At 35.2% G+C, this 144,179-nt stretch overlaps 2 protein-coding genes across 7 annotated transcripts; one reads left to right on the top strand and one right to left on the bottom strand.

Moving 5' to 3' along the window:
• The first annotated feature begins 42,736 nt into the window (after positions 1-42,736).
• On the top strand, positions 42,737-57,529 carry LOC149536762 (UBP1-associated protein 2B-like). 3 transcript variants are annotated; one of them, XR_016356778.1, is made up of 3 exons: positions 42,737-44,231; positions 56,829-56,990; positions 57,099-57,529. XR_016356778.1 is itself a non-coding variant. In XM_089803593.1 (2 exons), the coding sequence occupies exon 1, from the start codon at positions 42,813-42,815 to the stop codon at positions 44,229-44,231; it is 1,419 nt and encodes a 472-aa protein (XP_089659719.1). In that variant the 5' UTR covers positions 42,737-42,812; the 3' UTR covers positions 47,758-48,145. The 3 variants fall into 3 exon arrangements, 1 of the variants encoding a protein (XP_089659719.1); XR_016356777.1 differs by having other exon boundaries at positions 57,127-57,529; XM_089803593.1 differs by lacking the exons at positions 56,829-56,990; positions 57,099-57,529 and adding an exon at positions 47,758-48,145.
• Positions 53,313-91,718, bottom strand: LOC149536763 (UBP1-associated protein 2A-like). 4 transcript variants are annotated; one of them, XM_089803595.1, is made up of 2 exons: positions 90,282-91,718; positions 53,313-53,664 (listed from the first exon to the last, which is right to left on the bottom strand). In XM_089803595.1, the coding sequence occupies exon 1, from the start codon at positions 91,605-91,607 to the stop codon at positions 90,282-90,284; it is 1,326 nt and encodes a 441-aa protein (XP_089659721.1). In that variant the 5' UTR covers positions 91,608-91,718; the 3' UTR covers positions 53,313-53,664. The 4 variants fall into 4 exon arrangements, with proteins under 4 accessions (XP_089659721.1, XP_089659723.1, XP_089659720.1 ...); XM_089803597.1 differs by lacking the exon at positions 53,313-53,664 and adding an exon at positions 55,532-56,002; XM_089803594.1 differs by lacking the exon at positions 53,313-53,664 and adding an exon at positions 88,747-89,029.
• Positions 91,719-144,179: the final 52,461 nt, after the last annotated feature.

Consider the following 144,179-nt stretch of genomic DNA (forward strand, 5'->3'; position numbering starts at 1 on the left):
ATGAGACGAACTCATCCAACTAACAAAATATTATTTTTCCCAACAAGAGAGTTTCAAGGGTTTAGCTCTAAAAACATAAAATGACAAAGTTATAATGAGAAATACAATTCTCATTCACTCATATAAGCACTTTTCTTCTAAAGTGACTTATAAATTAGGTTATCAAGATGACTTAATAACTAATTGATCCTTTTCCCAAAAAATTAGACAACTCCAATTGCTTGGAATTTAACTATGACAAATTAGCCAGCAATAAAATATATTTATATCAAATAAATAAAATCCCTCTATCCCATTAAATCAATACTTAAATTAATAATTTATGCAATATCTATAAAACCCTAAATGTACAGACATGGTTACTAGTCTAATCACGTAATGCATCATGAATCTGGATTTACCAATTACAAGAGCGTTAATATCATCTAGACAAATATGTCACCCATACATGGATGACATTGACTCAACATGAATGACCAGATCATTAACTCCATGTATCATTTATGAGGATATAAGTTCTTGTAGAATAAACAAACAAGATCAAGTGTAGATGCATAATATATAATAACCAAAGAACCAAGTATGCATAGTTGTATCATAAAGCATCTAATTATATTCTATTTAAATAATCAAATTATTTCATTATATAAGTCTACATTAAGAACCTGATAGTATTTGTAGCACATAAATCTATGAATCCAATATGGATAGCTCATTTTCAATTATTCTTACCATTTAATAATGAAAATAATAATTAAATACTCAACTGCATATAAGGCAGGGTTATGGTCGAAGTATCATAAGAGTTTGCCTTGTTGCAAAACCAAGTCAGTTGTAACATATCAAGTAACACATAATATAACCAATGTTCATATCTCATGGGTAATCACGGAATAACATCATGATACCATATGTACATCTGGGTAACCACTGACACAAACCTTAGTGAAACCATCTAATACATCATAATTACACAAATTAGGCATACACATAATTAATCTCATTGATACAACAATACCAAGTTGTACCCATTAGAATGACTTATAAAAATCAAATGGGATAGACACTACATTTTTTATTTATATATTGAAAGCTAAAAGTTTAGTTGATATGATTTTAGTGATTATATTTTTGAAGAAATCAAAGATATTTTTTTTGAATCAAAGAAACCAAATTAATATAGATAGAGAAATAGGTTCATAAAGCTCCTTGCTCCATTAGAAATAGGTTCATATTTGAGATCTCATCTTCCTCTCTCCTTCCATCTATCTCACCACTGTAAACAAAAAAAAATCACTCAAATTTCTTCAAAATCCATAGGTTTTGTATGTCACATCCTTCTATGGATTGTTGTCTCACTTATAAATATCTTCTTAGGAAGCAATCTTTGTGATTCAAGATCACCGCATTGCATAGACCATTATAGAGTTATGCAACCTTTGTATCACTTATTGTGAGCACAACTATGTTTTGTTTTGATGCAACCAACTTGCCTATAAAACTCAAATAGCATGTCACTTCTCACACAAACTAGGCTAAGTGTTTTACAATCTTCCCTTATAGTTGTTACATCAATATATGATTAAGCCTAAACCATTATTCTAAATTAACCATAATCAAAATTATAACTTTATCTACAAAACTATCATATCCCCATTTTAACATAGAATTTTAATAATTATTAGATAATACAATTTTATTAAATAAATAAAGTTATATTAGGACTAATACTAAAATATAAAACAAGAAAATAATAATTATTTAATCTATATTATTAAAAAAATAATATTCAGTGTGATATATTAAATAATTCCAAAAATAATAAAATTTCAATGAGTAAAGAAATAAATAAAATTAAATACGAGAGACAATATTGTAGAAAGTATGCTAAATAGAATTTAATAATAAATAAAATAAACACAAATGAGTAAGTGAATAAATAATATAACATAGAATAATATAAATTAACTAAATCTAATAAAAAGACAAGAGATGTTTAACAAATAGACATGACTCCTTGAAATTTAGATATAAAAGGGAGGAGAGTTTATTTTATAGAGTAGAAAAAAGAAAGAGGAGAGAGGAGTTCAAATAGCAAAAATGGAAGAGGAAAGTAATATGAAGAAAATAAGGAAGTGATTTTCTAAAGAGGTATCAATGGTATTGAAAGGATGCAAACCTTTCAAAGGGTCATAATTATGAATAATCGTGACTCTTCAAAAATATTTTGATTATTAAGTATTTGGACTTTTCCAAAGGAATTTAATTATGAAGTGTCATGACTTTTCGAAAGGATTATAATTATGAAGTGTTGTGACTCTTGGAAATAGAGAAACAAAATAGTATATTTTGTCCTTTCCTTATAATTAGAAAATAAAGAATTTTGGAAAGTAAATATAGAGTTGAGATAATCTAGAAGGAATAATTCATTGAAGACTTGACTAAGGATAGAGCCACATGGACCAAGAAAAGAAAACATGGGCATTGAAAAAGGTGGAGAAGAGCAAGTCAATGCTACCAGCACTAACCTCTAATTCGCCAAAGGATAGGAAAGCATGGAGGGAGTTGATCCGTACGTCTCCATGTCAATCGAGAACCATGTCATCCAACACCCATGGAAAAATGGTAATAAGGTAAACATTTATTATTTTAAATTTTATTTAATATTAATTATGATAATAATGAGGCAACATAATTATATAGAAATACCAAGGTAATAAGAATGAACATTTTCTTTCATTTGACATAATTAAATAAAAGAAATAAGCATCTAATCGATGTAATTCATTAAGAAATGATAATGACTTGAAAAAATCCCAAGAATTACATTAATCAGTAAGAACTAGGTGGATAAGAGGGTAGGGCTGAGTCCTAAGGCAAGAGGGGAATATATCAACTCTTGGGCTTAGGTTTATTGAGCTATGGGACCCCACCACAATATTCGAGGACTGAGGTATGGTATAGCATCTAGGCATGGTGAGGGATGGAAAGCACCCATTTGAAAGGTGAGGACCAAGGTCTTGTCAAGCCTTTAATGTGATCTCCTTGTCCAATCCTCGGGTGACCTAGCCTATACATACAATGTAATAGATTGGGTAGGATATATACATATATAAAGAATCATTTTTGGTTGAATAATACAATAATAATCTTTAAATTGATTACTTGGGGAAAAAATGGACAATATTATAAGCCCTTGCAAGTAGGGACATTCCAGTGGTATCAGAGCATGATCTTGCCATCTTGTAGGGTTAAAGAGGATCTAGAAAAATAGTTTATATGAAAGATTAATGTAGAAAGTTAATGAGTATTATAAAGGATTCAAACATACCCATGATAGCAACATAATAATTTGGACTAAAAGAAATATATATTTAAATTATCTAATTGCTTGAGGACAAGCAATTTGAGGAAGGGCGAACTATCATATCCCCATTTTAAGATAAAATTTTAATAATTATTAGATAATACAATGTTATTAAATAAATAATAAAATTATATTAGGACTAATACTAAAATATAAAACAAAATAATTATTATTATTTAATCTATATTATTATTAAAATAATATTCAGTGTGATATATTAAATACATTTTTTAAAAAAATCAATGAGTAAAGAAATAAATAAAATTAAATAGAAGAGACAATATTGTAGAAAGTATGCTAAATAGAATTTAATAATAAATAAAATAAACACCAATAAGTAAGTGAATAAATAATATAACATAGAATAATATAAATTAACTAAATCTAATAAAAAGACAAGATATGTTTAACAAATAGGCATGACTCCTTAAAATTTAGATATAAAAGGGAGGAGACTTTATTTCAGAGAGTAGAGAAAAGAAAGAGAAGGAGAGAGGAGTTCAAAGAGCAAAAATGGAAGAGGAAAATAATATGAAGAAAATAAGGAAGTGACTTTTTGAAGAGGTATCAATGGTATTGAAAGGATGCAAACCTTTCAAAGGGTCATAATTATGAATAGTTGTGACTCTTCAAAAATATTTTGATTATTAAATATTTGGACTTTTCCAAAGAAATTTAGTTGTGAAGTGTCATGACTTTTCAAAAGGATTATAATTATGAAGTGTTGTGACTTTCCAAAGGATTTGTATAATGAAAGGTTGTGAATCTTGGAAATAGAGAAACAAAATAGTATATTTTGTCCTTTCCTTATAAGTAGAAAATGAAGAATTTTGGAAAGTAAATATAGAGTTGAGATAATCTAGAAGGAATAATTCATTGAAGGCTTGACTAAGGATAGAACCACATGGACCAAGAAAAGAAAACACGGGCATTGAAAAAGGTGGAGAAAAGAGCAAGTCAACACCACCAGCACTAACCTCTAATTTGCCAAAGGACAGGAAAGCATAGAGGGAGTTGATCTACATGTCTCCATGTCAACCGAGAACCATGTCATCCAACACCCATGGAAAAATGGTAATCAAGTAAACATTTATTATTTTAAATGTTGTTTAATATGAATTATGATAATAATTAGGTAACATAATTATATAGAAATACCAAGGTAAATAAGAATGAACATTTTCTTTCATTCGACATAATTAAATAAAAGAAATAAGCATCTAATTGATGTAATTGATTAAGAAATGATAATAACTTGAAAACAATCCCAAGAATTACATTAATCAGTAAGAACTAGGTGGATAAGAGGGTAGGGCTGAGTCCTAAGGCAAGAGGGGAATATATCGACTCTTAGGCTTAGGTTTATTGAGCTATGGGACCTCACCACAATGTTTGAGGACTGAGGTATGCTATAACATCTAGGCCTGGTTAGGGATTGCAAACACCCATTTGAAAGGCAAGAACCAACCTCTTGTCAAGCCTTTAATGCGGTCTCCTTGCCCAATCCTTGGGAGACCTAGCCTATACATACAATGTAAGAGATTGGATAGGAATATATACATATATAAAGAATCATTTTTTATTGAATAATACAATAATAATCTTTAAATTGATTACTTGGGGAAAAAATGGACAATATTATTAGCCCTTGCAAGTAGGGACATTACAAAAACTAACCTTATTCCTAAATGAAACCTTGATCGTTATCTTAAGCTTAATCCCAATCAAAGTTGCTATCTTAACCATAATACCACGTAGTAGGGCCTTAATCCTAGACAAAGTGTTAAATAGTCAAAGTTGACTTACTTTTTGTAAGCTTAATTTTTCTTTAGTGTGTGATGTTTGAAGGTGGCCCTTGTTGAAGTTGATGAAAGATCAACCCCACAACTCCCAAGAATCACCTGCATGTAAACACCTCAGCTCCCAAGAATCACCTACATGAAAACACTTGTCATAGAAAGAGAGAAGCAAAAAGCTATGAAGATTGGAATTCTCAGATCCATAGATGAGACATTCTTGATGAGCAAAAAGAGAAATTGCTATGATCAAAAGTGAATGAATGCCAGGTACAAAGAGATCAATCCTTATAAAAGGAGATCAAAACCCTAATACGTGAAACTTAGGTTACATGATAATAATTAATAAAATGATTAATTATTATATGCCTAAATTTTAACTTAAGTAAACTAGAGATAATAAGTGACTTAATAATTAAATCAATATGATTTAATTATGTAATATTCTAGAGCTCAAATTAAGGTAACATACTGACTGTACGGTTGTGAGGAATTTTGCCAAATAGTTTTATGGTAGTCTTAATGTGCTTAGATATCATTGTAAATTAATTTAAAAACTTGTACCAACTTGCCAAACACTTGCAAACTTCACCAATAGCAAGTGTGTGTGTGTGTGTGTGTGTGTGTGTGTGTGTGTGTGTGTTTTACTTGTATATTCATCTAATGTATGAAGAACTAACATTCACATAGCCCAGGTTGTTAACAATCAGTAATCCAAATCACTAAAACATTTCATATAGGTATAAAATCTCATATTATTGCATGAAATATATAGTAAATGCTAGAAGAAATTCTTAATGGAATTTGGAATGTACAGACCCGTGTTTTCCAAATGTTGATGGAAGCTGAAGTTTGAATCTCTATTAAGATGATTGACATCCACAATGATAGGGATAAACCACTAATATTAACACATATACGAGTCAAGGGTTCCTGTAACTCACATTAAGTTAAAATACCTTCATTCAATTGGTTTCCCACCCTTCATCACTGCACCTGACCTATATTTTGAAGGTCATGCAACGTGAGAGTTTGATTTTGATGACTTCCAAAGTCTCTATCTTCTTGTTTGTAGACCCCTTTATTAACTTTGATGTATTCACACATCCATCTAGACTAGTGCAGTGAACACTCAAATGCCCCTGGCAATGAATCTTTTGCTTAAACCTAGAAATGGTGACTGTAACTTGACTTGTGAGGAGTATTTCTAGGGTGCTACAATGCACAACATTCAACACTTGTTCTTTACAATCACTTGTCACATAACCATCTGCATTGGCATTTTGAACTCAAAGAAAACAAACCACTCTCCAGTCTATATATTCCCAATCTGTATATTCTAAATTTGTCAACTATTTTTATATTAAAAAAACTCATACCTCCTTTATCTTTAGTTTCCTAAATTTATTTTTTGTTGATTCTCTGCCCAAACTTGTTTGCACTAAATTTAAGAAGGTTGGGGTGACGTCCAACTTCCTCTGAAACTCAGAAACTTGAGGGTTTTCGTCCTCCAGTTTCAACTAGTCACATTAAAGCAACCAAAACTCAAAGTATTTAATTTTATAAATTTCTTGTATGTTGCTAATCCTAATGTAAGCTCTCCTTTATAGCCTCTAAGTGAGGGAAAACACAAGGAGCAAGGAATGTGGGATTAAAACTTCATTTTCATCCTATAGTCACTTAAAGTCATTTATAAAGTAAATAACTTTATAACATTAAAATGACTTAATTCCATTCACTTTAATAAAATTCTAAAGTAAATTAAATTAAACTCATATTGTGACTAGTAGGCATCCTATTAAATAATGTTATTAATCTATCCAGATGTGGAGATAGATTAAATTGGCACCCAACTATCTAGTGCTGAGAAGGGGACATGACAATTGTCCCTTCCCGGGATTGTTTGCCCTCAAGCAATCTCAATGTTGGATGCTGCAATATAGACTCACCTTCCCAAGTGGCATCTTAATAAGGTAATTCTTTCCAACAGACTAAATATTCCCTGACAGTTATGTTGCGCAACCTCCTCTCTCAAGTTTCAATCACTTCCTCTGGATCCAAAATAAGCTTATCCACTTCATCAAGAGGGGGAAAACTCACTAAAGGTACAATCTACTAACCCATAGCCTTCTTGAGGCATGAGACATGAGAATCATTATGAATTTGGCTATCACCTAGCAATCCAACTCATAAACGACTTCTCCTACCCTCTTGGTGATATAATAAGGTCCATAGAATCTGGGCTTAAGTTTCTCAGACCGACTTTTCTTCAAGGAACTCTATTTATATGGCTAGAGATGAAGAAAAACTCTATCACCCACCTCAAAACTCTACTCAGTGCGATGTTGATCAGTGTATAACTTCTGTTGATTTTGTACCTGCTAAATATTATCCCTGAGAGCTCAGAGGATATACTATTGGTCCATTATCCAATCTTTTGCCAAGGGTGCCCAACTGTCTGATAATGCCAAATCAATAAAAGAGAGGGCCTTATAATCATAAAGAGCACGGAAAGGAATTATCTGAATGGACATATGGTAGGTGGTGTTGTAACAATACTCTCCCAAATACAACCACTTAACCCATGCCCTTTGTTGTCCTATAATTTAGTTCCTCAAGTATCCTTCCACCCATTTATTCACTATCTCAATCTGTCCATCTGTCTATGAGTGATAACTCATGCTGGGAGTCAATTATGTACCAATCAATCTAAAAATCTCTTGCCAAAAGGTACTAAGAAACCTACTATCTCTGTCACTCACAATAGTTCTAGGTAATCCACAGAGCCAAAAAATCTCTTAGAAAAATAATTCAACTACTTGAGAAGCTAACTAGTCTATGGCTATTGCGAAGAAATATGTGTACTTGGTCAATCTGTCCACCACTGAAAAGATGCAGTCCCTGCCCTGGACCCTCAACAACCCGGTAATAAAATCCATGGAAATGCTCTCCCACCTTTGGGCTGGAATAGAGAGAGGTTGAAGTAATCCTGCAAGAAAACCCTATTCTGACTTGTTCTACTGACAAGTTTGGCATTCTTTGACATGTTGTGATACATCATCCTTAATTCCCTTCCATGGGAATCTCTCTCTGATCTGCCTGTAGGTTTTGAAAAACCCTGGGTGTCCTGTTGATGGTGCATCATGTATGGTGTGCATAATGTCCCCCCCCCCCCCCCCCCCCAACCTACTCTAGTAGTTGGCAACCACTGAACTGGGCTCGTATGATTCCCTCCCACCTGGTATAGATTGGGTTGGACCAACAACATCTCCTCAATTCTATATAGGGTGGGGCTTGAGACTAGATTATATGGTATGGTGCCCACAGCCCTGGCGACGAGGGCCACTGCTCTACTATATAAGGCATGCATGATAGCTAGCATCTCCTTATCATAGGTGGAATATAACAACTCACTACCCCTAAGTTTCCTACTCTTGAAAGTAATGGGATGATAGTCATGCATCAATACTACTCCTATCCCGCTTCCCAAAGCATTACACTCTAAAATAAAGGGCCTAGAAAAATCAGGAAGTGCTAGCACTAAACATGAGCTCATCACCTATTTTAGCTTATCAAACATTGTCTCAACATCCTCTGTCCAAGAAAATGCCCCTTTCTATGTCAAATTGGTAAGGGGAGCTGCTACCTATGAAAAACCCTTGGCGAACTGTCGATAATAGGAACAAAGACCAAGGAAACCCTATAACTCCTATACATCCTTCGGTGGTGGCCAATCCAAAATTGCATGTATCTTCTCCTAATGCACCTTAACCCCCTCAGCACCAATCACATGACCCAAATAGAGAATCTTTGTTAGCCCAAATTCACATTTGGACTCTTTTGCAAATAAGGATTTCTCCTCCATGAGATTAAGGACCTCATCCAAATGTTGCACATGTTCTTCCCAAGTCCTGCTAAAAATTAAAATGTCATCAAAGAAAACTAGTACACTTTTCCTTAGCTATTTCTTGAAAATATGGTTCTCACATTGATGCCCTGTGTGGCACAAAAATTTGCCAGCTTCTAAGCCAAAGATCTTTTGGCATCACCAAAAACTCATAGTGTCTATAGTGGCATATGAAAGCTATCTTGTGCATGTCCTCCTCATGGACTTGAATCTGGTAGTATCCTAATTGAAGGCCTATCTTTGAGAAATAAACTACCCCATGAAGCTCGTCTAGTAACTCATTAATGCAGGGAATTAGATACCTATTCTTGATGGTCCTCTTGTTCAGTGTGTGGTAGTCTATACACATCCAAAGGGTGTCATCCTTCTTCTTGACCAACACCACTGAAGAGGCAAAGGGACTAGAGTTGGGTTTGATATGTCCCATATCCAAAAGCTCCTTTATCATCTTCTCTATTTCCTCCATATAATGTCTGGGGTGATGATAAGGGGTAGTAATAGCAGTTTTGGCTCCCTCCTCAAGCTCAATAATATGCTCAAACCCTCTATCTTTTGGGATCCCAGGAGGCATATTCTCAAACACTCTCCTGTGCTTATCTATAACTATTTGAATGTCGCAATGATATCGCTGCCCTGGATCTTGTGTCTCCTTTGAGGAGATAAAGTACTATGTGGCCCACTCTATATTGTCATGTCACAAAATGGCCTCCATCTTGTGAGTTGTAATCAGTCTAGGTCCACTATTTGGTATGGCTCTGAGGACTACTAATCGATCACCTTGTAAGAACTCCAACTACATAGTCTCATGATCAAATGTGTACCTACAAAGAGTTCTTAACCATTGTCAACCCAGAATGGCATCCAACCCATCCAAGTCAACAACATAGAAATCAGTCTCTAAAAGATAATCATCAAATTGTATCTGAAGACTAGCTACCTTCCCTGTACACCCCAAAACTTCACCACCTACTACCTTGACCTCAAACTCAAGAATGTCAACTATCGGTAAACCCCTCCTAGATACCATTCATGTGTTGATGAAGTTATGTGAAGCTCCTGTATCCAAAAGGCATATGATGCATTGCCCCTTAACCATGCCCTTCACTGTGAAGGGATGACATGTTGGATCACTAGAAAGAGTGGCTATGACTGGGGTTGTTCCATAACATTTTTATTCTTCTTTTCTTTTAGGGGCTACCCTTCAACTTCTTCCTTCTCTTTTTCCTCAATCTCTTCACCTTCCTGGTGCTTCCCTTCATCCTTAGAGAAAACTTCAACATAATGTATTTTTCCTTTCCCAAGGCATCTGTGATCTGGGGTCCAAGGCTTCCTGCATGTAAAGCATAATTTCTTCCTTCTAAGTTCATTCTGTGTTTCAAAATCCAACCTAGGAGGAGTAGTTTTGTGTTGCTTTTTATTTCCTTGATTTGATGTAGAGCCCCTGTAAGGTTTCTTTGGAGGCTATAATATCGATGAGGGTGAATCCAAGTTGGTCTACCTCACAATAGGTGTATCATAATCATGCTCTGGGCCATGCTTAGGAATAATATATTCAAACTAAGGACTATTTTTCCCACTATGGGGTGCATTTAATCTTGTCAACCCATGGACATATACTTGAAATGGTCGGCACAATATGTGCACTAGGTCTCTTAATGAGTCACTATGCTTATGCTACAGGAAATTAAAATGCAAGGAAAAGAACTTGCACTATTACTATAGGAAACTAACATACTTAACTCTATGAATATTGGAAATATAATGAAAGGCTACAAATATTCCAACTCAGCTCATCCACTATAACTATTCTCACATATGTTGTAGGAACATTCACGAAGTGCGATGCTACAGGAAGGAACTTACAACTTCTACTTAAAATACTAAGAATGCTTCAAAATAAATCTATACTAACCTAATCTAAACCACCTTCCAAGTGGGCCCCCTTGGTTAGCTTCAACTAAACTACTAACACATGATAGAAGCCAAAACTACTTCATTACATTTCAAAAATTCATTACGTAACACATAAAGCTATAAAAACACAACTCATTGTAAAAATTAATAGTCTATTCTCATAAACTCTTTCTTCTAACCAACTAAAATAACACACTTGGTCTGATTCCTATATATAGGAGATTGACACTTATTCCCATAACAGAAAAGTAAATAACCTAGCTATAAATCTATAGGAGAGAAAGAAGGAAAACAACAACTCAAGGCAAGAAGAAGAGATAATAGCTTAAGGTGGGAATAATAAAGTCTAAACATCCACTTACCATAGGAATAAATGTAGAGAATGAAATAAGTCTTGATAGCTCCTCAATACTCATTGTTGTGTCCTTTGAAACTGTTACAACTTTCCTCCACCATAGCTACACCTTAGCATTCTTTTTTCCTTGAATGTTGTTGGCGCTCATCTTTGAATTCTTCCAATCATCTTTCAACTTCATTGCTAATAGGTTAGCTGTAATATAGAGATAATTGTAAATAAGCATTTTCAAATTAAATTCAAATATAAGAACACATATTTTGAGAATTATATGAAATATTGCATAATATATATAATACTAGCAAAAGATGGCATAGCATCCACCCATAGGTTTATCATAGTTTTTGGTAAACATAGGTCCACAAATGTTTTGACAAAAATAAAACAAATTACCAACAAAGTGTTTTAAAACTATCATGAAATGAAGGCAATATTTGGCCTCATCATCTACCCCCTACTAAACTAATGCTTGTCCCTTAAGCATTGCACTTTCTTGTTAATGACTTGAACTCTCAAAGCCTAGTCCTTCCTTTCTTGCTACTCTTGAAGCTATAGTAAAATCCTCTTATTCTTTCTCACACTTCCCTTCTATGATCTTCCTACAGCTTGTCGAGTCTATCAACATTAATGTCATATAAAGGCCACAAGAGCATTGGAAGCTACATGGTTAATGGACACCATAATTCTGGTCTAGCCTACTTTCCTAACTCTAGATACTTTGGAACCCTGTGAAGTGTTACCTCCAAGTTGATGGGATTCTGTGGTTCTGACCTTTTAAGTGACTCAAGCAATCTGGCCCATCTACTTCTAACACCAATCATAGCTCTCTGGAAGGAAAAATAGGGTAAGTTCTCATAATCAACATAGGCTTTGGTTCTTGCAACAAAGATTCTATCCCTTACTTCTGGATTCTTCTTTCCATAAGTTAATGTGAATCAATCCCTGAGAACTTTGTCTAGCTTGCTACTCTTGGCTCTTAAAGGAAAGGTCTTTGTCCTTTCCTTATCCCTATAATTATTCAGTTGCCTGTCATAGTTTTCTTTATTAGACATCTAGGACATGAGGGCTCTTAAATGTATATCTCCTATATAGAGTAAGGGATTCCATTAGGTCTCTAAAGGGATAACAAAATTATGAACATATAATTCATAAAGCAAATTCTACTACCAAGATGGCAGAGTCTAATATAATCCATAAAATTCTTGGGCTGATTTGAACTTTGCATTAATATCCTTAAGAGTTAACATTAGTTGAAACAAAAGAAATTGTTCTTTTAAACATAGAGCATAAACTCTAGGCAGTGGTCTACAAGCAAGTGCTTGATCAGCCAACTTGAGGGCATGATCCATCTGTTGCTTTTGACTTGCTAATTGTTCCTTTAAATCTGTAATTTCTTCACCTTGAAATGCTATGCCTTTATTCATCTTTTTCCTCTCTTCTTCCCATAAGGCCTCAACAAACATATGTTGTACAAACAACTAAAAAAGGATTTTCTACAGTGTAATAGAACCATTGTCTTCTTCATGATTTCTTTTCCTCTTCCTCTGTTCCTTCCATAAATGTTCTACAAAACCAATAATCCATGTTGATTTATAGGAAACTAGGGCAGTGTTTGGATAGTCTTGCTTAGGAATGGTTTCATATTTACTACCTAAAATATTTGATTGACCTCTTGGGGTATCATTTGGATTTTCTTTGATTTCATCCCTACATTCCTCATTAGGATTTTCAAGAATGCTTGTAATTTTAGGATGGGAAGGAAAGTGATAAGAGACAATTTGCATAGGGGATTCCTTAGTAGATGTTTTGGATAAAGTAGAATCTTTAGAAACTTTCCCTCTCATCCTAGGGCTTCTCCTTATGGGGGTTTCTTCTTGTATCACAACCTTTTTTCTACCTTTCCCTTTATGTGTCTCTGTTGCAGGAATAGTTGCTATAGGAATTTTCTTAGTTCTCTTTTGTCTCACAACTGTAGGATTTGGCTCTTCCTTTTCCTAAACAGAGATTTCTTCTTGTAGTTTTGTTTTCCCTCTTTGCTCTACTAGAAGTAGGTTTCTGGGTTTCTTGAATAGGTAAAGGTATAGTCTCTTGAACAGGGATAGTTTCTTGCACATTTTCTTGGGTATGTTTGGCTTTAGCCTCTTGGGTATTTTGTTCAGTAGGCTCATTGGTGGGGACTACATTTTCCTCACTGGGCTATTCACTTGGGGTTGCAGAGTTTTGGCTTGTACAAATTCACCCCATTTCATGGGAGACACATCCCTAAGTGACCTTTCTATCAGTAATTTAATTAGGGCATGATGGGTAACAAAATTATCTTTTCCTTTTTGAGTTTCTTCTGCACTAATACAGAGCACATTGTACAAGAAATTTGGAATGTTTACTAAAAGATTATGCCTTATATAACTAAGTAATTTGAAATGATGTGCATGCAAGTATGAGAATCACCCTTCACATGTAAGGTACCTGATAATGTGCATGGCTAATTCATTGTATGGTGGCAGCAGTGACATTCTCTTGTAACCTTGCTTTGTAATGTCCATTTGAGGATCAATCGGTCTAGTAAATTGAGCTCTTACTGACTTGGCAGCATGTGTGTTGGGATAATTTTCTCCAATTGCAGGCAACCCAATTACTTGAGAAATGCATTCCTCTGTTGCAATCATTCTTAAACCCCAAACAGAAGCTTCACCTTCATCAAATATCCTTGTGAATTATGCGGCTACCTCCCCATCAAATGCAGTCAAATTCAGGAAATACCCTAACCATCCGCATGTATTAAACCTTCTTATGGCCTCTACATCTGAGAGCAACACAATATGTTCCACCAGTTCTCTCCTCTGCAACTGTTTACCCATTTTCTTAACACTTTCTCTATCTACTCTATTTTCCCCCTTTTGAATTCAAGTTGCTTTGTTGTTTTACATATTCAACTCACATTTCTTTTCTTTAACAGGTAATTAATGTCATTATGAATTGTTATGCACAATAATATAGATTTAATGAAGGTAAATCATGAATATGTGTGAGAATTGTCTGAAAATGGGATTCGGATCTCATAAAATTTAAACACAAGTCACATCACAACCTGACAATAAAATCATTCAAAAATAAGGGGTACGACACCTCACTTGTGTACTTATGACAATTAAATTCCATCAATGAAGGAAATACGAAGATTTGGAAAGACCTTTATGGATAATAAAAAATGCCATTGGATATTACTGACCTTCCCTACCGCCTGCTAAATATGGGTAAGTGTCCACACGTGTCAAACCTAGTACCGGTAAGGGACTAGCATAATGCCACCATCATATAAATAATGCAATATTAAATATAATTAACGAAATCTGCAAACTATAAATGAATTATAGTTTGAAAACCTTATACCTATTAAATGATCATCGCACATACCAAAAAGGTGGCAAAAGTGATATCAGCGACAACATCCATCAACATCTCGCAGGTTTTATTGAAAACATGAGAAATTGATGACGTGGAAAGTGAGTGGATGGAAGGTAAAGAAATGAGATGAGGTGGATGGGTGGAAGGTAAAGAGATGAGATGGAATGAGAAAGTGAATTTTATGTGGGCATAAAGTTTTTATTATGAGCATGCACAAAGAAACTAATGTTGAAGAGCAGCATGTAGAAGGTTGACACCTTCGGCTATAAGAAGAGTTACCTTGGTTGTATTTGAATTTGGTCCCTGGAATTGTTGCAAGAAGTCTTCTTTTTTTTGAGGTTGTTTATATAATTTGAGTTTGTGACCATTGAATAATAATTTGAAAGTAACTAGATCAATGGTAGTTAATTGAATAGCTCCATTGTCAAAGACATGACTAATTTCATATGGTCCCAGCCATCTTGTCTACAGATTTCTTGGCATATCTTTAAATCTAGAATCATATAGTAGTGCCCAGTCACCAACTTGAAATTGTTTACTAATAATATGAGAGTCATGCCATTATTTTCTTTGTTTCTGTATAAGTTTAGTGTGTTCCAAAGTAGCTTTGCACATTTCATCCAGAGAGTTAAGATGCAGAAGATGTTCTCTTTGTGCTACAAGAAGTTCAATTTCTAGCTCCATTGCAGTTCTCAAAGTTTTATCTTCAAATTTTCCATACAAGAGCTCAAATGGTGTGAATCCTGTAGTAGTCTTCCATGTTGTTCTGTAAGCCCAAAAAACTTCTTGTAATCTACTGGACCAATCCCTACGATGTAGATGAACCATTTTTGTTAGGATGTTCTCCAGTTCACGATTTGTGACCTCTACTTATCTATTAGCTTGAGGGTGATAAGGACTAGATTTCTAGTGACTAATGTTATACTATTTCATCAACTCTGAGATCAGATTAGAGGTAAATTGTGCACCTTGGTCAGTGACTGGCTCTTTGGGTACACCATAGCGAGTAAAAATTTCTTCACACAGAAATTCTACAACTTTTTCATCACGAGCATGCTTCATGGCCTTGACTTCAACCCATTTTGTCAGGTAATTAGTGTACATAAGAATATAGGATTTCCCATTAGATGGAGGATCAATTAGACCAATGAAGTCCATGCCCCATTTGTCAAATGGTGTTAACACCATCTGACAGTTAAGATAAATTTCATCTATTCTTGTTGGTTGGCCCATCCTTTAACACTTGTCACACTTTCATGTATAATTGGCTACATATTCATGAAGTGCAGGCCAATAATAACTAGTTGTCAAGATTTTCAAGGCTATTCTTTTTGCAGCAAAGTGTTCTCCCCATGGTTCATTATGACATGCATGTAGAATGTCATATGTCTCATCCTTTCTCACACATATTCTCATAACTTGATCAGGTCCAGTGTAAAACAAGAGATTATTTATCTAGGAGAAATAGAAACTATTCTCTACAAGTAACTTATTTTCCTTGTAAGAAAAATGTTCTAGTATTTTATTAACTGCAATATAATTAGCAATGTCTGCATACCATGGAGTTTAAACAGTAATATGAAATAAATATTCATCCAAAAATGCATCATCTACCAAAGTAGTGTCAGTATCATCATGATGGATTCTTGATAAATAATCAGCTACAACATTGGCTTTTCCAGGCTTACCAATAATAGTTATATCAAATTCTTGCAACAACAGTAACCATCTTGCTAATCTACCAGTTATAGTAGGTTTATTCATGAGATATTTAATTGTTGCATGATCAATATGAACAAAAATGGAATAGCCAGTTATATAATGCGGAAATTTTTTTAGGGCATAAACTACTGCTAGCAGTTCTTTTTATGTCATTGTGTAGTTTAATTCTGGTCCATGAAGGCTTTTGTTGATATAATAGATTGTATTTTTAAGATTGTGGGATTGTTGTACTAGAACTGCACCTATGGCATAATTAGTGGCATCTATATATATATATATATATATATATATATATATATATATATATATATATATATATATATGAAAAGGTAAATTTCAATCAGGACCTTGTAAAACTGGGGCTGTAGTCAGAAGTTTCTTAAGCTATAGAAGGTCTTCATCACATTTGGATGTCCAACTAATTTTAGCTTCTTTTGTGAGTAACTTCTACAAAGGATTAGCTATTTTGTTGAGATCTCTTATAAAACATCTATAATATCCAGCATGACTTAGAAAAGATCTTATATCTTTTGATTTTGTAGGTATGGGCAATGTTTGAATTATCTCTATCTTAGCTAGATCCACTTGTATTCCTGCAGCTGATATGAAATGACCAAGTACCACACCTTCATGCATGAGCATGAAACACTTTTCACTATTAAGTGTCAAATTATGTTCTTGACATCTTACCAAAACCTTTTCAAGATTCACTATTGCTTCCTCAAAAGTGACTCCAAATGTTGTGAAGTCATCCATGTATATTTCCATGCAATCATGTGATATATCAACAAAAATGCTAATAACTAGCCGTTGGAATGTTGCAGGAGCATTACATAGACCAAATGGTAAAATAGAGTATGCAAAAGTACCCCGTGGGCATGTAAATGTGGTTTTGTCTTGATCTTCAAGAGCAATACTAATTTGTTTCTAACCACTATACCTATCTAGAAAAGAGAAATACTTCTTTCTAACTCGACTGTCCAGAACTTGGTTCATAAATGGTAAAGGAAAGTGATCCTTTTTGGTGGCCTTGTCCAATTCTCTGTAATCTACATAGATTCTCCATTTTCCTCCCTTTTTAGGCACTATGACTAGGGGTGACACCCATCTACTATCAGATATAGGATAAATAAAACTAGCATCAAGCAATTTTTGCAATTCAGTTTTAACTATCTCTCTAAGGCTTGGATTTATCCTTCTCTGGGGTTGACAGAGTGGTAGACAGCCTTCATTGATGTATATCCTATGGGTGCACAATGTAGGAATCAACCCTTCCATATCACTATTGTCCCATACAAAGGCCTTTTCATGCCTTTGAAGAAACTCTTTTAACTATTCCATCTGTGTGGGTGTTAATTTGGGATTAACATGGAGATTATGACCTTTAGTCAATTCAATAGTAGTAGTGGACTCTATCATAGCAGCTTCAAAGATTGGACTTGTTTCTAATTCACACGGTAAGAGTGGATGAAGAATATTAGGTTTTTTGAGGAAAGTATAATTCTTATCACATTCTTCATATGTGATTAATTCCAACACAGAACTTTCATATACATCTTTTTCTACCACACAACTATTAGTGAGGATACTCTAAAGTACTGAATCTTCCTCTTGCAGTTTTAGAAAAAATTGTCTATGCAACATCTTGAGTTGTGCTATAGAATTTAACTCTTCTTCTTCATCCCCTAAATCTGACCAAACAGACATGCTCAAATCTGATAATGGTTGTGTTGGAGGATATAAATCAATTTTTTTTGTTGCTTGGCCATTTGATATGCTCATATTCCCCGATCTACAACTTATATTTGCATCAGTTGTGGCTAACCATGGTTGACCTAGGATGACAGGGTAACCAGATAGATTAACTTTGGGGGATAAAATCATGAAGTCTACAGGATACTCTAGAGAATCTAAGGTTACAACTATGTTTTTTATCATCCCATCAGGGGTGATAGTAGAACTATCTGCAAGTTGCAGAATTGTTGGGGTAGCCCTTACTCCTTCTATTTTCAACTTGTTCATAGTATCCTTGGTCATGACATTTATAGCAGTGCCAAGATCTATTAAAGCATTTTAACAAACTAATCATTTATACTAGCATCCACTGCTAGACTTCTTGGATCAAAATATTTTGGTGTGATCAATTTCCCTAACATGATTTCAACCAATTGTCCCACAACATGGACTATGGTGGGGTCTTTTTCCTTCCTTCTAGGCTTCTTCAAGCAAGCATCTCTAATGGCTTTTCCATAAACTGGAACATCCTTAATGGCTTGAAATAGGGGTATTTGGACATGTATATTTTTCAACTGATCAACAATATCAGAAGGTTGTTCCTCTACTTGTATACGTTTACTTTGTATAAACTTTTTTGGAAAAGGAGGTTCCACTGATGGTTGAGCTTGGGTTGACATTGTAACATTAGTTGGGTCAATTGTTTTAGCAACTGAGGGTTCTGATGCTACAGGAGGGTCTGGTATTTCAGTTATAAGAGGTAGTTTAGGCACTAGTAAAGTTGTACCAGATCTCAAATGTATATCTGCAACACCCAAAGCGTAAGCATGATATTACTTTGCATCAACACTATAGATGGGTTGTTGTAGATGTTGGCTATTTGGGTTTGGCTGAGGTTGTGCAGCTAACTATGTCTGCTTTTGTGGTCCAAGATTTGTAGGTGGTGGCATTAGAGCAAGTTGTTGAACTAGAGGTGGTAATTGTGGAGTACTAGTATTTTGGTTAGGCCATTGTTGAGATCCCCTTCATTGGTTTGTAGACTACCAATTCCCTTGGGGTGGTGGCCATTGGTTCTATTGGTTTTTCCATTGGTTACTCTATTGATTAGGCCAGGGTGGTTGGGAATTATGAGGCCATTGGGACTGTTGCAAGTTGTTTTTCCCAGCATTGTTCCAATTAGGTTGATATTGTGGAGGACCTTGGGGATTATAGTTTTTCCATTGATTACCATATGAATTTGAATTTTGCAAAGGGTCCTTAGGCATACCTTGACATTGGGCCCATGGTTTGCATTGAGCAAAAAAAAATACGTGCTCATCATCTCCATCTATCTTGAGGTACTCAGTTAGAAGATATTGGTTCTCCATGCTTGCAACTAGTTTACATTGGCAATCCTTCTTTTGCTTCCAAAAATGAGGGCAGTATTCAACTAGTTATAGCTCAACTTCTGCATACTTCTTCTTTGTATTCATTGTGTCAAGATGTGTAGCGACATCATTGATGATATCTTGTTTGAAATCTGACAATAGGTTAGATATCTCAAGCTTTGAAATGCCTTGACTGATTCCTTTAGTGACTGTGGAATGAGGTCCTCGGCCTTTCTTCATGGTTGACCTTGAATAGTTCTGACAGATCTTCTTGAGGTCATCACAAGAAGCTTGATATACATCACCACTAGCCATTAGGTCTAATGCTTCTAGACAATCATCATTCAAACCTCTTAGAAAGACTAGCTTCTATGAATCCTCAAACAACACATGCTAAGGGTTCTTCTATAGTGTATATAAGAAACATAAAACATAGTCTTCCAATGTTTCTTTATCCTTCTGTGATATCCTGAAGACATCATCTCCTCTTGAACCAGACGCTTTGCAATACTCTTTATATTTATCCAGAAACAGAGTTTGCATTTCATCCCAACTTCTTGCTACATTGGCTCCTAAGCCCATGAACCATCATAGAGTTGATTATTTCAATGTTTCTAGAAATAATTTAAGCTTATGGGCATTAGTGTTGTAGTCAAAACTATGACAAAGTATGTCAAACTCAAACAAGAAAGTATTAGGGTCTTCAGTTGCAAGGCTATAGAACTTTGGAAGGGCGGCTGCAAGTATATTCTTGAGATTATCAGTATTTACAAGGCTTGGGAGAGGAAATGGAAAAGTAGGTTGTGCCATTACTAGAGGTATTAGATTGTGAGGTTGCTATTGAAAAGGGATATTGGGTACTAGCTGATTAACAACTGGTGGATTCAGAGCAGTGTTATCAAGAAAACTAGCCAAAACTTTAGTAAAAGGTTGAAGACCACTTGTATCTATTAGTTCGGCTCTTGATGATGATGCTATGGGAAAAGCAGGGCTTGCATCTTCAAAAGGAAACTCAACTTCTTCTTCTTCAATTTCTTTGTTCAAATTAACAAACTCCCATGGAAGAAATCTGTCATATTCATCTTGTCATCTTCCTCTTCGATGCATGCAATTAAACTTTTCACACTAGTGAAAGAAGCTTCAAAACTAGAAATTTCTAAAAAACTTTATCTAAGAACTATGACTCAAAATGCTCCTAGCTTGAGACCATCCTCGACAACGGCACCAAAAATGGTCCGCCTCACAATAGGTGTATCGTAGTCATGCTCTAGGCCATGCTTAAAAATAATATATTCAAAATAAGGACTATTTTTCCCACTACGAGATGCATTTAATCTTGTCAACCTAGGGACGTATAATTGAAATAGTCGACACAGTATGTGCACTAGGTATCTTAATGAGTCACTATGCTTATGCTACAGGAAAGTAAAATGCAAGGAAAAGAACTTACACTATTGTTGCAGGAAACTAACACACTTAACTCTATGAATACTGGAAATACAATGAAAGGCTAACAAATATTCCAATTTAGTTCATCCACTATAATTGTTCTCACATATGCTTCAGGAACATTCATGAAGTGCGATGTTATAGGAAGGAACTTACAACTTCTACTTACAATACTAAGAATGCTTGGAAATAAATCTATACTAACCTAATCTAATCCACCTTCCAAGTGGCCCTCCTTGGTCAACTTCAACTAAACTACTAACACAGGATAGAAGCCAAAAAATATTTCATTACATTTCAGAAATTCATTACATAACACATAGAATTGTAAAAACACAACTCACTATAAAAATTAACAGTCTATTCTCATAAACTCTTTCTTCTAACTGATTAAACTAACACACTTGGTCTGATTCCTATATATAGGAGATTGACACTTATTCCCATAACAAAAAGTAAATAACCTAGCTATAAATTTGCATGAGAGAAAGAAGGAAAATAACAACTCAAGATGGGAAGAAGAGATAATGGCTTAAGGTGGGAATAATAAAGTCTAAACATCCGCTTGCCATAGGAATAAATGCAAAGAATGCAATAAGTCTTGATAGCTCCTCCATACTCGCTACCATGTCCTTTGGAATAGTTACAACTTTCCTCCACCGTGGCTACACCTTAGTGTTCTTTTTTCCTTGAATGTTGTTGGTGCTCATCTTTGAATTCTTCCAATCATCTTTCGGCTTCATTGCTAATAGGTTAGTTATAAAACAAAGATAATTGCAAATAATCATTTTCAAATTAAATTCATATATAAGAAGACACATTTGGATAATTATATGAAATACTACATAATATATATAATACTAGCAAAAGATGGCATAGTATCTACCCATAGGTTTCGGTAAACATAGGTCCACAAACGTTTTGACAAAAATAAAATAGAGTATCAACAAAGTGTTTTAAAACTATCATGAAATAAAGGCAATATTTGGCCTCATCACAAGTCATGAGCTATTTTGATTGCATCATCTAAAGTGTTTGGTTTAAGAACCTTAACCAAACCCCTAAATCTATCATGTAAACCCTCTGTGAATAGCATCACTTTCTATTGTTCTATCATGTCTGGCACCATCACTGATATATGCTAAAACTCATCAATGTATTTATCTAATGATGCACTTTGACTTAACTGAGCCAAGTCCCTGTAATAGACTTCAACGTCCTTCCTATCAAAGAGAGTGATCAGCTTAGAGCTTAAAGTCTTGTATGAAGTTATGAGGCCATGATTCTGTGTAACTAATCCATGATGCAACCAATCGTATGCAGTTCCCTCTAGGTGCATAGTCACAAATTTGATAGCTTTCGCTTCATCCATGGGCTTAAGTGTCAAATAAGTATCCAGCTTATGAATCCAACCTATAGCAGAAGTCTGACCACTGCCATAAAAGGTGGAGAGAGTAAGTTTGTTCATAACATGTTTTAAGTCCCTGTTGGGTGCTCTCGGTCTCTGATCTTACTACTGCCTATCAGCCTCTCTTTTCTGATTTAAATATTGCACAAAGGTTAGATTTTGTTTAACTTCATCTAGAAACAAATCCCACTCATCAAATATTGCCATAACATTATTTGATAACAAGTCTGGGGCTACAAGTGGTACAACTTCCTCTTCTTTAGCATAAAAAATTGGCATCAAAGGTTTATCCATGTTATATGTGGGAGCTCTAGCTACTTAGGGAGTTCCAACTATACTTCCACCTCCACTATGATGATTAGGAGCCCTTCTTTAGACTAGAAGCAACTGCTATATAGTACCTGTTAACTGTTGAATAGCATTTGCAATGTTGTTTTGTCCATCTTTGATAGCTCATAAAGTTTCTCGTACTTCCTTGTCTTGTTCATCTTTGTTATGTGCCATTTGAATATTGTTTTCTAGTTCAACCCATTCCAAATGGTCAACTTGTTGAGTAATATCAACTTGTTCACCGGTTTTCAAAATTATTTCCTCATCAACCGAAAAACTATCTTCAATGTCAATGTGTACCGAAGAGTCTGCTTGTTCCGACTATAGGTGACTTCCCACAAGATGGCAGATCTTGTGGCTCTGATACCACTGTAATATTCTGGAGCTCAAATTAAGCTAAAATATTGATTGTACAACTATGAGGAATTTTGTCAAACAATTTTATGGTAGTCTTAATGTGTTTAGATATCATTTTAAATTAATTTAAAACCTTGTACCAACTTGACAAACACTTGCAGACTTCACAAACAATAGATACACACACACACACACACACACACACACACACACACACACACACACACACACACACACACACACACACACACACACACACACACACACACACACACACACACACATGTTACTTTTATATTCATCTAATGTATGAAGAACTAACATTCACATAGCCCGGGTTGCTAATAGTCAATAATCCAAATCACTAAAATGTTTCATATAGGTATAAAATCTCAGATTATTGCATGAAATATACAATAAATACTAGAAGAAATTCTGAATGGAATTTGGAATGTACAAACCCGTGTTTTCCAAACATTGATGGAAGATGAAGTTTGAATCTCTATTAAGATGATTGGCACCTGTAATGATAGGGATAAACCACTAATATTAACACATATGCATGAGTCGAAGGTTCTTGTAACTCGCATTAGGTTAAAATGCCTTCATTCAATTGGTTTCCCACCCTTCATCACTGCACCTGACCTATATTCTGAAGGTTGTCCAATGTGAGAGTTTGATGTCAGCAACTTCCAAAGTCTCTATCTTCTTGTTCACAAACCCCTGTATTAACTTGGATGTATTCACACATCTATTCGAACTGGTGCGATGAACACTCAAATGCCCTTGGCAATGAATCTCCTGCTTGAACCTAGAAATGGTGACTATAACTCAACCTATGAGGAGTATTTATAGGGTGCTTACAATGCACAACATTCAACACTTGTTCTTTGCAATCACTTGTCACATAACCATCTGCATTGGCATTTTGAACTCAAAGAAAACAAACCACTCTCCAGTCTATATATTCACAGTCTATATATTTTGAGTTTGCCAGCTATTTTTATATAATAAAAACTCATACCTCCTTCATCTTCAGTTTCCTGCATTTCTTGTTTGCCGATTCTCTACCTAAACTTGTTTGCACTGAATGTAGGAAGGTTGGGGTGACATCCAACTTACTTTGAAACTCAGAAACTTGAGGGTTTTTATCCTCCAGTTTCAACCAGTCACATTAAAGCAACTAGAACTCAGAGTATTTAATTTCATAAATTTCTTGTACGTTTTTAATCCCAATGCAAGCTCTCTTTTATAGTCTCAAAGTGATGGAAAACACAAGGAGCAAGGAATGTGGGATTAAAACTTCATTTTCATCCTGTAGTCACTTAAAGTCATTTTATAAAGTAAATAACTTTATAAAATTAAAATGACTTAATTCCACTCACTTTAATAAAGTTCTGAAGTAAATTAAATTAAACTCATGTTATGACTGGTAGGCATCCTATTAAATAATGTTATTAATCTATCTAGATGTGGAGATAGATTAAATTGGTGCCCAACTATCTAATGCTAAAAAGTAGACATGAAAAATTAATAAGAAAATACTTTATTACTCTAACACCCCCCTTAAGATAATCTTAGGGAGTAGCTAAAAACCTAGAAACTACTACTAAGAATAAATTTGGGTCCCGAAAACAAGGCCTGATGAGGTACCCAAGCACAACCAAATCTTTGAAAAGAGGTGAAATAGATAAAACCACATCAGAAAAACCCTACTTCAAAAAGAGATGGAAAGAATGTTCTCAAAGATAGGAACAAAAGGATGATCATGAAGAACATCACTGAAGCATGAAGTTGCAAACATTGCCAAATTGTTGATCTAAAGAACCTCCACTATACAAAACATGACCAGGTAGAGAAGACTAATTCTAAAGAGATGATTAATCAAAGATGGAAGGTATCTTTATGGCCTCCAAAAATAGAAATGAAAGAATGCCTATATGGTAAATGATCCATCTCATCAAAATGCATAGGTATCTAGCCACTACAATTGTCTAGTACATAAGATCAAATATTGAACACATAGCTCACTCCATCAAACCAAGAAATCAATAGAACCAACATAACCATCCTATAATGTTGAGATGTAAGACACAAATATTGAAACTGAATGCAATATCTCCTACAGAAAGAAGAACCAAGAACATCAAGAACGCAAAAGAAGCATAAACACTTATAATGACATGTGTCATTGACACATCATGAAGCTAATGTCATGGATGGAACACTCACTTGACAAAGGAAGATGATGAATATGGCCAACATGAAACACCCCAAGGTACTTTATAATGCAGTGCGAGTACAACAAAACATAAAGATGTGCAAGATCTCGAAATGCAATGGAGTGGCACTTTATCTCAGTATGTTTGCAAAAATACTACAAAAGGATGTCAATAAAGATCAAAAGAGATATAAGGCTAATACAAGAGATAATACAACCCATGAAAAATCATCTAAAGCAACAAAATCAATCTTCAGACCTGCAGGAACCAAGATATCCACCAGAATGAAAAAAAAAGGCAAAAAACTAAATGAGATGTGCCTAGAGGAGAATTTGGAAAATACAATGCCTCAAGATATGTCTCCTGGAGTGCAAAATAGAACCTTTGACTTTGACTACCTAAATTGGCAACCAAACAACATCAAAAGTCCAAATAAACTACACCATCATGACAAACTCAAAACTAACTTTCCAACAATATACTATTTGTGAAACATGGAGTTTGAATGAGCAAGTTACGACAAAAAAAGAGCTAGAAGTGCAAAATAAAAAATGTATCACCTTGGGATCCATGCCAAAATGTATTGAGAAGTGTACCCACCAGCACCAAAAATTACCTCAGGAAGCATGTCAGGTTCATATCAAAACTATCTCAATTTGCATGCCAAAAATCTTGGGGTACATGCCTAAAAATCTCGATTTCCGCACCAAAAATCTTGATTTCACACTAAAAAATCTCAAATTTTGAGGAAAAAATCTTAGATTCTATGTTGAAAATCACAAAATCACTGCCTTGGGAAACATGCCCAATTTGGGAGCAATATTTATTTGCCTCAAATTTCAATTGTGTCCAAATTGGACAAATTTTATATGAAAATAAGAGTTTGGGCACTCTAAGCTCAATAATGATGTCCATTTGGGCTCAAAATGACCCAAAAATCGGTGACCCCCCAGATTCAATACAAAATAATTCTGAAAATTGAAACCCTCTAAAAGAAAAAGAATATATCTAAAAGCCAAGAAAAACTTCTCATAAACATAACAGGGGCATTAAGTTTTGCAGCTTTGATATCATGTTGAACTTGATGAAAGATCAACTCCACAACTCCCAAGAATCACCTGCATGTAGACACTTGTCACTAAAAGAGAGAAGCAAAATGCTATGGAGACTGGAATTCCCAAATCCATAGATGAGACATTCTTGACGAGCAAAAAGAGAAATTGCTATTATCAAAAGTGAATGAATGTAAATTACAGAGAGATCAAAAAATTAACAGGTAAAACCTAGGTTGCATGATAATAATTAATAAAAGAATTAATTATTATATGCTCAAAGTTTAGCTTAAGTAAAGTAGAGATAATAAGTGACTTAATAATTAAATCAATATGATTTAATTAATAAGAAAATTCTTTATTACTCTAACAACCCTATCTATGATGTAACATCTCAACCATACTTGTATTTATAAACATAATTGACAACTTTAACCATAACCCTCACCCTAAATCTAGTCTTGTCATAACCCAAACATTAAATACTAATCCTAAACGAAATCATAACCCAAACTCTAAATTTAATTATAATCATAACCATGTATTTAGGGAATAATGTAAAGTCATATATATATATATATATATATATATATATATATATATATATATATATATATATATATATATATATATATATATATATATATATATATATATATATATATATATACTTTATTATTGGTAAACGACCAAGGCCTTGATTATTTTATTAATAAAAAGATAAGAGTGCATTAGCTATCTCCGTTCAAATGGGCACTGGTAGGAAAGAACAGAGAAGAAAACCTCTAGTCTAGCCCAGGACAAACGTCCTTTATTATTAAATCTTAAAAGGGGCATACCCTAGTCACCAATAATCAAAATACAAAATATATCCAATTATTATATAGAACAAAGGGAATGAACCCCATATTAATTACATAATTCCTAATTAACAGGAGCATATGATTTGCCAAAATCCACTATGATACTTCAATATAGGTACACATTCGCCTTCATGACTTACTTCCCACTTCGAAGTGATAAATAGTCCTCTCTATAATCTACTCAATAAACATGGTTAGAGACAAAAAAAATAACTTTAATAAAATTAGCAACCTTTCATCATAAGAAAATTATCCTAATCTGAAACCTACCATGAGTGACTATACCAGCTTGTTATCATGCCAGATAAAGATAGAGGAATAAAAGATTGTCTAACAATTAGAATAATTACTCTGCTAATCATAGCATTTAATCCATTCTAATCAAGATGAGCAAAATAATATGCTAATCAACTACTTGGTAACCAAGAAATGAATTATACAAGCCCTTGACCAAGGAGATATCAACAAGGTCACAAGCCTAATTAATTAACCAGAGAAGGAACACTACCTAGGCTTAATCAGATAAAAATCTAAGCACCAAAATTGATAATTACATTGATGTGATCTAGCTAACTTACCTTATCATTCTCATTACAACTGATCACTTTACCCAAATGTTCATAAAGGCCTAATCACCAGGAACACACATCACCTCAGAGTCTCTGGCAATTTGAATTGATGGATGTCCATATCAGTCAGACTAAATAGCTAAAGTAAGAGCCTTAAAAAGACAATCAAACAACATGCTTGCCCACAGAATGCTAGTCTAGAAAAACAATAACTCTAAAAAATAAAACCCTAAAAGAAATCTGATAAATGAAATCCTCTGAAAGAAAAAGAATAGATATGAAAGCCAAGAAAAACTTCTCATAAACATAACAGGGGCATGAATTTTTGGAGCTCTAATATCATGTTGAAGTTGATGAAAGATCAACCCCACAACTCCCAAGAATCACTTGCATGCAAACACTTGTCACTAAAATAAAGAAGTAAAATGCTATGGAGACTGGAATTCCCAGATCCATAGATGAGACATTCTTGATGAGAAAAAAGAGAAATTGCTATTATCAAAAGTGAATGAATTTAAATTACAAAGAGATAAAAAAACTAACAGGTAAAACCTAGGTTGCATGAAAATAATTAATAAAAGAATTAATTATTATATGCCCAAAGTTTAGCTTAAGTAAAGTAGAGATAATAAGTGACTTAATAATTAAATCAATATGATTTAATTAATAAGAAAATTCTTTATTACTCTAACAACCCTATCTATGATGTAACATCTCAACCATACTTGTATTTCTAAACATAATTGACAACTTTAACCATAACCCTCACCCTAAACCTAGTTGTGTCATAACCCAAACATTAAATACTAATCCTAAAGAAGATCATAACCTAAACTCTAAATCTAATTATAATCATAACCATGTATTTAGGGAATAATGTAAAGTCATAAATTATTTTATTTTATTTTTTGATCGGTAAACGACCAAGGCCTTGAGTATTTTATTAATAAAAAGATAATAGTACATTAGCTATCTTTGTTCAAACAAGCACTGGTAGGAAAGAATGGAGAAGAAAACCTCCAGTCTAGCCTAGGACAAACGTCCTTTATTATTACATTTTAAAAGGGGCATACCCTAGTCACCAATAATCAAAATACAAAATATATCCAATTATTATACAAAAGAAAGGTAATGAACCCCATATTAATTACATAATTCCTAATTAATGGGAGCATATGATTTGCCAAAATCCACTATGATGCTTCAATATAGGTACACATTCGCCTTCGTGACTTACTTCCCACTCTGAAGCGGATAAACAATCTTCTCTATAACCTAGTCAATAAACATGGTTAGAGACAAAAAATAACTTTAATAAAATTAGCAACCTTTCATCATAAGCAATTATCCTAATCTGAAACCTACCATGAGTAACTATACCAGCTCGTTATCATGCCAGATAAAGATAGAGGAATAAAAGATTATCTAACAACCAGAATAATTACTCTGTTGATCATAGCATTTAATCCATTCTAATCAAGATAAGCAAAATAATATGCTAATCAACTACCTGGCAACCAAGAAATAAATTATACAAGCCCCTGACCAAGGAGATACCAACAAGGTCACAAGCCTAATTAATTAAGCAGAGAAGGAACACTGCAAGGGCTTAATCAGATCAAAACTAGAGCACCAAAATTGATAATTACATTGTCGCAATCCACCTAACTTACCTTATCATCTTCATTACAACTAATCACCTTACCCAAACATTCATAAAGGCCTAATCACCAGGAACACACATCACCTCAGAGTCTCTAACTATTTGAATTAATGGATATCCATATTAGTCAAACTAAATAGCTAAATTAAGAGCCTTAAAAAGACAATCAAACAACATGCTTGGCCACAAAATGCTAGTCTAGAACATCCCCCAGCAATGAGGATGTCTCTAGCTCATTGAATTAAAATACCCAAAACAATTAATTTGAATAGCTACATTAAGAGACTCAATAGTTCATACAACCAATGCCTTGTCACATAATACTAATCTAGATTAGCCCCAATCAACTAATCAATAATTAGAAATAATGCAAGCTCAATTTGTGAGATGAAATTTCCAACCAAGAAGCAGATAGACAAGTAAAGAACCTCCTCAAAATAATATAGATTCGCAAGACTAAAACTATCAACATCCATCCAACTACCATCTACACCTATTAAGCACAAAAGCATCAAGATTAAGCCTCTTAAATTTACAATATAAAATAGGGACCCGAACCTCAAAGATTAGATTAGCAAAGTTATTACCACTCATCCATATAAACATTTTAATAGTATGCTATCAGTCTAATAAACCATCAACATAAGTAAAAGAAATGAGATGTAACATTAATCAAAATAACCATCATCAACTATCCAGCTACCAAACCATCAAATCTCAACCAAGAACCAAACAAATATAAGTTAAACCCATATCATTATATATTAAGCAGGGCTATCTATAAAAACCTTACATTGTCCATTAGAAATTAAAGGAGCTAGTTTCTCCATACTGAGGGAAACATAAACATACTAGTACAAATCAAAACTAGGCATGATGCTATACAAAAAATGCCAACCCTAACACCATATTGATCCGACCATTACAAACTTTCAATACATTATCCAACTAAACCATATAACATAGCTTATTTCCTGTATACCATTTTGACATCAGAGATGTCGTTAGGATTTTCTACTTGAAAATTAGGGGGAAATTCAAAATTGAATTTGGCCCTACTAGTCTTTTTTGCATTTGGCATGTAGAAATCTAGGGCTTCAAGATCCTCAAAGGTAACCCCAGGTTGAATGTAAGCATTAAATGCATTCAAAAAATTAAATAACCAATCTTTATTCTCCTCCTCCATGATGCCCCTCCAACAGAGAAGGAATTAGATATTGGCCTCCATTTTGGGCCATTCCCTGAAAAAAACATAATTTTCCCGAATAACTAAGGATGGATGGTGAAAAACAACCCTCAGCTCTGGCGATCCCAGGGGGAACTTCATGTACTTCTCTGGCAGTGGGATCCTCACATTTTTGTCAATACTATAGACCACTTTTTCTAACCCCTTCCTCCATGTAGGGTAAAAAATACTACAGTAGAGACAGATGATATCATTAGAATTCACCTTTTCCCTCACCATACATCCAATGAATGAACCAATAATGTCACTATAAATTCTCCATGTATACTTATAATCAAAGACACCCTCCCCAATTGTTCTGCTTACTACTATTCTTGCCATGTCATCCATAGGATTTAGAATAAAATTCCAATGTTCAAGTTTGACATTGCCACAAAATGCCATGGTGCAGGATTCTGAAGTATGGCAAACATAGACATTTGAATCCATGTTTAGCAATCTCAATCAAATAGAAGGCAAATAAAGTGACTCCAATAAAGACAACAAGAGAACCCGCTAAAAGCCAAGCCTATCATGACCTCATCTAGTTGACGATAGCAAACCTAGTAACAGAGAAATTCCATAATGTTATTACCAAAACCCCAAAATCATGTCATACAAAAAGGATAGAGAGAAAGCCAGCATTACTAATGATAGGAAAATAGAAGGATATGATGAGCTCATATCCTAATCCCAAAACACCAACATAACAAAATATGAGAATAAAATGGAGACCTCTCCTCATGCTAAGGTTGAGAGGTCTAACCAAATTAAAGAATAGACTAGGATATAATTAGCCTAGTAAAGGCTAGAAAGAGTAAGTTCTATGAGGACAAACTCACTAGGATGAGATATGAATTATCCATCATTATAAATCTAGAAATTTACCCCGTTAGCTCCTTTGTTAGCTAAACAAGCTACTTTCTAATTGCCTTCTCGAAAAATATGACAGATTTGAATATCCTCAATTTGATCTAAAAGAACAAGAACATCACCTAATTTTGAATTCAGGACCCAATTGGAGGTGATGCACTTCCTAACCGCATTTAGGATTATTTGAGAGTCACCTTCAATGATGACCCTAGTCAATCCTAATTCACGACATAACTGCAAACCTTTGTCCAATGCTTCCAGTTCTACCAGGTTATTAGAGGTAAGCATAATGGACATAGCTTTCTTTGCTACCCACTTACCAATATCATCGTTAATGATACAACCTATACTCGCCACACCAGGATTTACCTCTAGTGGATCTGTCAAAATTGAGTTTAAACCATCCATGTGGGGGAGGTGCCCATCTGCACCTATCCCTAGCCTCCTTGCTATTCTTAAGGTATATGAGAGGCAGATTAATTAGGTTGGTCCAATTCTTCTTCATAATACCATCCCAAATAGAGAAAGATCTTTCCTCTTTCATGGATTTTCTGAGATGCGAATTCATCACTTCCACTATACAAGCCTCTATCTTTAATAATAACTCTTCTAATTTCATTTTAGTTTCACAAAAAATGTGATGGTTTCTCTCCTTCCATATCTCCCATGCCACAATAGAGGGGCATATATTCCATAGTTTATTATATACTCCATTAACCATGCTTGTAGGCCAAGCTTTAAGTAAATCTGTGAAAGATTTTGACATAGGTGTTGACCACCCTAGCCCAAATCTAAGCCAATCCCAGCAAGCCTGGGCAAAAGGACATCTATATAACAAATGATCCATGTCCTTGCTATTATGTTTACATAACACACACCTCAATGGACCTAAAAGACTGAATTTGGATAATCTATCCATTGTCAAGATTCTATTTTGGAATGTTAGCCATAAAAAGAAGCCTGCCTTACGAAGAGAAGCTACGTCCCAACAAAGTTTGAGAGGACTTTCAATTTTGTTCCATCTTTGAGAATGAACCAGAGCTTTGTATCCATTTTTCACATTATAATTTCCATTGTTTGAAGTAGCCCAAATAAATTCATCTTTCCTTACTGCTTGCTTAATCTTCCTATTTGACAAAATCTTCTCATAAACCTCAATGGATAAAGGGTCTAGCCCCATCCCTTCCAAAGATCTCCAAACCCATCAATGGGTACCTTCCAAAGAAATTTTAGTCTTATAATTACTAACTTTATCCCCCCATAATGAAACCAATTTATCTTTGAGATCCTTAGGGAAGGGACTAGCAGAAATTGGAGGGAGTCCATCCCAAGAGTCTTCCCAAAATAAGCCTTTATCGCCCAGACCCACATCCCAGGTGAGAAACTTGCAGATTAAAAGTTGACATTTTGACATAAAATTTCCAACTTTCTGACCCTTTAGGTAGATTTATCATTCTAAATAATGACAAAGGATCATTTGGATTAAGATATTTGTTATAAAATATCTCAGCCCAGTTATGTTATCTTTCTTTATAAAGATGTCATATTAATTTCGCACCTAAAACTTCATTTTGCCATTGAAGATTCTTAATCCCCAATCCCTCATATCCTTAGGTTTACATATATTCTCCCATTTTATGAGTGCCAATTTTTTATCTTCTTCACAATCTTTCCACAGAAAATTTCTAAGTTTGGCTTCAAAATTCGAAAGCGAGCTTTTAGAGAGGGGAAAACACGACAGAGGAAAGGTTGGAATGGCAGATAGGATAGAACTAATTTTAGTAGTCTTTCCTATCTTTGAGAGCCATTTATCTTTCTAGCTACCAATCCTCGCATCCATCTTGTCAAGAGTATTATGCCAAACCTTACTGAATTTTGAACCCTTCTCTAAGGCAATCCCTAGATAGTTGCATGGAAATTGATTTTTTTTTTTATAACCCATTATCTTGTAGATCTTATCTTCTATTTTTGTTTTAGCATTTAAAAAATATATCTTCGATTTGAGTTCATTCACTTTTTGGCCTGAGGCATCCATATAAGACTTTATGATTGTCTTAAAGCCCAATGCTTCTAAAACTAAACTCTTGCTAGGCATAATCGTGTCATCTGCGTATTGTTGATGCATGATGTTGGGCATATTTCTAGCAATGGTGACACCAAATATTTTTTGATTATGATAGGCATATGATATCGCTCTCCCAAAAGCTTCCGCCATAATGATAAAAACAGAAGGAGATAACGGGTCTCCTTGTCTTATACCTCTTGATATTTCAAAGAAACCTTTGGGCATCCCATTAATGAGAATAGAAATTTTGGGGGTGGAAATAAATTTAAATACAAGATTTATTTATTGCTGAGAGAAACCAAAGACTTCGAGGACTTTACAAAGAAAATGCCAATCAACCATATCATATGCTTTTTGTATATCCAATTTCATAAACATGCACGCTTCTTTGTTTTTTGAGGCAGAATGAATGGTTTCTTGAATTGTGAGAATGCCATTAAGAATAGATCTACCAGGGACAAACCTTGTTTGTTCCTCAAAAATTAACTTCGAAAGAAGACCCTTAAGCCTATTTGCTAAAATCTTAGAGAATATTTTATAAATAGTGTTGCATAATGTGATAGGCCAGAAGTCCCCTGAATTCTCAAGTTCATTCTTTTGGGGGATCAGAGTGAGAAAGGAGTAGTTGATCTTTGATAGAAGAGCTCCTCCATTCCTTGAAGCTTCAATGGTTTTCCACAGATCTTCCCCAACAATATCCTAGCATTTCTAAAAGAAGAAGGCCTGAAATCCATCCTAACCTAGAGATTTGTCCAAATTCATGTTAAAAGCTACTGATCTCACTTCTTCCAAAGTGATCAGTTTATTTAAAACCTTATTATCTTCAGGCGAAATTAATTTCGGGATAAATCTAAGTAGTTTCTCTTGGGCCTCTCTATTTGATCCTTCATAATTATTTAGTGTATTCTGGAAATGGGCTATGATTGTATCTGCAATTTCTTTTGGTTTCTTTGTCCGTATACCTAGGCTATTTTTAATACTAGTAATTTTATACTTTGATCTATTATATAGAGTGGAGTTGTGGAAGAATTTCATGTTCCAATCTCCCTCATCTAGTCATTTTTCTCACGATTTCTGTCTCCATAATATTTCTTCTTTGGATAATATGTCTTCTTGCCTAGTGAGAAGCTCTTTTTCTAACAGAAAACTTTTATTATTCATGCCTTTCTTAATTATTTCTAGGTTCAGATTTTTTAATTTATCTTCTAAATCCATTTTTTCTTTAAAGATATTATTAAAATGTTCTTTATTCCATCTTAGGATGCTTTCTTTTAACATTTTTAGTTTAGAAATGAAGATGAACATCTTGGAACCTTCAAATTTATCTTGTATCCACCATTCTCTAATGTTATTAATGAAATTAGGATCTTGGAACCAAATCTTTTCACATTTAAAAGGGTCCCTAGTAGCTTTTGAAGGCTCACTGAATTCAAAACGGACTGGGTAGTGACCAGACCCAACAATAGGCAGAATAGAGGATTGGAAATTTAAGTTATAATCATCTATATTTCCTATGCTAAAAAACCTATCTAATTTTTCAGCAATGTATGTAAAATCTTTCCTTCTATTATTCCATGTAAAATTTCCATTATTGGTTGGAATGTCTATCATATTATGCTTGTCACACCATGCTTCAAAACCCAAAGATGATTGTGAGAGATGTTGAATACCACCTGCTTTTTCTTCTAGGTTTAAAATAGTATTAAAATCATTCCTACCAGAAAAGATTTTCCCTTAGATTCATAAATGAAAGAGCTAATTTCATCCTAGACGACTTTTTTTCCCTACATGACTATTCGGGCCATATATATTAATCAAGATGAAGTGCAGGTTAGATTTAAGACTCTATACCCTTACACTTAACCAATTGTTACTAGATTTTAAACAATGGATGGCTACCCTCCTAGGATTCCAAATTAAACCTAGACCCCCTGAAGCACCTACGGACTCTTGAAAGATGGAAACCCAGAGACCTAGCATCTTATTTAATTTTGAAACTTCTACCTTATTTAACTTTGTTTCCTGAACTAGAATGATTTCTTATTCAAAGGTTTTAAGATTTTGCTTTAGTAAACTTTTTTTACTAGGGGCATTTAAGCCCCTAGCGTTCCATGTAGTGATCCTCATGATTCCTTGGGAAGGCATTTCCCCTTCCCATTATTTATTAGTTGATCTATCTTTTGCTATTCTCTAATAAGTCCATCTACTTCCCTGAGTTCCTTCAGTGATTTCCTACCTCTTTTGCCTTTCATTCTACCATATTTAGGTGAACTCAAGCCTTCTTGATTCATCTGGATCCCAAGGTGCTCAATCTTATTTTCTGCATTTGAATAGTGGAGATCTTATAGCCACTTTGTCCTTCCAATTCTTCATTTTTGAGTTCTCTAATGATCTAATGAATTATGCTTGGCTGCTCTCCGATTTCACCATTTAAACCTTCCATAATATCTTTTTCGGTCCCTCTATTTTCCTGCTTTGTTACATTTCCACATATCTAAGTTTGTCCCCTGATATTGTCCTCAATCTCTATTTTTAGTAAATCTCTTCTTAAATCTTTAGCTGAATAATTATTACCACCTAATTTAAGGATTTTTTGAATTAATTCCTCCTTCTAGGTTTTTGAGCTATTATCAATATTATCCCGATTGAATACTTGGATTAACTCATCAATTAATAGATCAAGATCCTTATCTTTTGAATTTGAGGTATCCAAAGTTGAATCCATAATGGTATCCTTATTTTAAAAATTATGAACTTCTATTGTCAAGGAGCTGTCTATACTTTTAATATTGCACTTCTGATCTTTTTGCTTACCATCTGGAGTAAAAGGAGAACTAACAATGGTTGATGGAGTCTACCAAAACTTGGAAGAGCTGATATCAACCTCTTTGCTCGGAGTAGTATTTCTGTCTTCTATGACCTACTTCTGAGACTGTTATGAATGTATATCTTCCTTTATTCATCCATAAAATTCATCTTTGTTTGTATTTGGTTCAAAAAGCAATGAATTTTCCAAGTTCTCTATGCTATCCTTTCCAAGAACCTCTGCTACCTGATTTTGTGCTGGTGTTGATATCTCTTTGTCTAGATCTTCCTCTCCCATTCGACTTGACTGATTAGCTAGAACTTTGTTGCAGGAAGAATTTATGACTTGCTGATCCGTATTGGTGGGACTAGATGACTTTAATCCCCTTTCACTGCTAGTAGCCTGTTCTTGAATCCTTTATGCCTTTGTCTCAATGTTTTTCCTGTCTTCCCCTTTGTCTAGACTTATCCTCTACCCTAGATTTCTCTTTGAGACTTTCTGCTTCTTTTTAGATCTCCGTTTAGTAGAAACATCTTCCTTTTTTCTCCCTTCAAGACTATCTTTGTGATTAGCCACTATGATGGATTTGATGCTTATTTCAGGTTCTAAACTATTCTTATACTTACCATAATCCATTGTTTCAATACTTTGTAGATCAAATTGAGTGTCAATCTTTCCAAAACACTATGAGGATGTGATCGAATATGCCAATCTAATTCCCAGCTTCTTTTTTTGGGTACTTATCATGGGAAACATACTCTGAAAGTCTAAAGTGTGAGGTAGATATTTAAAATATGTTCCTTTATTTCCCTCTACCTTTATGATTTCAAAATTTTCCTCTTTGTATGTTTGTAAAATTAAATCGTAAGATGCCTTCTTTGTTATCACTTTTTTATGTATAGGAAGAGATTGTTTAAAATTTGTTCTAATCAATAATTTCACATTGTTGGAATACTGATAGGAGGCATATATCCCTATGAACTCTCCTACATCAGACCCTATTGATTTGAGAATCTCAATCTAATTCAACTCCAACGGTAAAGCCTGAATATTGAACCATATTGGGGCACCTAAAATCTATCTCTTCTAACTTAAAATTTGGACTCCATTCTACAAATTTGACAACATGTCCATTGAAAAAACAATCTGATACATTAACATTTTTTTTTTAATAACTTCATTCATACATTGCAAGTAAAGGGTTTTATCCGAAAAGTAAGAGATACTTACCTGGTCATGACAATTTTCTTCTAACCAATTTGAGAGAAAAAATAAGTTTTCATTAGGGCCATTCCATACCGTGAAAATGCCCTTTTTTGACATTCAAACCATGCAACTTCGATTTCCTTAATGTGAATGTAGATGGAGTTATCGTTGTAGACTAGTTTAGCCTTAGAATTTGTCTTTCTCTTAGGGTTTGAAGAATGCTTGTTAACCGTCTTCGTGGATCGTTGGTGTGTAGGGATATAGGGAAATGGAGACTTATCATGAGACTCAATCAAACTGAGGAAAATGAGATGATATGGAGCGAAAGATACTGACCTATCAAACTCTAATGGAGGCAACTTGCAGGGGTTGAGTTGGGCATATTTTGTAAGATTAAAGACCCTAAATTGATCATTCAAACTCTCAATTGTACAAATTGACTATGGACGAAAGTTATCAAAAATTTCTAAAGTGTTATGGATGGATTTAGCATGATAATTCTTTGGCCCAGGACTTCTTCCACAAATCACCTCCTATTGCGGATTTGATTCATAGAAATGCTGGCTATGACTCTTTTTGTCTTCATAGTTTGACAGGATGGAGAACTTATTCGCAGTTTTGATCACATATTGTAACTTTTGTAAATCTCGGGTGCCCACAGAGATCTGCTTTAATTTTTTGGCACAAATGCCAAATTTTGCCATTTTTTTAATAATGGGTAGTTACTTTGAAATTATTTTATCTCTATATAAAGTCATAAATATTATATTGTATGAAGTTGGCACTTTAAATTATATACAACAATAATTAAATAATACTAATTAACATAAAAAATAAAATTGATAAAAGTATTTATATAATTTATTAGAAAATATATTTTAAGCATTAAAAATAAAATAAAACTTAACTTTTATTAGAAATATTAAAAAAATCAAATAAAAAGATAAAATTTTAAATCTGAAATATATTTGAAAATAAAATTCAAATTAAATATTTATTAAAAATATTAAATAAATCAAAAATAAAAAAATTAAGTGCAGTTGTACTTAAATCATTTTCAACATTTAAAAATAAATTGAAAGTGGGTGATCGATCAATTCTACATTGAATTAATATGTAGAAATATATTTTTATGAGATCGATGAGAGTAGAAGGCAACAAAATATGAGGAAATTTTTGAGTCTAACAGAAAAGTTAACTCTTAACACTTATGCGAAGATAAAAACTCCCAACCATTTATTGATCGGACAAGAAATGGTCATATATGTTATTAGCCGACATACTTTAATGTGGGATTGCCCTTGTACTTTTTGCCCAGAAAAATTATCTCATGCCGTGAAACTACTCTAATAGTCACAAAACAACCTTTAGAAACCCATAAAACCATTTTGCAATAGTCAAGATTAAGAAAATTGTCCAACATTATATATTTATAGTTTTATTTGAAAAAACTCTTCTTATATATTTTAAAACAACCTTTAGAAACCCATAAAACCATTTTGCAATAGTCAAGATTAAGAAATTTGTCCAACATTATATATTTATAGTTTTATTTGAAAAAACTCTTCTTATATATTTTTTAATGGGTAAAAATTATATTTTTTAAGTAAAAAAGGTATGTATGTTTTTTTGATAAATTATAGTATAACAAGTTTATTTCTTCTTTAATTTAATTATTCTTTTAGCAATAAAAACAATTTTTTTATCAATTAAAATAATTATTACAATTTTTTTTTTTACAAACTAAAACAATAATATTCCTAAGTGATAAAATAAAATAAAATAAATATAAATGCAATGATAACATTTAAAAGAAATAAATTTTAGTAATATCTTCTAAAATTTAAATAGTAAATTTAAGAGTACTTTTTATATTAAGAATTAAATAAATACTTCATCTAAATTTTTATTCTTATAAAAAAAAACTATCATCTATTTAATTAATTTAAACAAACTTAGTATAATAAAGTTAAGATTACTTATTTTATCTAAAATAAAATAAATATTTTTTCAATATTTTATTATCATAGAAAATAAATATCATGTATTTAATTAATTAAAAAAATTCCATAAAAAAATATTAATTGAAAATGTATGTTGTTATTTATAATTTTTTTAAAAAATTAATCATTTAAAAAATTAAAATAAACTACAATATTGTATAAATTAATAGTAGAATAGATTATCAAATCGTAATCTTTTGTAGATTTCTTATAAATGAATCCCAACTTCCTTGTTATTCTCTTTCCAGCTCAGTACTTCTCGTATTTGATATTATTATATTAATTCTTACCAAATTCAAGCCATCCTTCAAATATCTAAATCCAACTATTAGATGATAAAGGAACCTCCGAGGTTTATTAGATAGAAGTGGATGATAAATGAAATCTATGTTTTAAACTAGATTTCAATGAGATTATCATAAGACAATAATAACTTATCTCCACAAGCTAGTCATAGTTTCATCCCTAGCTACTCCAATGATTATTCTCAATATCTCTCTAACTTATATATATTGAGATATAGATTTTATTAAGGCTTCAAGCAGGTAGCATTATAAAGAAGATGTTTCTATATAGGAATCTTGAGAGATAATTTTCATTCAGAATGACTGCTGATTGACCTAACCAAAAAATGGTTCATGTTATCTCTACAAAGTAATTAGTATTCAAAAGCTCCTTAGCCTCATCATTTTGAGACATGGTATTAACTGAAACTTCTAGAAAAGTCTTGAAGGATTGAGAGACTTCGAGATTAATCAAATTAGTCTTCTTAATAGTGCGACAGTATCAAATTTACTACTATCGATGCTTTGGTCTTAAGCTCAACTATAGATCCTTGGTTGGCCATCTTTCAGGGTAGAATGGAGTCTAATGTTGCCCTCTACCATGCATATGAGGACTGTACAATGACCTTTACTGGTTTTGTTAAGCTAAAAAGATGGAATAGATTTTTAAGGCTTGCAGATCATATGTCTAGGCTAGCTTTTATCAAGGCTTTAGGTGAGAAGGCCTTCAATTATGACCATACTTGGAGAACTACCAATGACGTTATAGGAGCTCTCATTGCTTGCATGGCTAAAGCTCAAATTGAACATTAGGATATTATCCATCTTTGCAATAACACGTTTGATGAGACTTGGATGATAGGGATTAACCATGCAGTTCTTAGTATTACTAGGGATCTAGAAATCTCCTATTTGGAAACATACATGGATCATCCTCCTAGTAGTCTTCTACAAGCTAGAGTGAACATATGTCATGTCTTGCATATGAGAGACCAAACTTACTTTAACACAGAATGACCCAAGATGAGAGCAAGCAGTCAATTCTTGCTCAAATGGAGGGGTATAGTTTAGGCTATAAACCAAGGTTGGCTCCTTAACTATTTGCACATTTATGACTATAACCCTTCACTAACAATAGATTTCAACAACCCGAGTAAGCTGGATTTTGTATTACCTAACTTTAACAAGTCATGCAAAAAGAAAAGTGTTATAGTGCATATGCATGGTCAATTGGATGTGGATGAGAACGAGGTGAAGGGATACATCAATTTTTTTTTCATACTTCCTTTGGGATGAAGGGGAGTTCTATGTCCATGATTGGAAATCAACATGTTGGAAGGGTTCACTCAACAGTTCTCAAAATATTAAACCATCAAGCAGGAAACTACAATATATGAAAGGATGCTTGGGGTTATGCTCTAAATCAATTTTTTTGAACTTGACAGTTTGTCACTTCCAATCATTAGATATCCTATGAACAAAGCAAAGAGTGTTGAAGCTTTAAAAAGAAAATCACTCTTGCCCCATTACAACCATGACATATGGCAAGGGAGACAATAAGGCTTTGTGTTATAGGCATCCTTCAATGTCACAATGAAGGAGAATGGACTTGATGCTCCCTATAAATTTGAGAAGTAAGATAGTGCATGGTGGTTTTCCTTAAAATTTTCAATAGTCGAGCAGGTTAAGATACCTTTGCTTTTCTTGTTTCTTGAGTTATCAGGTCCATTTCCCATGACAAGAATTTGTAGTAGAGTAACTTATCTATTGGGCAACTTTCTTTTTCATGTCATGACTACAAGAGCCAAGAAAACCATTTGATAGGGGAAAATGATGCACGTAGTAGGAATTGCCTGGATAATCTGTTCAATTTTACAAAGTTGGACATATAAGTAGTTAAGTTAAAATATGTACAAAATTGCATATCGACTATTCCCTTGCACCTCCTATGGTGCAAGTGTTGGTATAAAATGATAGATAATTGAAATTGTTTCTATTGTCTTGCACACAATTATCAACTTTAATGTAAAATTGAATTAATTTTGTTCACAAAAGATCATAGTACAATGTGACTGCGCATGAATTGCCCACATGAAATCAAGGGCTCACATTTGAGTGAGATAGGAACAAATTTTATCCCATGATTTTCTCATTAGTATGATGGCTATGACTCAAAACTCTGACTTACCGAGGGAGATATAGATTCTACATATTTAGGAAGAGAGGGTGAGGAGAGGTAAGGAGATACATACAAGGGAGGGAGATAAATTAGAATATAGAAGAAAAGATAGAGATGTAATTAATATTATTAGATTTGTACATATTAACTTGATACAATTTCTTGATGATGGATCATTGAGTCTGATCTAAAACATTATTTGATGCAAATACAATGAATAGTTGAATCCAAAGCCTATTGTAATTAATATGGATTTTAGTCAAGAATGAGAGTGAGAGATAAAGAAAGATGGAGACAAAGAAAGAGAGAGAGAAGGATATAGAGAGAGAGGAGGAGAGATATGATATATGTGTATGTGTGGGTATATCATGTATGGGTACATGCACTAAAGTATGCTATTCCTAGATTAAATTATAATTTTAAAAATTAAAACTAAGAAGTTACAAACATCGGCTAAAAAATTTTAATGTTAAAAGAAAGCGCTATATTTGACGGAGATGGCAATGTTTCCGTCGACCGTAATTTGGAGGCTCGAAATAACCCAACCACGTAAAGAAGCCGGCCTTTGAAACAGCTTAACGCTTTACTTAAACTGCAAGTGAGACAGACCACGAGAAACACAGTGGTCTCTGTCTCGAGGGTTTCTAGGGTTTGCAGGTTCTTTTCCATTGCAAGAAATAGAACAGCGGCTATGGCGAAGAAGCGAAAGGTCGCAGAACCAGTTGAACAAGAGCCCATAATCCTCAAAGCTGAAGATGTAGAAGAACAAGAGGAAGAAGAAGACGAAGAGGTCGAAGAACTTGAAGAAGCAGCAGAAGAAGAACAAGAGGAAGAGGAGGAGGAGGAGGACGATGAGGAGGAAGCAGAAGCAGAAGCAGAAGAAGAAAATGAAAATGGAATTGCAGACGGCGAGGAGGGCGGTAAAGAGGAGGAAGAAGACGGTGGAGATGAAGACGAAATTTCAGAGGAAGACGTAAAAAACTTGCTGGAGCCATTTGCGAAAGAGCAGCTCGTCAGCATTCTCCGCGACATCGTGGCCAAAGACTCCGACGTATTAGACAATATTAGAAAGCTCGCCGACAAGGATCCAGCCCATCGGAAAGTCTTCATCCGCGGCCTCGGCTGGGACACCACCTCTGAAACCCTAAAATCTGTGTTTTCTGAATATGGCGAACTCGAAGAATGCTTAGTTATAATGGACAAGGCGACCGGGAAATCAAAAGGCTATGGTTTCGTGACCTTCAAACATATGGATGCTGCGCAGAGGGCTTTGAAGGAACCGAGCAAGAAAATCGACAGCCGGATGACCGCCTGTCAGATGGCTTTCACGGGTCCCGTGCCGCAGCAGCCGGTTAACGATCCCACGGGGCGCAAGATTTATGTAAGTAACGTTCCTGCCGATATGCCTGCTGATAAACTGCTTAGTTTTTTTTCAAAGTATGGGGAAGTTGAAGAAGGGCCCCTAGGGTTTGATAAACAGTCTGGGAAGTCCAGGGGGTTTGCTCTTTTTATATATAAGACCGTGGAAGGCGCTAAGAAGGCATTGGAGGAGCCTAATAAGACTATTGATGGCCATTCAATGCACTGTAAGAGAGCCACGGATAATCAAAAGCAGAAGAATGCAGCATCGTATACACCAACTACCATGGCGGGGCCTTTGGATCCCAATGACCTCGCATTCACTCATGGCAAGGCTTCGGTTTTTGGGTCGGCCCATGGATTGCCTGGGTTTAGTAATGCTTTTAATGCCATCCTAGCTAGCCAGAATCAGAACTTTGGCGGGATGAACATGAATCCTTCTCTTCTGGCTTCTATGAATCCTTCTTTGGCTTCTTCACTGAACTCTCAAGCTTTTTCGCCCTCAGCTCAAGGTACCTTGGGTTCGGCTAGCTCATATGGAATGCATCCTAGTTTTGCAGGAGGTTATGGCTCTCAACATGGAGGAGTTGGTGGTGTTAATCCAGCGGCGCTTGGCATTTACAGTTCACAATCAGCAATACCAGGACTGAATATATATCAAAATCAGCAGCTAAGCCAGCCTGGTCTGCCTAGAACATCACAGTCAGGAGGCAGTTCTTTGGGAGGATTGCCATCATATCTGCAACGCTAGGTAAGTGCTCTGCATGCTGTTCTCAGCTCATTTCATGTGTGAGGTATGGGTGATATGTGCAGGATAGGAAAATGATATTCTCATTGCATGTTTTCTTGTTAGATTTATATTATCTGAAGTGAAGTTGTTAAACACTCAGGTAAAGTTGTTGTTTTCAGGGCTCTTGCGAACTATGTACTGTCTTTTATTAAAACGTGCCCTTGTTGAGATTCTACAAACAAGAACTAGGGTTAGAAAGTTATCTTACCAAGTAGGAAGTATCTTTCATTATGCTTGGATACAAACCTCACAACCCTGAAATAGGTACAAATATAAGTAGGCAAGGCTTAATTAAATTTAGTAGCTCATAAAGAAATACAAATATGCAGATCTATAATATACTTAGGTATTTGGTAAGAAAATACTTGTAGTATTTTAACTTTCATGGGTCATAACCATAGTGAGGGGTGAATAAGAATATTTGATATGTCCTTTTTGTCACCCCCTTGGCCCATAACTAATAGGGTGGCATATCTATTGGAAAAATGGTCAACACTCCTCTTGATATTTGCGAAAGTGACTAATTGCCTCTTGTTGATTCTATAAGTCTAGTTGTTGTATCGAGCATTGATAGGATGATATTTTGTTGCAACGAGAATCATACTTGTAACAAGTGGTATTAGAGCTTGGTCACAGGTTTGAATTACCTCGGCTAAGGGGGAGATTAGTTGCAAAATTGTTAGTGCTCCCTTGGAGATTCGAGATAAGGGACTAACCACCTCTTAAGTCTAGTGGTTGTATCGAGCATTGATAGGTTGATCTTTTGGTGCAATGACAACCATACTTTTCATTTTAGCTAGTGGAGTCTTCTGCAGTTTTCCTTCATAATTCTATATTATTCCCTTCGCAAAGTTAAGGTTCTTTAGCTATCATATAATCCTACTACATGAGCTGGGGGAAAGACTAGAACAGGGTTCTCCTAACTTGACCTTAGGCCCAAGAGCGAACGCTCTTGTCTGTCTTGGTCTCATGCTTCATGAGGTGGTGTACTTGGTGAGGTCTCTCCCCATTCTCCCTTATTGCAATTACTTCTCATCCATATGGACTAGTCCTCACAAATAGTGACTTTATACAGTGTAGCCCATGTCCATTATACCACAAGTCTTATCCCTCATCCTTTTGCCTTTGTACGATGTAGCTCATGCCCATTCCTCCTCCAAGCTTATCCCTTGCCTGTGTATGATGTAGCATGGCCCATTGCATCATGAGACTTATCTCTTGGCTTTGCATGAAGTAGCTCATGCCTATTCCACTACAGGACTTATTCCTCGCTTTTGTATGATGTACCAAGGCCCATTGCACCACAAGACTTATCTCTTACCTTTGTGTGATGTAGCAGGGTTCTTTCCAGTACAGGACTCACCTGTCCTGCGAGGTATTAAAATAATGCAATTAAAAAGATAAATACACACAGTATTCTACCCAAGCCACATATTCCATATGTCCATATATCAAATGTAAACTTAAATCAGCAACTATCTAAATATCAGTGCATTTTGTCTTAGAAGTATGGTACTAGATGGATGTTTGGATTGAGTAATATAAGCAGTCAGATATTAACTATATGCACTTAGTGGTGTTCAGTACACAGTGTCCTACCCAAGCCACATATTACATATGTCCATATATCAAATGTAGATATAAATCAGCAACTATCTAAATATCAATTCATCCTGTCTTAGAAGTATGGTACTACATGGATGTTTGGATTTTGTGATCTAAGCAGTCAGATATTAACAATATGCACTTAGTGATGTTCAGTAATAATTACTATGTCATTAATATCAGATGCCCATATCAGATATCATTAACAATTTATTCTAATGATTGTTGTCTGTACTTTTTCTTCTTTTGTTCTATTCGATAATTATTTCCTTGTCTCTACTCATGGTTTTCTAACGATCACTTATTTAATATCTTTATCTGCTGTTTTATTTTGGATCTTCACTGCTTGGCTTCCTGCCCTTAATCAATGAAGTTCTATTTTATATCTCCTTTAGAGCAAAGAGTCACACCTGTTCATTTGTAAATGCTCTTATAAAAGGGTCACACACTTTGGTTACTAAAAGATGCATATGTTTGACTGCTACTGCCTTTTACGCTTCCTATCTGTCACTTCTCCTATCTGTCTTTACCACTTTTCAGGTCTGCACATATCCAATTTAAGATCTGTACATCTTCTTCCTCAAGTTCTTCATATCTTATTTTCTTATTTCCCTCTCCATTCTTATTTTAGATCCCTCCTTATGTCTTCTCTAGTTCTGGTATAGATCTCTTCTACTCCTTTCTTTCCCCTTCCATTTGACCTTTCTTACCTTTATATCTTCCAATGTAAGGGAGAGATCACAACAGTTCATCATGTCTGCCTTTTGGCAAGCGTCACAGCTGTTCATGATTATCCCTCCTTTGAAGAGCCACAACCTTTCATTATTACAGCCCCTTCGGAGAATCACAACCCTTGATCATTGCTGTCTTTTGAAAGAGTCACTTCCTTATTTTCTTCATATTTCTTTCTTCTTTTATTAATCATTCTTTAATTCCTTGCTCTCCTCGTCTTCCTTTATGATTCTTTTGAAAATACTTCTCCTCCCTTCAATTTTTTTTTGAGGTAGTCACAACTCTTTAATACATATCTTTTGTTGAATTAAATAATTTGTTTATATTTTAATTCTATTGTTATCACTATTTATTTATTTCTCATTTTAGACCGGGACATCACAAACTACATATCATTGTTACAATTGGTTTGTTTTTGAGATCTTTCAAAACCATACAGTTCAAGCAGTTAAAGATAACTTTGAAATTTTTTAAGTGAAACCTTAGATCAGCTAGCAACCTGATTTTTGAACAGCCAAAATGCTTTTTGCAACTTCCATATGGTTTTGGCTGTGTTAGTGGGTGCTCGGTTTGGTCAACAGGCTAGAATTGTTGTAGACTCGGTATTATGGAAAGCATTTGCAGAGTTATTGGCTTGTTAGGAGTTCCTGTGATGCTGCAAAATTAAAGTATTTGTTGGGGCTTTTGGTATGCCATGTTATCTGGTTGCAAGTATGCTTTTTGCTTTCGTATTTATTCATACTTATGTTTTTTGTTAAGAGTCTTGGCTTGTATTCATATTGGTTATTATTCACCATATTTATCTGGGTTGGTGACTTAGCATCTGCTTGAATTTGATAGGTTTCTGATTAATTGAACAGACACTCCATTTTGAGTGTGTGATTTATGCCTTTATTGTGATCCTAACTTACCACTCTTTTCTTTACTTATGATAACACTGTTGGGTTGGTAAGAATTTTATTTTTATTTTTGACAAATGATTAAATGTTCTTAAACATGTTTTTGGACTTTGATTACAATTGAGTTTTCAATGCATGCTGTGAACTGCATCATTCCACTATTTCTTGACAATGCATTGTGAAGGCTGTATGTTACTTTTCAAAGTCCTACTTCTTTACAAAGTTTCTCATTGTTTTACATAATTGTGCAGCTGGCTATTTAGAGGATGAGGCTGATGCAATATTGAAGATATGTTTTTATGCGCTCATTTGATGTGGATTTATTGAGCTTCAAGAGATTTATTTATGTTGGACAGCCTTCATCTTTTCTTACAATGTTTTACTCACACACTCTTGGTGTTTTCAAGTAGCCAAGGAGAAGAGTCATTGATATTTATAGCTGTTCATTTTTGTTTACCATGCTTGTCAAGCAAACTTTTGACATTTTTAAGCAGCAGTTGTTAAGCTTTATTGGTATTTTAGTCATTTAACTTCTCCTTGTACCTTTTTCCATGTGCACATGGAAAAAGTTTGATGTAAGAATGGGTTACTACTTTACATGTCCCCTTTGCCAATGCATTCTTTATGGATTTCTTCTAATTCATCTTCTTATGCTCACTGTTAAGACACTAGCGAGTATTTCATTTTGTGTCTGGTCTGATTTGTGACATCTCTGGATTATCTTTGGCCTTTCACATTTTGTACTTTTGTTAGTTTATTATTACAACCATGCATATTTTCTCATTCTAATTTCAAGACAGCTTAAATTGCTAATTACTTTTGTGCTTTTATGTTTTCTGATCTGCATATCTTTAATTTGCACCCTGCAAACACTTAACAATCTTTTAACTTTCATTCTTCACCTTTCTTTTTGCTAGTTTTCTCGTAAAGTAATTTGTGAGATTTGAATAAAATTCTTCTCTGCATTTTGCACTTATTGGTCTATTACATTCTCATGCTTTTAAAAGAAATTTTATTGAATATGCAAAGCTTTTCTTTTACTGGTTGAAAATATGGAATATTTTTTAGGATCCTTAAGGGCGTCTTTGTCTTTATTGGTGATGATTTACTGAAGCTATTGTATTATTGGTAATGGGTTTGCTGTGATCTTGTTTTATTTTGGCATATACTGAATGTTTCTTTACCCTTAGCAAGAAGGTATTGATCAATAACTCAATAATTGAATGTTATTAAATCTCAAGCCTCGAATGGAAGCACACTTTGTTTAAAGCTGCAGGGCTCTCATTCTACTACAAGGTAAAGATATGCAATGATTGTAGGTACTCGACAATCTTGGCTTTTTCTGAAGATGTTTTGACAGTCCTAAACGGTAGGAGTTATAGATAAGGGCACTTATGATTATTTGTTAAAGTTGCCTACATTTGTCATACTTTTTTGTTTTGTTGAGGTGTTCAATTATTATTTGCTAAATGTGCTTGTATTTGCCACACCTATCACCTTAATCTAGGGGGTTGATCTGTAGTGCTTTTCCTAGATGTGCCCACAATTTTTGTCATGTCAATGCAATCTTTAGGGCCATTGAGAGTAGCATATGGATTACCATATGTGCTCTCAAAGTCCATGATTGAACAGGAGCTGCTGGGTATCAGGGGAGGCATTTGCTTTGACATTTGAAGTGTCGGATATCAAAACTGTAACATGGTTGATGTTAAGTTTTTAGACACCTATTCAAATATACCTAGTGCTAAATGGTTGATCTGTAAAATTGAAAGACTGTAACTTCATTTAAAACTTAAAACTATTATTGTCTTTTGTAGATAGTTGAATCTTTTACATTTATATGCACATTATTCTTTTGTAGAGTTTCGAACTTATTATTTTAGTTCAAATTTCAACTATTTGGCTCGAAAGAGACTACCAATGTAAACAAAGATGGGGCTAAATATCTCCTTTATGCAGCAAAACATTATTATAGTAGTGTTGACCTCTGAGATGGCAGACGATAATAGTGTGTTCAATCAATTATTAGTTCTAAGTTTTGGATGCATGCATTTTTATTCATAAACCTCTTTTGTAATCACTGCTTCATGCTTATTATTTTATGATCTTAGCCGTGAGAAATCTTAAAAGGGTTGGAAAAACCTATGAAGTGGAAAAGCTACTGCCTAATCACATTTAAATGTAAACGTAGCATAATCTATTGATAATGCATTCTATACAGCTATTCTTAGAATTTCCAATAATTTTCTTAGCCTTTTTTGTGGTCTGTTTGTATATTGGAATTCAATGTTCTTTCTAGTTTTGCAGTCTTTGACTTCATGCACTGTAATTGTTTTTTTGTGACTCATATTTGTATAGTGTATTAAGATAGTTACAGAACTGCTGAAATATTATGCTGTGGACGATTTACTTTAGTTTAGTACTCCAACGCAACACTTAATTATCCAAAATAGTAAACTATCAACCTTCAACTTATGCTTGGTAAGAGTGACGAGTAATGACAACCATATGAAGATTAAATAAAATGATAAATCCTGAATTTTGTCTAGCTGATGATGGTTTGCAAGTAGTTCCTTACTCAAGATGCTCAGATCTTCAATCATTTTCCATGTTTAGAGGCTTATTTGAATTCCAGAACAACTCCTGCTTCCACAATCTGTAACAAGAGAGGAATCCCAATTATCTGGCAGCAATACATTTACCACCTTTTTGTGAATCTTTTGGTCAGCCAATATTTCTTACAGCTCAGAAAATCTATCAAAACACACTCCTTATCTAGTACCACTTCCATCACTAAAATTTTGAGGGCCTAGAATTCATCCAGACAATCGGAAATAAGCCTTAATTGGTGATCATATACTGCGATGTTGTAAAAGCTTCATAGATCAGAGTTTTAGATACTGCAATCCTGTAAAAGTGATCCTTGGACTTTTCAAGAACCTCGTGATTCAGGATTAAATCATAAACCCATACCCGCAACCAAGGATGATACTAAAAATTGTGAGGCAACAGACAAATACAAAAGGTTTGAAAGCTGAAGTTGAAATTCCTCTACATTTTCTGTTGCCACGAGGCTCTCATGAAAAGTGATATGACAACAAACAATTAATCACTGATGATGAATAATAGCGACCAAGTGATAGCCAGAAGTGGTAAAAGATTGGCCATCAAAATCTCATAAATATTTGGAAACAATTGTTTAGTTATATATATATATATTTTAAAAACAAAACATTGAAGAGAAATAATGTCAAATTCTCTAAACAGAATGAACATCGTCAACTGAGAACACACATAGGGTAATCGGTCTGGGGGAATTGGAGTCCCAAGGATCAGTATGAAGAGAATGGAAGACTGGTTGATTGACTAAGCCCTCATAGTTCTTTTGGGGAGGGTCGAGGATGATGGAAAAATTGGGGTAGGGCAACTGAATCATATCTTCTCTCCACTGAACTTGAGAGAGAGTTCGTGTGTTCCGACTGCAGGGGCTTGAATGCACACTCTGATGTGCCAGCCTGATGCTGCTTCCAGAAGCGCATCAATTCTTTCAGCTGGTGCCATAGATAACAACGGCAATGCCGGATCAGTCCTTCTGCCTTTCCACCTGTCTCTTCAGAAATGGAGAGATGAAAATCCTGTCAATCAACGAGTCTTTTTTAAGCCCACAACACTCCTTGGGGATTCAATGCTGAGAGCACAGTTAATTTGGCACCCTAATTGGCTAAAAGATCTGCAAACCTGTTGCATTTCCAGAAGCAATAAAAAACTAATGTCATGAAAAGATTTGTATGACTCAGATTTTCATAAATTCAGCGAATCCGCTTTTTAGGAAGGATATAATTATTGTAGGATCACTTTCCAAGATAAGCTGTTCGCAGCTCAGGGAATAGCCCCAAGTAGGGTGTTTTTCAGTGGTGAATATTTGTAATTTTGCAAATTTTAGAAAAAAATTTGCTAGTAATTTAGCTAATAATGTAAGATTTAATTCAATCTGAATTGTCACATTTTTATTAAATTTAGTTCCAAAATATTTTAAATTGCTCAATAATTTATTTTATTAAAAAAATTTAACTCAAAGATTTATCACAATATTCGATATATGATTAGCTTTGATTCACAAATGATTATTATAATTATTAGTTACTTTAGGGATATATTATCAATAATTAGTTTTCACTATTTATTTAAAATATGATGTAATTATCCTCGTATTTTCATGATAGCAATATCACAATTTTACTTGTGGAAATTATCTCCTACTTATCAATTGATGAGCTTAAGGGGATTTAATGCAACCTAAATAGCCATATTTTTATTAAATTTAGTACTAAAATATTTAAAATTGCTCAATATTTTATTTTATTAAAAAATTTAAACTCAAAGATTTGCCACAATATTTGATAAGTGTTTATATTTGATTCATTTAAATATTATATGTTATTGAAGAAATTAAAATTAATTCATCGATGATTATCATAAGTATTAGTTACTTTAGGGATATATTACCAATATTTAGTTATCACTATTGATTTAAAATATGATGTAATTATCCTTGTAATTTTCACGAGATAAATCTTGATAGCAATATCACAAGTTGACTTGCTGTGGAAATTATCTCCTACTTATCAATTGATGAGCTTAAGGGGCTTATGAATATTTGCTGTTATGAAGAATGTCATGATTTGAGATTCTTGCGTATATCATATCTACTAATATCAAGGTGTCATATCTTTTTCACAATTAATGAATCTATTGAGATAGATATTGGATAGATTTTTTTAGTATTATCTAGGTAAGAGGGAGTGTTGAAATGGTAGTTGAGATAGATATTGGATAAGAGTTTTTTTAATAATGTCTAATTAAGAGGGAGTGTTGAAATGCTAGCTAAGACAGATCAACATGAATGATAATTATCATTAGAATGATTCATGATTCTATGAATGTATATATATTATATTGATATATATGCATACATGATAAATACTTGACCATAAATCATTATATTGTCTATTTGTTAAGCAAATTATCATTCTGATCATTATCACTATTTGTTCCAAGTATAAATCTGAATTAGCGATCTGCATTTGATTGATATTGGGCAGCATTTATCTTTGCCATTTATGAATATCGATATTGAATAGATATTGAGAAATCAGATTTGAATATTATAAATACTTGTTATATTGCCGGTGAGATGCATTGATTTGCTGAAATGCTACATACAACAACAAGAGCTCTTTGTAGCTTGAGTCCCAGCCTTTGGGCATTAATTGTGATTAAAAAAGAAATGAAATCATAAACATATTTTAATAGTATAAATATAAGATGAAAGAACATGTTAGGAAATTTAATGAGAATGAATGATTATCTAATTGAAGAAAACCTTACATTTTTGTTTTAATCATATTGAAATTAACAATGGATTGTAACAAATTTTGTTTTTAAAATACAATGTTTAGTGTCTATTGTATCAAAAGAGAAGTTTTAAATTTTAATGTTGAGTGGCCATTGTTAAAAAATATAGAACTTAATGCAATTTATAGATTAATTTGTTCCTTAAATATCAATATTTCAACTAAACTTCTAAAATTATTAATTAATATTTTGCTCATAATTTATTTAATTTAAAATGCTTTTGATTTAAATAATAATTAGAAGCGAAGTCTATTTTTAAAATATAAAAATTATAAATTAGTTCTTTTTATTTACAATACAAAATTAGAATATTTATTCTTCATTTAAGACTTTCTTTAAAAATTACTTTAAAACTATTTTTTTTTACTTAACAAAATATACAAACCTTAAATATATAAAATTTATAAAATTATGATTTAGTAAATAAGTGTTCAGTAGACATTTTATAAATGTTTATAGTTTATATTTTATATAGTTAAATTTGTACAAATAAATATTGAACATGTATCATTGTATACTATATAGTTAAGTCTACTGAACAACCAGAGGGTTCAAAAAATGCTTGAAATTTTCTAATGACTAACCGTCGTTTCTTCATTGTTCTTCATGAACTTCAAATCCCCTGTCGTGACTCGAATCCTGATCACTTGTGTAAGACTCCAAATCGCTTGCTGCAACTCGAACCTTGGTCACTTGGCTAAAACTCCTCTGCTTTGGCTCAATATTGAAGAGCAACGAACAAACTGAAAAGATATGCATTAAATGTGTTTTTATCTCATCTGGCACATTGTGTCCTTTTAAAAAAATTTATACTGAAAAAATTCAACAGCATCTGATAGAATCATTAATTAAGTTTTTATCCTTTGTATTTTTTCTACATTTTTTAATTGGGAAAAAAGATTTTATGCTCAAGAAAATTAGTTTCAACCAATGAGAAAAAAGGAATTTAGTTCCCATAAATGAATTTAAAATTATATAGTCACAAATTTTAGAAATATGTGTGTTAAAATCTTCAAAAAGAAATGGAGGGTGAAACAAAAACATTAGTTCCCTGCCTTCTATAAGGCAGGGACTAATAATTAGTCAACGATAATAGAGGTACATATTGGTGAAGAAACATGTCTCTCCCTATGGAAAGAGATGTCTATTCTCCGATGTGTCTTACCAAATTATATATATATATATATATATTCCCAAGCAAATGAAAACATGACTCGGTACAAAAATTCAGAAGTGCAAGTCGATTGGTATTGGCGATCTATATATTCTGAAATTTGTATTCTATAGTTTGAAATAATTCAAGTATTATCATATCAGAAATATTCATGTTTTTAAAATATTATTGCATCACCATTCTAATTATAATCTAGAAGAACCATAAGACAATATTATTGCATCACCAATCTAATTATAATCTACAAGAACATAAGTTAGTAAGAACATTATTCAAGAGTTAAAACATTAAAAATATATCTATATTCTAACGTACAATAAATCTAATCAACTTCAACAATTTAACTGAGTATTAGTCTCATACAAATTTAAATTTATGCCCAGGCACTAGTATAACAACAAATGTATGCTCTATCATGAGTATAACAAATAAGCCTAAATAAAGTTAATTGCATAGGTACATATTGTGAAAAATATTGAAATAATACTTGTATGCTCATCCATAAGGTAGAAGGTTAGAAGGTAATGTTTAACACATGGTACAAACGAGTATTCTCGAACACTAGTATAACAATAAATAAAAATGTAAATTTATGCTCTATCATAGGTATAACAAATAATCCTAAATAAAGTTAATATCTTAGGTTAATATTGTGAAAATGATTGAAATAATACTTGTCTGCTCGTTTATGAATTTGCTTGAGATACTTAAGATGCAAGGTTATAAGCTAATGTTTAACACAAGGTGCAAATGAGTACTGGCCATTTTATGAATTAGATTTGAGTAGTAGATGTCGCAATAATAATATTATATGCAACAATAACCATTAATGCGCAAGGATTAGAGGCACCTAGTTTTTTGACGCGTTCTTAGGAGTTGTTGATATAATATCCATACCTATTGATTTCATACCTATACTTGTTAATTTAATGTCCAAGTAAGCTACTTTAAAAAATGGGGAGTGATTTGAAATTTCAATTTAGGATTTTGAGAACTAGAAAGTTAAGATGCTTAATTATGAAGTCCTCTTCCCTAGTAATTGTTGTCACAAAGCTATGTACCAATACCAATGCTTGTAGCTTGATCCCGAAGCACTTATAACTGCACAAAACATAAATAAAAAAGCCTAACTTTCATAAATATTATCTCTATTCTATCATCCTAGGACTCATGCGTAGACCAAAACTAACAAGATGATGCAAAGGATAAAGCACTCTTAGTCCAACATCCATGAGCACATTAACCAGAGATACAAACAAGGAAAATATAAAACAAAAACATGGATTTCTATTAGTGTTTGGAAATAGAAAAAGTTGTAGATGTAGGGCATAACTATTGCAAGTGAACCAAGGAAGAACCCATAAAACATTTATAAGCCAAAATGAATGCATCCAATATGTGAAAGTGACAAAAATATCCATGCAAATCAATAAATAGGTATGGGGATGTGTTGGCATTGTGTTTGCAGAGCTCAAGAAGTCACTCCATGTTGAAAAAATTAGTCCTAGTTATGTTCTTGAGGAGTAAACACTCAAATTGTGATGCTAGTAAACTATTGAAAAATTAGTACTAGTAATGTTCTTGAGGAGTAAACACTCAAATTGTGATGCTAGGAAACTATTGTTGGGATGGGACAACACGTGTTAACCTCTTACATTGTGGTGTTAACATGTTGACTTTGCCATTTCACAAGGATCCCTAGCAAGTTGTTGCCAAAACATGAAACAAACTTGGGTTTTTTTATTAACATGAATCACAACATTAAATTTGATAAAACATAGCTATAATATTGGTCCCATCACCTGTTGGTTGAACCAAATGCATCCATGTGTCAATACTCGATTGGTTTTGCCATTTTGTAAGGAGCAAAAATACACCTTGTCAAATAGGGATAACATGAGTATAGTCTGTCAATGAAACACACACGTTAACACACCTTTTTTACTTTGGTTATCGTCCATGTCACATCAAAATCAAAATTTAACTAGAGCTTGCCCTTATTTTACCGATGAAGCATTTTAGATAACACAACATGTTAATTGCATATAACAAAGCCTAACCTAGAGGAAAGATATTAAGATCCATTATCTGCGATGGGCTAGTGATGACAAAAAATAGCCAATAGTTTCAAAACCAAAGTTTGAGTAAACTAGCCATTAATTAGCTTTGGAATGTTGTGTTTGACTTGACTTGAATTAAATTAGTAAAAATAATCTATTAAGAGACTTTGTATTGATCTCCTTGTTCCACCTAAGATTTCAATGAAACCTATGGAAAACACCATTGGAAATATAATGTTGATGAAACAAACACATCAATGAAATACTTTTTTTTGGCTCTTGTCATAGGCAGTTTAATGAATGCTACTTTGTTTTTTTTCTTCAACCAATCAACATGTAGAATTTGTCATTGTTTGTACTTCTATAATGTTTCTAATTTTCATATGTTTAGTAAAATCTAGTAAAAATCTTTTGTCTTCTTATTGGCCAGTACAATAAACAATCACGGTGGAACAATTTGTAATATTTACTTATCTCAATGGAAGATTTTTTCCTCAACTTTAGGCTTTTCTATAAACTTCTAAAAAAATCCAGCATTGGTTGGTAGTTGTAATTAATGCATATCTTTAGAAACATCTAATATTTTCATAAAAACTTATGCCCACATATTTTCTTTCCTTCCATCATATTCTGGAACATTCAAGTAATTTATTATGAACTTTATTCTTTGCAGGGCGTTGAAGAAAAATGAGAAATAATAGACCATGATTTCCTGTAATATTGGAATATTATCCTCCCTCCTCCATCTCTACAACTTCAAATATCAGAATGCAAATAAAATCTTCTTTGCTTATTCATTTTGCACCCTCCAATCTCTCCTGCTTGCTTTTTAGAGGTAGATTATTAGCTCTTGTTGAATTTGATGGCAAGTTTATAGTGTGAATTTTTGTCAAGCTCAATTCAATTTTTCCTCTTTTTTTTTGGTTGAAATATTGGCCAACAGAGTTTGCTTGAGGTGTTTGGATTTTCAGATTGAGTTTTGCGCAAAACTTTGCCTAAATTTCTGACAGCAGAAGCAATCTGGCAAAGGAAATTGGGAAGATCTAAATAAGTGGGCAAGCAAAGAGGGAAAATATTTAGCTGTTAGGATGAAATTCTGTAAAAATCTATAGAAGTTGATTGTAGAAGCGTTGCCAGAATGGCCGAACAAATTTATTTTGTACAAATATCTGAAGCAGCATTTGAATGAATGATAGAGCTCCCAAAGTCCAAACTGAAGGGGCCTCTCAAGTGTCATGCAAGTGGCAAAGGATCGAATCCCAGGAAACGAGTCATTCTTCCACCAATGGAGGTGTTGAGGGTTTCAATCTGACATTCTTGAAGTACAAATTGACCTCTGAGGAGAAGGAATAGGAATACTTGTCTCATTGTTTCTCCTCTTTTGCACAACATTTTTCTTTATTTTCTCTATTTCAGATAATGCACTCGTATATTTTCTTTTGGCTTTCTATTCATGTCACGAGGCATGAATGCTATTCCACCTGTTCATATAATTTTTCATTGATGTCAAATACAACATAAAAGTGATAAGATGTAGTAGTTGGATGAAATTTGGAGCTCTCATAAATTGTTTTTATATGATCAGATAGTATGATATTTGAAACAGGATCGATGCAGAGGGTTGGCAATTTCACTATATTGATAGGAGCAAGAAAAGTGGGTGGGATTCTCTCAATTTCATAATGTTTTTCTTTTGCTAAATCAAATTCTTACATTACTATTTTATTCTACATTTTTATGAAAATCTCAATTTTATTCATTATTAAAAATATATTTATAAATCTCATCGATTCATTATTTGTAAAATAAAGCACTAATTTAATAGACAATTTTCTCTCATTATTAATTGTCATTTCACAAATCATATTAATATTACTTCTTTCTACCCAATTCAAAACACGCAATGGTCCTTGTTTACTTTGGCGGTCCTCCATGTTATATTGAAATTAAATTTTCACGAAACCTTAATCTTGTTTTATCAATGCAACATTTCGGATAACACGATGTCTTAACCACATATAACATGATGACATTCAGAGCCTCAGTTCTGAGAAAGGCGGAGTCTCCTCCTCAAGGAAAGTTGCGACTGTTAAAAAATCCCCCTCCCCCATAACCCCAAGTAGAAAAAGCCCTAGGGATCTCGGGCAGAAGCAGGCTGAGAAGGCTGAGGAGGGTAGCAGTGATGATGAGGAGGATCCAGAGTTTGAGGAGGTGGTGAAGGAGACGCAGGAGGAAATAAAGGTCGATAGTGGAAGGAAGAAGCGCAAGAGGGAGAGCCTGGAGGATGTGCGCTCTCATTATGAGGAGACGTCTGCGCTGCCCCTTTCTCCTGTCCATCTCCACCTTGAGGATCAGAAAGAGGAGAAAGCTGGGTATGCGGAAGGGGAAGTGCAAACTAATGACAGGAGGAAAGCGTGGATTAATTTCAATGTCAAGACCGCCAAAATGGGAATCTTTAGGGAGGCCATGAATCCCCAAATCCTAGTGGATAATCAAGAAGAGCAGCGGCTGGAAGAATTAATTGATCCGGTGATTGTGGCTATTTTGGACAGAGCCAGGGAGACGGATGAATCTCTTAAATAATGCTCACAACAGCATGATTGATAATTTCAGATCAATCAAATGGCTCTTCCATGAGCTCGAGGAGGTTAAAGACCAGGTGAAACACATTGAGGCAACAAGGGAAGGAAAGGATGCCAATAGGAGGACAGACTCGGCCGATAGGCTCACTCTGGCGGAACAGAGGATACACAATCTGGAAAACTACAATCATAACCTTGCCAACCAGATGTTTTCCTTGTTAAGCTCCATCAACAACAACATCATCTCTCTCATGGGTTGGATCAAAGACAGAGAAACGCACGAGGATGAGGATGGAAATGACAGAGACGAGACCAGAACGGAGGACAACCCTACAAAGGACAAATCCACTCCTGCACAGGACCAGGGGAATCAAAGAGGGCAACAGATGGAAACAGAGGAGAATCAACAAGCCTTTGAGGCTGCTCAGGTGATGCAGGATCTAGAGCGAAAGAACGAGGAATAACTCTTGCTCGTTCCTTTGTTTTTCACTGTATTTCAGCTTTTTGTACTGGCTTTTGGCCGTGGCTTTGTCTGTTTCTTTTTCCTGGTCTTTTCTCAGAACTTTTTCCTTTGGCTTGGCTTAATGCTTATTATCAGCCTTTGAACTTAAACTTTTTTGGCTGGGCTGTCACGCTTATTATTAGCCTTCTTATGTACTAACTTTCGGGTTTCAAGTTCCCTGTAAAACTTGTTTATCTAATCAAAAACATGATATGTTAACTCACTGTAATGGAGTTCAACCCATAGAAAATATATCTAAGATCAATTATTTGCAAAAATAGCCAACTGTAATCAAAATTAGAGTCTGAGTAAACTAGCTAATAATTAGCTTATGATATGTCAGTTTTGACTTGACTTGAATTATACAAGTCAAATTAATCCATCAAGAGACTTTGCATTTATCTCCTTGTTTTCATTCATTAAGTTCATTGTACAATGGTAGTTAAGATTGATAAAATATTTGAAAATAATATTGAAAGATAAATTATACTTTAGAAGCCATTATATTAATAATAGCTAATACATGGAGGCATTGAAGTAAAAAAAACTATGGATGAAAAATACTCTAAAAAGTAAAAAAATCCTTTAAAAAATAGAAAAGAAGGGTTGAAATCTTCATGATAATGAGTGTCGTGGATGCAAGAGAGCTTGTATATGGCAACTTTGTAGTATGTTCCTCTCCTTTAGTATTCGTTGTTTGCCATTTTAATATTGGCCCATGATGTAAGAGCATGATGTAATATACAAGGTTTTGTGTATTTTAAACACTTTTACTTGTTATTCTTGGTTGGCAAAAGATTTAGTTTGAGTTTGTGGGGTATGTAAATAGTTGCTTTAATGATTTGTCAACAAGACCCTAGAGAGATAACAATATAAGGGATGTGAAATTTGACTCTGATTAGAGTCATGATAATTGTAGTTTATTTTTTACAATCATTTTGATGTTGGCAATTTCATTTGTTAAGTTTGAGAGGTTTGTAACGTGCTTGTATGGTAGGAGTCACCAATTGCTTATCTATGAGGAACGATAATATGCAAGTGAAGATTATAGTGAAGATATGGCTACTTGGTTTTTTTTGAAGAGATTTGGTCCATGCTAATCTTAGCATGGCAAATATTTTTGGAAGTATTAAAGTTACATCAATATTTTAATTGTCAAAATCTTTATAGCTTGAATATCATCATTCTTCAACATTGTTCTTTTTGTTATTGAACTATTCTCCACATCTTTGGGTGGTTGCTTGAATATACAATCTTTAATCCTAGATAGCATCAAACTATTCTTTTCAATGGGTATAGGAGAGCAAGTTGTTGGACTCATTGCCTATTCACAAAATGTTTATGATTTTGGCATGTTTTTTCTTAAATCCTTGAAGGCAACATGTTTGTATTTTTTTAATTTTATTTTAAAAAATCAGCTTCCATGCATGAATATTTATGCCAAAAAAATGTCAAAGCATGAAAGTAGTCAAATATGATGGCACACTAATTCATGTTTTATAGGTGTAGTGATGTTGCATCGAATGTATTTTATTCAATCATTAATTCTTATAATAACCAATAACAACTTTAAAGTCTCAACTACTAGTGCAACATTTATCAGATATATAATCAACAAGTATTATTAACATTTTATAGAATGAGCTCAAGTGCCAGGTCCTTGCCCCCTACTTCACATTAAAATCAAAATGACTTATTCTACTGTTGAACATGTGAACAACAACATACCTTAATACTTGTAAAATATTCTCTTCAATTTTCTTTTGAAGTGGGATTCTTCTTCATCGATTTAATTGCTTGAGCTATCACTTGGTTCACATACATTATTCTTTTAATTCCTCGACGTTTAAGGTTGCTTAGATCTATGGAATGTATTTTATTCAGTCACGAGTACTTATAATAACCAATAAAAACTTTAAAGTCTTGACTACTAGTACAACATTGTCTAAAATATTGGATATAAAATCATCAAGTACTATTATCATTTTATAGAATGAGCTCAAGTGTCAAGTCCTTTCCCTACTTGACATTAAAAGCAAAATGACTTATTCTACTATTGAATATGTGAACAACAACATATCTTAATACTTGCAAAATATTCTCTTCAATTTTCTTTTGAAGTGGGATTCTTCTTCATCTATTTAATTACTTTAGCTATCACTTGGCTCACATACATTATTCTTTTTCTTCCTTGACGTTTAAGGTTGTCTCCGTATTTAAAACTTTATATCAATCCTCATTTCACAGGCAATAAGAATCCCATGCAAATTTTCTTTGTCAATTTGTTTAGCTCTCTCATTTACTCAACCCTCAAATTTTGGGATTGAATCATGAAGGCAAGCACATTAATATCTTATGTACAATCACCTATTCCCCAACCTCTTTATCCTGTTATTTTGTTCACAATCTTATTAGCACAAATTAAATAAAGTGCTACGTTCTCTTCTTTCATCTTTAATTTAGTTGATTGTGATGCATGTTCACTATGTTCTCCTTGATTGTGATGATGCACAACATCAAATGTTTGGTTGTGGCATTTTTATTTCTTTCCTTCTTTTTTGCTTAAAATCTTAAGGGGAGTTGTGAGGGCTTTTGTCCTTATGCTCCTCAAGGCATAGTTTATTCCATTAAAAATAGGATGCCCTTTGATGAGAATCAATACCCATACCCTTCATTTTATTTGCAATTGATTATTCTTGGGTAAAATTTGTGTATCTTAAAGTTGTTTGATGTGTTATGGTTTGTTGGTATTAAGAAATGCTTTGATAATAAGAGTATCTTGCCCATATTTTTGTGTAAGAATATGTTTGGAGTTGGGCATCTCCAAAGGGTTGGGCTTTTTCCCAAAGGCCTAATTAAGTTTGGAGAGAACAATTCCATTATATATGAGAGGGTGTGGAACATGATTAATTAACGATTGTTCTTGATGATAGAATTGGGTGTGATTTTCCAAGGATTCCTTTAGAAAGGTCACTTTTCTTCTAATTATTCGTCTTTTAGAAATCCCAAGGGTTAGAAATTTCTTCAACAATTCAAATGTAAATGTTACAACTACTACATGAAAATAAGATCTTGGTTGGTTTGGATTCAAAAGAATAAATGGAGTCTTTGGCCATTGCCAAGCATGATTAGATTATCATAGAATAAGGATTAGAGTTAATATGATACTAAAATCATTAAGTTCAACATGAACATTCCCTTAGAACAATAGGAGTTCGAACTATGTGTCGACAATGTTACCATTACATTTAAGAATTACACAATCCTTCTATCATCAATAGGAATTACTCTTGAAATCTAGACTATTATTACTGGAAGTTAATTAAGTGAATGGTAATAGATCCTCAATGTATACATACGGGTTAGGTGCATATCATTTGGGGATGTATACTATTGATTAGGGATCAATAGTATGTTGAATTTGTCCTCATGTATGTCAATTGCATGTGAAACCTCACATGTGGCAATCCTTGGTCTTATGGTCCGTTAAATGACATCAAAACAAGTATTTCATAAATTTAGATACATAATAATCTATCCAAATTGACGACCCCAACTTGGATTTCCAAGGACTCGTGGAGATCCTAAGCAAGATCAATTTCCACACAAACCATTTTTGGAGGACGAGTACAATAAATTTGGTCAAGATCCAAGAAAATGACACAACCAATAGATTGAGCAATGTTGGATAGAAAAGGCCAACAGGGCAAAGGTGAACCTAGGAATTTGACCCAAACATGAACTTTTAAGTTTCTTATCATGAGAGACTTGAAAATCTCAAGACCAAGGTTGGAAAACTAATAGAGAGCTATGAACAAGCAAAGGGACATTTCCAATAATGGCGTCAACATGTGAAGAACCCTAATCATTGAACACACTTTTAGAAGGAATTCCTTCGACAAAATATCCAATGACAATATAATCAAAATCACAAATTGTTAGGCTTACATTGTAGAAGAACTTGGGAACAATTTTTTTGGGATGCTTAGATGAGGAGCCATTAATACTGGCAAGAAACACTTAAGTAACAATAATAGAAGTTGTGGCAAAAGAATAGTTAGACCCATTTTAAAACAAAACCAAAAATCTTGCAATAAATGTGGAATGTGCAACCACCCCAATTGGAGAATGCAATAAAAGAAGGGAAGAGAAGAAGCACATACAAGAAAACTTGGAGAATCGACTCCAAATCTTAGAATTCCATCTTTCCAATTGTAACAATTTGAATAAATATTCTAGATAATTCATGTTCAATCTTATTAACCCATATATTAGGCTTGTAAGCTCACATGCACAAAATAATATATTACAATTATTTTGATTAAGTAAAAACAAGTTTTGAAAGGACCCGAAACCTTGTACAAAGGGACAAGAAAGATATAACAATGAGAATCTTAAAACAATTGTGGAGAACCACTCGATAAACTAGAGTGACACATCAAGGTTTCCAACAAGAGGGCAAACAACCCAAGATACCACAAACCATCAAGATTTACATTTTGGTCTATTCTTTTGTGAACGTAAAGCCATATCAAGTGAAGGTTTAGAGATTTTTTTTTTCCTTTAACTGAAGTCCAACCATTCTCCACCTTCCTCGCAACTTTTTGCCAATCCCCAATAACCCCCAAAACCCCCGTAGCAAAAGAACCAACAACAGTGTTCTAGACAAAGTCAGCGACAGAAGGTACATCAACAAAATTCTAATTCAAAGTTGTCAAAGGGACCGAAACAACAAAGTCAGTAGCAGGAAACAGACTAGCAACAACACTTTCAAAACCGTTGTAGAGACAACATGTGAATCATCAGAGACATTAAAAAATCCTCATCCAAAATGAGATTAGTATGAGAAGAGCTATTTAACCCATCCACATTTGAAGCAACTTTCTGAACCGTATAATGATCATCTGAAACCCCCAACCACCAAGAATGTGATTTCTTTGATCTAACTTATTAGAGGAGCATCAAGCAGTGAGATGGCTAATTTTATGACATTTCTTACATCTAAAGGAAATACCTTCATAATCAAGAAGCTGAGTCCAAAAACCACTTGAAGAAGCCAACTTCAACATAGCAAGGAGCCCCTTAGAGATATCCATCTCCACAAGGATGCGAGCATACGTTGTCCTATAGACATTGGAGGAGACCGAATTAACCAATAAGAAATACCCAAGGGCTTCCCCCACAGCTTGTAAGACTGAGTCTTGCCATAAGTGAAGGGGAAGATTCGATAACCTAACCCAAAAAGGAATCTTATTAAAGGACTCAGTAGTCAGATTAAATGTTGGATACCAAGGTTTGGCCATTAGGGGGAACCATTCCTCTCAAGAGAAACCATGCACAAGATGGAATTCCTGGCACCAGCATTAGCAAATTTCACAATAGAAAAACCCCTTGCTACAAGGTAGATCTGAAATGATTGGCTCCCTAAACTTGGAGATCCAAGCATGCAAATCTGAGAGAGAGGGCCAAAATCCCCTAAAACGAAACATAGCAATAGTAGAAGAGAAATCATCCACATGTATTGATCTCATCAAAAATGTCTCATTTAGGATTAAGCAGTATCAAATTACTTACAGGAATGGGCACAGCCACACGACTAACCATAGCCGAACGAGACCCCTTCCTTAGAACCAGAGCATTAATATCTGCTTCAAAGCAATCGCATCTACATAAGGGATAGTGGATTGGCCCATAACCACTCAAGAAACATTAGGAAAGGTGTCCACAACTGGAGCAGTAGTTTCAGATCCTGCAGCCTCGGATGCAGGAAGTCGCTTGAGCAGATGTGGAAGAGAGTTGGTGCAGTGAACAAGAGTTGAAGCTTGAAACGCACAGGCAGGAGCCATCTTCCTAGTTTAGTTTTCTATGGTTCAAATGATGATATCTTTTCAATTAACAACAATATTATAAATGATTATTTTCCAATCAAGATTTAGTTCATTGATTCTTCTTAGTATGGAGACTTCTGTGTAAATTTCAAATGGGTGTTTATATATTAAAATTGTTATAAAGAATGCTTAATATTGCATTTTTGGAAGGAACCCAATATAATGATAATGTTAATATTATTATTTGGGTATTCTTTTAGCTAAACATGCACATTCATGGAATCAAATTCTTAGACCAAGATAGAAGTTTGACTTTAATTTAGACAAATATCGTAGTATATTCACTGTAAGGAAGTTATAGAGCACACATTCATGAAGTGTGGTGTTAACTTTGACATTTTTTGGTTAAATTATTTGATCTTTTATTTGACTAGTAAATAATCTTCTCTTATGACTTGGGCCCATATGATATCTTTTCAAGTAACAACAATATTATAAATGATTATTTTCCAATCAAGATTTAGTTCATTAATTCTTCTTGGTATGGAGACTTCTATGTAAATTTCAAAGGGGTGTTTATAGATTAGTTTTTAGATTAAGGTAAAAGTAGGTTTTGAAGGGGCCCTGAAACCCATTACATCAAAGAGAAAGATAAACCATTAAGCACAACCAGGTTTTAAAATGACTTGAAACCAGCCAAACAACTAAACCAAGTTTTGCAGGGACCTGAAACCAACAGATATGACTAATAAAAATAACCAAAAACTCTGGAATCTGAAAGGACAATCAGACTGGAGCAAAGCAGCCAGGAAGGCTATCCAAACCAGATACCAGAAAACAAGAGACAAGACCATAACACCAACCCAGAAGAACCAGTCAGCATAAGGGAACAAAAGATTATCCTTTTAAAATGAGGTTACCCTTACGTGACCGAAGGGTCATATCTAAAGGGGGAGCAGAAGGCTTAGCCTTCTTCCCTTTAACCGCAATCCAACCGTTCTCAAACTTCGTTGCCTCGGTCACCCAATCCTTAGAGGACAAAGACCCGTGGAACCCAGGGGACGCAGAGGCCTCAGCAAACACCCTATGAGAGACAGACGACAACTGAACCGAAGCAGGGGAGAGACCAAATCCTTAACCACCAGCTTGGAAAGAACGTTGCCCACAGCCACAGAATCCACAGGATGAGACGCCAAAGACTAGCCTCAACCTCTGAAACCGCAGGAGCAACCGAGGATTGTTTCACCGTATAATGCTTAGAGGAGGCCCCAGTCCACCAAGAGGGGGAACACCTGGGTTTGGATTTCCCAGCTACACAACGAGCAGCAACGTGACCCGTCAAGTGGCATTTCCTGCAACGAAAAGGGATTCCCTCGAAATCCAACATTTGAGTCCAAGACCCCCTCGGGGAATCCAAACAGACCGCCTCAGGAAGACCTTTAGAAACATCCAAGTCAACAAGGAAGTGAGCACAGGTCGAGTGGAAAATATCCGAAGTGTCAGCATCCACATATAAGAAATCCCCAATAGTGTTTCCAATAGATTCAAAAACTGAATCCTGCCAAAGATGAATCAGAAGATTAGGGAGCCGAACCCAGCTAGGGTATTTATTAAAGGATTCCGAGAGAGAATCAAAATCCAAATGCCACGGTTTGGCCAGAAGTGGAAATCTGCCCTGCCAAGAGAAATTATTGTGACAAAATAATCTTCCTGTCATTAGAATCTTGAAACTTAGCTATAAAAAAACCTTCAGCACACGTAAATATGTGAGCATTATAATCAATCAGTGGCAACCAATTCTTGGAGATCCAATCATGTAGATCAGCAAGGGAGGGCCAATAGCCATGGAAGCGAAAAATTGCAGCAAAAGAAGAAAGGTCATCTACCGTTTGGAATATGTCTTCAACTGAATCTGGATCCAAAAGGACCCTAATAGGCTTTAAAGCACTTACAAGCAAAACCAGAGAGGGGCCAGATGAGTTAACAAGAGGGAAAGCACCATGAAGCCCAGCCTCAAAGGCAGCAACGTCAGCGAAAGTTCTTCCCTCGGAACCAAAAGAGCCTGAACTAGGAGCAGGAGAACCAGAAGTCGACAGAGGGGCAGACGGGACCCTACCCCCATTCGTAGAAGAGGCCAGGCGAGATGCAGAAAGAGCCTTAGCCCCACCCACAGAAGAAGCCCCACCCGCAGGAGGAGTGGGAGCGACTCCAGCAACCACGCTGAAACAGGACGAAGACAGGGGAGTCGCAGCAGATCTTCCAATTTGAAAAAGCGCCTGGGCGGGAGAGCGGCCCATAGCGGGTGAAAAATTCAAAATGTGTTTATAGATTAGTTAGTGTGCATCCTATAATAGATTTTTTCATTATCTACAAAAGATACTAGTTAAACACATTAGTTGATGGTTAAGCTAAGATATTATAAAACAAAGTAATCTCCTTACATGAATTTGTTTTCATTAGCAAAGGCCTTAGATGTATTAAAATTATCAAAATGAAGAATTTGTTGACTTGTTAATCATGATTTGCTTCAATTGAGCACACTTAGTTAATAGTCACTGGGTTGAAATGAATTACTCTATAAAAATCCTTGGAATTCACAATATTGGAGAAGTGTTATTCGTAGATGTAAATGTTCTTATTAATGCTCAAGTTTTTATATCTATCAAATTTGTGGATGTAAAACTTCAAACCATTGGTTGGAGGGAGACATGCTTGTGAGAGAAACTAGGGAAGATATGTTCGTGATTGTTCCATTCTTTGTTTTTGGAAGTTAATAGTCTTTCACGTGTTTTGGTGTAATTAAAAATTAATTAATAATTGATATTTCTTTAAAAAAGAATACATAATTTATGTATAATTTTTTAAGTGGGGATAAGAAATAACACATTAAGCATTGCCAAAATCTTTGATAGGTCCCAAATGAGTTGGGTGATAGTTTAAGGTTTCTATCTTAGGAAATGGGTCGCTGTGAAGAAACTACAAATCAAATATGATATCTATTTTTAGTATTAAGATAATTTTTGCTATTTTTTACTAATTAAGAATGGGGTTCACTATTTTGAAAAGAGCCTTTTATTTTGGGTGTGTTTTTTATTATCACTTATTATAATTCATTATTTACAAAATAGAGGCGTGATATAGTCTAGCTTACAAGAACACAGTTCTTGTCAAAATTATTGTTAGACATAAAAGAGAAAATGATATATTTATTTATTGGAGATTCTTCTATGTAGCTTTACTTAGTAAATTATCATATTATGGTAATGTTTTGACGAAGAACCATATTTCAAAATTGCATTCACTTGTGTTTTGATTAAGTAAAAATAGGTTTTGAAAGGACCCAAAACCTTGTACAACAAAACTAAAGATATGACAATAAAAGGCCCAAATACAACAATAACACCAAATAAAGATAGGGAACAACCAAAAAATTCCCACCACAACCGACATCACTCCTCAACAAGGGAGCTTAAGATATAGATATAGATTTAGAATCTCCCTTGTAGGACCGCAAATTCATATCTAGGGGCGAGATGGAGCACCTAGATTTCTTTCCTTTTACCGCTGTCCATCCATCCTCTAGCCTAGTTGCATCATTTTGCCAATCCCCTGAAGAGACAAGGGAATCCACAAGGCAAAGTGGAGATGAAGAATCATCCAACAAAACACTCTCCCTAGGAGAGGCCAATTTGGGCATACCCAAATCCAAAACTGTCAGAACTGTAGGTCTAGAGACGACAACAAGTCCCGAGACAACAGACTGAAAAGGGTTAGCAAGCAGAACAACATGACCAACAGTCTGGGAAGCAAGAGCCTCCGCCAAAACATGCTGATCCAAAACATCAGGAGAAGTATCTCATGAACCATCTGAGGCAAGAGACCCCTCAGCATCATGCCCCCGAACAGAGATAGATTTAGTAATAGTGTAATGCTCATCAAAAGCACCCGTCCACCAAGTAGTCGTACGCTTTAATCTAGCCTTATCAAAAGAACAACGAGCCGCCACATGATTAGTCATATGGCAATTCCTACATCGAAAAGGAAGACCCTCATAATCCAGAACCTGAGTCCAAACACCCCGCGAGGAACCCAAGCAAATCTTCTTAGGGAGACCCTTAGAGACATCCATCTCAACCACGATGCACGCAACCGTCGAATGCATAACATCAGAGGTCATCGAATCCACAATCTGAAAATCCCTGAGAGCCCCCACAATAGATTCCAAAACAGAATCCAACCAAAGATGCAAGGGAAGATTTGGAAGCCTAACCCAAACAGGGATCTTATTAAAAATTTCTGTAAGTGGGTCAAAATTCTTATGCCAAAGTTTGGCCATCAGGGGAAAACAATCCTCCCATAAGAAGTTGTAATTACACAAGATAGTCCTCCTATCTTCAACATTTTCAAACTTGATAATAGAAAAGCCCTTAGCAATAGGGTAAATCTGAATATCTGTAGATAAAATCAGCCTCCACATCCCAACAATCCAATCATGAAGGGCAGGAAGGGAAGGCCAAAAACCCCTAAACTGGAAAATAGCAACATGAGAAGAGAAAACTTCTTCCATTTTGAGAATCTAATCAACTGTAGCAGAGTCTAACAAAACCCGAAGAGGTTTAGTCACACATATAGGAGTAGCCTCACATTTCTTTGAAGTTCCAGAAGATCGACCCGTAGAAGGGGCAACCCTATGAAGATCCGCCTCAAAAGCAACAACATCTGCATAAGAGGCAGGACCAGCAACCCCTTGGCCCCAGACACAACAACACCAACAGAAGTGGCCGCACCAAAAGGAGAGGGAGACACAGCAACACCCACACCCTCCCCAATTGGCGCTGCGACAAAAACCCTAGTGGCAAGAGAACCAATCCGCCCATATGGAAAACACCCATGGGCAAGAATGCATGCGAGAGCCATTTCCACATTCGTTGCTTGTGTTATTGCAATTGTTTGTTTTGTTTTTCAACATTTGCTTATAAAATTTAAAAAATCTTCAAGGGCATCCATTTCTATTGTTGGAGAACGATATTTAACATTGTGTATGATTGTAAATTTTATTGAAAGGATTCATAACAATAGCTTCTAATTATTTGGGATATTCAAAAAATTAATTGTCTTGATTAGAAGACATGAGATATACAATTGGTTGTCCAAAAATAAGAGGTCATTAAGAAAGAAAGCATAATGTGACTTCCCATTTTGTTTAATTTATTTTAGCCTCTTAAACATTTTTAGGGAGACATTTCATTTAAGTACCCAAAAGAGATAATCATTTTGTTGTAGACTATTTAGGTTGTTTTAGTGCAATCTCATTACTTTGTTGCTTATCTAAATAAATTAAAAATAAGTGTTGTTATCAGTGGTGGTGTAGAGAGAAAAATTGATGAATTCTATTTCTACATTGATTTCAAATGAGATAATAATGAGTCAATAAGAGACTTAAAAGACGATTTGCATTTACCCATGATTAGCATAGTATAATGTTGAGACTATGAAAAGAGTAGACATGTAACAATGAGCAAATGTACAAACAAGAAAAAAATTTAAAAATAGTTCAGATTTGTCTTTGAAAAGAAACTTTTAATGTGTTATCATATCGCTTTGTTTATTTACTTCACTATTAGTGACAACACTAGACATTAATTCAAGAAATAAAACAATAGTACTCAACCTCACAAAGACAAGCCAAAGCGATCATTTACAAGAACAAGGACAAGCCAATAACCCATGTCGAGTGAATGAATAAATCACCCATAATGTGTGAAGGAGAAGGAGAAACTAAAGAACGTTATTTTGTCCTCACCACAAGGGGGCAAGAGGCAAAACTCACACTCTCAGACTAGTAGCATAAGTGACAAAGTGTTGAGGAAGCATCACTTCTTTAGCAAAAGGTGGACTAGGGTCCACATGAACTAAGGAGGCTAGTTGTGCAATAAAAGCATCATCTAGAGCGGTGTTATCATTAGCTAGTGAAGCATCACTAAAGGTAGAATAAAAAGCCAAGACAATCAAATGATCTCATCATTGGCATCCTTCCACCAAGTGTCAATGCCCCTACAATGCAAGAGAGCAATTTGATGCCATTTACAAGACGAAGAACATGCCATTATCAACACAATAGAACGTTTGCTAGTGACCCATATCAAGAGTGGATAAATAACTCACCCATAGTGTGGGGAAGAGAATGAGAAACTAAAGAATGTGTTTTTTGCCTATGGATAATCATCCATGTCCTTACCACTAGGGGGACCTTGGAAAAACTTGTATTTCGAGACAAATAACACAAGGGACAAAATGCTAAGAAAGCAACACATTTTTAGTTGAAGATTGGAGCTAATCAAGAGTGTCGAAGGAGGAAGGATCCACCCATTCATTGAAGGTTACACTATTAGCAATGGGGTGGATTGAGATCCACATGGACTAAGGATGCTAGATGTGCAATAAGAGCATCATCTAGTGGGGACTTATCATTAACTAGAGCCTAGGGAAGCATCACCAATGGTAGAACAAAAAGCTAAGATAATCAAATGATTGTCATTAGCATCCTTCCATTAAGCGACAACACCCTTACAAACCATGAAAGCAATTTGTCGCTAAGTAACATAGAGGCCCATGGTGTTCGTCATATCACCCACCTTCAAAAAGATTTTTCTTAAAATGAAAGGGAATATTAGTAAGACAAACCTACACCCAATGCACACTTCGTGGTCAATAAATGAGACTTCAAAATTTGGCAAAAAGAGAGGAACCCACAAGCACACAAGTTGTTTGTCACAAAACCTCAATCATCAAAAGAAATTAAAAAACATCAATGAAAATCCCCTTAGCATGGGTGGAAGGCTCTATATTACCAACCCATGACTTTTTCTATGTTGAATGCATTGATAATTTCTAAGATTGCTTAATAAATGTAGTGTTAAAAATGCCTACATTTTGTAGAACTCATGTTTGAGTCATGAAAGAAAAACATTTTAAAGATCATTAATTGAAAAAATGGTAACATTTTTTTAATTATTCAACTGACAAAAATGATTTAAGCACCATGCATTAGGAAAATAAAGTTACATCTCCATTTCATGTTGTCAGTAACATAGCTATGTTATTGCTTGAAATTATCCATTTTAATGTATTTAAATGGTCTGGTGGCATGTCTCATTGGAACATATTGTTAGACTATCCCACAAAGGGAAAAACAACAAGATTAAGATTACCCCTTGTGGGATATAAGGACCATGTCAAAAGGAGAGGGGTTCTTTGAATGTTTTCCTTTGATTGTAATCCATCCTTCTTCACCCTTGGCCCCCTCAACTTGCTAAGCTAACGAGTCCACAAATTTAGCAGAACAAATAGTGATGGGGAAAGTGATCTCTCCAAGGGAAGAACCAACGCCAGTAGAAGACAAATCATTTCCAATAGTAATAGGGACAATGAGCTCCCAAGGGTCTAGAGAAGTAGAGACACTAGCAATAGTTGAATCACCAATTACTTATAGTAGACATTAGTCAAAACTTCAGTTTCATCACTTAAAGGGACAACAACAACATGCAAAGAGGAAGAACCCATAGTGGAAGCAGGAGGAGACTCACCATCAAGGGCCAGCATCGAATCACTTGCATGCCCATTCAAATGAGGAGAGTTCTTAAGAACAATGTAATGATGATTAGAAGCACCCTTCAACCATGAAGAAGGCTTTTTCGGTTTAGCTTTCTTTATCCCACATTTAGCCACAACATGCCCAGTCTTGAAGCACTTTCTGCATATGAAAAATGAGCTCTCATAGTCCAAAGGTTGGATCCAAGAACCCTTTGGAGAATCCAACTCAATCTTTGTAGGTAAACCTTTAGAAGCATTATTATCAACAAGATGCGAGCAAAGGTAGAGTGGAGAAAATCAAAGGACTCCTCGTCTACCATAAGAAAGTCGCCAAGTGCATCACCAACTTCTTCTAGGACAAGATCCACCCAAAGACGTAGAGAGAGGTAGAGAATCCAAACATAGATAGGCAACTGGCAAAAGGATTGTGAAGAAGGGTTGAAACCCTCATTCCATGGCTTCATCATCAAAGGTAAACAATCCCCCCATGTGAAAAAATGTTTGCAAAGAGCAATCTGTCTATCTAAGACATTAGCGACTGGGTAGCAAAAAAACCCTCATTTAAAGGGACAATATGAACCGAATCTATAATAATAGGCTCCCAATGACTAGTTATCCACTAGTGAAGCTAAGTAAGAGAGGGCCAAAAACCCCTAAACCTGCAAATGATAGTGTGAGAGAATTTAGAGTTGATCTCTTCCATAGTCTCCTCTTCCAACATGATGACAATAGAATGACACACCGAGAAAGGAGCAAGCTCAACTTTGCCAGTACCAATCACAATTCTCTCAGCATAGGAACTACCTTCGGAAGGACCACCACCAGCCTCATTACTCTTAGTTGCAAGGACCTCAACCGTTGACAACATTTTCCTTCAAATAAGAACCGTAGCCCCTGACGCTTTAGGGAATACAAAAGAAGATTACCCCACCACTGAAGCGGCAACAACATTTGAAGATTTTTCCACATTCTCTCCTTCAAACCCTGCACCCTTGAAAAAGTAGGCGTAGCAAATGAAGACGCATTCTTCACCAAACCCAGAGAATTAAGCCCTCTATGCTTGGGTGATGACATTAGCCTAATCAATTTAAAATGCTTACTAGTTTCCAATCTTAAGCACCTTTATTTTTTCTAGCATTATCAATAAGTTGTAAATCTCCAACTGCACTTTACTTAATTTCAAGCTTTAGCCTCCACTAGATCTCCTGTAGATGCCCCATTAAAATTAATCTTGACCCATTATTCTAATTTTAACCATTCCACAATCACCACCTCCTTGGCTAGAGATGTATAAGCCTAAAATTGTCCATTAACAAGCTTTTCATTCAAATTACTAAGCAATTAATCTGAAATGTGTAACCTTTGCCTAGATAACATTTTTGGACTTTATAGGTATTTAATTACAAGTGTGATCTATCTTGACAAATTTGCCTCTCATTCACTTTCCTACATATTTGAAGCTTTTGAAATTTCTTTGACCAATACTATCTATTTTGTTGCACTTACTACACATGGTGCTATCTACCAACAATTTTTTTCTTCATTATTTATGATCTTCCATGTTTTACTTTACACTATTGGAGGACTTGTTTATTAAGTAAAAGATGATAATAAATTCATATTATCATTTTTTTAAATACAGGATAACCAAAATGTTCCATAATGAATATTAACCCTCTAACAAATGACTTAACAATATCAAGTTATCGAGTTTGAGAAAGAAAAACATGACTACTAATCTAAGACAACCAAAATGTTCCACATGAATATTAGTCCCCTTACAAATAACATCTTAACATTATTAAATTTGAGAGAACAAACATGACCACTAAACGGCCCTCTTAGATATCTAGTCATTATACTAATATGCACTTTTGAAGTGTACCCAAAACTCAAATTTATCTTTATTTCCTTCCACATCATACTACACAAATTGTCCTTCATATCATATTTAAGAGGCCTCTCAAATTTATCGATACACCCTCACTCTCTACTAGTCTTAGAGACTACCAGTCTATTGCATCTTAATATTAATTAAAGTATTGCATATTAAAGGTGCTGCTAGCATCACAGAGTGTACCAAAAGTCTGAACATTTCTTTTTTTCAGATCTCTAAAAATACACTGACTTTATAATATATGCAATCGTTATTAGCGTTGGACGTTAGTGTACCATCTATGCAATTTTCCAGGTCCAGACTTGGTGTCTCCCATTGTTTTACAGAGCTTGATGAATACATGGAAGATATATCTGAAACCAGAATTTTGACGCAGTTTGATTTGGCGTAGATTATTCCATATCAGAAACGCAGGTTTGGCTGCGGTCAAGTTGTAAGCCTCGTGGTGGTTTCACACAAGGCCAACACATATTTAAATGCTGGAGGTTAACAGCTTTTGGCAAAATGTTTAAATGTTACATTGACCATATTGGTCATCTTTTAATTGTGGATAATATAAATCTGCTTCCACTTATTGCTTGGGATTCAAGACCAATCACATTGCTTATTTCGGCTAGGCCATTGAACTTGATTGGAAACTATGGCTTATTCCACTCTCATAAGTTTAACAGCCTGACATGTTATGCTCATCTGAAAGTTTTTGCACTAGTGCCATGACGTGGTTACGGGTTAAATATGATTCTACATGGTTATTATCATGTTTCATTTGAACTACCGTGCAAAAATTATATTTAGTTGCCATTTTTAGTTCTGCAGATCATTGAATGCAATTTGTCAATTAGATTAACCAATCAAATCAAAGAATTTAAAACTTTATATGGAACTTACAATGTGTATATCTATTTTTCATTTTTCCTTATTTTACAAATGATATTTTGTGTTCATTCTATTGATCCATACTATTTTTGGTAGGGAGAAAAATCAAATTTCCTTAAAAAAACACACATATTTTTCCAACAAAAATAATAACATGTATTAATGATAGCTTATCTTTTTCAAAAGTTTCCAAAAAGTAAATTTTTTAATCTTCCACCTCACTACCTAAGACATAAATACATGTCTAATCAATAATAACTAAATTATTTTTCTTACCGAAGATTGTAAATATATCAATCTATCAATCTATTATTATTTTTAAAATCTTGTGAGCTTAAGTTTATTTAAAATCTTACTAAAAAACTAATTATCTTATCATTTAAAAATACATTTATTTAATTTTTTCTTCATAATAATTTAAAATTATTTTATTGTAATTTTAAAATTAAATTAATAAATAACAAAAGTATATTTATAATAATATAATTATTTGATAAATTTTTACTAAAAATATTTATAAATTTTGTTACAATTTTTTTTTCAATTTAGTTTTCAAAGCTTTATATTTTATATTTTAAATATATTTATTAGTTTTACATTGTCCCTTTTGTCAATCGTAAAATGCTTACTTTTTTCACACTATGTTTAACTAGCTATTTTTTCCAATATTGTTTTAATTCTTTTTCGCATTTTAAAATTTGTAAAACTAATATTATTCTTCAAACTTAGTAAATCTTGTTTGGATCTAGTCAACATTTTATATTTTTTAATTTAATATTTGAATTTATATTGGAAAAGGTAGAAACAAATACTTCATTGATTTAACTCAAATTTATAATTGTTATTTAAATATTTCTTAAAATAACATAATCCTTTTTTTTATATATAAATTCTCTTCCAACTATCTCTATTCATTATCCCTATAATAATATATCATTCTCTCTTTTAAATCTCTTTGTATCATTCATTTCTATATATAAATGTCCATTATCATTATCTCTTTTTTCAATTTGTCTTCATTTATATAAATCTCCATTTTCCTTCTTTTCTAAGTATTACGAGAAATATATCTATTTAACTCTCTACATATATTTCACTCTCTTACTTCTTTCTTTCACAACTATTGACAGGAACTTTGATGCAATGCATCTCTTGTTGTAATAATGCTTCTGGTACTTTTTGGGCTCATTTCTAAAAAATGTATTAGAGTGTATCTCAAATCTATGATCGAAGTCTAATGTCCAATAATTACATGTTTTTTTTAACACTAGTATAAAAGCAATTAATTATATAACATAGATGTAGCCCCTACAAAGAGCACAACTGTCAAAATAACCCATTTCTAATGGAGTTTTTAAAATGGGCCAAGTGTATCCTACATATGATTTCTAAACCTAATAATAATCAACATATCACTAAGAACCCTCATCATCAAAAACCTATTCAACAAATAATGTCAAATATGTGTGGTGTCTTGCCGTTACATGTATTCAAAATGAGGATATATGCTACATGGCCAAGAAATAGTAAATATAGAAGGCCTTATATTTTTTCTTCTTCATTTTTACTCTGATGATAAATCGATAGATTGAAGAATGTGATCTGAAACATTAATGCTAAAAATACAAACAAAATCTTAAAAACTTTCTTTTATAATAATTATAATAGATTGTTTAAATCTCTCTGACAAATAATAAATATACAAGAACCTATATTTTATCCAAAGATGATTCTTATGATTTGGATTTTTGGGTTAATAAATGTTTCATTGAAAGGATTTTGTGTCTACATTTAAGATTAAGACACTATGCAGAAGAGGCTGGCCCTTGAGAATTTTTCCAATGCTAAATAAGTGTTGAATTTCATGCCAGATTTCTTGGCTAACATTGGGCTTGATCAATATAGCGACCTTCCCGTTTCTTGACAAGGGACACAAAATATATCTTAGACTTTCACCACTTAAGAACTATGAATCTTTGTTTTTTAACTGACATTACAAATCCCCTTTGCAACTGAAGGCAAAGAGCAGTAATGCACCAAGAGTGGAAATATAGAGTGTTATTTCCAGTCGTATTGGAAATTTAGCATGAAACATGCACAGTTGTAGTTGCCATTCTTCAGCTTGTGTTATTTGAAGAGGATGGAGGCAGAGTAGGATGACATTGATTTGATGATGTTTTCTCACTAGATGGTTGAGAGATGCTTATTATGTGTTGATGCGGAGCATTTAGTCTTTTCAGTCATCCACCCTCGTTAGAAAGTGACTGTTTCAGTCTTTGGAGCTAAAATAAATTACTAGTTTTCTTTGTTTTGTTTTGAACCCTTTTCTTTGTTGAAACAGTTGAACCAATTGTTTTGAACCCTTTCATACATTCAATTAGGATATGATTTTCAGTTAGCCTATTTATAGCTGGTAATCCACATAGGAGGAAATTCAGGAGTGACTTTAGTAATTGAACCAGTTTCAACTGAGAAGTCTATGTCAAGTGTTGCTCCAAGCTAGGGTTGTAGTTGTACCAAAAGATCAACCCTATCAATACCCAATACAACCACTAGACTTATAGAACACAAGAGACGACTAAGCCATGTCATGAATCCCAAAGGGAAATGTTGGTGTTTAGTCTAACAATCCCCCCCAGTGTTCACCATTACCAGGAGAGATTCAAACCTGTGACTAAGCTCTGATACCACTTGTTATAAGGTAGGATTGTCGCTGTACCAAAAGACCAACCCTGTAAACGTCCAATACAACCACTACACTTATAGAACACAGGAAGCAGTTAAGCCATGTCATGGGATTATGGTTAAGCCATGTCATGAAACCCGAAAGGGAATGTTAACGGTCAGTCCAACAAGTGCAAGGTACACTTTTTTTGGTTACAGAATAAAATGGTGGAGTTGGTGCTTTTAGAGGTTAGTTTTCGTATGTTGTAATTTTAGAGTTTTGAAGATGTAGTTTGTTGTTACTGAATAAATGATATAGAGAGGGAGATTGTTTTAGAAAATAATAAGATTACAAGTTTTGTAAGTCTCTCTGTTTATGTTCCTTCGTTATACAGACTCCGGATTATGTGTTCCCTAATTTGCCAATATGACGTTTGTTTATCTGCATTAGTTTTGTACAGTGCATTTTAAGTTGCAGGGCATGGAGACTTCGTGAAAAAGAATGCACATTTTTGTTAAAGCTATAAAAGATTGATTGTGAAAGAGAAATGTGAACAGCTTGACGTATAGACCATGAAAGAGGAGTATGAACAGCTTTGTGCATTAACTGTCAAAGACGAATATGGACAACTTTAGGTGTGTGTATTTTTTTTGAGGAGAGTTTTAGTTTAGTGTGAGTGAATAATTACCAACTGGAACAAGATGACAGCTCTATGAGAGGTTCCATGAAAATTGTCACAGAAGAGCTGGTGACTTGGCTAACCAGTGGATGAGCACAGTTGATGTCCTTTTTCTGGATGCATTGTAGTTGCAGAAGTGAGTGGGCAATATACCCTGTCAGAAATGAAATCTGCAGCCATCTTGGAATAGATTTCTATGCAAGCTTTGCTCTGTTAAAATTTATTTTGGGGGCATGATTCAAATCTACTATATACCAGTGGCGATGTTTACTATTGCTGATGTTATGACATGGATTGTTCTACATATATGAAGAAGGTTTGTATTTCAGATTTGTGTTAATCTTTGTGAAGAGATTAAACATAGTAATAGAAAGTAGGTTTTTGTTCAATAGATTGTCTATTCAAAAGGGAAAAGGAGAAGTTGCAGCTTTATTTAATTGTGGTGGATATTCTTGTGAATTCTAATATGGAGTTACATGAGAATGTAAGAAAAAGAATAACTAGAGTGGAAGAATATATACGGCAAAGGCAGAGACAAAAGTTAACAAAGGAACAAGAAGTAGAATCACAACAAATAGAGTTTTAGTTGGAGATTATGGTGCATGATGGAAGATTATGAGGCAGGCAACAATAAGAAGCCAAAGCAAAAACATCAAGTGATAAGGTGGTAGATAATTCCAAGGATGAATACTCACTTTGTGGGCAAGGGTCACTCAAACGCTCAAACATGGAAGAGCCATTGAGTCAAGGATTAGACAAGGAGTCGAACTGTTACATAAGGAGAGATGGAATCCATTGAAAAGTTGACAGAAATATTGGTGGATAGAAGTCCTTTGAATGAGATCTAAGAGTTACAAAGCGAAGAAATAGATGAATGGGATGAAGATATAATCATAGATGAGTTTGATGGAGCTATTGAGTTGTAGTACCCTGAAGAAGGGAAAAGCATTGAAGAGTACAGTGCAGAAAGAGAAAAGGAAGACTGCAATAAGAAAGAATAATGCCTATCACAAGAGGAGGCTCAAATTATTGTAGCAGTGGTAGCAGTCCACGTTGGAGAGAAAGCTGCAGCAGAGATTTAGTGGTTTTAGAAAACAAAACCTGTTGGAACCAGCTAGAGGATTGTCTTGAGAATCTCAATAGTGATGAGAAGGCAGGGGATCATGACTTTCCTGGGGAGGAAATAAGAACCTGAGCGAGAGAGAGAGAGAGAGAGAGAGAGAGAGAGAGAGATGTTTACAAGTATGGTACAAAGGAAGGTGTTCAAAAGGGTCTCACAAAATATATGGAAAGCATATGTAAATGGCATGACACTAAAGAGGAGAGAGCACTTGTGGGAGATTTATATTCTTTAAATTTGCTTCTATTTTAAGTGATTTGTGTGCAGGTGATACAAATGGTGCTACGGTGATTTTCAGAGGAGGAGAACTATAAACCTTCGAAGAGGCTGGAAGAAGAGGACAAAGGCCAATTGCAAAGGAAGGCAATCTCTGTTTCAATAAATGGTTGGAAGTGAAAGAAGAAATAATGTGATGATCTGAAGAGATATCTAATCTGGTGGAAGGGAACATCATGGCTTCAAAGCTTACTTGCTTAAATAAAGTGAAGCTGATCCAACTTTTGAAACAGACACAAAGGACTGAAATGTTCAAGTTTTTTAAAGCAAGGGGAGGATGATGTGGAGAATTTAGTCTAGCAGCCATCCACGTTCTGTTGAGGGTGACTGTTTCAATCTTTTGGACCTAAAAATTTTTTTAGACAGCTGAACCAATTCTTTTGACTAGTCTTCTTTGTTAACAGCTCTCCATGTGTCTGTTGGTGTAGTTGTTAAATGAGTCAATTTAGGAACCCCTTTGTGAGTTAAATTAGGATCTGATTTTCAGTTAGCCTATTGATAGCTGGTAGTCTATGTAGGAGGAAATTCAATAATTGAATCAATTTCAACTGAGGCAGCTGGGAATTCTACGCAAGTGCAAGGTAGGCTTTCTTTTGGTTACTGAATAAAATGGTGGGGCTTGTGATTTTAGGGGTATAGTTTTGGCATGTTGTAATTTTAGAGTTTTGAAGATGCAATTTGTTGTTAATGAATAAAGAATACAGAGAGGAGAAAAAATTATTACAATAATAGATAATTGTCTATTATTAGTTAATGGTAATCTATTGTAAATATTTAGTTAGCTTTCGTTTTTTAGCTTTATCTGTTAGAATAGAATGTTTCTATTTTTTTTTATAGTTTCCTAAGGAAACATTGCTTTATTCTTTTGTATATATATGCCTCTCGGTCTGTATTAATAACAAGAAAATATTTACCAATTACTTCCGCGATATGGTATCAGAGCCTAGACTTCAAATTTTTTATAATTTCTTCAAAATTATCTGCTCCAAAAAAATTTCAAAATTCTTTCTAAAGTCTTTTACGTGCTTCGTAATATCTAACCATGGCTAGGGTTTCAAAAACAAAGATCTGCAAATTCGTCTAAAAATGAGGCATATTTTTCTTGGTTGCTTTTTCTAAAAATCGAAAATCTGCAAATCAGTGATTTCTTGGGGCATTTTTGGTGTTGTTTCCTCATCCTCTTTGCTGTCTTAACTAAAACGCCTCTATTTTGAATAAAATCAGTCATTTTTCTACCTGCAAAACACCTTTTTTCTGCAATTTCGACCATTAATGGCCACCATCTAGGGTTTTCTTCGAAACCCTAATTTTTGGGCTCAAAAAAATAAATTGATCACAAATTCTTGGTGGGTTTTTCGAGAGCTCAACTGGGTTGTTGTTCGATTTTTTTGGGTGCCTCATTTTTCATGCCAACAGATCCTGAAAACAGCAACATATTCCTTCTGAGTTTTTAGAGCTCTCTTATAGGTCACTCTCCGCATTTTTTGGATCTTATATTTTTTTGCCTTGAAAAATGTGCCTTCACAAATTTTCATAATCTTTCATTGAAAAACATGCCATGGCATCTCTGACAAACATTCTTCTCGAGCACAACTCCAAATTCAATGGTCGAAATTATGGCACTTGGAAGCAGTGGATTATCGTAATTTTTGAATATCAGAACATTGATCAACTTGTTCTAGGTGTTACGAAGCGTCTGACTTCTCCTGATCCTGATCAAAATACATGGGACCTAAATAATCGAGAGGCAATGATGCTTCTCAAATTATCTGTGGCTGATGATCAACTTTCTCAAATTCCATCCGACAAGATAACTGCCAAGATCTAAACACATCTCAAAAGTCTTCATGAGACTTCTGACAAAAACAGAGCTTTCTTTCTGAAAAACACTATGTTTTCTATTGTCATGTACGAGCGCACCTCATTCCAAGAACACCTGAATCGGATTCAAGAATTTTGTGATCAGCTATCATCAGTCACAAGATGGAGGAAGAGGATATTGTGATTATCACTCTTCAGAGTTTACCCAAATCTTATGAGCATTTTATCGAGACTCTCAATATCACATCTTTAGGTGTTGATTTGAAGTTCACTGATCTTTGCACTTTGTTGCTTCAGCAAGATCGGTGGAAACAACAGTTCGATAGTAGCTCCAGTTCCACCTCCACAGAGCAAGCTTTTGCTACGAAATCCTTTCAAAAGGATAAAGGCAAGTTTCAGCAACCATCTCAACAGAAGTCTTTTGCTCCAACATCAGCTGGTTCTTAAAAGAAGAACATTCAATGCAACTATTGCCACAAGTTTGGACACATGAAGGTTGAATGTCAGAAACAATTAGCTGCACAGTCTAAGCAATCAGGTTCACAGCCCAAAGCGAACAATGTAGAGCACACTGAGCAAGCGAAATTTGCCTTTCACGCCTTCATGGCTAAAAGACTTGCAGATCATGTGAAGTCGTCTGCCTAGTACATTGATTCCGGTGTCTCTTGTCATTTCACTCAGCACAAAGACTGGTTTACTGACTACTAGCCTTATTCAGACTCTGTTATTTTTGGTGGCGGAGAAGAGAACACGATTGTCGATAAAGGCAACATTCAAATTCAGTCTACTGGGAGGAATCTCATATTCCTTGATGTGTACTACGTTCCAAGGATGGAACTAAATCTACTCTCAATCAATTAGTTGTTGCGACATTCTCCACACTTAGCAATCACCTTCAGTTCGCATTAGTGCACCATCACTGATCAGGTGACTAAGTCTACTGTTGTAGTGGGTCTTGAGGATCATGGTCTTTTTAGACTTATTGATTCTGGTGATTCTCAGGACTTCGCTATGGCTACTCGACAGTCTTCTGTGAGCACACTTTGGCATCAATGATATGGCCACTTAAATGTGCATTCTCTGTCATAGCTTGCTCGGGATGAGCGTGTTCTTGGGTTGACAAAGATTCAGACTCAATAGCTTGGAGTTTGTGACACATGCCAAGTTGGAAAGCAACATCGCACACCTTTCACCAGTGGTGACTCATGGCGAGCTTCTCAGGTACTTCAGGTTGTACATGCCGATATCTGCGACCCTATGGCCACTCCTTATGTTCTTGGGTCCAAGTATTTTTTGTTGTTTGTTGATGATTTCAATAGAAAAATGTGGGTGTATTTCCTTAAAAGGAAATTAGATGCATTTCTTATATTTCAAAAGTTTAAACCTTTAGTTGAAAAAGAGTCTAAGAAATCTATTATTACTCTTAGATCAAACAATGGGGGGAATTTTGTTCTAATATTTTCTCCATCTTCTTGGATACACATAGCATCAAACGCTAGTTAACCACACCCCACACGCCACAACTAAACAGTGTAGTTGAGCGTCAGAATAGCACAATCACCAAGATGGCTCGATCGATGCTTGAACACAGACATGTTCCGAAGCAGTTTTGGGCAAAAGCAATTAATACTACAGTTTATCTGTTGAACCGGTCACCCACAGTGGCGGTCAAATGTAAAACTCCGGAAGAGGCCTGGTCAAGTTGCAAGCCCAAAATCAGTCACCTAAAGGTTTTCGGCTCCCTTGCTTTTGTTTGGATCCCTAATGCATCACACACCAAGTTGAATGCCAAGAGTCAGAAACTCATAATTGCTGGATATATCAGTCTTCACAAAGCCCACCACCTAATAGATGTTGAGACATCTTGTCTCATCTACAATTGTGATGTAGTCTTTGATGAGTAGCAAGGACCTTTCATTCCCGTTTCTCTTGTTTCTGATCCAATAGACAAGCCTATGCAGGCTCATGATTTGGGAGTTTGGCTTCCATTAGGTCTACCTAATGGGAGGGCTCCAATAGCTCCTGCAGCTCCAATTATACCAGTGATACTTGTATAGACACCTCCGGCTTCTCCTGCAAGATCACCTTGCTTTGTAGACACTTCACCTGAGTTTGATCTAGATTCTTCTGATGAGGAACCTGATCATCATGCATCTCTTGATACTCATGTTGGTCATTCTCCTATTCAACCTAAGTGGTGGGCTAAGACACTTGTTGATCTTAATGATAATGAGCTCATTGATGGGAGAACTGCTCGGAAAAAGAACAAAACTACAAATTTTGTTAACTTTGCTCTCATGGTCAACATTCACAGTGTGTTTGAACCTCAAACATATTTCAAGGCTAAAGGAATTCCAGAGTGGGAACAGGCCATGCAATCTAAACACCAAAGTTTGCTGAAGAACAACACCTGGGTCATTTTTGATCTTCCACCAGGGAAGAAACTCATTGGCTGCAAATGGGTTTACAAAATCAAATATAAATCGGATGGTACTTTGGACAAATACAAAGCTCGTTTAGTGGCAAAGGGCTTTTCTCAGTGCCAGGGCATTGATTATGAGGAGACCTTTGCTCTTACTGCAAAGATGAGCACCATCAAATTAGTCCTAGCCATGGCAGCATAGTTTGGCTGGAAGGTTCATTAGATGGACATCAAGAGTGCTTTCCTGAATGGTGATCTCCATGAAGAGGTCTACATGACATAGCCTCCTAGTTTCAAGGTTGTTGGTAAAGACCACCAGAGTCTCAAATTGGTCAAAGCCCTCTATGGCTTGAAGCAAGCCCCTCGAGCATGGTACATAAAAATTGATAAGAAGCTCAATGATCAAGGCTTTAAGAGGCATTCTTCAGACTCAAATTTGTACATCAAGACTACTGACAGTGACATCATCCTTCTAGTTATTTATGTGGATGATCTGATCATCACTGACAGTTCGGCATTTTTTATTCAAGGAATCAAACAAAATTTATGCCAGTCTTTTGATATGATTAACCTTGAGCTCATGCATTATTGCCTAGGTGTTGAAGTTTGGCAATAGTCTTCTGGTATATTGATCTTTCAATCCAAATATGTCAGGGCCTTGATAGACAAATTCCGTATGCAAGATTGCAAGCCTGCATCTACACCTACGGAGAAAGGTCTCAAGTTATCAGCAAAGTCTGATTCTTCTTCTATTGATGATACTACATACAGGCAACTAGTAGGCCGCCTCATCTACCTCTCTGCTACTAGGCCTAATATCAACTTCTCAGTCAATTATATTTCATGCTTTATGACAGCTCCTAAAGCTGATCATTGGATGGCAGCAAAGTGTGTGCTTCGTTATGTGAAGGGCACTTTAGATTATGGATTTTTGTACTCTCAAAGTTCTAATCCTAAACTCAATAGGTTCACAGATTTAGATTGGGTAGGCTCTGTTGATGATAAAGAGTCGACTTTTGGATATGTGTTCAATCTGTGATCTGGTGCAGTCACATGGACTAGTAAGAAGTAGCAAGTAGTTTCTCTCTCCTCTGTAGAGGCCAAATACAGAGGGACTATTAAGGCAAGATGTGAAGTTGTTTGGCTTCGTCAGATGCTTGGAGATATGCAGATGTCACCAGCAGGACCGACTACTCTGTTTGTTGATAACAAAGGCGTTATCAAATTAGCACGAAATCCAGTCTTCCATGAACGAACCAAGCATGTGGATGTTCAGTATCATTACATACAACAGTTGGTTGAAGATAGGACTAGAGATTTGCAATATGTTCCCACCACAGATCAAAGTGCACACATTCTCACCAAGCCTCTTGGTCCTGATAAGTTCGTCAAATTCAGAGGATGGCTTGGTGTTCTAAATAAATTAACCATTAAAGGAGGGTATTACAATAATAGATAATTGTCTACTATTAGTTAATTGTAATCTATTGCAAATATCTTGTTAGCTTTAGTTAGCTTTCATTTTTTTAGCTTTATCTGTTAGAATAGAATATTTCTATTTCTTTTTATAGTTTCCTAAGGAAACATCGCTTTATTCTTTTCTATATATAGACCTCTCGGTCTTTATTAATAACAAGCAAGTATTTACCAATTACTTTCGTAATAAAAATTTGGAGCATGATAAGATCAATTTTTGTATGTCTCTATTTGTGTTGTTTTGATATACAGAGTATGTGTTCCCTAAATTGCAAATCTGAAGTTTGTCTACATCCACCATGGCTTCATTCCTCAAGTCAGAAGGATAATTATATGATCTATCATTTATTCCTAACTCCTTGGATGTTTGATGTGGTAACAACTTGGGATAGACACCAATCCCACATGACAAAAAATTAAAAAATTAAATTAGTTAGGTCATTATTTGCTGAAGCTTACTTTCATGTAAATAAGCTTTGAACGAGGAGTTTCAGAATTTTAAAAATAAGAGAAGAATGATGCAGTGCATCTACTTTAACAATTGTCTGAGTTCAGCTGTGTTCGTTTGTGGGTCACTGTTCAGTCATTTGGAGTATAACTGTGCAGTCATTTGGAGTGTAACGTTTAATGCCAGCTCAACCAGTTGTTTTGATTGGTCTCCTTTAATTGATGAGTCTGGTTCTGTTTAGTCTTTGTTGTTAGCTGGGGGAGTTACATAGGAGTAAAATTAGGCATAGATTGTTTCAATTTACTAGTGGGTTACAATACCTGAAGGAGAAAGTTTAAGGGGGAAACTGAAATAAAAAATTGGCTGCTGTTGTAGTGCGTCAGTTTCTGAGAAAGGATGTAAATCTTCAGCTACATAATGAAGGGAATGATTAGTTTATTTTTTGGAGAACAGTGCTCTGTTTTCCTTTGAATTCCATAGGTCTTTGTTTTTCTAGTATTTTTATTGCTTAAATGTGAAGATAAGTTTCTGGTCTATGGTGTGTATGCATCATGTTTACTTCCTCTGTTTTTTGTGTTTTTTATAGGTGTAATTTCTTTTAATTGAAAACTGAAAAAAAATTAGGCATCCAATACAGAAGGTAGTTGTCTCTAATTATCATCTAATGTCAATTTCAATTTTAAGTTGCTATTAAAACCATAGTATTTATCAAGGTTAAGCTGGTTTAGGTTTCATGCATCTCAAAAGGGCTGCTTTTTGCAATTATTGATAGCAAACCATTTTGAGGGTCTATCATTGTTCCCCTCTGCAAGGGATATGGACAACTCAGGGAACAAAGTAGAGGCGTCTGTTAGTGTTCATTGTGCCGTTCATGCAGCTTGTGTGTCAGAAAAGCTGTGGGAGGTTCAGGTGATACACAACTACCATACAGATATAGGGAAATGAACCTTTGGTTTGATCATTATGGTAACGCATAGCAAAGATCACCTTGAATTTATCAGAGACCACACTATGCCAGTTTTTTGAAGCAAATTTGTGCACAGAGCTAGGATGGAAGTAAAAATAATTCATATGATTTGCATCAATTCGTTGAACCGGACAGCTACATCTCAGGGCTCTCCTAATGTGAAGCCAGTCAAGGAACTCATGAACTGTGCTGCTGTTGAAGCTTATTGTGTGGGGCATCGAGGGATTGGGGCATGTGTGTGTTGTCTTTTTGTTCTGTGCTTTTTGCTTGGGTCTTTTGTTGTCCGAGTTGCCTATTTGGAACATACTGCTCGTTTTCGGTCTTGGCAATGGGATGGTAGTTTTCCAGTCGGCTGGTGATCTTTTCATGTGTCTAAATTTTCTATTATAATTTGGCTCTATTGTTGCTATTTAGTCCATAGGTGATGTATGGTTCCTGGGAGTCTGCTGGATCATTTTTTCGATTCCTCCAATTTTCTGCCCCTCTATGTAATTCCATACACTATATTATGATTTTTTGCCAGATTTATTGTTATGTGTACAGATTTCCCCAACTATTAATGAAAACAAAATGTAAGCAATCACTTTAAACCATTTAATAATCAATACGAAGCAGGGATTATAGTTTTAAAGATAAATTTCAAGAAAACAAAAATTGTCAGAAGATAAAACCCAAAGTAACAAGAATCGGAATTGGATCGGAATCGGCAAGGCCGAATCAAATCGTGAATCGGCCATTAATCGGAATTGAATCGCCCACGAATCGGCAAATTTAAAAAACCCTTGAAATTTAGTGAACAACTTATTTCATAAACCCTTTATCGCTGATTCGATTCATTGATTCACAAAAAATCGTTTGGCTTGAATCGAATCGTCGAATCGCGTGAATCGCATGAATCGTCGTGATTCTTGGAACTATGATAAAACCTTATAGATGAATTGAGAGCTCTTACTACTTAAATGCTTAGTTGCCAATTTGTGAAATGAATTCAATTCAGGCATGAGAATCAAATCCGTATACTTGACAATTGATTTATTTTCACGATTATAGAGAAAATCAACACATTTACATTGAATTAATGAATTACAGAATGAAATTATGATCCTCGAGGATCCTGGCAGGATCCGATGGATCCACAGGCAGAATCAAGGATCCTGCCAAGATCCTCAAGCATCCAAGCACGAATCCAGAACCAACCGGTCTAGGACAAATCCAGCAACTAAGCTTAAATAATATTTAAACAAATATTTAATACTAGCAAGAAGAGAAACACAAATGAATGTAGATCATAAGAAATCCATCTGCTGATTCTTTTCACCAAGCGGCAGAACAAAACATTTTAAAAATTCCATATCAATTTTTTTTGGGTCAAGTTCTGGCTAATGCACAAGCCATGTTTAAATGGAAAAAGCATGATTAAACGACCAACAGCACCAATATGAAATATCAACAAAGCTTGACATCAGATAGCATAAATAATCAAAAAAATTGTTTGGCAAATACATTATAGGCAAAAATGGCTTCAAATTTCAATGGCTCTTGCCATAAGCTAGTTGAAACTTGAAACCATAAAGTTTGTGAGTAAAACTCAATAGAAAAGACAAAGACTGCAAAATGTCAATGAAGTTCTTCAAGTTTGATAAAATCTCAAGCAAATGAGCCCAAAATATATATCTTCAACTATGAATCATCACCATGCTTTAGCGAGCCAGCTGCATGTCTCTGAGATGATGGGAAATATTGCATTAAAACAAAAAGGACAAATAAATAAGCAGCTGTAGTAACGCATTAATAAGAAGAGAAAAAAAAATGCAATCTTGCATAATAAATGGCAAAAGCATTTTATTATAACAATATCAAAAAGAGTTGGCCAATAAAATTAAATAGTTTGCCAAAGAGTAAGAAACAAATTATTACCAATGTCGAATAGATACTTAAAGATCTTTAAAAAGGGCCCAAAATTTTGGCATAAAATGCATTAAAATCAGACAGTAAAATGAATTTCCTGTCTGCCGTCAAAATGGATACACTAAGGATATGCCTCCATAGATTTCCATTCAAAGATCACTAAAGAAAATGTTTGTCGTGCAAAATTCAGTAAGTGAAAAAACACAAAATAACTGTCAGCATGCATGGCACACACAGATCCAGAGTCCAAACAAAACAAATTGCTTAAGGTGAATATTTTCAAGGGAACTATCTATTAGATAAAGTAAGATCACAAAACTGCTCTCGGCATTTTTTTAATTTTCAGTTTTTTGGAAAGAGTGCAAATCCACCACATAAAGGGAACTGCTACTGAACATGGTGACAAGTGCCTACAACTAAATATTTGCACCCACAAATCATGGAGAGCTTTGACCATACTTTTAATTGCCCTAGCAGGACGATCACAAATACTTATCAAGCAAACTATCTAAAACAGTAACTCTAGAACCAACACCTCTTGGCACACTTGAAAAACAAAGAACACGAATATGCCAAATGTGAGAATGTAATTCCAGTTCCTGTTCCAACTCTACTAATATACGAAAGCTTTTCAGTGTAAAACTTTCAAGCTGGTAATCCGGTAAATTTTTGACAAATGGGTTCTTGTGATTGTCTTCATTCTAATATGTTGTGGTTTTCATTTGAGTCAGTAAGATCAGTATGTGTAAGTCTAAACCCTAAAAAAATGAAGTGTCATAAGTACACAGCAATATTGCCAAATATGAGGTGGCTTTCCAAAAAAAATTAATGTTTTTCTTCTTAAGTTATTATTGCTTAAATTATTATTAAAATTATTATTAGAAAATTAAGATACCAAAACTTAATTATTCATGAGTCACAAGCTTTACAAATAATTCTTAAATAAATTGATGAGTGACCGCATGAAACCTATACCTGTATTTGTTTTGTATTGTCCAAAAACAATATTGTCAGCATTGAGCAGAAATGCAAAAACTCAATTGTGCGAAAAAAAGATAGCACTAACCTAATATGGAAGATATGATGACATCCCTCCCAAGGAACTGCCTCCTGTCTGCTGCGATGTTCTTGACAATCCAGACTGGCTCAACTGCTGACTCTGATACGGACTCAGTCCTTGCAGAGCTGCCCCTTGCGAACCATAAACTCCAAGCATCTGTGGGTTAACACTCCCAATTCCTCCCTGCTGGGAGCCGTAGGGCCCCAGACTCGAATGCATTCCATAGGACCCGACTAGGCCCAAAGAAGCTTGCCCCGAAGGCGAAAAGGCTTGTGAAAGCGACGAAGAGTTTAAGGAAGATGCCAAAGAAGGATTCATAGAGGCCAGACGCGACGCGTCCATGCTCGTGCCGGCGAAGCTCTGGTTTTGACTAGCCATAATAGCATTAAAGGCATTACTAAACCCTGGGGCTGCAACCTGATTAAGAGGCAATAACCCGTAGGCTGCCCCGAGACTTGAACCTTTACCATACGCAAGTGCCAGGTCATTTGGATCCAGAGCACCTGCCACGGCTGGCACTGTCTGTGGAGCATTAAACTTCTGCTTATAATTCTCAGTGGCTCTTTTGCAATGCATGGAATGGCCGTCAATGTTCTTGTTAGGCTCCTCCAGAACCTTCTTAGCTCCTTCCGCAGCCTTATATATAAAAAGCGCGAACCCTCTGGACTTCCCAGTCTGTTTATCAAACCCTAACGGGCCTTCTTCTACTTCACCAAATTTCGAGAAAAAACTGAGCAATTTCTCCGCAGGCATATCGGCTGGTACATTACTTACATAAATCTTGCGTCCCGCGGGATCGCTAGTAGCTTGCTGCGGCACGGGTCCCAGACACGCCATCTGACAGGCGGCGATCCGGTTGTCGACCTTCTTGTTGGGTTCCTTCATAGCCCTCTGTGCAGCGTCCATGTGTTTATAAGTTACAAATCCATAACCCTTGGATTTTCCTGTGCCCTTATCCATTATAACATTGCATTCTTCGAGCTCCCCGTATTCAGAAAATACAGATTTTAGGTTTTCGGTGGTGGTGTCCCAGCCGAGACCGCGGACGAAGATTTTTCTGTGAGCGGGATCTTTGTCTGCTAGTTTTCGTATATCGGCTAAAATATTGACGTCGCTGGATGCAAGGTCGCGGAGAATATGAATGAGCTGCTCTTTGCTGAAAGGTTCCATTAGGGTTTTAAAATCTTCTTCTGAAATTTGATCTTGTTCTTCGTTTTCTTCACCACTGTCAATCTTTTCCTCTTCTTCTTCGATTTTTATTTTATTTTCCTCTGGTTGAGGTTGGGGCTGGGGAGTTGATTTTTCCTCTCCTGCCTTTCTCTTCTTCGCCATCGCTGTGATTCTGCTGTTGCTCGAGCCTGTAAACCCTAGATCGACGGCTCCGACTCGAACCGCTATTCTGACGAAACCTAACCAGAAATCTTTGTAGATCCCTCCGCTCTCGCTTTTGTCAGGGATTATGATATTCTATATTTATAAAAAATTATAAGTCAAATATTGAAAATATTTTCTAACCTTTGGTTGAATCTTTGAAGTCATAATGTATGCTTAAGAAGATCAAAATGTTTCATTCAAATGTTAAATGAATAAACTCACAATTTTTAAAGTTTTAAAAAGCAAATAAAAATTATAAAGCTCTTTTTTTTAATAAATTCACAAAGTTATTATCAAAGCTACCTACAATAAAGTTGCACTCATCTAGTTATAGTGAAGAAATAATGTTCTTAAAAATAATTTCATAAAATAATTTTAAGAACATTATTTCACAAAGTTAGTTTTTGTATGTATTAATGTTTTTAAAATAATTTCATGTTAAATATTTTAAACTATAATTATAAATGTTATAGTTGAGATTAGGTTTCTAAAAAATTAATTAAAGTTTATAGTTAAATTATATATACTATAAGGGTCTATTTGGTTGTTGGAATAGGAATAGAAAATTTGGAATACATTTTCTATTTTCCGTTTGGTTCATCAGTTGGCATAAGGAATAGGAATACATATTCCCATTTGCTTCTAAAATGAGCTTATATCCATTCTAAAAAATAGTTGTTATTGGAATAGCCATTCCTATTCCCAATATTGCATTCCTATTCTCCATTCCATAACTGTAACAAAACGGGCCCTAAAAGAAAGTATAAGGTTAGGATCAAGCTATGGTTAATATTCAATTGCAATTAAAGAGGTTAGTCAAGGTTAGTTCTAGATTAAAATTGTGAATAGCTCATATTTATGGTTAGTATTAGAAACATAGGATTAAATTGAAGGTAGATTTAAATTGAGATTGGGTTCAATTACATCAAGGGTTAAGATTGGTGTCCAATTTATTTATGATTTTATAAATGATAAGGTTAACATTCAAATAAATCTAGGATCCTAACACATAATTATTTATCAAGCAATTCAAAATGGGTTAAGATATTAAGACGTAAATATTTATCAAGCAATGACTTAAAATGGGTTTAGTCATTTTTTGAATGTCATTCCCACCTAAAGTATCTCGCACTTGGAACTTTATGTTGGACCATAGAGATATGGTGTCAAAAACATTGACTTCGAATTTAGGAAATGGGGAAGTGGTCAAGTTCTTGGAGGACTTGTGGAGAGGTTTCCCCACTCTAGATAGTGACACATAAACTTGAAAACTCCACAATATGGTTGGAGAAGCGTTGGGGGGAAATATCAGCAACTACATTGAGGGTGACTTAATCAAGGGTTAGAAATACAAACTTATAGAGGACAACAAGATATCGTAGAAACAAAGAATGAAATTGATAGCACTCTCAGTGGGAGAAACATATCCTTCTGCTGAAGGGAAGATAGGTTGGTTTGGAATGGCTCCAAATAGGAGAATATAGTATCAAATATGGATACAACTTTGTCATCAAGAATCACTTCAGGCCTCATAATGATATCCCTCTTAACTTGTGTTAGGATAAATACTATCTCCTAAAGGCATGAGCGCTTTCAAGGGTATCCCTACGTAATAAGATCTTGACAACTTACATATTTAGAAAGATGAGATATGAAGGCTTCAGAAGGTGCTCTCTATGTGAACACGAGGAAGAGAGTGCAAATCATATGTTATTAACTTCTCAATATGCCAATAAGTGTTGGCGATGGCTTTGTGACAAACTACGGTGGACCATGGTCCTCTCCAACTCAATTCTAGAATTTTTGAAGTGTTGGCCAACCCTAAAAATATATAGCACACATTTATGGAAAGTTATGGCTAATGGCTCCTTACATAATCATTTGGGAGCTATTGAAGGATATTTAAGGAAACAAATTTGGGCACTGAGGAACTTGTTAGAGTGGGGTTGTCATTGCACCAAAAGACTGATCTGTCAATGTTCGATACAACAACTCAACTTATAGTACACAGGAGGCAATTAAGCCCTTGTCACGAATCCTGAGGGGAGTAATGAATAAATTTCTAACAATCTCCCCCTCGGTGATACCCGAAGGTCTAAGGATTTGAACCTATGACCAAGCTTTGATACCACTTGTTAGAGTGGGGTTGTTGTTGCACCAAAAGAAATATCTGTAAATGCTCAATGTAATAACTCAATTTATAGTACATAGGAGGCGGTTAATCCCTTGTCAAGAATCTTGAGGGGAGCACTGAACAAATTTCTAACAGAACTAACCAATAAAATGGAGGCAGTCATCATTGAAACTTTGAATATTAGAATTGTGAATATTTAAGGATAGATATCAAATGACTTATTGGGATGAGAAGATGTGAACTAGATGGATGTCTTAAAATCCCTCTCTATATATGTAAACCCTAGATTGAGGATTGTGACTCAAACCACTATTTTGACGAGAGCCTAACCAAAAATCTTTGTAGATCCTTTGTGCCTATTGTTATGATTATGATCCGTTTGGTTGTTGGAATTAGAATGGAATTGACATTTGAAATTCTTAAAAAATTCTACTCTGTTGTTTGGGTCCACAAAATTGGAATTGGAATTGGAAAAAATAGAATATGGTATCCCCATTTACCTTCAAATCGAGGATTTGATATTCCATCTAAATAAGTGGAATTGCTCCAATTCCCATTTTAATTCCAATTTGTCAAAAAATTGCATTACATATGAATTGAAATGAAATTTATTTGGGATCCTCTTTTTCTTCAATCTAAATGCATTTTGCAATCAGATAATAAATAATTACAACATCCATATGTAACCATACTAATTTAAACATAACCAACATTACAAATTTACAAAAAAGAAATTAGAGATGCACCTAATCTGAACCTATGCTAAGCTAGTTCTCCTGCGGCAAAAATAATGAAGATGTTAGTGTGGAGTTGGAAGATTCTATAATTTCCTACAGCATCCCCTTGATTTTTGTGAGACAAGAAACAACTTCTTCCATAATTGATCTAAAATCCCTTTCAATGGAAAGTCACTCAAATGTCAACTGCAACAACACTTACCTTCACCTCCTGATTTCTTCCAATTTTTAAATATGAATTGACCAATTCATCCAACACACCTCTCGATATCTTGTCTGTGGCCATGTTAGCAAGGTTGATTTCATCTCTATCCACTTCCTTTTCTCCAAACTCTCTCACGCCAATCTTCTTCCTTTTTCTTCTCTTTGATTCCTCGTAACTCAAAATATTTCATTCAATCTTGGATGGTGAAACCAGTTCCCTTGAATATGAATACTCAATTGCCTTTGTTTCCACCTCCCTAAATCTTCCAAATCTATTATTTTGTGTCTGGGAATCTTCACTTCCTCTATTGGGCTCCTTAGATTTGATAAATTGATCATAGCAATCCATTGTGAAAGATGATTGTGAATGATAGAGATCAGTCAAGTACACAAATCGGGTGCTCCCAAGTTTGATATTGAAACCTCCATTCATGCAAGACATGGATGTGATCTTCCACTTCCGCGTTATTTTCTTGAATCGATTTGTGGTCTCATCATCATCAACTAGGAAACTATTTCTAGATTCGATATTAGAACCTCCATTCATGCAAGACATGGCTTTGATCTTCCACTTTCGTTTCCTTAATCAATTTGTGGTCTCATTATCATCAACTAAGAAAGCATAGAAAAATCTGTGACAATGATTTCAAGAGCGTAGAGTTGGTTTTTGCATACCAAACTTTATAGGGAATGGCTCCTTCGCAAATACTAGACTTTTGGATTTGAACCAAACATATTTGGAATAGCATATCCAACTGTAGGTGGGAAGTAAGGTGATGGATTTCATTGGGTTAGGCAGGAGGTGGAAGAAGATACAACTGCACCAGGGTCATTTGGATGGGGGAAGCTTGGTGAAGGACCTAAAAGATCTCCTTAAAGGGCATGAAATTCTGGGGGTGCTCAAGAAGACACATTTATTTGGATGGCAACCTCGTCAAGGGACTTTTTAGTTGGTTCAACATATAGGATCATTTTTGAGAAAGATATGGAGCCTAATTATTGGCAGAAAATTTGGTTCAACCAAATGATTTCGAAGGTCAATATCTTATGGTGGGTCACTATGCATGGAAAGATCCTTACCACAAATAACCTAAGAAAAAGGGGATACCAATTACCCAATAGATGCTATCTTTGTAAAGGAGAGGAAGAAAGTATCCCCATTCTATTCTTAGAATGTAGCTTTGCTATTAGCATATGGGGAAGGTTGATGCAGAAGTTGGAGATGATATGGGTGTTCCATAAGGGGATTGATCAATTTATTGTGAATTGGCAATGCTCGTTTCTCCACCCCCTCCTCATTTAAATGTGGAAAGTGATCTCCCACATGTCTGTTGGGGTATTTAGAAGGAAAGAAATAATAGGGTCTTCATAAATGAAGAAATAAGTAAGGAGATTATTACTAGTTTGATCTTCAAGTTGATTGTGGAAAATATGCAAAATTGATGGTGGCAAAAACTGACGGTTCCTCCCACAATGATTGAACAAATGATTGCTAAGTTTTGGAATCTCGAGAAAGGATTCATGGAGATTGACAACTCAAAACACTTGGCAAGAATAAGGATGAGATGGAGTCCCCCTAAGGAGAGATGGGGTAAACTTAACTTTGAAGGGGCAGCGAGAAAGGAGGGTTCGGTAGGAGGGGGTATGGTTAGAGATAGCAATGGTAGAATGTTGTTGGCCTATGCTGGTAATCTAGGGAAAGCCTCAAATAATGTTGTGGAGGTTATGACTCTCCTTTGGGGATTGAAGTTAGTTATTGGGGTGGGATGGGAGAATGTGATAATTGAAGGAGACTTGAAGATAGTCGTTGAAACAATGAAAGACAACACGAAAGATGGTTGGGCGATCAAAAGGGTGATTGAAGAAATTTGGGATTTATTATCCTGAAAAGATATGATTTGCAACATATTTATTGGGAGGGCAACGAAGTGGCAGACGCAATGGTGGTGTTGGGCCTAAAAGTGCATGGCTTACAATGCTGGAGAGAATTTGGAGTGTTACCAAATTTGGTAAGACTTTTAGTGAATAAAGAAAATTTCTCATGATTGGGTCTACTTGGATACACTATATGGTTCTTAGTGACAACTCAGTGCTAAGTTTATTGATGGGGTCGGTTAACTTTGGACAAATGAAAAGATATGATGGTAAGGTTACTTCTAATAATAAATTCATGTGGTTCAAAAGGGAAAGTAAATCGAATTATGATGTGAATGTATTTTTATGATTTAATTTATCATTCTTCATACAAGATGTTGAGTAATAATTCAACTTTTAGAAGGCTTCAACTTCTTGGGAATGATGATTTTGAGTGGTATAGGGGCAACAACAATTGGCACGTGATAAAAAATTCGATAAGTGACATGGGTATTAATGACAACAAAGGCTTTTATGAGTATTTTGTGCAACTTATTGTTTCACATAAGTGTGACTATGTTTTTAGAATTTGCCTCCGGTCTAGAGCTTTGAAAAGTGTGATAATTATGGTTAAGGGTTTTGCAATGGGGGGAGATATGTTGCATATTGAGCCTTCGATGATTAAGGACAGTTCTCATAAACCCCTAACCTAGTACATGCTTAAGGAGGGGGGATTGGTCTCATTCATGGAGGTGTTGAATGGTTTTGATGAGAGTTATTCTTAGCAATTCATGAGTTCTTGGGATGATAGAAATGTGACAATTAATGGTATTACATTTCAAGTGTCAGAGGAAATTATTTCATTAGAAAAAGGCCTTGTAATAAAAGGGAGAAAATGACAGAAGGTGACTACGGTTGCAGACTAAGCCAGTCTGAATCACTTCTTCTAGGAAGGTGAATAACCCATTCGCCATCATGAAGGGTTTTTAGGCGATAAGATTCCAGAGCCATGGAATGAAGTTTGTTTGGTGCTGATCAAATATCTCATCCTAGAAGGGAGGTATGGTGTGTGCTACTATTACTATTTTCCCCTCCTAAATCACTTCTGCCATCGTGATTATATTTCTATTCCTTTCTTCCTGTTACATGAATCAGTTGATATTATTTTTGATGTTAAGGAAAAGATGAAAAAGGGGGTTAATTATACAATCCTTCACCACAGCTTGATGTTCTGCCTTTACCAATTTATCTGGCATTGTTGCCCCCTAGAATTGTGGAGGTTGATATCCTGACCCTCCATAACCCCCACCCCCACCATATCCCTTTGAGAATAACTGACCTTAGAGCCCCTACTCCCAAACCATCACCAAGTGGGTCCCCTGAGGAGAAAAAAATTACCCCTCTTGGTAAAAAAGTGAAAATAGAGAAAGGGAAGGAGAAGGAGCTGGAGGATTTAGAAGAAGAGGCTAGAGGTGGAAGATGAAGTTCTGGAAGAATTGTGAAAACAAATGCCAAAAGGAAAATGAGGTCCACTACTTCGCAGGAGGAGGAGGAGGATTCTGAAGAGGCGACCCACCCTGAGTAAAGAGTGAAACATTTGACGTCAAACTATGGCTTGGGGAATGAGGAGGATAAGGAGGTAGAAATTTTAGACTCTTCTATGTCAGGCTCAGGTGGTGAGGATAAGGGGAGCAAAGATATAACCTGCGTCTTCGCTTCTATTACCATGGGTAGGGTGGACCTCAAGCAAGATCAGTTCCTAGAAATGGTGGAAAGAGCCCCCTCCCTTACAATGACGTCATCTCTGACTAGGGAAATACCTAAAGAAAAGAGTATTTCTAACCCCTTAGTTTTGCAGGATAATGGCATGGACATGGTGGTGGGAAATTTGGGTGGTAAGTTGGGGAATACTGAGGAGACTGACAAAGTGGAGGTTAAAGATTTGAGAGAGAGGATGCATGTGCTAGAGGAGAAGGTTAGACTTCTGTCAAAGTTCACCATCAAGGTGACAAACACAACAACCACTACCCTACACCCTCTAAAGGACAATTAGGAGGAGGATTTGACTCATGAGGACACCAGATGCTCTTCGATTTCCTAGCTAAAGATTGGGCCAACATCCTCCTTAAAGTGAAGGATGAGAAGAAGTCCAATTAGGGCATGCTCCTCTTTGTTTTATGTGTTCATTAGTTTGCTAGTTTAAGAACTTTGTCAGTTTAAAGGTTGTTTTGCCTTTGTTTAAAAACTCCTTTCTTTTAAGTAGTACTGGTTTAGGTCATCTTAGTAGGATGTCTGGTAGTTTTTATTATTATGCTTCAAATGATGTTTTTGGTTTCATAAGCAGTAGTAGGGGTAATCTTTAGCTGATTGGTAATCTGCTGCTTGTAGGCCAATTTGCCTTTTGTAAGGGTCAACCCCCTTGTTTTGGCTACTCTATTATTCAAAAACAAATTTGGAATATTAAATATTTTTGGGTTAGAACCAAACAGTTCCAAATTAAATTCTTAAAACCGTTATCTAGATTTCAAGTTCTAGAATCCCAAATCTAGGATTCCAAATGCCAATTCTCAAATCATGTTCCAGCAACCAAACGAGCCCTTAGGGCCCATTTGGTTCATGGATATCAATATAAATTAGAATTGCAAATTCTAAAAAAATTGTAATCTATTATTTGGGTCGACAAAATGAGAATTCGAATTCGAGAAAATCAAAATTTTGTATCCTCATTTATCCCCCAATTCGAGGATTTGGTCTTCCTTCCAAATAGTTGGTATTGCTCGAATACCTATTTTAATTCCAATTTTGGAAAAACAAGCATTCCAAATTAATGAAAATAAACATTTTTTCATGTCTACCAGACCTAATTTTTTTGGTGCTCACTTTTGGTCTACTAAAATATATTGTTATTGCTGCTTTTGCTCTCCATTTTATTTGCTCTGGTTACTTAACATTGTTATGTTGGTTTGCAAATAGTTATAAAATTACATTTTGGGTTTGCTAGGGTTTATATTTGGGTTGTTTACAAATTTTGGAGTCTTGGTTTATGTTTTCCATGTGAGCAGCGACAAAGTTGAATGATCTATTTTAATTTCACGGTCTTAAGAAATAATCTTCTAGTGATTCCTCTCTTTCATGAAAGGTATGTAAATTCTATTTTAGCTGAATCTTTCCTTCTTGTTCTACTATAACTTCTATATCTTGTAAATGTTATATCATTTGGCTTTGTATGTGTGTGTGTGTGTGTGTGCGATTTCATGTGTGTGCATCTACATATATGGTGGATTAACTTTGGGTTTTCATATATTTTTACCATTTTTACCTCTGCCATTGATTAACTATGTAGCTAGGGTTTTTTGTCTTTACCCAAATTTTATTCGTGGGTATCTATAAAGAATCAAGATTGTGTCAATATCTATCCTCGATGAAACTAGGGTTTATCCCCACAATTGCTCCTCTTTACCATTTCATGGTCAAGATATGTTTGGTCTTCATGATGTTTCATATGACAATGTGGATTCTAGTCTTCAAGATCTCACCTTTGATCTTCCACCTACACCACAACCAAACCTAAAATATACTGATAGGCATCATACACAAACTCCATGATCCACTACTTTCATTTACAAAAACTTGGGTTATGCTTGATGTGAATGGGAAGTAATCTTGCTCAGCTATTCTTGTCTAACATGGACTATATCATTTTTTGTCATAAGTTTCATCGTGAAATTCCAATGCCATTGGATGAAAGACAAGTTAAGGAGATGAATGTTACTAGTTTTAATGCTCATAGCTGTGTGGAGTGTTGAATATGCTTCAAAAGGTCAAAGCCCTAAATCAGGTACCATACATATGTTGAACGACAACTATAACAACTATTGCAACAATGATAAGAAATCGAGGAAATTGTAAGCCTCTTAATTTTGGGGATTTTGATAGTTGTCTAAAACAATAACACAACGTCTAAACACCCACCTTTGAGTCATGCCAGTCAAACCTGCCCCAGCTTGATCAACTAGGTAGAATGTACCTGAGACCACTCGAGAGTGAGAAAAGAAACTGATGTTAGTATTTAGAGACAAAAGCATAAAGAAAAACTAATATTATTTTAAGATTTTTCAAATACCATTCAAGGGAAATTCATAGTTAGAAACACTACCCTACTGTTGAAGTTGTTCACTGTTAAGGTATGTTGACGGTGTTGTTAGACACCATTGTTCACTATTTCCAAGTAGTTTTCTGCAATGTTTGTGATCGCCATGTTTTTCCGTCAGTGTTGTATTGGATTCAATGAAAATTTCAATTTGTAATAAACTATTTTATTATCTTAACACTAAATCTTTTATATATCTCTCTCTTATATGGTGCAATTGGTTTGCTCTTTCAATGATTTCTACTATTTACTCTCAGAAAGTTGTTCATCGTCATATTTTACCAAATCCATGGACCTAATGAAACATGTCTCTACATTGGTTTTAGGTTACTGATGGATCTAATGAAAGATAGAAACATTCTAGGGCACATTGCTAGGAAGAGAAGAGTCATTTATGCTCTTGTAGTTGGTCTTGTAGCCTTTGCTGCATCTATAGCAGTGACCACACAAGAAGGTAGAAGAGCAATATGTAAGCACAAAAAAGGTGAGATTCCATTTTATAAACATATTATCTATTAGAATGAGACTAATTGTCATGATCAAATTTGAATGAGTAAACAAGCCTTCTTTCATCTAGCTGATATTCTTAGGCAAGAAGTAAGCATAAAAAATACAATGCACTTATTGCTAGAAGAACAATTGGTGATGTTTCTCCATACTCTTGGTCACAATCTAAGGAATCGTAAGATTGCTCATAACTTTGGTCACTCGGGGGAGACAATCGGCTGATATTTCCACAAAGTCTTGACAACAATCTTGGCACTTTATGGAAATTATTTTTTGACACTTGGTCCAAACATTCCTCCAAAAATTAGTGGGAAGGACCGTTTTGATCCATACTTCAAGGTACATACCCTATTGGTACAGTTTTTTTTCCTTGACTTTAGTTATTTTATTCCATCCCTTTGATTATAAATTTGCCCAATGTAGGATTATGTGGGAGCGATTGATGGAACTCATATTCTAGCCACAGTTTATGTCAACATGCAAACTCCATATCATGATAGAAAAGGAAATTTATCTCAAAATGTTATGGGTGTGGCTTCATTTGATTATAAGTTTTAATATGTCCTTGCTAGATGGGAAGGGTCAGCTGTAGATAGTCGTGTTCTATCTTCAGCCCTATCAAGATCCAATCAATTGGTAGTTCCCCCTGGTATGTCTAGTATGTTTATATACTGATACATGTGACTTTCTTAAATAGTTATATTAATAAACTTTTATTCTTATGTAGGAAAATATTATTTAGTGGATGTTGGATATCCCAATGTACCTAGATTTCTTGCACCTTATTGTTGCACACGTTACCACCTAAAAGAGTTCTCGAGGGAAAACCCAATAAATAGCTCGCAAGAGTTGTTTAACCACCGCCACTTATCCCTGAGGAATGCAATTGAACGTACCTTTGGAATTTTGAAGCAATGCTTTCCTATCCTAAGACATGCGACATCATATCAAATCATGACCCAAATAAATATTGTTTTGTCGTGTTGTATACTACACAATTTCATTACCATAGAAGACGACATTCCACCTAAAGTTAATGTTGAAGAGGAAGACAATCGTGAGGGGATAGATGTACCAATACTTGAGACATATAGGATGACACAGCGTGATAAAGATGATTGGGGGGAATTTAGAGACGATTTAGCCAAAAGAATGTGGGATGATTACAGAATTCGATCTTAGTTGTGATTTGACAAGATGTTACAAATTATGGCCAATGATATGGAAAGATGATTCAAATGTATTGTTATTAATGTCATATGGAAAGCTTTTCTTTTGTCGAATGCTACTTCATGCCATATTTGTCTACATTTATTTAAGAGAAAAAAAAAATGTTTTACATAAATATGAAATCTTCCTTGCCAACAGTAGTGTTTGTTTCAAATTCTTATTTGCTGGTAAATGTTTATCATTCCTCCTTTTTACTAAGAAGCTATAAAATATTATGATGAATTAGTGAGATCATTCTCTATTTGGAAGAACAAAACATAATTTTTTTGCTTGTTATAAGCTAAGATCTCTTGCATAGCCATGGTAATCAAACCATCATGTGTCAGTGCTTCCAGCTTCCAAATGGTTAATAGATAGTTCAACTCATAGGTTTAGCATATAGTATTCATCATTGGGATTCATCTTCCCATTAATAACCAGTTCAATTTTGAATTTCATTGCTAGTGATGTATATAGCCCTTTTGTGGAAGGTACTTGTGATTTTCTATTAGAGGTATTGATATTTCTTTCCACCATACAATACCTGATGCTTATAACAAATTTCTGCATAGAGAGCCTAGAATATTGACTCTGTCATCTGTTTGTGTTCTCTCAACATAGTGCTTGGATACTGTTTTTTAGGTTTAATAACTTTTAACTTCTCACATTTAAAGCTAAATGTAGGTCAGCTAACAGATTGCTAGTTTTTGTTTTCCAATTTAATTAGACTAAATCAGACTATCTGGATTAACTAGTCAATAATTTAAAAAGCTTAGTACCATTTGGCTAGGAGACTCTATTTAAGGTGTGGTGTAAAATTTAAAGGAAAATGGTGTAGATTTCATGGATGTAGTTTTAATGTTTGTTTCCATTATTGCATACCTGAGCCAGACAACTTGTTGCTATATAAAGATCCCTAGAGAAAAATTGCCTTGTTTATCAAGTTCCAATAACATTTTTCATGTATATTGTTTATTAAATTTCAACGAAGTGCAACTTCCCATAGTTTATATTTTTTTCATTGTAAGTTCTATTCAATTAGGCCATCTAGGTTACCCAATCAATAGGTAAACTAGTCTAAATAATTGACAAGGAGAATCTATACAATGTTTATTACACTATTGAATTTGAGGCTATAGATTTGATGGAGTTTTTTCTCATATTTGTTTGCATTTCCACTATAGAATACCTAAGGCATAAAACTAGTTACTTCATAATTCATTAGGACCCTGTTGTGACTATTAAGATTCCAATAATATGTACCTCCAATATCATTTTATTAGATCTTGTAAACGTGTGGCTTTCCTTTTATTCAGAAATATCAATGCTAATTGGCAGATTGAATGATATTCTTTCCTTGGCCATTTAATTTATAGGTTATGTTAATCCAATTCTAGCCTTGGGTCTTTTCCTTGTCTAGCAAAGAGTTGCTATGGTGGTGGTATTGGACACCATAATCAATGACAGGGCACACGTAAGGAGGCATATTTGACTGAGTTACATTGCTGATTGTTGGTTCCCAAGAGATCATATTATATTTGATGAGCTTCTTGGCACCTCTAATTAGAAGCATTAAATATGACCCCACCCTTTGTAATTTTAAGTGCTTTAGCAAAAAATATTCCATTAGCAAACAATGCATTCTGAAATTTTCATTGTATCCACCTCTGTGAGTTTTAGACACATTCTGATTGATAGAATTCTGTGAAATTTTTCTTGCATCCAAATCTCACAACAAGAGCAAAAAGTGGTATATGAAATAGAATAAATACAAAAACATATACAAGAACAACCCATGTATAACTCAAAGAGAGATATCTAGGACATAACTTTTGTTCATAAAGATATGCAATGTATAAATATTTAATATTCTTTGAACAACAATATGAATGATACTAGGTAGAGCAACCAAAACAATGAACCCAAACCATAAATATAAAAATAAGTGAATTTGAGGGATGTGTCAGTTGGATAACTATAGGACAACCACTTAAAAATACAAACCATGGTTAGCCAAAAATGAATATATGGCCATATCTAATTACCACAGACAATGCAGAGACTTATAATTGACCCAACTTATATATTATTGAGCAAAGAAAAACTAACAAATGGCGAACATCAATACTTGATGTTTACATCTGTACCACTCTATATACAAACACATCCAAAACTCTCCAGCTATTTGCACTTCAACAATCAAGAACTAATTGGATGACATGTTAAATCCACAGAGTTTCAAAGATTGTTGCAATTGTAAAATGCAAGGAACTGAGAAGGTTGTGGTGCTAAAGAAGCCACAAAACTAGATATGGGCCTTTAGTTGCTTCAATTGACCTTATGATCTCTTCTTAGAAGAAAAAAAAAAATTATGTTTTCATGGTCATTGCATTTTTTCTTCAGGTTTAATATGCCTAACCTACTCACATGATTTCTCCCCACTTGCCTATGAGCCACTTGTCCACTTTACCTTCATGTTGATCTCCACTCTCGAGGCTCATTGGTCCTCTTATTTGTATTAGAGCAATTGGTATCTTGTTTCATTGTTGACAATGTAGAGTTCAAGAATGAATAAATACCATGGTTCCAACCACTTGTAGGCTTTGGGAATATTGTTGTAATCATTATATCCTAGATTAGTTTTTTTTTTATTATCTGTTGAATGGTCTATTACATGCTTTATATTCAAGTGAGGTGAGATAAAATGGTAAAATCATATGGCTTTTAGAGCATATAATTTTTTGTTTATAGTGATCATTTATGGTTATACAATAGTATATAATTTTATTTTTGTTTAAATAGATCCTTTTCATACACAACGCTCTTGATGAGCATGGACACTGTCGATGTTCAAGTTGTTGATACACCTTCTTCCAAGAAGGTATTTTGGAAGGCATGCATGGAGCAGAAGTTTTTAGACTTGTTGCATGAACAACTCACTCTTGGTAGGAAAGGCAAGGGAGGGTTTAAAAAAGAAGCCTAGACAACCATTGAACGAATGTTCAATGGAGAGATAAACATGGCCTTGACTAAGGATAATTTCAAGAACAAACTGAATACCTTAAAAGGACATAAAATAATGAAATAGTTGAAGAATACTAGCGGCTTTGCATGGAATGAGTCAATGTAATCAATGGATACTGATGACACTGTTTGGGAAGAGCTATTGAAGGTAACATGGTCATTCAAATGTTTAGTATTTATTTAACAAGTTATTAAGTTAGCAACGATAGTCAAATGAGTAATCCAATTTTTATGACAATATGCAGAGGAGAGAATTCAAAAATGTGAAAGTGTTTAAGAGACAATCATTTCAATACTATAATGACTTAGCCTTGATTGTGGGAAATGACAAGGCGAATGTGTCACATCTACAACAACACAAGACATAAAAGAAGGGCACAATATGGATGTGATTGTAGATATTAATGATGATTATGAAGACATTCATACACTAATTTGGGTTGTTGTTAATTTAGATGATGAAGATATGAGTATTCCCACATCCAATCAGTGTAGTGTAGCAAGTGGAAAACATGGTCATTCAACATCATCAATAAAGAGGAAAAAGAGGAAGAAGGCCAGTATGACTAGTTCCATGGATGGGATGTCTCATTCAATTGATAAGCTAAATGATACCCTTCTTAAGCCTCAATTTATTGACTTGGGTGAAGAGCATAAGCTAAGAGATTTACAAGAGGTCTATACTGCACTAAAAGCCACTAGTGAACTTAGTATTAGTACTTTGATTGCGGCATTTGACACCTTTGTGTTTGATCCTGATAGAGCCAAAGGATTCTTGATAATGAATGGAAAGGAGAGAGTAGAATATGTTCAGATAAAGTTTCTAGGGCTTTAGTAACTTTATTATTGTTCGCATACTTTTGAGATCGATTTTATGACTGTTACATGTTTAATTTTGGTTGACCACATCCCATTTGATGGATATGGGAAAGGATTTTTAGATGAATATTGTAGTTATATTAGTAAATTATAATCACTAATATCAATTTGAAATTTATATGCTGACTGATTTTTATGATCTCCTATGTATCTATATAATTTTTTTTTCAGTGACAGGCTATATAAATTTGACTAACTACAATATGAGGCTTGTATGTCATACAATTTTTTTTTGTGTGGATGATGTTTATTTCTTTCTATAATTCAGGAATTGCATTTTATAAGATAAATGGTATTGAATTGGTGAAAATTCATAGTATTGACATGACAAAGAAGGTCAATTTGAAGAGGTGGAGGAGTTTGTGACTGGGTTTTCTTTATATGCGGTGGCTATAAATATACCTCTGTTGGGTGTTTACTCTTGACACAACTATCAATATAAGGCCATACCAAGCTGGTTGTACTTGACTGGGACATCAACTGGTTGGTTGTAGAGTTTCGTTGTTATTTTTTGTAGGTCATACACATTATTGGAGTTGTTTGCAGGTTGTATAGGTTTAAAAACTCTTCTCAGATTGCTCATTGGGCAATACAAGGTTCTATACATTTGGTGGGATTGTTTACTAAGCCGTACTAGGCCATACTATGGTATTCTTCTTGAGGTTGTGTAGTTTTTGGTGACAAATCCAATTGGGATGTAGTACTAAATTATCTAAGACTGAAGTCTCAACAACATCATTATCTCATACAGAAAATTGATGCTACTTACATCATATGATATATCATATTTTTCTTGCCAAGCATTCATGATGATGTGAATGTAGGTCAACCTTTGTTTCTATCATGCTTGCCAAGCATTCATGATGATGATGATGCTACAACAATCTTTGTCATTTCAATACAACAATAAGACTTGCTACAACAATCTTTGTCAATTCAATACTATGCTTCTATTTTGAATTGGTGCATAGTATTGAATTGACAAAGATTGTTGTAGCAAGTCTTTTTGAAAACCTTATGTGGTAAAGTTTTATACAACAGCCAATTGCATATGCTTACAAATTTAATTTAAATCCAGAACTTGAAATTTCAGATTTTTCACTGACTACAGGTTCGAAACTATTATTGAGGAACATTTATGTTATCATTAATGATTTGATTACAATGTGGGGCAATCATGACAATTTTTTCTTGGAGCTGCTGATTGGTTTTGTTTAAAACCTGTTTGGTTTTCTATACTATGACATTTGATCTATTTTATACTGTGTTCTTTGTCCATTGTGGTTGTGCACTTGACACACTTTTTGCTTATGCTTGTCATTGTTTTTTGTTGTTTGCATGTATTTACTATTGTGTTGTTTAATTGAAGATAGTTGATAAGATGACACACATATTCTTTCATGTCATTTTGATAAGTTTTCACAGTACATTATTTTTTTATACAGGATTTATGGCTATGATAGATGTGGCAATTCATAATTGCCCATGTGGTGTTGGGTCGTGCCATATGGACTGTCCTACTCATGGATTTCTCTGTTGTTGTTGCCATGTTTTTTCTACATCCTCATTTGTGTGGAGCTTAAGTATCTACTGCCATGATATGCCCTATTCTCCTTTTTTTGCTTGTGGGTCTGCAACCCCTTCCTCCTAAATGATGCTCTATTCCTTCAATGCCTACATGGATTTCTTCTTCTAAATTAATCTCCTACCTATAGCGATGGCCCCTCAAGGAAAAGTGTTTGTTGTATTCTTAATGAATGGGGGCATCGACATGAAACTAGATGCATGACTCCACATTCATTGATTTGGAGAGGGAAAGTAGAGACAAGAGATGTCTGCTTGGTGGTCGGCATTAGCCAAAGCATCTAACCATTGTTCACCTTCATTCTTTGCAAGATCCCTTGCTCTAGGCAAAACATAGCATAATGACAGGTTTCCAGACCTCCATGCATACAATCAAAACTCCACAACACACATAAAAGACCACTACCTATCATGTAGATTGTTAATGTAGTCATCTTTTGATCACAGTCCTCCATTACTTCATCCATTTTAAATGGATGTTCGACTACCTCCAACAACTCCTTCCTATCAACGATAGAGAATAAAAGGAAAAGCTACGACATTTTTTCATATAGAAGGGACAAACGCTCAAAATATACATGTCCTTAGGTATTTATGAAAATCATGACTAGATTTTGTATTGTGTTAGCATATATTTTTCTCAAAAGGCCTTCACCTCCCCTTAGATTAATTAAATCAATAGCTAAACTAGAGCCATATCTTTTCTTTAAAATTAGAAAAGTGATGCTCCACTACTAAATGTGTATCATCAGTATTTATAAATTTGAAGCTAGGTTTATATGTCAGATCTACAATCAGCTCCTACAATAGAAAGATGGACCCCCATACTCTCACATATGATGCTAATCATTCTCAAAAATTAAAATATAAACATCCATTCTTAGATTTTAACAATCTCCACTTTCCGAATGGCCTGGAGTATCAATACTATTGATCTTTGTATCCTTGTACATTAGGTCTGCATACTCATTGGATCTTGATTTAATGAAAATGATCATAGCATGTTGTTGATATGATGGAATCACTTGTGCCCCAAAGCGGGTTCGACTAATTTTTTTTCATTTTCGAACAACTGACATTGCAAATTGATCCATTGAATAACTGGTAATGATTGGATTCAAATTTGACCACTAAACCATCATTTAGTGTTGGATATAATTGATTAATTATGTATTGTCTTTAATGTTACACAAATGTCATATCATTATCAGTCTATGTATGTCGAGCTCACTAGGGTAGTGAAGACAATTTTTTGTGTCTACCAAGCATTCCTATATTTGCCTAGTTCAGAAGGCAATATCTACTGAGTTCACTCAGGCGTCAAAGGATAGTCTGCAAAAGATGAGTGTTAACCGAGCTCACACAGTTAATGAAGAAAAGTTGGATGGAACCAATGTTAATCAAGCTCAATCAGTTGCCAAAGGATCTTTGCGAATATGCATTGTTAACTGAGCTTCTGTTGGTTAACACATGAAATCATTTATGAGTTAGTGTCTACCAAGTTGGGTCGATTAACGAAGGATTTTCTTGTTTTGGCATATTAAGATTAAATTGATTTATCTATTGGTTCTATCCGATTGAGATGATGAATATTAATTATTCTAAGTTGTATATGAGTTGACTTGACAATATGAAAGATATAAGGTCAAGTTGTGGATTCAATGTAAGTTAAGATGTTATGAATAAATTGAAGATTTAATGATGAAGAGAGGAAGTGAATTCGAAGGATAAGCAGAATATCCTTTTGGAGTAGAAAATATACAATCAATTAGGAAGGATCAAGTACAAGCCAGAACATAGATTTGTAATTAGTAATTCAATTGCATTCAAATTAGATCATCTTATTGTTACTCTCTAACCATTATAGCAGTATCTAAATATCTTAACAGAGTTGGCTTAACAACTATTTGTAAATCCTCTAACAAGGTGGTAGTTCTATTGAATTGTCTTAAGACCTCTAACAAGGCCACTCCTAATAGGGTGATTAAATCCTTTAACATGGTCACACCTAGTAGTGTGTTTTGTAACCTTTAACAAACTTGGCTCCTAAGAGGGCTCACTTTAGAAGAGTGAAAATAGTAACTAGTTGCAATTGGTGGTTTTTCCCAAATTGGGTTTCCACGTTAAATCCTCATGTCAAACATGTTCATGCTATTTTATTTTATGTGTTTGCAACTAAGTCAAAGTAAGGGTAATCACAGATAACATTTAAAGATTTGCATAATCAATACTTACTGAGTTACAACATTTTATGTGTGTTTACCAAGCATCAACAATATTTAGTTTTCAGACTTTATTTTGTACTGACATCTAAGGGATCTAGGATTAATTTTAGTGGTAACTGATTCACCCCTCCCCTCTTAGTTACTCCTCTTATATTTCCAAAAATTGGTATCAAAGCACTTGGTGCTTGCAAAGAAGGTTTCAAGGACCTAAGCTAAAGATCAGGATGTCTTTGTTGAAATTTGATTGAAAAGATCATTATTGAGAAAGGGAGATTGTTGATGAAAGAATGTTTTCAATCATTGTTTTGTCACTGATGTCAAACCTGCTATTTGCTAGAATGACAATTTCTTACAAGATCCAAGTACTATCACTTAGTTGATTGATGAAGAGGATTTAATCAATAAGATGTAACAAGAGCACCTAGAGGAAAGGTTGAGTTATGATTTTGTAATGAAGAACAAGGATCAATTAAGATAATGGTGAAATGATGTATTGATAATCTACTTAAAGGTACATAGATTGGCTACACTTAGAAACTCTAGAAGAAAAAGTTGTAACAAAACTATCTACAAGGCTTGACTAAATTCATTAGTGGGTGCCGAGCAAAGTCAGTTCATGCCGAGTAGAAAATCAATAGGTTCCAAGTAAAAGCAAATTCTGGTGTGTGCCAAGTGAAGTAGTTGGTGCCAAGCAAGTTTAGGTGCCGAGCCAGACAAATGTAATAGGTGCTGAGCATTAGTAAAATTTAGTAGGTGCTAAGTAAATTCACAGTTGATGTCGAGTAACACAGTATGTGTCAAGCATCAGAAAGTAAATAGTGCCAAGTCCCTGCATTAATTAAAAAGTCAAAGATTCCCCAAATCTGAGTGGACAAGTTTGTTATCTCAAATTTTGTGAACCAGGTGGAAGATAAGGATGATGAGCCGGTGGTACAGAATTTGAGGTCAACCGTTTTTGGGTGATTGCAAGTGGATTCTACATGAAGTTTCTAGAAGAAACAAGATAAAGGGTAGATACATTGTATTTGACCTAATAAATTCAAACCCTAATCTAAGCAAGGGAAATAAGAGCGAAAAAGTATTCCAAAATTCCAACTTAAGGAGTTGTTGGTCACGAAGCAAAGGAGTGGTTGGATAGAGTGTGTGGTGTTAAGAAGGCATTAAGAAGGACGAATAGAGTACAAAGACTCTGCTTTGATAAGTGACCATAGAAGTGATTGCATTGGCACAACGAGCAGGATGACTCATGGAGACAGAAGCTTGATGAGTGGACAAGCTATTAGAGCGGTAGAGATAGAAAGCCAAGCAAAGTTGTGATTTGAATTGACATATGAAATCTGCAAGTTAAGTTGTAAGTCATATCAGGTGAAAAGCCCTTATTGAATGCTCTCTAGCAATTGTATCAGTTAGGGAAAATCCTTTGGACTAAGGTTGGTCTAATAGCCATTGAAAAATCCTTTAATAGGGTGGCATTCCAAGTGAATGTTCTAAAGTCTTTTAACCAGGCTTACCTCTAATAGGGTGATTGAAATCCCTTGATCGGGTCACATTTAATAGTGTGTGATGTAGCCTTTAAAAGGGCAGGCCTTTCACAAGGCATCATTTCAAAAGAGTGAGAAAGTAGTAGCATGTTAGTGGTGGTTTTTCCCAAATTGGGTTTCCATGTAAATCATTGTGTTATGTGTTGATTTTTCATGTCTTATTGTTGCATGTTGATTTAATAGTAACTTACTAGTTAGAATGTTTAGCTTGGATGCATGGAATGTTTAATGAGCTCACTACACTTAGTGAAAAAGTTTTATTGGGACATATGGACCTTGAATAACTAATTCACCCTCCCTCTTAGTTATTCTAAAGCATTTCTAACAAGTGGTATTAGAGCCATCTGCTAATTTAATTTGAAGGTACTAGAAGCACAAAGATCAAGATGTCTAAGAGAGTAGTTCCCAAGCTCAATAGAGACAACTTTGTTGCATGACAAAGTCTAATGAAGCTGCACCTTGGATCTATAGGCAATCATGCACAAACCTCAATCACAGTGGCATATGTTGATCTAGCTGGTGTGCCTATTGTTAAAGATATGAAGAAATAGGAGCACAACCAGGCAATGTTGGAGATTGCCTTTGCCCTTAGCTATGCTGAATTTGATGACATCAAGGGATGTAACACTACATTCAAGATGTGGGATGCCCTGTCAACCATTTATGGAGGAGATACAAATGTACAAAGAGCCAAGTCAGAAAGCCTCAGAGGAAAGTTTGACGACATGAGAATGGAGGAAGGTGAGAACATCGCTCAATATGCCTCCAGAATAAAAGAAGTTGTAAGTGCAATTAGAAGTTATGCTGGTCATTTAGATGATGAAATTGTTCTTAGCAAAGTTTTAAGAACCTTGCTACCTATTTATGCTATTAGACTATCAACTATTCAAGAACTGAGGTGCATACTAGGAAACAAACTAAGTCTTGAAGGTTTAGTAGGAAGACTTACTGCATTTGAATTATCCAACTTTGATAACTACAAACCTGAGAGTCTTGAATCTTTTTTCAAGGCCAAGTTGTTGTTGAAAGACATTGAAGAAGTGAAACCTAAGAAGAAGGAAAGAAAAAAAAAATATGCATCTAGTGATAGCAATATAGATGAAGAAGATGTTGAACAATTGGAAGCACTGCTGGCTAGAAGATTTCACATAGGAAAAGGTAAATTCAAAGGTAAGCTTTCTACCATTTGTTTTAATTGCAATAAAATTGGTCACATTGCAGCAAGGTGCACACAAAAGAAGAACTATAGAGAAGGCAACAAGTACAAAAATAGAAGAGAAGATGATGACAGAGACTACAAAGACAAAGGCAAAATTGCTACATTGTTGAAGAAGATGACTCAGATGAACATAATGATGAGGTAGTCTATGTAGCTATGAAGGACAAGTCAAATGAAGATGAGACAACAACACTAGTGACCTGTGTGAACAAGAATGATAAATGGATCATAGACAGTGGATGCTCACATCACATGATAGGAGACAAAGGTAAGTTTGTTACCTTAACTCAATATGATGGAAATAGTGTTAGATTTCAAAATGATGCTCCATATCTAATAAAAGGAAAAGATTCCATTAAGCTTATAGAGAAGATCTCATGTGATAATGCATATTATGTTGAAGGATTGAACTACAATTTTTTGAGTGTGTCACAGTTAAGCAATGTAGGATGTAAAGTAGAGTTTGGAAACAAAACTGCCAAGATCTATGAAAATGATGGAAATCTAATAGAAAAAGGAGAACAAACTAGGAGTAATCTATTTTACCTAGATATAGAGGATGCTACCTATCTTATTGTAAGATTTGATGATGTGCGACTATGGAATAAAAGGCTATGTCATGTCAACTTTGAAAATCTAATCAGCATCAATAATATAAAGAAAGTCAAAGGTTTGCCTAACCTGAAGAAGCCTGATAATGCAATGTGCAAATAATGTCAGCTAGGCAAAATGACCAAGTCAAGTTTCAAAAGAAAAACCTATACTTTCAAAGAAGTATTAGAGTTAGTTCATACTAACTTATGTGGTCCAATAGAAGTGCAAAGTTACAAAGGAGACATATATATAATGTTGCTTGTTGATGACTACTCTAGGATGATGACTATCATATTTTTAAAACAAAAATCTGATGCCTTTCAAATGTTTAAGTGGTATTTGGCTAGTTTTGAGAAAGAAATAGGAAAGAGTCTAAAGTGTCTAAGATTGGATAGAGGAGGAGAGTTCACGTAAAAAGAATTTGAGACATTTTACAATGACAAAGAAATCAAAAGACATACTTCTGCACCAAGAACCCCTCCATAGAATGGAATTGCTGAGAGAAGAAATAGATTAGTGATGGATTGTGCTAGAACACTAATGATGGAGAAGAATGTTTCTTTAAAGTACTGGAGAGAAGCTGTAAGTACAGCTATTTACACCCTAAACTAAGTACAAATCAAGAAAGGTACAAATACAACACCTTTTGAACTATGGTATGGTCACTCACCTAATGTCAAACATTTCAAAGTATTTGGTAGCAAATGTTATATTCTTAAGGATAATAGAAATGACAAATTTGATGCAAAAAGTGATGAAGGTGTATTCCTTGATTATTCCACAAGAAGTAAAACATATAAGTGTCTAGACATTAACACTAGCAAAATTGTGGAAAGTGCAAATGTAAGTTTTGATGAATATACAGAAGTTAATAATAATGAACCCATCAAAAGACTAGAGGAATACAAATCATTTGTATAATTCTATGAGGGAAGGCCTGCTGAAGAAGATGCTGCCAATCAAGTTGGGAATCAAAACAAGTCTCAACAACTGCTGAGTTATAGCTAGTTAATGCCAAGTTGCATTCAAATGCTGAGTTGTAGAATGAAGAAAATGCTCATTCTGATTCTGAAGTTAGCACACATAATAGAGATGCTGAGTTACCTGAAAGAGATGCACACAGTGACTCTGAAATTGAAAGACCAAACATAGAAACAAGGATAGAACCAAGACTATATAAGTATGTCAAAGAAATCACCTTGCTAAATAGATCATTGGAAATAGAGATGAAAAACTAATGGAAAGGAATAGATTAAGGAGTGAATCATGCTTGTTGAGTCAGACATAACCCAAAACAATGAGAGATGCACTAGAAAGTGATGATCGGTACAAGGCCATGGAAGAGGAGATTGAACATATACAAAAGAACAAAACTTGGAGCTTAGTTCCAAGACCAGCTAATAAAAATGTGATTGGAACCAAGTGGGTGTTTAGGAACAAACTAGACGAGAATGGTGAGATCACAAGGAATAAAGCTAGACTAGTTTGTAAGGGATATGCTCAAGAAGAAGGAATAGACTATAGGGAAACATTTGCCCCTACTACAAGGATGGAAGGAGTAAGAACATTACTTTCATATGCTGCCTGAAAAAGGATAGAAGGTCTACCAGATGGATGTCAATTCTGCATTTTTGAATGGTATATTGGAAGAGGAAGTTTACATAGAACAGCCAGAAGGATTTGTAGATGACAACAACAAGGATATGGTGTAAATTGTATGAAGCATTATATGGGCTAAAACAAGTGCCAAGAGCATGGTATGAGAGGCTTCACAAATATCTTGTGACAATTGGATTTGAGAGAACTGATGATAATAATAATCTATACATCAAAATAGAAAAAGGTAAGGACACACTGTTATCAGAAATCTTTGTTGATGACATAATATTTGGGGGTAAAGATGCCCTATGCAAGGATTTTTCCAATCAAATGAAACATGAATTTGAGATGCCAATGTTTGGTGAAATCAAGTTCTTTGTTGGCTTACAAGTCTATCAACTGAAGCATGGCATATTTATTACCTAGTCAAAGTACATCAATGAAATATTGAAAACTTTTGGACTGAAAGACTCAAAACTTGTGAGTACACCTATGATAACAAGACATAAGTTATCAAAGAATGATGAGTCAGTTGAAGCGAATCAGACACTATACATGTCAATGATTGGAAAGTTACAATATGTTGTACATAGCAGACCTGATATAGCGTTATCTGTTGGTATAGTTGCAAGATTTTTTGCAAATCCAAGAGAAAATCATCTTATGGTAGTAAAAAGAATCATGAGGTACCTAAAAGGAACAAATGACTTTGGCCTATATTGTAAGAGGACTGAAAAATTTGAGTTGAAAGCTTACATTGATGTAGATTGGGGAGGAAATATAGATGATAGAAAAAGCACCAGTGGAGGATCACTCTTTTTAGGCAGAAGACTAGCTACTTGGACTAGTAAAAAGCAAAGTTGTACCTCACAATCCACAGCTAAAGTAGAATATGTTGCTACTGCCATCAACTGCACCAATATTGTATGGATAAAGCATCTACTCGAAGGTATAAAGGAGGAGATAACTGAACTTGTGATACTTTACTGTGATAACACAAGTGCCATTAATATATCAAAGAACCCAATGATGCACACCAAGACAAAGCACATAGCAATCAAGTATCACTATGTTAGAGAGCCAGATGAAGATAAACAGGTAAAGATGGAATATGTTAATTCCAAGGAACAAATTGCTAACATCTTCACAAAACCATTACCTAAAGATGCTTTTGAATATCTTAGAGGTAAGTTAGGGGTGTTACCCCTATCAAAGGCTATTTAAGCAACAACAAGATAGCCCTACATCAAATAGGTTGACTGTTGAATGATATAAATTGATGTAGAGGATCATTCTTTAGGATTTTTCCTAAAGTAATCAAAGAGCTAAAATTCCAAAAAGTCACAAGCAAGGTGATAGAAGGAGAAACTAGAGTTACTACAAATGTTACATTTGCATGTTAAGATGTTGAGATAATATGTCTTTGGCATTGTTGTCAAAGAGGGAGATAAATAGTAGAAACTAATCAAATCTACAAGAGCAAATAGAGGGATAATTCTTGAGGGAGAAATGACTGAAAGAGAAGGAGAAACAACAAGACAACAAGAAGCTGATAGAAGGTGAAGAGAAGCACAGTTTTGATCAAAGCTAATAGGAAGAGAAGTAGCAGCTAAGAGGAAGAAGATCAAGAACTCAGAAGGAGTTAGCAAAAACAAATTTAGGATAAAGATCTATCTTGTAAGAGGAAGTAATAAGAAGCTGATAGAAAGAACAAGCTTTTCTTTCTGGCATTTGGCCTTACTGTTTTAGCCTAGTTAATTTGTAGGTAACTTGGTTGATTAGTTTGGTTTACCATCAATACCAAAGAGGGAGATTATTGAAATCTAATTGAAAAGATCATTATTGAGAAAGATAGATTGTTGATGAAAAAATATTTTCAATCATTATTTTATTAGTGATGTCAAACCTACTATTTGCTAGAATGACAATTGCTTATAAGATCCAAGTACTATCACTTAGTTGATTGATGAAGAGGATTTAATCAATAAGATGTAACAAGAGCACCTAGAGGAAAGGTTGAGTTATGCTTTTTTAATGAAGTACAAGGATCAATTAAGACAATGGTGGAATGGTGTATTGATAATCTACTTGAAAGTACAGAAGTTGGCTACACTTAGATACTCTAGAAGACAAAGTTGTAACAAAACTATCTACAAGGCTTCACTAAATTCATTAGTGGATGCCAAGAAAAGTTAGTACATGTTGAGCAAAAAATCAATAGGTGTTGAGTAAAAGTAAATTCTAGTGTGTGCCAAGTGAAGTAGTTGGTGCTGAGCAAGTTCAGGTGCCAAGCCAGACAAATGTAATAGGTTCTGAGCATCAATAAAATTTAGTAGGTGCCGAGTGAATTCACAATTGATGCCGAGTAACACAGTATGTGAGTAACACAATATGTGCTGATCATCAGAAAGTAAATAGTGATGAGCTGTTGCATTACTTGAAAAATCAAAGATTTGCCAAATCTGAGCTGACAAGTTTGTTATTTTGAATTTTGTGAACTAGGTTGAAGATAAGGATGATGAGCTGGTGGTACAGAATTTGAGGTTAACCATTTTTGGGCAATTGCAAGTGGATTCTACATGAAGTTTTGTCATGTCCCCTTTTCAAATAATTTTAAAAAAAGAAAATCTTTGCTAAGGCAGGCAGGCCCAAGAAAGTGAAGTTTCGGAAAAAGGGAGTTAATCTTTGGAAACCGTTGGACTAATAAATGATAATAATTATTAAAATATGTTTCATTAACCTCTCTTGGACGTGAGTTACAGTTATGCCCTTTTTAAAGAGGTTTGGAGGCATTTTGGGGGGATTCCAGACTTGATTTTCGCTCATTCTTTGTTATTCTTCAGAGGCTGCCAAACCTGTGGAGAAGGAGACCCAAGAACGGGAGTTTGCAGGTTTCCAGGGAGACCCAAGAACGGGAGTTTGCAGGTTTCCAGGAAGGCTAAGGATGGGAGTTTGAAGCCATTCCATGTGCATGCTCATACAGAGTTTGCCTTTGTGCTGAACAGTGCAGATTTGTGAGTTTCCGGGTGTATTTTTGTAAGAGTTTGGTGTTTCCGGTTGAGTATTTCATATCAGTTTTGGTTGCTGCTGTATTTTAGACTTTAAGCTATTAAAATAGATCTGAATATATATATTGGGACGTGATTAAACTTCTGAGATAGATTATTAGTGTTCTTGTGGTGTTTCCGGGCATATTTTGTGCTATTTCGGGAGCCCGATGAGCATAGTTTTGGTCCTACATTTTTGAGCTGTTGTGTAAAGGCTATACGGATCTGGAAATGTCAATTTGTAGGCTGTTATGCTGCTGAAAGTTCTGTAAAAATTTCCATTTTCAGATTTATTAGTAATTGGTGAAGCTGTGAAGCTTTTGGCACAATTTCTGGCATACCCGATTTGGGGTTTCTTGAGAAATTTGGAGGATCTTTGTGATATTAGTTGTTTGATCTTAAAGATCTGATTAGAGGTTGGAAATATCATGTAAAATCAGAAAAGGGACATTTCAGTGGTATCAGAGCCATGATCTTGCCAGCCTGAGGGTTTGTAGAAGTTGCAGGTCAGTTTTGACAACTACCCAGATCTTGCATGTTAGTTTTGATAACTACCCAAATCTTGCATGTCAAAATTTATGGTTGCATTCTACTTCTAATCATATGCATGTTAGTTCTTGGTGAATTTGGTGGTTGCATGTTGCTTCTAATCAGTTGCATGTCAAAATTTATGGTTGCATGCAACTAAGTGAAAGAGAAAAAAGATATTTGCAGCGAGAAAAGAATAAAGAAATTTTGATCAAACCTCCAGTTGAAAGTAAAAGTACAAAATCCAAGGAAGGGAAAAGTATGGCTGATCCAGATAAGATGGCAAAGAAATTCTTCCAAGACATCCAAAATACTCAGAAGCAAACAGTGGATAGTTTGGCAAAAACTAGAGAGGCTTTGCGAATATTGACAGAAAAACTACAAGGAGTTGCATCTATTAATGAGAAAGGGAGCACTTCAGAGGAGCCAAGAAATCTGAAATCCACACCATCTAAATCAACCAAAACTATTTTCTTGCCTGCAGATGAGCCACCAGTACCAAATCCAGCCATTAATCCTATGGAAGAGGTTACAGGTAACTTGATTACATTAAGAGCTACTTATAATGGCTTAGATGATGACTTTCGTAGTTCAGTTCCTTTTAGAGAATATGTGGATATGATGAACACTTTGATGCCCAAGAAAGAGTACAGAAGGGAGCATGACATAAGTGGAAGAGAGCTCAAAAATAAAATAAGCAAGTTTATAGCACCTACTTTTGATGGAACAAATAAAATTTCAGCTAGAGCATGGCTACAAAAATTACAGACCTTCTTCACACTTAACCCCATGAAGGAGAGTGATGTTGTTCAAATTGCAAGTCTACACTTGGAAGATGCAGCCTATGATTGGTGGTATCATGGAATGACTACTCAAGGTCATGATCAGGTAACTACATTTGATGATTTTAGTCAAAGAGTGATAGATAGATTTGACCTCAAGGATATTACACAGATTGATAGTAACGGTCAACTTGATACTCAAATTGAGACAATTGTTTACAGGTTGTCAAAGGGTGATGCCACAGGTATTCAGGATGGTATAGTTACAACAGGCAGTGACAACAGTGTAGTGGGTTCAGATGATGATTATGAGGATGTTGTTGTGCAGGATGGTGAGATACCTGGTAGAGATGAGCAGACATTGAGCATTCATGACTTTGCTGAGAAAGAGTACCAGGCACAGTTAGATGCTTCATCACATGAGGTTGAGGCTGGTAGTACTTCACATGATTTGTCCAGCCAGCTGAAGGTGAACCAAGATAGTATTGTGACTTCATTATCTCATCATGACAGGTATGTGGAGTTAGTTGGTATTGATCATATTACTCAGGTGAGGAGTTTGCTTGAGTTACCAGTTGATTCTAGTTTACGGATATGGACTCGAGATTGTTATATTGGCATTTGGGATTCAGTTGACTGGATATCTTTAACACTTTTTGGTAGCAGTGTTTGTTTGGGTGCTATCATGGATTTGATTAGTAGATTACATGGTGTTGTCTTTTCTTGTGCCAGTATCTTGTCTGATGTTGGTATTAGTTTTTATACACCAATGTTGGGCCTTGTTCATATATCCAGTCGGCCATACTTGTTGGAATGTGTTGATGATATTTCATATTTGGCAGTGTGTATAGATGAGTCCCAGGATCATATTGGCATTGATGACATCCAGAAGGATGCAATGGGCAATTTTGAAGACTTAGTTTCCTTGGGTATAGAGGAGTTGGACAGAAATGCTAATGTTTTTGATACTCTGTATGTTGATATGAGTTTTAGATTTGATTCACAGGATATGGATGGTAATACTCTAGAGACTAGTAACTTTGAGGATACTCCTTTAGACAGTGCATCAGAGGAGGTTTGTAGGAGACAGTCAAGCCAGTGCCATCATGTGTCTAATCAGTTGAGAGTTAGTGACCAAGACATTGCTATCACTTGCCAGCATTTCGATGCTGCTCGTCAGTTGTTAGCAGTTTATGGATGGGGTTCTCCTACTAGTGATGAGCAGGGAGGCAGTTATCTTTCCTTGACAGAGTTCCACTCTTTATGGGAGGCTATCCAGATTCTGAGACAGGATTATATGCAGTTGGTAGCCGACAGAGATTATCTTATGAAGTGGGGCAGTACAGCATATGATGCATTGTTGGCCAAGGAAGATGAGGTGAGTGAGATTACTGAGCAGCTTGTGGTGACTTCTGAGATTCTTGAGAGTACACAGTTGGCTTTCAAGGAGTCACAGTTTCATTTGGCTAAGGTGACCATGGAGTTAGAGCGACTACAGTCTTCACCTGATTCTATACAGTCACAAGCAGTGGTGTTTGGTGATCCGAGGATGTCCATGGCCGAGATTGTCAGAGACAGTGGAGATGGGGATGCATCCATTCTTGATACTAACATTGGAATATCAGGTTCATTCCCACTAGAGTTAGGTTCAATTGAGTTGGGTTTTGTAGCAGATTGTTGTATGCCTGACATGGTGGTGACCTCTAGTACTAATGGCACGAAGACTAGAGATGTTGTATCAAAGACCATGTGTGACATTGGTGAGCTGATAGTTGGCATGGTTCCTACTAGTAATACTACTCCCTTCGCAATGTCTTCAGAGGTAGTAGTCAGTTCCAATTTGGTTAATGATCGATTGCAGTTAGTTACATCTGGATTGCAGTCTGAGCCACTGACTAAGATTGGTGCATTCTATCGGCATTACACTGTGAGGTATGCTCATCTATCTACCTTTGATGACCATGTTGATGAGATGATGATACAGAGATGTACTTTGGTTCCTAGTGCTTATCATCAGTTATGGGACAATTTGATGCCTCAAGATGAGAGTTGTGATGGGCATGACATGGCGATAGGTTCTACAGTTGACAGCTTGATAATACATGACTTAGAGCAGGAGTTTCAGAGTGATGCTTCAGCAGGTGTTGTTATTGATTCTACTCCTTTGGCTATGACATCTCTTGACTTAGCTGGTGATCAGTCACAGTGGGTTGTATCACTTCTTCATGGTGAGCTGTTGACTGAGGTTGGTTTTTTTTATCAACATTATATTGCAGGGTATGTACATCAGTTAGCATTTGATCCTTGTGCTGAGGAGTTGATGGTAGACAAATTTGGTTTGGATTCCATTTCTTACTCTTTATCTTGTAATGTCTTTTCACCATCAGCAGTGTATGGGAGTTATGGTTATGAGATAGTGGCCGATGATTTGCAGAGTTGTGTTGACTGCAGGAGTTGTACAGTGTGTGGATTCTCCATACTTGGTACAGTTTCATTCAAGAGGGTTCACCATTGTTTCAGAGTTGGATTGTACATTCCATATAGGCCAGTGGGATGCGTTGATGGTATTTACTGTGTTGGTAGTTTGATTTGTCCACTTTACTTGGGTTCTGATGTTCTAAGAGTTTGTGCCTCATGGGTTTTTGTTTGTGGTAGTGGTGATTTCGGAGTTTGGTTGAGCTATAATTGTCAATTTGATTATGGATTCCTCTTGGTCATATTGCAAAGGATATTGCAGGAGCCTATGTTAATTGGTAGTAGTATAGTTCATGACTACATTTGGGATCCAGGTGGATTGATTGGTTTATTGTTCAGCCATTGCTTGAGGACAAGCAATGATTGGGAGGGGAGGACTTGTCATGTCCCCTTTTCAAATAATTTAAAAAAAAGAAAATCTTTGCTAAGGCAGGCAGGCCCAAGAAAGTGAAGTTTCGGAAAAAGGGAGTTAATCTTTGGAAACCGTTGGACTAATAAATGATAATTATTATTAAAATATGTTTCATTAACCTCTCTTGGACGTGAGTTACAGTTATGCCCTTTTTAAAGAGGTTTGGAGGCATTTTGGGGGGATTCCAGACTTGATTTTCGCTCATTCTTTGTTATTCTTCAGAGGCTGCCAAACCTGTGGAGAAGGAGACCCAAGAACGGGAGTTTGCAGGTTTCCAGGGAGACCCAAGAACGGGAGTTTGCAGGTTTCCAGGAAGGCTAAGGACGGGAGTTTGAAGCCATTCCATGTGCATGCTCATACAGAGTTTGCCTTTGTGCTGAACAGTGCAGATTTGTGAGTTTCCGGGTGTATTTTTGTAAGAGTTTGGTGTTTCCGGTTGAGTATTTCATATCAGTTTTGGTTGCTGCTGTATTTTAGACTTTAAGCTATTAAAATAGATCTGAATATATATATTGGGACGTGATTAAACTTCTGAGATAGATTATTAGTGTTCTTGTGGTGTTTCCGGGCATATTTTGTGCTATTTCGGGAGCCCGATGAGCATAGTTTTGGTCCTACATTTTTGAGCTGTTGTGTAAAGGCTATACGGATCTGGAAATGTCAATTTGTAGGCTGTTATGCTGCTGAAAGTTCTGTAAAAATTTCCATTTTCAGATTTATTAGTAATTGGTGAAGCTGTGAAGCTTTTGGCACAATTTCTGGCATACCCGATTTGGGGTTTCTTGAGAAATTTGGAGGATCTTTGTGATATTAGTTGTTTGATCTTAAAGATCTGATTAGAGGTTGGAAATATCATGTAAAATCAGAAAAGGGACATTTCAAGTTTCTAGAAGAAACAAGATAAAGGGTAGATACATTGTATTTGACCTAATCAATTCAAACCCTAATCTAAGCAAGGGAAATAAGAGCAGAAAAGCATTCCAAAATTCCTTCTTAAGGAGTTGCTGGTCATGAAGCAAAGGAGTGGTTGGATAGAGTGTGTGGTGTCAAGGAGAAGGCATTAAGAAGGAAGAATAGAGTACAGAGACTCTACTTCAATAAGTGACCACAGAAGTGACTGCATTGGCACAATGAGCAAGATGACTTATGGAGACAAAAGCTTGATGAGTGGACAAGCTGCCAAAGCTACAAAGATAAAAAGCCAAGCAGAGTTGTGATTTGAGTTGAGATCTAAAATATGCAAGTTAAGTTGTAAGTTGTATTAGGTGAAAGCCCTTATTGAATACTCTCTAGTAATTGTATCAGTTAGGGAAAATCCTTTGGACTAAGGTTGGTCTAAAAACAATTGAAAAATCCTTTAATAGGGTGGCATTCCAAGTGAATGTTCTAAAGTCCTTTAACTAAGCTCCCCTCTAATAGGGTGATTGAAATCCCTTAACAGGGCCACATTTAATACTGTGTGTTGTAGCCTTTAATTATAGGGTAGGCCTTTCACAGGGCATCACTTCAAAAGAGTGAGAAAGTAGTAGCATGTTACTAGTGGTTTTTCCCAAGTTGGGTTTCCATGTAAATCACTGTGTTATGTGTTGATTTTTCATGTCTTATTGTTGCATGTTGATTTAACAGTAACTTGCTAGTTAGAATGTTTAGCTTGGATGCATGAAATATTTAATGGGCTTACTACACTTAGTGAAAAAGTTTTATTAGGACATCAAGACCTTGAATAACTAATTCACCCCCCCTCAATTATTCTAAAACATTTCTAACAGTCTTACAAAAGAGATATTCCCAAGCTGAATAGAGACAATTGTGCAACATGACAAGGACTTATGAGGTTACATTTGGCTACTATCAGTGATTCAAGGTGCAAATATTTTGATGCTGAATACAAGACTGCCACTGGAACATTATCAATTGAAGATATTGCTAAAAAGAAGAATCATAACATCATGATGATTGATATTGTATCTGCTCTTAGTTATGCTGAATTTGATGAAGTTAAAGACTGAAAAATAGCTCATGAAATGTGGACCAAACTAAAAGACATATATGGAGGAGATGACAATGTAAGAATAGATAAGGCTAAAAGTCTTAGAGGTCACTTTGATCAGATGAAAATGAGAGAAGATAAGAATATTGCTAAATGTGGAAAGAATCAAAGCAAGTGTAAGTGCAATCAAGGCATCTGGAGGATACATTAAAGAGAAAATAGTTGTAAGAAAGGTACTTAGAAATATTCTTCCTATTTATGCAATTAGAGTGTCTACTATTCAAGAGATGAGATGTGATCCAAATAATAAAATATCTTTGGATGCTCTGGTTGGAAGATTGACAGCTTTTGAGTTAGATAACTTTGATAACTATGTTCCTAGCTCAAAGGTTATTGAGTTTTCTTTTAAAGCTAAACTCTCACTCAAAGAAAATGGTAAGAAGTCAAAGTCCATTCAATCAGGAAGTGAAGAAGAAGAAACAAAAGAAAGTTTAGACAGTGATCTTGAAGTTGTTGAAGCCCTACTTGCAAGAAAGTATTCCAAAGGTAGAGGAAAGTACAAAGGTAAAGTTCCTCTGAGCTATTTTTCTTGTGAAGAAGTTGGTCACATTGCTGCAAGGTGTCCAAACAAAGAAATCAAAGATGAAAAGAAAAGCAATAAGCATAAAGGAAAGAAGGATTCCAAGAACTACAAGAATTACAAAGACAGAGGTAAGAAATCTTATTTTATTGCTAAAGATTCTGATAACAGTGAAGATGGAATGGTATATATTGCTGTAAAAGATGAATCTGATGATGCAGGAGATAACTAGATAAGATGACACTTATCTCTCATGTTAGCAAAAATGATAGATGGATTATTGACAGTGGTTGTTCACATCATATGATTGGAGATAAAACAAAATTTGAGCACATGGAATATTATGATGGAGCTAGTGTGAGATTTGGAAACAATGAACCTTGTAACATAAAAGGAAAAGGATGTATTTCATTGACTAAAGAACTTATATGTGACAATGCTTATTAGGTTGAAGGACTAAAGAATAATCTAATGAGTGTGGCACAATTGAATAACATTGGATTCAAGGTAGAATTCATGAATGGATAGGCCAAACTACTAGATGGAAAAGGAAATCTAGTTGGATTTGGCAAACAAACAAAAGGTAATCTATTTTATCTTGATCTTAGTGAATGTTCATGTTTTATTGCTCAAGTAGAAGAAAGGTGGTTATGGCACAAAAGACTATGTCATGTAAACTTTGATAATCTGGTTAAAATAAGAAAACATGGAAGAGTAAGAGGTATTCCCAGTTTGAAGAAGCCTGATATGGGTTTATGCAAGAATTACCAAATTGGTAAGATGAGAAAGACTAGTTTCAAAAGAAAAAACTATCAATCATAAGAAGTCTTAGAAATTTTTCATATAGACTTATGTGGACCTATTGGAATAGAGAGTTATAGTGGAGAAAAGTTTTTCATTCTTTTTGTTGATGGCTATTCTAGAATGATGACTGTAATGTATCTAAAAAAAAAATTAGAAGCCTTTCAAAAGTTCAAATGGTATCTAACAAGAGTAGAAAAAGAAACTAGAAAGAGATTGAAAATTTTAAGATTAGATAGAGGTGGTGAATTCATCTCCAATGAATTCAATAATTTCTACATTGAAAGAGGAATTAAAAGACAAGTATCAGCCCCCGGTACACCACAACAGAATGTTATGGTTGAAAGAAGAAACCAATCCATCATGGATTGTGTAAGAACCCTGATGATTGAAAAGAATGTTGTAATCAAATACTTGAAGGAAGCTATTAGCATTGCAGTTCATACCTTGAATAGAGTGCAGTTAAAGAATGATTCAAAAAAAACTCCTTATCAACTTTGGTATGGCTACAAACCTAATGTAAGTTACTTGAAAGTATTTGGTAGCAAATGTTATATCTTGAAAGAATCTAGAAAAGACAAATTTGATGTAAAAGGTGATGAAGGCATATTTCTAGGATACTCCTATAGAAGTAAAGCATACAAATGTTTGAATTTGTCTACTCATAAAATAATTTAGAAAGTGCACATGTTAGAATTGATGAGTTTGCAGAAAAGAGTGAAGAAGAAAGCGACAAAGAACCAGAGGATTACAAATGATTTGTTTACTATGAACTTGATACCCTAAAAAACCTGTCTAAAAGAAATGAGGCTTCATCTCTTGAGTCTCCGAAATCTCCAATAGTTACCAAGTTGCAAACAAGTGCAACCCAAGTCACAATCTGAAGGACCTAAGTCATAGTCAAAGGCTACCAAGCTAGTTCAAACTGAGTTTGATGGACCTGAGTCATAGACAATGGGACCCGAGCTTGATACTGAAGTTCATGATGAAAATGGTGGAACTCATTCAAAACCTAAAGAATGTATGTTAGCAAGATATGTCAGGAGGAATCATGCATCTGATTAGATCATTGAGATAAATCTAATGTAACAATGCAAGAAGCAAATTAAAAGGTAAATGTTTAGTTGCTAAATTTGAACTTAGAAATGTTAGAGATGCTTTGGAAAATGAAAGTTGGGTTGAAGAAATGAATGAAGAGATAGAACATATGGAAAAGAAAAAAACTTGGACTCTTGTTCCTAGACTCAAGGATAAAAATGTAATTGGCACAAAGTGGGTGTTCATAAATAAGCTGAATGAAGATGGAAAAGTTTCTAGAAACATGACAAGATTGGTATGTAAAAGTAATTCTCAAGAAGAAGGTATTGATTATGGTGAGACTTTTTCTCCTGTTGCAAGATTAGAAGGTGTTAGAACTTTACTAGCATATGCAACACACAGAGGATTTAAAGTATAACAAATGGATGTTAACTCTACATTCTTGATGAGGAAGTCTACATTGAACAACGAAAAAGTTTTGTAGATTCTAGCAAAAGAGACATGGTTTGCAAGTTACACAAAGCATTATATGGTCTCAAGCAAACTTCCAGAGCTTGCTATGAAAGACCTCATAATTACTTGATATAGATTGAATTTCAAAGAACAAATGACAATAGTAGTCTGCATATCAAAGAAGGACTAGACAAGAAGATTGTGTTGGTAGAAATATTTGTTGATGATACTTTATTCACAGGAAATGATGACTTGTGCAAAGCATTTTCAGAAAAAATGAGTAAAGAATTTGAGATATCCATGTTTGGTGAAATAAAATTCTTTGTTGGGTTGCAGATATAGCAGATCAAAAATGATATCTACATCACTCAATCCAAGTATATCAAGGATATACTGAAGAAGTTTGGAATGGAAGATTCAAGACCAGTTGTAACCCCTATGTCTACTGAACATAAGATTTTGAAGAATAATGATTCCAAAGAAGTAGATCATACCACATACAGATTAATGATTGGAAAATTTCAGTATGTAGTACATACAAGGCTTGATATTGCACTAGCAGTTGGTATGGTGGCAAGATTCTTAGCAAATCCTAGAGAAAATCACATGATGGCAATCAAGAGAATCATGAGATATTTGAAAAGTACTAAAGACTATGGCTTATGGTAAAAACTTGGAGGTAATTTGGACTTGAAGGTGTTTACTGATGCTGATTGGGCAAGAATTCTTGATGATAGAAAAATCACTAGTGGTGGAGCATTCTTTCTTGGTAAAAGACTAGTGTCTTGGACAAGCAAGAAACAAAATTGCATCTCTTAATCCACAATAGAGGTAGAATATGTAGCAGCAATAGTTAATTGTTCTAACATTGTTTGGTTCAAACAATTATTGGAAGGAATGAAGATAGAGATCAAGGATCCAGTATTCATATACTATGATAACACCAATGCAATCAATATATCAAAGAATCCAATGATGCATACCAAAACAAAGAACATTTCTATAAAATATCACTTCTTAAGAGAGTTGGTGCAGGATAAATAAGTCAAATTGGAATATGTAAATACAAAAGAACAGATTGTAGACATATTCACCAAGCCATTACCGAAGGATGCATTTTTGTATCTAAGAGATAAGCTAGGGGTCATTCCCCTATCTGAACCTCACAAATAAAGTTTAGTGATGCATCAACCAGAGCAAGTTGAAGATCAATCAGTTGGTGTAGAATTGACAAGGGCATATTGCAAATGAAATAGTACTTAATGTACATTGATAGTAACAGAGTTGTTGTCTTTGACATGTGTTGTCAAAGAGGGAGAAGTTTATTGTCATATCTCATAGAATTTTTTGTCTTTCCAAAGAAGGAGAAGTTTGCTATCATAGAAACTTTATGAAGAGATATCTAAGAGGAAGAATGAACTTGACAGAATCTATTGCAGACAGAGGGAGAAATTGAAGAAAGGATGAGCTCAGATTGACAGAGGGACTTCTCATGAATAAAACTAAGGATATGTTCCTTACTTTATTCTTATTCCAAAATTTCATTGTGTTATGACATGTTGTGTTGCCATCAGTGCCAAAGAGGGAGATTGTTGGATATAATTGATTAATAATGTATTGTCTTTGATGTTACACAAATGTCATATCATTATTAGTCAGTGTATGCTGGGCTCACTCAGGCAGTGAAGATAGTTTTTTGTGTCTACCAAGCATTCTTGTGTTTGTGATGCAGGAGCATCTTTGGTTGGCTTGGTGAACACTGGGAGCTCGACATGGTCTATGGAGCTCGGCATGGTCTTTGGTTGCTCAGTATGGTCTAGGAGGAGTTTGGCCTTGCTTAGGAATTTAGTGCTTGTTTCAGGCTGAATAACTAATTTTCTATAATGAATTAAAGGATGAAAATTTTAGGGATTGAAGAGGGCCTAGATTTCTACCTATAGTTCAAAGATCAAGTTCTAATTCATTTGGATCTAGGAGATATCACAATTTACTAAAACATCAATTTTGGGAATTTAATTGTTGTAGGAGGCTGACTTTGGAATTTAATTTATGTATTTGTATTTAATTTGTGGTCTTGTCTGACTTGTGGCTTAGATTGGTATAAGTAGGGGTTGGGGGGAAGTATTTAGTCATTATTCATTCACTCAGAAGAGAAGTGGGTGCGAGAAGTAGCTAAAGAGCGAGTTTTTCTAAGTTTGTGAACAGAGCATCGAATGTGAGGTAGTTTACAACAGGATTGTGATGGAGTTGTGAATGTGTGGATAGAGCACCAAATGTGAGGCAGTTTACACTTGGATCTTGGATGAAGTTGGAGCAGAGCTAGTAGCTACGGCTTGGAAAATAAGGGGATTGCTTGGTGGGCTTGTGAGCACAAGTTGAGATCTTCGTTGGAGGTTTCTACCAGAGTGTGGATCTGGACTAGCTACGGTTTGATTTGGTTCCTGAGGGATCTTGGAAAACTATTACTTGCTTTGTATTTGGCCATAACTGGGAAGGCCTTATAGCCTGACACATTACATGTAATCTATTATATTTTATCAATATATTATTGTGATTTGGTATCAGATCTTGCATTGCTACTTATTATTGTTGTGTTTTCGCTGCATGGTTATATAACTGGGGGCTAGGAAATCTCCTTTTGGGATTCTCCTACCTTGCACTATGTCAGGTGGTATCAGAGTGAAGGTTGTTCCTGAGCATGTAGACAGATTGCCAAAGTTGAGGCAGTTTACACCAGGACCTTGGGAGGACATGCAGATTGATCAATGGATGCAAAGATGGAAGCTTGATCTTGTTGAGGCATGATCATAGAGAGTTTGTGGATTATATATCCATGGTCCTAGACTTGTGATGAGTTTCTTGATTGTTCATGCAAGGTGGCATATTGTGACCTAACTTGCAAAAAATTCAAGGTTGTCACAAGGAGCGTGGGAAGGATTTGTTGTAGAGGGTTTACGAAGATCTTGGGAGATGGCTCTAAGAGGATTAGACCCTAAGATGATTGCAAATCTTCATGATCTGGTGGAGAGGAGGTTTGATGTGGTGGAGAGGAGGCTTTCTGAGATGACTGCTCGATTTGAAGCTAGCTTGGCTGATTGAGTTAAGGATGAAGTGAGGAAGGAATTTCATAGTTGTTTATGGAGTTGGAGTCTACCAATCTGGAAGAGAGTTTTTTGGCTGGTTAAGAGACTTGTTTGCGAGAGAAGATGGCATCGCAAGGTTGAGGTGGAAGAGGTTGGTTTTGTTGATCAGATTATGGAGTCTAATATAGAACTCACAGAGCAGCTGGAGGTTGTTGCTAAGGATATTCCTAACCTTGTTGATGCTTGGATGGATATTGGTTTTCATGATTAGTTGGTTGAGTTTGACATGGAAATTGCAGAGCACTTGGTCATAGATGATCCAATTGTTGTTGGTGGTGAGGCATATATTACAGAGCATCTTGTTGTGAGAAATGAGATTTGGCATGTGTTGATAGAGATCTACATATTGCTACTAATGTGGAGTTTGTTGCTACTGGTGTGGATTCACTAGTTGTTGATGTAGATGAGGGTTTGCTGATGAAGCATTATGTTCAATTTATTCCTGGGAGTGAGCTTGATGATTGGGTGGTTGAGATTCTAGTGTTTGATAGAATGATGTGGATGTGGATGATGAGTAGATTGGTTTTCTTATCCATATTGGAGTGGAATATTTTGGTAAAGATGAAGTTGGTTGTTGATCTTTCTTTGGGCATCAAAGTGTGGGACACACTTTCCTATTTACCTGGGGAGTGTGATGCAGGAGCATCTTTGGTTGGCTTGGTGAACATTGGGAGCTCGGCATGGTTTATGGAGTTCAACACAGTCTAAGAGCTTAGCATGGTCTATGGGACTCGGCATGGTCTTGGAGCTCGACATGGTCTATGGAGCTCGACATGGTCTTTGGTTGCTCAACATGGTCTGGGAGGAGTTTGGCCTTGCTTAGGAATTTGGTGCTTGTTTCAGGCTGAATAAATAATTTTCTATAATGAATTAAAGGATGAAAATTTTAGGGATTGAAGAGGGCCTAGATTTCTACCTATGGTTCGAAGATTGAGTTCTAATTCATCAGAGCTAAGAGATATCGCAATTTTACTAAGACATCAATTTTGGGAATTTAATTATTGTAGGAGGCCGACTTTGGCATTTAATTTATGTATTTGTATTTAATTTGTGGTCTTGGCTGACTTGTGGCTCAGATTAGTATAAGTAGGGGTTGAGGGGAAGTCTTTAGTCATTATTCATTCACTCAGAAGAGGAGTGGGTGCGAGAAGTAGCTTAAGAGCGAGTTTTCCTGAGTCTATGAACAAAGTGCTGAATGTGAGGTAGTTTACAACATGATTGTGATGGAGTTGTGAATGTATGGACATAGCACCAAATGTGAGGCAATTTACACTTGGATATTGGATGAAGCTGGAGTAGATCTAGTAGCTACAACTTGGAAAACAAGGGGATTGCTTTGTGGGCTTGCAAGCACAAGTTGAGATCTTCCTTAGAGGTTTCTACTAGAGTGTGGACATGGACTAGCTAGGGTTTGATTTGGATCTCGAGGGATCTTGCAAAACTATTACTTGCTTTGTATTTGGCCATAACTGGGAAGGCCTTACATCTCGACACATTGCATGTAATCAATTATATTTTATAAATATATTATTGTGATTTGGTATCAGATCTTGTATTGTTACTTCTTGTTGTTGTGTTTCTACTGCATGGTTATATAGCTGGGGGCTAGGACATCTCCTTTGGGGATTCTCCTGCCTTGCACTATGTTAGTTTGCCTAGTTTGGAAGGTAGTATCCACCGAGTTCACTCGGGTGTCAAAGGATAGTCTATAGAAGATGAGTGTTAACTAAGCTCACTTGGTCAATGAAGAAAAGTTGGATGGAACCAGTGTTAACCAAGCTCACTCAATTGCAAAAAGATCTTCATGAATATGCAGTGTTAACTGAGCTTCTATTGGTTAACACAAGAAATCATTTCTAATTTGGTGTCTATTGAGCTGGGTTGGCTAACGAAGGATTTTATTTTGTTTTGGCATATTAAGCTTAAATTGATTTATCTATTGGTTCTAGCCAATTGAGATGATGAATATTAATTATTCTAAGTTGCATATGAGCCGACTTGGCAATATGAAAGATATAAGTTTAATTTGTGGATTCAATGTAAGGTAAGATGTTATAAATGAATTGAAGATTTAATGATGAAGAGAGTAAGTAAATTTGAAGGATAAGAAGAATATCCTTGTGGAGCAGAAAAGATATATTTGATCAAGAAGGATCAAGTACAAGCCAGAATAGAGATTTGTAATCAAAAATTCAGTTGCATTCAAATTAGGTCATCTCATTGTTACTCTCTAACCATTGTAGCAGTGATCTAAATCTCTTAACAGAGTTGGCTTAACATTTATTTGTAAATCCTATAACAAGGTGGCAGTTCTATTGAATTGTCTTAAGACCTCTAACAAGGCCACTACTAATAGGGTGATTAAATACTTTAACAGGGTCACACCTAACAATGTGTTTTGTGACCTTTAATAGGGTTGGCTCCTAAGAGGGCTTACTTCAGAAGAGTGAAAATAGTAACTAGTTGCAATTGGTGGTTTTCCCAAATTGGGTTTCCACGTTAAATCCTAGTGTCAAATATGTTCATGCTATTTTATTTTATGTTTTTGCAACTAAATTAAAGTAAGGGTAATCATAGATAACATTTAAAGATTTGCATAATCAGTACTTACTAAGTTACAACATTTTATGTGTGTTTACCGAGCATCAACAGTATTCAGTTTTTAGACTTTATTTTGTATTGACATCTAAAGGATTTGGGATTTATTTTAGTAGTAACTGATTCACCCCTCCCCTCTCAATTACTCCTTATATTTCCAACAATTTAGAACTCATTTTATCACTTATTTGCAAACTGTGATTTGCTGACAGGAAGGCCTATAGGCTAGCTTTAAAAACTAATAGAAACACCTGATTGAGCCTTGGGATCTAACCTACTACTTCTTTGTTCAGAATCCTCACACCCTGTTAGATCTTGTCTTATGAAAACTTCAGGGTCAAAAGATATTGACCGTCAAATTTTTTGTTAAAATTGTCTACAACAAAACATGTTAGAAAACAAGAAAGTGCATTTGGATTTGGCTTCGAAAACTGGGAAAATAAAAAGTAGGGAAATAGTTCATTACCATGAGGAGAATATAAATTTTTGATTTGGGCTCATGAGGAATAACATGACACATTTGGCGAGCGCCCGAAGTGGGGTACCTAGAATTGTAGAATAGGGGACATCATCAAAACTATGGTTTTCACAAATGGAATGGACCTAGGAAAGTATGCAAATGGATTCATCAAGACATGAAAAATGACACACTTGAAATATTTTCTAAGTAGAATGTAGTTGTAAAAAGCATTTGATGTCATCATTCATAGATTCAGAGTTATGGCATCTTGAACAACAGTACTGATCAATCTGCATTTTATGACACTAGTAAAATGTTATAAATTGCATTTAGAATCACATTTGAAAATTGATCAAATGGATTCAACATAGGCTCAAATCTAAAAAATTCAAAGTGTGTGACCCTTAGAATGCAATGCAAAAGGAATTTTCTCATTATGGTCAACTAGGTCAAAGTTACAATTGGTCAAACAGGGCCTCCCAGAATTTAGGGTAATATGCATTAGCATGACAAAGATAAGTAACCAACTTCGAGGGATTCAAAACCTAGACAAAACATATCAAAATGATATGAAAATTGAAACATAGGTTCATTGATAGGCATACTAAACAATACCAAATTAGATAGTCATGAGACACAACTGGGTGTGAGATATTCAAATGCAAACTAGGCCTTTTGTCATTGTTTGGCATTTGGGAAAAAATGCAGAATTGAACACTGCTAAAAAAAATACTTCACAAAATGACTCAAAATGTTAGTTTATCACTAAAGGATGCATGTATATGCTAAATGTGAGGTGTTAGAAACATATAACTCCTCTTTGATCTTAAAATGATAGCTAGGTACACAAGTAAGAAAATGTGTTTATAGGGCTCAAAGTGAGTCAAAATTTTGGAATGGTACTCAAAATGAGAATGAAATTTTGAGTCCCATCATGTTCCTCTTACCTCCTTCTAGTCAATATGGGAGTGGTCTCTCCTTGTTTGAAAAAAGTGTAGAATTCACATTTGATCCATAAGATCAACTTCTTTCGGTGGGTTGTCATGCATGAGATGACACAAGGCAAGAGGTTAGAAGAAGACACCTCCTAGATACCCTCTCTTAGAGTTACACATGTAAGCCACCAAATAGGAGAAACCATGAGAAATTATAGAGGAATCAATGCAACACTAACAAATAATCTTCATTAAACATGTCAGGCATAAGGCCTACCTTGTTACTGCCATATACAATCAAATAATAATCAAAAAGCTTAAGAGCTCAGGCTTATAGAGCCATACTTCAGTAGATTCCTTCTATCTAACTTCATTCTCCTTTTCTTAATCCTAGATCTCTACTTTTGTAGCTAGCAAGACTACAAGTTGGCTTGTCAAGTAATCTATTATAAAATATAGGTCATTCTCCCAAAGGAGAATTCAGTGACCTTTCAATTAAGAAAATTAGCTTCTACATGGACAAGGATAGGTCCATATATAATCTAAGAAGAGATTCCAAAGTGCATGAGATACCATGATGTCTCACAAAACCTTATCGAAGCTAAACCTGCATGTTACTCGAGCTACTAGGAAATCAACATTCCTCAAACAAAGAGAAGAATAACTCCCACAAGAGATGGAATCAAGTTATGCACTCTTAGATGAAGGATACGTGATAGATACACATTAAATAACTCATTGTGTAAAAAGAAAAATAATGAACAACAATGACCATTCTTCAAATAGAAAAAAAAAAAAGGAAATCATTTTTGGCTATGCAAGATTGCCAAAGCACCCAAGATGCTCTTGCATCAGACAATCGAGGTAACAAAAGAACTGATGTCCACATTAGGTAGCCTTGATGCTTTGAAAAATATCATAAAGATCCAACTCAGCCTCTATAATCCAAGAACTATCTTCAATAGGCTTACAATGTCACTGAACCAAATACTCTTTGTAATCTCTTCCTTTAGCACTCTTACTAATTCTAGTATCCAAAATAATTTCAATTCCTTTTTCCTTCTTCTTAGGATAATCTAGTTTATCAACTATTTCTTCATCTGATTCTTGATACTCAAAGATGTCTAAAATGTTAAATACACGTGAAATGTCCATATCTTCAGGCAATTCAACTTCAAAAGTATTATCGCTTTCATGTTTCTTCAAGATTCTGCAAGGACCAATTTGTTGACCTTATGGTCTAATCATTTGCTTATTAGTGACTTAACACTTAGTTAGTTGTTTCATTTCTACCAAGCTCTAGAGTTTCTACTGAGCTTACCACTCTTTTAGCAGTATTAACCAAGTGTTTTAGTTGCTACCGAGCTAAATAGAAAAAATGTAGTTCATGTCGAGCTTCATAGTACCTACCGAGCATTTGAGATAGTTTATAGTTTTTGCCAAGTTCTATAGTGTTTATTGAGCTTCAGATGCAATATACAATGTAAACCAAGTGTAGTAGAGTCTACTGAGCTTCTCAGTGGAAGAGATGAAGATCACAGTGTTAACCAAGCTCTGTAGTGTTAAAAAAGCATATCAGTGTCTATCGAACTCACAATATTAATGAAGTGAATCCAGTGTTGACTGAGCCATATAGTGTCAATTGAGTGATTTAGTATATACCAAGTTTCTTAGTGTTCACCGAGTCATACAGTGTTGACCAAGTGATCAGTATGGATCGAGCTTCATAGGTCAATTGAGTGCCAGAGTTTTTCGAGTGTTGATAGTGTTTATCGAGTGTTAGAACATCATTGAGTTATCTTTAGAACCTGAGTTACAACAGTTGGGCCAACTTTGTGAATTATGATGAATTTGGTATTGTAGTCAACTCTAGAAGGTAATTAAATGGATTGGTATCTATGTAATGTATTATATCATATCCATTGAATAATCATCTTATGAGTATGAAGAATTAAGAATTAGATGAGAGCAAATTGAAGAAGGCTACAAGCAGTATATGGTATAGCTTTTGAGATTTGATTGAAAAGATCATTATTGAAAGAGATTATTGAAAGAGGGAGATTGTTGAAGAAGACTATGTGTTTCAATCATTATTTTGTCACTAATATCAAACTTGCTATTTTCTGATAAGACAACTACTCATAATATTCAAGTACTATCACTTAGTTGATTGATGAAGAGGATTTGATCAATAAGGTGTAAAAAAAGCACCTAGAGGAAAGGTTGAGTTATGATTATGTAATGAAGTATAAGGATAAATTAAAACAGTGATGACATGATGTATTGATAATCTAATTAAGGTTATAGATGTTGGCTACACTAAAAAAGTTTAGAAGAACAAGTTACACAAAGTTTTGTTAGAGTAATATTTTATTTTCTTACTACTTAAATCATTTTGATTTAATTAGTTAAGTTATTACTCTTTAGTGCTTAAGCTTTCTCTTAGGTGCATTAATAATTAATCCTTATATTAATTATTAATGTGCAACCTAGCTTTCTTAGGCTTTAGGCTTTTGTTCACCTTTAAGGTTGAACACTTGTATTTTCTTTTTCATTATCTTGGAATACATTTTGCTCTCACTTTGTTGAGATTTCCAAGCTGTGCTTTTTTTCCTTCTTTGGTTTCTCTTCAGCAACAAGTTATTTGCATGTAGGTGTTCTTGGCAAACTGTGAAGTTGGTTATTACAATTTATATATGGTATCAAAGCCTCCTTGCTGTTGCCTGGTTTGGAGATCTTGAAGTTGTGACTTGAAGATAGAAAACCCATCTTTTCAAGGTTTTTTCTTTAATCTAGAGGAGGTGCCTTTTTTTGGTGCACTTTGGCCAAAAATGGATGCCTCCATTGTGCTCAAAAGGCTTGGTATAGTCAAAATTCATATAAAATTTGCGAATTTTGGTCACAGTAGCTTCTAAAATTATTTATATAGCCTCCTAGGGGTCATATGGATTGCAAAAATCGAAGAAAACAAAAAACAAAACAAATCATTGGTTGTGGGTGCTCCACCTAGCAGCCACCAGTGTACCACCCCACTGCCACTGACATGCCACCCATGCCTGACTTGTGCCTTGCTGTAGCCGACGCACCACCAGTAGCTCGACCCACACCTAGCCACTGGCGGCAGACCACCCTCCCACCGCCATCGTTGGTGCAGTATTGCCTGATTAATATTGTCACTGCCCTCCTACTGCCTAGATAGATGACATCACTTTTTTGATAGGTGATGTCATCAATAGGTCACCAAAATTTTTTTTGGTAGATTTTATGGCAAGTGCTGATGTCATTTTCAAGTGACTAGATTTTTTTTGGGAGACAACTATTTGATGACCATATGACCGTCAAATTTTTTTCAGTGCCTATAATTTTCTAGAGAGCTTATTCTTTGGAGAAGCAGTTTATTTTTTGGCCATAAATTGAGCATACAGAGGTCTTTTTTTGATCTGAAAGAAGCACTAGAAAGTTGGTTCCAAGCCAGAGATGATGATCGAGTTTCATTTCATGACTAACCATTTCAGATCTTATTTTTGGTGTTGAAGTAGAGGATTCAATTTCCTCCCTCTTTGCATCTGGCTTCCAGGTTTTCTTCTCAATTTTTGTGCCTTCCTTAGTTGGATCTTTGGTTTATGAGTGATAAATTTATACATTGTGGGGGGGTGCTTTTTTATTTCTGTCATTTAAATTTAGAAATGACCCTTCTCCTTCCATCTTCTTCTCTCAAAGGTAGACTCTTCTATCACTTGCCTTACACCTCACAACCACCATACTTGGAAAGGACATATGCCTATATTGCTTATGGAAAAGGGGTTATGGTCATGCCTTGATGCAGCTCCACCAATTCTATAGAGGCCTTGTGAGGTTCTTATGCAATGCAATAAGATGGATGAGGCAATGGGCCTCATTACAATAAATATTTCAGATGGGTTATTGTTTCACTTGGATGGTTTGACTACACCCAAGGTTATGTGGGACAAGTTTTCCACCTTGTTTGGCACAATGAATCAGTTCAAGGTTCTACAAATAGATGTAGAGTTCATCTCCTTGGTTCATGGATCATTCACCAGCATTGAGGACTTCTTGATGAAATTCAAGTCTCTTCAATCTATTTTATAGGTTTCTAGAAAGATGAAATCAGATGATGAGTGTATCTTTCTAACACTCTTAAAGCTTCAAGGTCCTTATTAGATTTTCACTTCTACCTTCTACTCCACTATGGATGCACTAGGTGCATGGCATGTTATGTCTTCTTTTGAGATATTCTATGATAAGTTAACTCATGAACAATCCAAGCTTACTTAGATGGATTCACTTACAAGTTCACAGTCATAGGCATTGCTTCCCAAGTCACCTCAGGGTACATAGAAGTAGAAGCCAAAGTAGATATCAAATTCCTCTTCTTAGCATTCTACTAGTTCATCATCTTCTTCTAAGAAGGAGAAAAGGAAGACTAAGACTCCTACCTATTCCTATTGTTAGAAGGGATCTCATGATGAGTCACATTGTTTTCAAAAGAGATTTGATGGCTATGAGGAATAGATTGCAGATTTGCAAGCTCTTCTTCAGAAGAGCACTATTTCCTCTCATCCTCTTCTACCTCATATGGGTCTACTTTTTAGTCTTCTTCGACATCTTCAACATCTACACCAAATTTTGCATAGGGTCATGCATTATGGCCATCCATTGCATCCCCTTTCTAGGTCCCTTGGATACTAGATTTAGGTGCTTCTCACCATATGGCATCTTCTCCAGGTGTCTTCTCCACTATTGAGGCTTCTCCCATTCCTCATATTCCCATGGGGAATAACATTGCCCTAACAATCTATGGGAAAGGTTTAGTTGGCATTTAGGGTGGCACATTCAATGATGTATTGTATTTTCCATCTGTATCTACAAACCTTCTCTTGATTTATTATATTACACGTAGTGGATCAGGGAAGACAGTTGAGTTCACTGTAGATTTAGTCTTCATTTAGGATAGTGCAATAGGAGGCCTTATTTCTACATGGACAGTTGATCATACCACCCGTATCTATACCTTCTCACACTTTGGTCCACCATCTCCATTGTTGGAGCACAACTCTTCTCTTTTGCAAGAGCATCATGTGGTGCAGTTAGGACACTTGAATCTTTGTATTGTTCCCGAGATCACTATTTTGACTACCACACCACATCCAATTGAGATATTTTCTCTTCAGTGAGATTCTTCTTTAGCTTTGCCTAACCCTCTAGCTCCATTCATTGAGCCTCCAAGTGCACTTATTGAGGATTCTATAGAGGACATTCATCTCCTCTTTCATGACAGTGTTAGCACATCTACATTGGGGATTCCCTTTCAAGATCCTCATGTTTTCACCTTTGAGCATCAGTTAGGCCTTCCAGTTTCACCTCTCATTCAAGGGTTTGTTTTGTGCCCTTGTTTCTTCCACATTGAAGTTCCATTGGTTTGGTCATTTCTATAGGGGCTCCATCATTCTGGGGGGGCTTTGGTGTCTCTTCTCTCTCTCATGGGGGGTTAGTTGTACTTATGGTTTTGAGAGAGTCTCTTGAGCCATTTCTTTTTGTTGTTTTTTCATCTCTTTTTAGAGAAGAGTTTTTCCCACCAGGTTTTCTCCTTTGTCTTCAGTTTATAGAGATTTCCTTGTATTGGGTACCTGATCAGGCCTTGTTGCCAGGACCCATTTCCTACTTTCATAGTTGTGCTTGGTTAGCTTATCCCCTTCGCTTAGCTTAAGGGGGGGTGTTAGAGTAATATTTTGTTTTCTTACTACTTAAATCATTTTGATTTAATTTGTTAAGTTATTACTCTTTATTACTTAAGCTTTCTCTTAGGTGCATTAATAATTAATCCTTATATTAATTATTAATGTGCAACCTAGCTTTCTTAGGCTTTAGGGTTTCCTTCACTTTTAAGGTTGAATTCCTGTATTTTCTTTTTCATTATCTTGGAATACATTTTGCTCTCACTCTGTTGAGATTTCTAAGTTGCACTTTATTCCTTCTCTAGTTTCTCTTCAGCAACAGGTTATTTGCATGTCAGTGTTCTTGGAAAACTATGAAGTTGGTTTTCACAACTTCTACAAGTTTGTCTGCCAAGCTTGACTGAGTGGATAGTAGATGCCAAGCAAAGATAGTGCAAGATGAGTAGAAAGTCAGTTGGAGCCGAGTGAAATAAAATTCTAGTGAATGTCGAGTAAAGTTTAGTTGATGCTGAGCAGTAGTAAACTTTAGTTGATGCCGAGTGATTTCATAGTGGATGCCAAGCAACACAGTATGTGACAAGCATCAAAAAGTTGATAATGCCAAGCTGCTGCATTATTTTAAAGATCAAAGATTCACTAAATCTAAGCTGACAAGTTTGTTTTCTTGAATTTTGTGAACCAGGTGGAAGATAAGTATGATGATCTGGTGGCACAAAATTTGAGGTAAACTATTTTTAGGCAATTTGATTTGATTAGGATCTAGGACTATTACAGAGGAATGCTTAACATTATTTCATAAAGTAAAATTTCAAAGCGTTAATTACCAAATTAACACAACTTAAATGCTAAAATGAACAAAGCATAAAAAGGTAATGACTGAAAGAAAGAGAGTAGAGAGACATAAGACAAAACACGATTGATAACAGAGTTCATCCGCGGGTTGGACTACATCTTTGGGTCCTGCTCCAATAGAGGGACCGATCCGATTTGCTCCAAAATCAATTACAAGTGTTCAAGATCTTCCCTTCAAGCACAATTGCAGCATTACTCTCCAATGTGCAGGAATAATCATCAAGTCTCCAAGATCATAATCTCCTTCTCATCACCTGGATGCTTTTCCAAAGCCTACTACCCCCATTTTATACATCAAATTTAGCCAAAAATGGGCTAAAACAATTAACCAACATAATCTCCCATTTTGATTACATATTTCGAATTTGCCCCTTTTACCATTATTTTGTTATGATCTCACAACAAAATTAAGGGTTTGTTTTCAACAAATACCCTTATTTAACTAAGATTGGGCGGATTTGTTATGCATAGATAACAACTCTTCCCTTAATATTCTATATACCATAAATAGCCCATTGGTTGGCCTTAATTTTAGGAGGCCAATGGTTGGGATTTCAAATCCCATTATCTCATTCCTTTAATTCGAATTAAATAGCTATTTTAATTTGAATTTGAATGTTTTCCCTCTCTTTATGATTTTGTGATGTCATGCTGACATCATCAAAATCTATACTTTTGCTTGAATTTGAAACCATCATAACTTTTATATCCAATCTTCGTTCTTGATGAAACGAACGCCATTGGAAAGATTTTGACAAGCTCTTTCATTTGGAATCTACTGTCAAATACTTTTGAGATGATTATTTTTTCACCCTTTTATGACCTTTGGTCCTAGTTTGACCATTTTGACCAGTCATAATTTTTACACTTGAACTCCAATTTTGATCGTTCGAGTTATGTTGGAGTCAAAATTGTGAACACTTGTAATGATGTTGATTCTTGGAGCATTGGGGACATTTTACTTTTCAGTAATTTTTATCCCCTGGATCAAGCCTCCCCACTGAAGAGCTTTTGGACCTCCGAAAGTTTGGATTACTCAGAAAGAAGGTGAGGGTATAGTTCCCTCACTTTACCAATCTCCATCCATCTTGCCTTGCTTGGATGCATCCCCTTCAATCCCACTCGGAGGTATTCAATTGGTCCTGTTTGTGAAGTTCTGACATTCCTGTTAAGGATGACATCTTGTGGCAATTTTGACATGTACTCTGGTGAAAGGTCATCAACTGATGGAACCTGAACACTAACATCTTCATCCAAGATCATTGGAGGCTCATACAACTTCAGATTCTCAACATTGACAACTGAGTAAATTTGTATGTATGGAGGAAGATTAAGGCGAAAAGCATTGGTACCAATCTTCTCTTAGATTTCAAAAGGACCATACCTGATAGGCTTGAGCTTCCTTCCTTCACCTTGCATTCTTTCCTTACTGATATGTAACCAAACTCTGTCACCAACTTGGAATTGGTGATCAATACGATGCTTATCATGGCAAGCCTTGTATTTTGCTTGGCTCTGCTCCAATTGTGCTTCTACTGCCTGATGGATTGCTTGGACCTTCTGGATGAACTTTAAAGCCTTTTCTGCATCATGGCGTCCATCTACAACATCATCCTTCCCAAAAGCAAAATCCATTGGTGTCTTAGGAAAGTAACTGAAGCAAGTCTCAAAAGGAGACCTCTTTGTAGAAGAGTGTGCCGCATGGTTGTAAGCATGCTGCACATAATGAAGATTTTCATCCCACAACTTAGGATGTTTTCTGCAGTAGCCTCTAAGTAGATGCACAACTGTCTTGTTCACTACCTCTTTCTGTCCATTGGTCTGCGGATGGAAGGTTGTACTCTTCTTCAACTTGATGTCCATGAGTTCCCACAAAGATGACCAAAATTCCCCTAAGAATCAAGAATCTTGATCTAATACAATAGAAGTAGGTAACCCAAAATGAACCCATACATTTTGAAAGTACAAATGAGCTGTCAGTTCAGCAGTGACCTGCTTTTTACAAGGCATTAAAATACACACTTTGCTGAACCGATCAACTACTACATACAAATAATCATGACCCTTCCTAGACATAGGTAAACCTCCTACAAAGTCCATAGACACACTTTCCCATGGACGGGATGGTACAGGTAATGGTGTGTACAAACCCAATTTCCTATTACTTAGTTTGCTGGTTGCACACATTACACATCCTTTTATATACTTAGTGACAGTTTCCTGCATACGAGGCCAGTAACAATATTTTTGCAATTGAGCCAATGTCTTACTTACCCCGAAATGCCCTGCAATCAAAGAAGTGTGTGCTTCATGAATTACATGTGCATGTTCATCTTTAGGAATGCATAGTTTTCCCAAGTGGTACAACAAATTGTCCTGCACATAGTAATCTTTCTCTTCCACATGTTTACCCTGGATTAAAGCTGCATAGATATCCTTAAAGTTCTCATCATTAGCATATTGTTCCTGAAAACTTTCATGAACCATAGACCTATTTTGAAGGATTATCAAAGCATTCTAAACAGGAGGTCTAGACAACATATCTGCTACTTTGTTATGGGAACCCTTCTTATACTTAATTACCAAATGAAACTGTTGTAGAAAACCCATCCACCTAAAGTGCCTACTTTGTTGCAACTTAGATTGTGAGTGCAAATAATGTAGTGGCTGGTGATCGGTGTGGATTATAGTTTCTTTTCCCATTAAGTAATGTTTCCATTTTTTAACACTTTCAACTAAAGCGTAAAGTTCTTTATCATACGTAGGATAGTTACTTACTGCTCCTGAAAAAGTTTCAGAGTGGTAGCAGACTGCTTTACCTCCTTGCATGAGTACAGCTCCCATGGGAAACCTGCTCGCATTTGTCTCAATCTCAAATGGTTGATGTAAATCAGGTAGAGCTAACACTAGTGCAGTGCTCAAATTTTCCTTTAAAGTGTCAAAAGCCTTTTTTTGTGGACCTCCCCACTGAAAAGTTGCCTTGGTACTGGTCAATGCGTGTAATGATGATGCAATAAAAGAGAAGTTTGCAATGAACTTCCTCCAGTACTGAACTGCACCTAAGAAACTCCTGACTTCTATAATTGTACTTGGCATAGGCCATTTTACAATACATTTAACCTTCATAGGGTCTACTTTCAATTGACCATTCCCTACGACATGGCCTAAGTACACTAAAGATGTCTTTGCAAATTCACATTTTGACATCTTTACATATAGTTTTTCTTTTCTCAGTATATCAAATACTTTCTTTACATGAATTACATGATCATCCCAAGAC

Source organism: Cupressus sempervirens, chromosome 10 (assembly GCF_028749045.1).
Source record: "Cupressus sempervirens isolate cs-2001-9-10 chromosome 10, ASM2874904v1, whole genome shotgun sequence".
In the NCBI taxonomy this organism is placed as follows: domain Eukaryota; kingdom Viridiplantae; phylum Streptophyta; class Pinopsida; order Cupressales; family Cupressaceae; genus Cupressus; species Cupressus sempervirens.

Bases quoted from the DNA above. Each gene is read 5' to 3' on its own strand.
- LOC149536762 (XM_089803593.1), top strand. From the start codon at position 42,813: ATGGCGAAGAAGCGAAAGGTCGCAGAACCAGTTGAACAAGAGCCCATA.
- LOC149536763 (XM_089803595.1), bottom strand. From the start codon at position 91,607: ATGGCGAAGAAGAGAAAGGCAGGAGAGGAAAAATCAACTCCCCAGCCC.